Here is a 114,137-nt window from a genome sequence, read left to right on the forward strand (position 1 = left end):
GTCCTGTAATTCATTCAATGTAATTGGAGAATCCAGTGGGTTCTGGTAGTCTTCTATAGTTGATTGTAAGATTTGTATTTGATCATGTATATGTTTTTGCTGTTTGATTCTTGTTATAGGGACAAAAAGATTGGAGGTGGTTTATCCACACATCTCCATTTTGGATAGATAATTCTTCATGTTGTTGTTTGTTCAGTGTTTCCCAATTTTCCCAGAAGTGGTTAGATTCTATGGATTCTTCAATTATATTGAGCTGATTTCTGACGAGCTGTTCCTTCTTTTTCAGTAGGACATTTAGGGTGCGCTGGGTCTAGGGTGTTGCTGGGTCTAGGGTGCGCTGGGTCTAGGGTGCGCTGGGTCTATCTAGGGTGCGCTGGGTCTAGGTTGCGCTGGGTCTAGGGTGCGCTGGGTCTATCTAGGGTGCGCTGGGTCTAGGGTGCGCTGGGTCTAGGGTGCGCTGGGTCTAAGGTGCGCTGGGTCTAAGGTGCGCTGGGTCTAAGGTGCGCTGGGTCTAAGGTGCGCTGGGTCTAAGGTGCGCTGGGTCTAGGGTGCGCTGGGTCTAGGGTGCGCTGGGTCTAGGGTGCGCTGGGTCTAAGGTGCGCTGGGTCTAAGGTGCGCTGGGTCTAAGGTGCGCTGGGTCTAAGGTGCGCTGGGTCTAGGGTGCGCTGGGTCTAGGGTGCGCTGGGTCTAGGGTGCGCTGGGTCTATCTAGGGTGCGCTGGGTCTATCTAGGGTGCGCTGGGTCTATCTAGGGTGCGCTTGGTCTATCTAGGTCTGCGCTGGGTCTAGGGTGCGCTGGGTCTAGTTTGCTTTCGCCGTAAAGCTTTTTTGAAATCTGACACAGCGGTTGCATTAAGGAGAAGTGAATCTATAATTATTTCAATAACAGTTATATATTTTATCAACGTTTATGCTGAGTATTTCTGTAAATTGATGTGCTCATTCACCTGAAGTTTTGGGAGGCAAAACATTTCTGAACATTACACGCGAATGTAAAATTTTGGGGCCCTGCTATTTCACTGGCTGTTGGCTAGCGTCCCACATACCCCAGAGAGGTTAACAGAGGGGTAGTGTGCTAATATAGCACTGTACCAGGGGATGGTTTGTGTGGAAGATGAGGTTGCTGATGTTCACATTTTTATAATAGTCAGCAAAAAGTGTCTCTGGTTTTAAATAAGGAGGTTCATTTTGTGATCTTTTCTTGTCTTATCATTCTTTACATACACAGGGTGCTGTATTTAATTACCTCTGAACAGCAACCTCAGGTGATTTCATAATTCCGTCCAAAATTAGGTTGTAGGTTTTGAGTTTTGATTTGGAGTGAAGGTTATGTTGTAGAGGGTAATATCCTGTATATGTCCTGGTGACATAGTGTTGTAGAGGGTAGTATCCTGTATATGTCCTGGTGACATAGTGTTGTAGAGGGTAGTATCCTGTATATGTCCTGGTGACATAGTGTTGTGGAGGGTAGTATCCTGTATATGTCCTGGTGACATAGTGAAGGTTATGTTGTAGAGGGTAGTATCCTGTATATGTCCTGGTGACATAGTGTTGTAGAGGGTAGTATCCTTTATATGTCCTGGTGACATAGTGTTGTAGAGGGTAGTATCCTGTATATGTCCTGGTGACATAGTGAAGGTTATGTTGTAGAGGGTAGTATCCTGTATATGTCCTGGTGACATAGTGAAGGTTGTGTTGTAGAGGGTAGTATCCTGTATATGTCCCTGACAAAAAATCCAAGTTTATCTAAGTCTTAATCTATATTTTTTTAAGAACATACTGAAAAATGCAGGAGCTCATCTGATCATGACCTCTCTCTCTCTCTCTGAGTCTCTTCCTCTCTCTCACTCTCCAAGTCTGCTGCCTGTCTCTCTCTCTCCCTGTCTCTCCCTCTCTTTCACATGTCTTCCTCTCTCCCTCGGTCTCTCTCTCTCTCCCTGTCTCTCTTTGTCCCTGTCTCTCTCTCACTCTCCAAGTCTGCTGCCTGTCTCTCTCTCTCCCTGTCTCTCCCTCTCTTTCACATCTCTTCCTCTCTCCCTCGGTCTCTCTCTCTCCCTGTCTCTCTCTCTCCCTGTCTCTCCCTCTCTTTCACATCTCTTCCTCTCTCCCTCTCTCCCTCGGTCTCTCTCTCTCCCTCCCTGTCTCTCTCTCTCCCTCCCTGTCTCTCTCTCTCCCTCCCTGTCTCTCTCTCTCTCTCCCTGTCTCTCTCCCTCCCTGTCTCTCTCCCTCCCTGTCTCTCTCCCTCCCTGTCTCTCTCTCCCTCCCTGTCTCTCTCTCCGTTTCTCCCTGTCTCTTCCTATCGGCCTGTCTGTCTCTCACGCTCCATCTCTCCCTCAATTTTGTTGTTTTTCTATTAAAAAAGTGTGATCTTGAAAACCTGAAGAAAAAAAAACTGGGAAAAACAGAAACCTGGAAAAACAAAACAGAGAAACTGGAATTTTAAGAAAAAAATGTAACAGATTTTTATAGGGCCCTAATTACCATGGAATTTCACATCTCAGATCCAGCATTAGACAAACCCATAGTGTAGTCTAAATCTTCTTCCATATGCCTGTGGTCTTGTTGAGCCCTTTGTGTGTGTGATAAAGCCTGTGATACTGCGGCAGGCCAGGGCAGGCCAGGGCAGGCCAGGGCAGGCCAGGGCAGGCCAGGGCAGGCCAGGGCAGGCCAGGGCAGGCCAGGGCAGGCCAGGGCAGGCCAGGGCTGTTGAGTAGAAGAAGCCTCAGGCTCTTCCCCCTCCCCCCCGGCTTACAACAACATACAATCAACTGGCCTGTCTTGACCTGCCTATTCTCTCTACACTAGTCCATCTCCAGCCTCCACGCACAGTCAAGCCTGTTGAGTGGTGACACACACACACACACACACACACACACACACAATAATACTTTAGCTCAGTGAGTCATTGAGTTGCAGAAAAGGCATTTCTCCAATCGAATTCTAAAAGCCTGTGTCCCAAATGGAACCCTATTCCCTTCCATACTTCCAGAGCCCCATGGACCCTGGTCAAAAGCAGTGTACTGTAAAGGGAATAGGGGGGTTATTTGGGACACCTAGTTCCTTCAGGGATTCTTATGCTATGTTGCCTTTATCTGCTTCCTAATTTCAGGTAGAAAAGGAGAGCAAAAGAGAGAGAGAGAGAGAGAGCAAGAGAGAGAGAGAGAGAGCAAGAGAGAGAGAGAGAGAGAGAGCAAGAGAGAGAGAGAGAGAGAGAGAGAGAGAGAGAGAGAGAGAGAGAGAGAGAGAGAGAGAGAGAGAGAGAGAGAGAGAGAGAGAGAGAGAGAGAGAGAGAGAGAGAGAGCGAGAGAGAGAGAGAGAGAGAGCAAGAGAGAGAGAGAGAGAGAGAGAGAGAGAGAGAGAGAGAGCTGGTCCAGCTGGTCCTGGGGCTGAGTTCACAAACCTGTTCTACTAACACACTGAAGCCTCAGGACCAGAACATCCAATCAATCAGAATAAACCAAATTACAACACAGTCAAAACAAAACTACATTGCTTATTGGGAAACACAAGCACAAACACAAAGCAAAATGCAGTGCTATCTGGCCCTAAATCGACAGTACACTATGGCTAAATATTTGACCATGGTTACTGATCAAAACCTTAGAAAAACCTTGACAAAGTACAGGCTCAGTGAGCACAGCCTTGCCATTGAGAAGGGTAGACACAGGAAAACCTGGCTCCCTGTAGAGGAAAGGCTGTGCAACCACTGCACAACAGCAGAACCTGAGACGGAGCTGCATTTCCTGACAAAATGTCAAAAATATAAAACAATTAGAGAGTGTCATTTCCCCAAATTTGAAACCCTTATTCAAGGGTTTAAAGACCTCTCTGATGAGGATAGGCTACCCATCCTGTTGGGGGAGGACGCAGAGAGCTGTGGGTTGGCAGCGCACTACATTGCTGCCTGCCATAAGTTGGGGACAGTGTCTGACAGACCAATAAACCTGCACATGTCCTCAACTGTATGATTATTGTTATTGTTGAATGTATGGTTATATTGACCGTTGGTTATTGTTGTTACTGTTGTCCCGTTGACAATTTTTGATTCTCATTTTTATTTATTTTTATATTGTAAATATCCAAAGTAAGCTTTGGCAATATGTACATTGTTGCGAATTGAATTGAATTGAATTGAGAGAGAGAGAGAGAGAGAGAGAGAGAGAGAGAGAGAGAGCGAGAGAGAGCGAGAGAGAGCGAGAGAGAGAGCGAGAGAGAGAGAGAGAGAAAGAAAGAGAGAGAGAGAGAGAGGCAAGAGAGAGAGAGAGAGAGAGAGAGAGAGCAAGAGAGAGCAAGAGAGAGAGAGAGAGAGAGAGAGAGAGAGAGCAAGAGAGAGAGAGAGAGAGAGAGAGAGAGAGAGAGAGACAGAGAGAGAGAGAGAGAGCAAGAGAGAGAGAGAGAGAGAGAGAGAGAGAGAGTTTCTCGCAACAATTCTTTTTACAGTTGCACTTCAGGGCTTTAGTCTAAGGCTAAGGCAAACATCGTGGTGTTTGTGGTCTGAAGCCCGTTCGCTCCATACATACTGTATCAGCCGTTGGTGAAACAATTCCAACGTCTGGAGCATATTTGCTCTCTAGTCCTTTGTGAGCCTTTAGCCTAACAGGGAGAGTGTGCTGTTGAAGGGGAAGGAAAAAATACCATCTTTCAGCGTTCAGGTCAGAGGTCAGTGTCTGTCTGGCCGTTGGACTTCTGTTCCACTATGAGAGAATGAGTTTTGCTTTGCACAACGCTCCTGCGGGTCAGTGTCTGGGTTTGTGTGTGTGTGTGTGTGTGTGTGTGTGTGTGTGTCTGGGTTTGTGTGTGTGTGTGTGTGTGTGTGTGTGTGTGTGTGTGTGTGTGTGTGTGTGTGTGTGTGTGTGTGTGTGTGTGTGTGTGTGTCTGTCTGTGTGTCTGTGTGTCTGCGCGTGTGTGTGCGACTATGCATGCGCCAGCAGTGTCAATCCTAGAAATAGAAAATGTATCGCTATTCTGTAGTAGTGACAATTTAGCATCACGCAGCCTAAGCAGGCTGCTGCTGGTGGTTTACAGTCTAGACTACTACCCAGAGAGAAGATGCTTACTGGGCCTAAATCACATCTAAAATTACATTTTATTTGTCACAATGCCGCCGAATACAGTGAAATGCTTACTTACAGGCCCTTAACCAACAATGCAGTTCTAAGAAAATACACAAAAAAGTAAGATATTAAAAATAACAAATAATTAAAGAGCAGCAGTAATATAACAATAGCGAGGCTATATGCAGGGGGTACCGGTACAGAGCTAATGTGGAGACTATATACAGGGGGTACTGGTACAGAGTCAATGTGGAGGCTATATACAGGGGGTACTGGTACAGAGTCAATGTGGAGGCTATATGCAGGGGGTACTGGTACAGAGTCAATGTGGAGGCTATACACAGGGGGTACCGGTACAGAGTCAATGTGGAGGCTATATACAGGGGGTACCGGTACAGAGTCAATGTGGAGGCTATACACAGGGGGTACAGGTATAGAGTCAATGTGGAGGATATACACAGGGGGTACCGGTACAGAGTCAATGTGGAGGCTATATACAGGGGGTACCGGTACAGAGTCAATGTGGAGGCTATATACAGGGTGTTACGGTACAGAGTCAATGTGGAGGCTATATACAGGGTGTTACGGTACAGAGTCAATGTGGAGGCTATATACAGGGTGTTACGATACAGAGTCAATGTGGAGGCTATATACAGGGTGTTTCGGTACAGAGTCAATGTGGAGGCTATATACAGGGTGTTACGATACAGAGTCAATGTGGAGGCTATATACAGGGGGTACCGGTACAGAGTCAATGTGCAGGGGCACCAGTTAGTGAAGGTAATATGTACAAGTAGGTAGAGTTATTAAAGTGACTATGCATAGATAATAAACAGAGAGTAACAGCAATGTAGTCTGGGTAGCCATTTGATTGGATGTTCAGGAGTCTTATGGCTTGGGGGTAGAAGATGTTTAGAAGCCTCTTGGACCGAGACTTTGCTCTCCGGTACCGGTTGCCGTGCGGTAGCAAAGAGAACAGTCTATGACTAGGGTGGCTGGAGTCTTTGACTATTTTTAGGGCCTTCCTGTGACCCCGCATGGTATAGAGGTCCTGGATGGCAGGCAGCTTAGCCCCAGTGATGTACTGGGCCGTACGCACTACCCTCTGTAGTGCCTTGCGGTCGGAGGCCGAGCAGTTGACATACCAGGCGGTGATGCAACACGTCAGGATGCTCTCAATGGTGCAGCTGTAAAACCTTTTGAGGATTTGAGGACCCATGCCAAATATCTTCAGCCTCCTGAGGGGGAATAGGTTTTATCGTGCCCTCTTTACGACTGTCTTGGTGTGCTTGGACCATTCTAGTTTGTTGTTGATGTGGACACCAAGGAATTTGAAGCTCTCAACCTGCTCCACTACAGCCCCATCGATGAGAATGGGGGCGTGCCTGGTCCCCCTTTCCCTGTAGTCCACAATCATCTCCTTTGTCTTGATCACGTTGAGGGAGAGGTTATTGTCCTGGCACCACACGGTCAGGTCTCTGACCTCCTGCCTATGGTTTACTGGGCCTGCTACCTCATCATGGTTCACTGGGCCTGCTGCCTCATCATGGTTCACTGGGCCTGCTGCCTCATCATGGTTCACTGGGCCTGCTGCCTCATCATGGTTCACTGGGCCGTGTGGTGTCTGGACCGTGTGGTGTCTGGTGTCTGGACCGTGTGGTGTCTGGACCGTGTGGTGTCTGGAGTCTGGGCCGTGTGTTGTCTGGACCGTGTGGTGTCTGGAGTCTGAACCGTGTGGTGTCTGGAGTCTGGGCCGTGTGGTGTCTGGAGTCTGGGCCGTGTGGTGTCTGGAGTCTGGGCCGTGTGGTGTCTGGAGTCTGGGCCGTGTGGTGTCTGGAGTCTGGGCCGTGTGGTGTCTGGAGTCTGGGCCGTGTGGTGTCTGGAGTCTGGACCGTGTGGTGTCTGGAGTCTGGGCCGTGTGGTGTCTGGAGTCTGGACCGTGTGGTGTCTGGTGTCTGGACCGCGTGGTGTCTGGACCGTGTGGTGTCTGGACCGTGTGGTGTCTGGTGTCTGGACCGTGTGGTGTCTGGACCGTGTGGTGTCTAGTGTCTGGACCGTGTGGTGTCTGGACCGTGTGGTGTCTAGTGTCTGGACCGTGTGGTGTCTAGTGTCTGGACCGTGTGGTGTCTGGGGTCTGGACCGTGTGGTGTCTGGAGTCTGGACCGTGTGGTGTCTGGGGTCTGGACCGTGTGGTGTCTGGACCGTGTGGTGTCTGGAGTCTGGACCGTGTGGTGTCTGGACCGTGTGGTGTCTGGTGTCTGGACCGTGTGGTGTCTGGAGTCTGGACCGTGTGGTGTCTGGTGTCTGGACCGTGTGGTGTCTGGAGTCTGGACCGTGTGGTGTCTGGAGTCTGGACCGTGTGGTGGCTGGACCGTGTGGTGTCTGGTGTCTGGACCGTGTGGTGTCTGGTGTCTGGACCGTGTGGTGTCTGGTGTCTGGACCGTGTGGTGTCTGGTGTCTGGACCGTGTGGTGTCTGGACCGTGTGGTGTCTAGTGTCTGGACCGTGTGGTGTCTGGACCGTGTGGTGTCTAGTGTCTGGACCGTGTGGTGTCTAGTGTCTGGACCGTGTGGTGTCTGGGGTCTGGACCGTGTGGTGTCTGGAGTCTGGACCGTGTGGTGTCTGGGGTCTGGACCGTGTGGTGTCTGGACCGTGTGGTGTCTGGTGTCTGGACCGTGTGGTGTCTGGAGTCTGGACCGTGTGGTGTCTGGAGTCTGGACCGTGTGGTGGCTGGACCGTGTGGTGTCTGGTGTCTGGTGTCTGGACCGTGTGGTGTCTGGTGTCTGGACCGTGTGGTGTCTGGAGTCTGGACCGTGTGGTGTCTGGAGTCTGGACCGTCTGGAGTCTGGACCGTGTGGTGTCTGGAGTCTGGACCGTGTGGTGTCTGGAGTCTGGACCGTGTGGTGTCAGGAGTCTGGACCGTGTGGTGTCAGGTGTCTGGACCGTGTGGTGTCTGGACCGCGTGGTGTCTGGAGTCTGGACCGTCTGGAGTCTGGACCGTGTGGTGTCTGGAGTCTGGACCGTGTGGTGTCAGGAGTCTGGACCGTGTGGTGTCTAGAATGTGTGGTGTCTCCCGGCTACTATCCAATCAAAGCCAAATAGACATTATCCCATCCCTGGTTGGCCACTATTGTCTTAAAAAGTAAAACGCAACACAATATCTTCCAATGAACTTCCAGCAATATTTCCGGTCTGTCTGTTTGGTTAGCGCGTTTGTCTACCGTACGTAGCCAGGTAGCGATGTTAATGATAACCGGCATCTTGTGGGTAGACAGAAAGACCTTCCCCATAACCTTCTCAAATAAATGTAAATTGCAAATTAGGTTTGCCTGACAGAACTACAGTAGGCTATATCATGAATATTTGTATCGATTGGGTGCCAATTGCTTTGAAAACTCTGTCATGACAGGTTCTACAGTAGTAGGCCTAACAGCAGAAACATTGCTAGACCGACACATTCCTTTCTTGCTAGATGCGCAATTAAAGGGGAATTACACACAAAAGAACATCTAAATTAGTAGCATTTTTTTTTATAAAACAATGACATGGATTGAGAACCTACTTCTCCCTCACGCACCTACTTCTCCCTCACGCCCCTACACTGGGGGCAGATGTTAAAGGCTGTGGCTTCTGACCCTGTTGTAAAAACTATTTTACAGCCACAAATGAATTCCATAACTACTAAACAAGAAACAGCTACGTCACCCATATTCAAGAACAAACCAATTTTCAATTCTGAATGATCTATAGAGGCCCTATGATCTGGAACTCTCCCCCACCTGATTTTGCCAAGCTATCTGTAAGGACAGACACTGGGAGACGAGAAGCAAGTACAGGGAGTGAACATTTAATAAATAACCGACATCAAACAAACAAGGACAGCATCTGGACAGGGGAAACATAACAACAATAGTGCTGACACGAGGGATCAAACCGAGGAACAGACAGATATAGGAGGGGCAATCAACAAAGTAATGGAGTCCAGGTGAGCCCAAAGACACACTGGTGCGCATAACGATGGTGACAGGTGTGCATAATGATGGGCAGCTTGGCGCCCTCAAGTGCCAGGGAGGGGGAGCAGATGCAGGCATGACCACTATCCCCGTCGGTATAAAAAAAAAAGAATCTAAGAGGCACCTACTGTCCATCGCAGGTAGCTTGACTTCCTGTTTAGATGTTCTATTCCCGTACATACTGTTGATGTTTTATTTTACTGTGTACAAACTGTCTTTCTATTTGTTGTACTGTTACAAACTGTCTTTCTATTTGTTGTACTGTTACAAACTGTCTATCTATTTGTGCAAATAAACTAGTGTGGTTTTGTAATTGACAGAGGGATATTGTCTGTGGCTTCTGACTAGGCTTGGGCGATGTCCTCTTTATACCATATACCGAGGTATTTCAAAATAGAGACGGTATGATTTTCAAAACTGTGAAAAAAATATGTAAAAATTTTAGTCATTTAGCAGACACTCTTATCCAGAGCGACTTACAGTAGTGAATGCATACATTTCATACATTTTTTTCCCGTACTGGTCCCCCGTGGGAAGTATAACTATAAGAAATCTAAGATGCGCCAAATAAATGATATCCAGCTCAGGGGTCCAGCTTTGCATTTGGTTTGCTAACTTGCTAGCTAAGTGGCTAGATGTCAAGATCAAGCTTCATGGTTACAGCAGAGATATTCAACCCCCTTCCTGGATCAAGATCCCTGTTGCCTAAATTATTTTGTGCGTCAAAAATAGCGCCCCTTGTGTGCACTTCTGGTAATACCGTATACCCCGGGATTGGTATTATATGACTGTATGACAATCTGGACACCACCCAACCATACTTCTGACCCTGTTGTGAAGTGAGGTTTTCTAATAGTTCAAATAGAAAACCACTGTATGCAATGCATCACAAAATATGTAGGATATGTCCAAGAGCTGGGCTAAGACTGTGAGGGGATCCCTGTGGCCTGGCCTGGTTCTAGGGGTCTAAGCCGCTGCCTCTGGAGCATATGCACTCTGTACTAGAGGCTGTCAGGAACAGGATTCCTGCAGGAACGGGAGTGAAGTTCAGGACAGGAAGTGACAGGATCAACAGTCCACAGGAACTGGCAGTACAGGAATGTGTTATTTTTCTTTTCTTCTTGTGTAAATAAACAGATTTAGATGGACATATTGTTTTTTTATGTTTTTATGTTCACCCCGCCTTCTCCCAACAGTAACACGCGTTCTTCTGTCTTCAATCACTATTAAAATGATTATAATAGGCCTTTATCAGCTGGGCAGGCAATAAAAAGTAATATAGCTAGCTAACAGCTGGGCAGGCAATGTAAAGTACTGTAGCTAACTAACAGCTGGGCAGGCAATGAAAAGTACTGTAGCTAGCTAACAGCTGGGCAGGCAATGTAAAGTACTGTAGCTAACTAACAGCTGGGCAGGCAATGTAAAGTACTGTAGCTAACTAACAGCTGGGCAGGCAATGAAAAGTACTGTAGCTAGCTAACAGCTGGGCAGGCAATGAAAAGTACTGTAGCTAACTAACAGCTGGGCAGGCAATGAAAAGTACTGTAGCTAGCTAACAGCTATCAGCTGGGCAAGAAATGAAAAGTACTGTAGCTAGCTAACAGCTGGAAAGGCAATGAAAAGTACTGTAGCTAGCTAACAGCTGGGCAGACAATTTATTTATTTATTTCACCTTTATTTAACCAGGTAGGCAAGTTGAGAACAAGTTCTCATTTACAATTGCGACCTGGCCAAGATAAAGCAAAGCAGTTCGACAACATACAACAACACAGAGTTACACATGGAGTAAACAACATACAGTCAAAAATACAGTACAAAAAAAAATAAGACTATATACAATGTGAGCAAATGATGTGAGATAAGGGAGGTAAAGGCAAAAAAAATGCCATGGTGGCAAAGTAAATAAAGTATAGCAAGAAAAACACTGGAATGGTAGATTTGTAGTTTGAAGAAAGTTCAAAGTTCAAATCTAAATAATATGGTGCAAAGGAGCAAAATAAATAAAATCAATAAATACAGTAGGGGAAGAGGTAGTAGTTTGGGCTAAATTATAGATGGGCTATGTACAGGTGCAGTGATCTGTGAGCTGCTCTGACAGCTGGTGCTTAAAGCTAGTGAGGGAGATAAGTGTTTCCAGTTTCAGAGATTTTTGTAGTTCGTTCCAGTCATTGGCAGCAGAGAACTGGAAGGAGAGACGACCAAAGGAGGAGTTGGCTTTAGGGGTGACCAGAGAGATATACCTGCTGGAGCGCGTGCTACAGGTGGGTGCTGCTATGGTGACCAGTGAGCGGAGATAAGGGGGGACTTTACCTAGCAGGGTCTTGTAGATGACCTGGAGCCAATGTGTTTGGCGACGATTATGAAGTGAAGGCCAGCCAACGAGAGCAATAAACAATAAAGTACTGTAGCTAGCTAACAGCTATCAGTTGGGCAGGCAATGAAAAGTACTGTAGCTAGCTAACAGCTATGAGCTGGGCAGGAAATGAAAAGTACTGTAGCTAGCTAACAGCTATCAGTTGGGCAGGAAATGAAAAGTACTGTAGCTAGCTAACAGCTAACAGCTGGGCAGGCAATGAAAAGTACTGTAGCTAGCTAACAGCTAACAGCTGGGCAGGAAACGAAAAGTACTGTAGCTAGCTAACAGCTAACAGCTGGGCAGGCAACGAAAAGTACTGTAGCTAGCTAACAGCTAACACCTGGGGAGGCAACAAAAAGTACTGTAGCTAGCAAACAGCTAACAGCAGGGCAGGCAATGAAACGTACTGTAGCTAGCTAACAGCTGGGCAGGCAATGAAAAGTACTGTAGCTAGCTAACAGCTAACAGCTGGGCAGGTACTGTAGACTCCCAATCACGGCCGGATGTGATACAGCCTGGATTCAAACCAGGGACTGTAGTGATGCCTCTTGCACTGAGATGCAGTGCCTTACACCACTGCACCACTCAGGAACCCAAAAGGACATAAGCGGTCGCTTAGGGCCACTGGCAGATAGAGGGCCCCTGACCAAATCTCGCTTAGGGCCCCCAAAAGACTAAAGTGGGCTCTGGATTCTGATTTATACTTGTTAAAATGAATACAGGACAGGACCGGAGTGATTTTTATCAGGACAGGAAAAGAAAGTTGCCGGGTTATAAAACTGGGTAAGAGTTTGAGAGGAAAGAACAGGAATTAATTTTAACTCATGTGTCGAACTCTACTCTGTACTGTTGCCAGAATGGGCCAACATGAATCCGGCCTACTGCTCTTTCAGTATTTTCTTCTCAAACTTTAACCTCTCTATCCAACAAAAATTTTTTTTTTTTTTTTAAGACTGTCACGAGCCTGTTAAAGCCTGTCTTATAGAGAGAGCTTTGTGCAGGTTTCACACCATACTCCAGTGACACTGACATGTCACAGTATGAACAGAATAACACAAGAGTCAGCATATGCCTTTTCTTGTGGCAACAGGTCACATATCTTGCTGCTGTGATGTCACACTGTGGTATTAGATCCAGTAGATATGGCTGTTTATCCTACAGGGTAGTACATCACTGGGACCAAGCTTCCTGTCATACAGGACCCTATATACCAGGCGGTGTCAGAGGAAAGCCCAAAAATTCGTTAAAGATTCCAGTCACCCAAGTCATAGACTGTTCTCTCTGCTATCGTACGGCAAGCGGTATCGGAGCTCCAAGTATAGGTCCAAAAGGCTTCTTAACAGCTTCTACCCCCAAGCCATAAGACTCCTGAACAGCTAATCAAATGGCTACCCAGACACCTCTTCTACACTGCTGCTACTCTCTGTTTATTATCTATGCATAGTCACTTTAACTCTACCTACATGTACATATTACCTCAATTACCTTGACTAACCTGTGCCCCCACACATTGACTCTGTACTGGTACCCTCCTGTATATAGCCTCCACATTGACTCTGTACTGGTACAATCCTGTATATAGCCTCCACATTGACTCTGTACCGGTACCCCCTGTATATAGCCTCCACATTGACTCTGTACCGGTACCCCCTGTATATAGCCTCCACATTGACTCTGTACCGTAACACCCTGTATATAGTCTCCACATTGACTCTGTACCGTAACACCCTGTATATAGTCTCCACATTGACTCTGTACCGGTACCCTCCTGTATATAGCCTCCACATTGGCTCTGTACCGTAACACCCTGTATATAGCCTCCACATTGACTCTGTACCGTAACACCCTGTATATAGCTTCCACATTGACTCTGTACTGTAACACCCTGTATATAACCTCCACATTGACTCTATACCAGTACCCCCTGTATATAGCCTCCACATTGACTCTGTACCGTAACACCCTGTATATAGCCTCCACATTGACTCTGTACCGGTACCCCCCTGTATATAGCCTCCACATTGACTCTGTACCGGTACCCCCCTGTATATAGCCTCCACATTGACTCTGTACCGTAACACCCTGTATATAGCTTCCACATTGGCTCTGTACCGTAACACCCTGTATATAGCCTCCACATTGACTCTGTACCGTAACACCCTGTATATAGCTTCCACATTGACTCTGTACCGTAACACCCTGTATATAACCTCCACATTGACTCTATACCAGTACCCCCTGTATATAGCCTCCACATTGACTCTGTACCGTAACACCCTGTATATAGCCTCCACATTGACTCTGTACCGGTACCCCTGTATATAGCCTCCACATTGACTCTGTACCAGTACCCCTGTATATAGCCTCCACATTGACTCTGTACCGGCACCCCTTGTATATAGCCTCCACATTGACTCTGTACCGGTACCCCTGTATATAGCCTCCACATTGACTCTGTACCAGTACCCCTGTGTATAGCCTCCACATTGACTCTGTACCGGCACCCCCTGTATATAGCCTCCACATTGACTCTGTACCGTAACACCCTGTATATAGCCTCCACAGTGACTCTGTACCAGTACCCCCTGTATATAGCCTCCACATTGACTCTGTACCGTAACACCCTGTATATAGCCTCCACATTGACTCTGTACCAGTACCCCTGTATATAGCCTCGCCTGTTATTTTACTGCAGCAATCATTAGATACGTTATTTTCTATTTTTAACTAACTTAACACTTTTTTTTTCTTAAAACTTCTTAAAGCATTGTTGGTTAAGGACCTGTAAGTAAGCATTTCACTGTAAGGGCTACACCTGTTGTATTCGGCGTATGTGACAAATAACATTTGATTTGAATTGAACATGACCCCTGAACCGACATGGCAACAACCTAGTCCTCTACATACCTGGGTCATGTTCAGTCTGGAGGAAAACACAACACTTTTTGGGGGGGTTCTGGAGTACTCCCTCTTTAGCTTCAAAATGTGAAATGTTTTCTCCTGTTTAGTGCCTACTGAACACAACCCTGAATGGGCATAACAGTAATCCAGACCTGGACCTGTGGAGTCACTGACCTAGTGGACCGGACAGGGAGAGCAGAGGGGAAAGCTAAGCTAACGCTGTGTAGCTGTGGAGTCACAGAGGGGAGAGCTAAATTAAGGCTGTGGAGTCACTGAGGGGAGCACTAAATTAAGGATGTGGAGTCACTGAGGGGAGCGCTAAATTAAGGCTGTGGAGTCACTGAGGGGAGCACTAAATTAAGGATGTGGAGTCACTGAGGGGAGCGCTAAATTAAGGCTGTGGAGTCACTGAGGGGAGCACTAAATTAAGGCTGTGGAGTCACTGAGGGGAGTGCTAAATTAAGGCTGTGGAGCTGTGGAGTCACTGAGGGGAGCGCTAAATTAAGGCTGTGGAGTCACTGAGAGGAGAGCTAAATTAAGGCTGTGGAGTCACTGAGTGGAGAGCTAAATTAAGGCTGTGGAGCTACTGAGGGGAGCACTAAATTAAGGCTGTGGAGTCACTGAGGGGAGCACTAAATTAAGGCTGTGGAGTCACTGAGGGGGGAGCTAAATTAAGGCTGTGGAGTCACAGAGGGGAGAGCTAAATTAAGGCTGTGGAGCTGTGGAGTCACTGAAGGGAGCACTAAATTAAGGATGTGGAGTCACTGAGGGGAGAGCTAAATTAAGGCTGTGGAGTCACTGAGGGGAGCACTAAATTAAGGCTGTGGAGTCACTGAGGGGAGCACTAAATTACGGCTCTGGAGTCACTGAGGGGAGAGCTAAATTAAGGCTGTGGAGTCACTGAGGGGAGCACTAAATTAAGGCTGTGGAGTCACTGAGGGGAGCACTAAATTAAGGCTGTGGAGTCACTGAGGGGAGCACTAAATTAAGGCTGTGTCAGCACCAACGTTGTCAGCCCTCTCCTGGAGCTGACACTTTACATGGCTGGCTCTGACTAACACTCGCCTTTGTTATATTGCTTTAACAGGACAGTGTACACACACACACACACGCACGCACGCATGCGCACACACAGAGAGAAAGAGAGATACACACACACACACACACACACACACACACACATGCACACACACGCACACAGAGAGAGATACAGACACACATGTTACTTCTGAGAAACCTTAGCATAATGTAGCCTATTGTATCTACCCTAAAAATGAATTCACAACCAACCACCCACCCTGCCACACACCAGGTAGTAGTACAGTAACCACTAGGCCTTCCTGGTATCACCCCATGATCTCTACTCAAAGATAGTGCACTGAATAGGGGGCAATTCGGGACGTGACCCCAGACTCACCTTCAGAATGGAAGGCTTCTTTAAGGCTGAGCAGCGTATCGGAAAACCTCCGTACGTCATTCACCAACTGCATCACATAGTCCGGATCTACCCCAGGCGCTCCTACCACGGTGGACCCCAGATCCAAACTGTTGGAGCCAAGCCCTATACTCCCCAGAGGGTTGGTGGTCCTGGAGCTCCGGCCCATGTTGGAGAGGCGAGACGGGCCCTGGGTGGTGAAGCTGGAGCGATGCTGTTTGTTCTGTTGGTGTTTTGTATTATTCCCTCCTCCTCCTCCTCCTCCTCCAGTACCACTGCTGCTCTTCCGTATCATCCCAGAGGTTCTGGTGCCCGTCTGTCCGTTGTCACCGGTGACACTCTACCTAGAGTATGCTACAGGCCACTAGGATGGTGTTAGCCCCCATGTGGGTGGTCCTGACCGATCCCTAAGTCTCAGGTTGGCTCTATAAAACACTAGATGTTGTGTCGTTTGTTTGTTTGACTAGCTACTTTTCTGGCAATGTTTATTTAACTTATTTCTGTCATATCTCATGTTTGTTATGTGTGTAAATAAATTAAGAGATATTGAAAAGAATTGATCAAGTATTAGTAACATAGAGTTAAATATCTAACTTAGCTACTAGCTTGTTAAGTTACAGTGTAGAGTTGGTAAACATTTGTTACAATGTTTTTACAACTTTTAACGTTAGCTACAAATGTAAAATGTGCTGTTATTGATGTTAAGCCACCTCACCTACTGTACAATCAACCGGGAACTCTCTATTTCTAGCTCTAACGTTACACCCGAAATAATAGCCGCCTAGCTACCACTAATGGATAAAGCAGGGAGTCTTCTCTGTACACTGCCGTGCTGGCATCCCAACTAACGTTAGCTTGAGTCGAGCGCTAGCCACTAGCATCTACTCTTGCTATCAGAAACATAACAAACTCACCTGACTTGTGTACTTCAGTGGCATTCTCAATTAAAAAAATATATATTTAAAAAGTTATTTATACAATCCGAAAAACAAATGGAAAAAAATTAAATAAAATCACATCTTTCAGAAGGAGAATAGCTCCTTCGTGTTGAGTATGAGTCACTTAGCAACACTAAGCGTTCACAACTTTTAATCTCCGTTTACTGTTCCTGCCTCCAGTCACGTGATGCTGGAGCCTCCTCGTTCCTGGCTTCATCACACTTCCTACAATAGTTCAGCTACACTCGTTGCTTCTACTGTCGTCTAGTAAATTGCCATATTTTACACCGCGTCCGTGAACCACGACTAATTCACGTGTTGTGATAAATGCACTGTAAATAAAGTTTGATGTAGAGTGTAGTAATGTTGCCTGATGATGGTTTAGTACATTTTAACATTAGTGTGTTTATTTTTTTTATATATATATTTTTATTTTATTTAATAACCAGGTAGGCCAGTTGAGAACAAGTTCTCATTTACAACTGCGACCTGGCCAAGATAAAGCAAAGCAGTGGGACAAAAACAACAACACAGAGTTACACATAAACAAATGTACAGTCAATAACACAATAGAAACGAAAAATAGAAAAATCTATGTACAGTGTGTGCAAATGTAGAAGAGTAGGGAGGTAGACATGAAATAGGCCATAGAGGTGAAAATAATTACAATTTAGCATTAACACTGGAGTGATAGATGTGCAGATGATGATGTGCAAGTAGAGATACTGGGGTGCAAAAGAGCAAGAGGGTAAGTAATAATATGGGGATGAGGTAGTTGGGTGGGCTATTTACAGATGGGCTGTGTACAGGTGCAGTGGTCGGTAAGCTGCTCTGACTGCTGGTGCTTAAAGTTAGAGAGGGAGATAGAAGACTCCAGCTTCAGAGATTTTTGCAATTTGTTCCAGTCATTGGCAGCAGAGAACTGGAAGGAAAGGCGGCCAAATGAGGTGTTTGCTTTGGGGATGACCAGTGCAATGTACCTGCTGGAGCGCGTGCTATGGGTGGGTGTTGCTATGGTCACCAGTCAGCTGAGATAAGGCGCGGCTTTACCTAGCAAAGACTTATAGATGAAGTAACACTGTAATAACGCATTTAGACTGAACTAAAATAAACACAACATGCAACAATTTCAAAGATTGTTCTGAGTTACAGTTCATATAAGGAAATCAGTCAATTGAAATAAATTCATTAGGCCTCAATCTATGGATTTCACATGACTGGGAATACAGATATGCATGCACAATTTTGAACATGAAAAGTTATTAACCCTCCTGCTGCGTTCCGGTCGAATTGGACCAATTTACAAGTTTTCTCTCTGAAAAATGTAGTTCTGACTGTCATAAGGTTCCATGACTTTGTCCACAAAGGGCATCTGAACACACAAAATACATTTTGATGATTTTCATTACATTTTTGGTGTTTTATTTAACTGTGGTGTTCCCGGTCAAATATGATCGGTCATTAGAAATGAATGGGTGAGATTACAATTAGTGTATAAAATTGAGTTCAGGCACATGCCCATTCATCAGATGGACACACTTCCTCTCCCAGACCCCCACATGCATGTGTTTGAGCACACACACACACACACACACACACACACACACACACACACACACACACACCTCACTCCCCTTCTTGGCTTCCATGGCAACCTCCACGGGAATCTTTCCCCAATAGAATCTTTCCCCCAAGGGAACCACACCTGTTGACATTCTCACAAAACAATCGCAACACTGTTTCAATAATATATAGAACTTTTCTTGCAGCTCTGGTACCGTTGAAGTTGGAGGTTTACATGCACCTTAGCCAAATATATTTAAACTCCGTTTTACACAATTCCTGACATTTAATCTTAGTAAAAAATCAGTTTTAGGTCAGTTAGGATCACCACTTTATTTTAAGAATGTGAAATGTTTATTTCATCACATTCCCAGTGGATCAGAAGTTTACATACACTCAATTAGTATTTAGTATTTGGTGACATTGCCTTTAAATTGTTTAACTTGGGTCAAACGTTTCGGGTAGCCTTCCACAAGCTTCCCACAATAAGTTGGGTGAATTTTGGCCCATTCCTCCTGACAGAGCTGGTGTAACTGAGTCAAGTTTGTAGGCCTCCTTGCTCGCACATGCTTTTTCAGTTCTGACCACAAATTTTCTATAGAATTGAGGTCAGGGCTTTGTGATGGCCACTCTAATACCTTGACTTTGTTGTCCTTAAGCCATTCTGCCACAACTTTGGAAGTGTGCTTGGGGTCATTGTCCATTTGGAAGACCCATTTGCGACCAAGCTTGAACTTCCTGACTGATGTCTTGAGATGTTGCTTCAATATATACACATAATTTCCCTCCCTCATGATGCCACCTATTTTGTGAAGTGCACCAGTCCCTCCTGCAGCAAAGCACCCCTACAGCATGATGCTGCCACCTCCGTGCTTCACGGTTGGGATGGTGTCCTTTGGCTCCAAGCCTCCCTCTTTTTCCTCCAAACATAACGATGGTCATTATGGCCAAACAGTTCTATTTTTGTTTCATCAGACCAGAGGACACTTCTCCAAAAAGTACGATCATTGTCCCCATGTGCAGTTGAAAACCGTAGTCTGGCTTTTTTATGGCGGTTTTGGAGCAGTGGCTTCTTCCTTGCTGAGCGGCCTTATGTTGATATGGTACTCGTTTTACTGTGGATATAGATACTTTGTACCTGTTTCCTCCAGCATCTTCACAAGGTCCTTTGCTGTTGTTCTTGGATTGATTTGCAGTTTTCGCACCAAAGTACGTTCATATCTAGGAGACAGAACGTGTCTCCTTCCTGAGCGGTATGACGGCTGCGTGGTCCCATGGTGTTTATACTTGCGTACTATTGTTTGTACAGATGAATGTGGTACCTTCAGGTGTTTGGAAATTGCTCCCAAGGATAAACCAGACTTGTGGAGGTCTACAATTGTTTTTCTGGGGTCTTGGCTGATTTCTTTTGATTTTCCCATGATGCCAAGCAAAGAGGCACTGAGTTTGAAGGTAGGCCTTGAAATACATCCACAGGTACACCTCCAATTGACTTTGGGGACAGTACATAATGGTTAATTGTTATTATCATACCAGGCTGGTCAGAGAACGGGAAACATGAAGCCTGAAAGGTGGATTGTGTATTATAGTGGAGGTAAATATGGAGCAAGCCCGCATCATCTACAAAATAGCTTCCAACACTCTACTCAGCAAACTGGATGCAGTCTATCACATTGTGCCATCTGTTTTGTTACCAAAGCCCCTTATATCACCCACCACTGCGACCTGTATGCTCTAGTCATCAGACCCACTGGCTCCAGGTCATTTAGTCTATGCTAGGTAAAGCTCCGCCTTACCTCAGCTCACTGGTCACGATAACAACACCCACCCGTAGCACGCGCTCCAGCAGGCATATCTCACTGGTCATCCCCAAAGCCAACACTTCCTTTGGCCACCTTTCCTTCCAGTTCTCTGCTGCCAGTGACTGGAACGAATTGCAAAATTCACTGAAGCTGGAGACTTTTATTTCCCTCACTAACTTTAAACATCAGCTATCTGAGCAGCTAACCGATCGCTGCAGCTGTACATAGTCCATCTGTAAACAGCCCACCCAATCTACCTACCTCATCCCCATATTGTTTTTATTTACCTTTCTGCTCTTTTGCACACCAGTATCTCTACTTGCACATCATCATCTGCTCATCATCATCTGCTCATCTATCACTCCAGTGTTAATCTGCTAAATTGTAATTACTTCGCTACTATGGCCTATTTATTGCCGTACCTCCTCATGCCATTTGCACACACTGTATATAGACTTTCTTTTTTTTCTATTGTGTTATTGACTGTACGTTTGTTTATGTGTAACTCTGTGTTGTTGTTTGTGTCGCACTGCTTTGCTTTATCTTGGCCAGGTCGCAGTTGTAAATGAGAACTTGTTCTCAACTAGCCTACCTGGTTAAATAAAGGTGAAATATTATTTATTTTTTGTTAATAAAAAAAAAAATCAGGACCAGGTATTCCCATCACAATGAGCCGAAAACCCCAGAGGATCAGAGTGCTGCTGGACAGGGACAGAGAACAGCTGTCATTCTCTGACCCTGATAATAACACACACCTGCACACATTCACACACACCTTTACTGAGCAAGTCTTTCCAGCCATAGGTCATGTCTCTAAAGTTCACCATCTGAGGATCGTACCAGAGAAGATCTCTATAAAGATAGAGTAGACTCCGCCCCCTACTGGGCATCATCAGTAACACACACACCTGTTAGGATAGAGAGAGAGAGAGTTCCAGTCTATGGATTAGTCGACATCTTACAACTTAGTCTACTGTATATACTGTGAAATATGATTATTTTGTTTCACATGATTTCTATTCTTTAGCCTATGCTTTGCAATTATCTTATTTTCCTTTTTTATTTGAAGTGTAATCAATATTTTATTTTTAATGTAGGGTCAGGTATTCAATCCAATCCCACATTCACTGCAAACACTGCATATATTGGCTCAATCAGATATTACCTTTAAAATGTCAAGCGTGTTATAACCCACATCTACAGCTGAATGGATTGAATCCCACTTTAGTGTGCACTGGTTCTGTTGTGTTTTTGATCATGGGGCTACATGTCACGAGCGGAATGAACAGTTTAAGGAGTGAGTCAAGCGCAGGAGACGGAGGTCCGTGAGAACAAACTTAATTTAATAAGTCCACGGGCAAGATTCATATTCAGCTGGGAGCATAACAGTCAGAAAGAATGACTAAAAGAAACTCCGCGCAAAAGGCAGACGGGGCACAGCCCGACAACCCTAATGCCTAGACAATCAACGTAACACCACACGTAACAACGAACAATCCCGCACAAATCCTAGCTAAACACAGACAGACTAAATAACCCCCCCACTAATGACAAACACAAAACAGGTGCAAACAAAAAACAGACATAACTAATAGACACTGAAACACAGATCGGTGGCAGCTAGTAGGCCGGCGACGACGACCGCCGAGCGCCGCTCGACCGAGGAGAGGCGCCCCCTTCTGTGGATGTTGTGACACTACATGGATGCATGCATCCACACACAGGACTTAATTGGTCTGAGAATAAACACACAGTCGGTTAATAGTCAAGTATTTATTTTTTTATTTCAATATACAAAAAGATGGATCCATTCTAATCTAGTTATTTCTAAATGTTCTGGCTCACTGTAGTCAACATGACGTTTATCTATCCATACAAACCACAGACGTCACAGGAATCATGGTGGTTGTTCCAGAAGGATCAATGAATTAGCCATGTTAACCGTCCGAAATATTTTGAAATATCTTCCTATTTTCCAGAAAATATACACTTGAAATTAGCACGGTATATTTGACTCAAAACAACAAATAGTCAAGTTTCTGTTTCTAAATAAAACAGAAAAATCAAGAGATATCGGTGACTGTTTATTAAGAGTTAGCTGCTTGCTAACTTAATGATCTAGCTCTCTGGAATACCCCCCATGACCTGATCCCAATCACATCACCATAGAAATTAACAAATCAAAAGAAGTGTAAATTAAATGGAGATTTAAAAAAATAAATAAAACATTCTTCACATCTTCCAAAATATGAAAAGGATGAAACCTTTACACAGCCAAGTAAATAATAATATACACATGGCACAAGATGATGTTCAGTGTCGTAGTATCTATAAAGGTACTGCATGACGAGGTACTTGGTTTCTATTCAGAAAAGCTGGATGTACTGTAAGGCCGGGATTCAATCCGATCAGCGGTAGATTGCGCTTGACATTTAAAAGGTCATTTCCAATTGAGCTGACATATGCAACGTTTAATAGTGAATTCGGGAACATTGCCTTTAAAAAAAGGTGCATAGCCGGCAAAAGCGCGACAGGCAGCCTAATTCTGATCTTTTGTCAATAAATTGTATTTTTTGACCAATCAGATCAGATTGTTTGCCAATAATTGGGCAACAGATCAGAATTGGGCTGCCTGTGTAAACGCAGCCTTAGTGGAATATACAGTCTATGATCCATTGTCTGTAATACATGGACATCTACAGACAACAGGCCAACACAATTTTTTTTTACAGATGATCGATCATAAATGAAACCCTGAACATAGACTATTGCTGCATACTGAATATATTGCTTGACCCTTCGTTACTTACAGGTATGCTATGACAAGTCAAAAGCCTTAGCTCTCCACGAGGAAAACATAATGTTTGACAAATCTGAAGCTGTATGTGAGAATATTTATTCACTGTTGTTTTATCCAAAGGGGTGTATTCATGTAGCAAAACATTTCTGCAGCCGAAAATGAGTATTTCTTATTGGACAAATTCAGGTTAGTCTATCTCCATTTCATCCAGTTTACTTCCGTTTGGTTCCGAGTGAATAACCCCGGTGTATTCTAGAACAGTGCTCCTTTCGGGGACCCTGGGAAAGGCTACCGACCGACCCTGGGAAAGGCTACCAACCCTGGGAAAGGCTACCGACCGACCCTGGGAAAGGCTACCGACCCTGGGAAAGGCTACCGACCGACCCTGGGAAAGGTTACCGACCCTGGGAAAGGTTACCGACCCTGGGAAAGAAAGGCTACCGACCCTGGGAAAGGCTACCGACCCTGGGAAAGGTTACCGACCCTGGGAAAGAAAGGCTACCGACCGACCCTGGGAAAGGTTACCGACCCTGGGAAAGGCTACCGACCCTGGGAAAGACTACCGACCGACCCTGGGAAAGGTTACCGACCCTGGGAAAGGCTACCGACCGACCCTGGGAAAGGCTACCGACCGACCCTGGGAAAGGCTACCGACCCTGGGAAAGGTTACCGACCCTGGCAAAGGCTACCGACCCTGGGAAAGGCTACCGACCCTGGGAAAGGCTACCGACCCTGGCAAAGGCTACCGACCCTGGGAAAGGCTACCGACCCTGGGAAAGGCTACCGACCGACCCTGGGAAAGGTTACCGACCCTGGGAAAGGCTACCGACCCTGGGAAAGACTACCGACCCTGGGAAAGGCTACCGACTCTGGGAAAGGCTACCGACCCTGGGAAAGGCTACCGACCCTGGGAAAGGTTACCGACCCTGGGAAAGGCTACCGACCGACCCTGGGAAAGGCTACCGACCCTGGGAAAGGCTACCGACCCTGGGAAAGGTTACCGACCCTGGGAAAGGTTACCGACCCTGGGAAAGGCTACCGACCCTGGGAAAGGCTACCGACCCTGGGAAAGGTTACCGACCCTGGGAAAGGCTACCGACCGACCCTGGGAAAGGCTACCGACCCTGGGAAAGGCTACCGACCCTGGGAAAGGCTACCGACCCTGGGAAAGGCTACCGACCGACCCTGGGAAAGGCTACCGACCCTGGGAAAGGCTACCGACCCTGGGAAAGGCTACCGACTCTGGGAAAGGCTACCGACCCTGGGAAAGGCTACCGACCGACCCTGGGAAAGGTTACCGACCCTGGGAAAGGCTACCGACGGACCCTGGGAAAGGTTACCGACCCTGGGAAAGGTTACCGACCCTGGGAAAGGCTACCGACCCTGGGAAAGGCTACCGACACTGGGAAAGGCTACCGACCCTGGGAAAGGCTACCGACCCTGGGAAAGGCTACCGACCGACCCTGGGAAAGGCTACCGACCCTGGGAAAGGCTACCGACCCTGGGAAAGGCTACCGACCCTGGGAAAGGCTACCGACCCTGGGAAAGGTTACCGACCCTGGGAAAGGTTACCGACCCTGGGAAAGGCTACCGACCCTGGGAAAGGTTACCGACCCTGGGAAAGGTTACCGACCCTGGGAAAGGCTACCGACCGACCCTGGGAAAGGCTACCGACCGACCCTGGGAAAGGCTACCGACCCTGGGAAAGGCTACCGACCCTGGGAAAGGCTACCGACCCTGGGAAAGGCTACCGACCCTGGGAAAGGTTACCGACCCTGGGAAAGGTTACCGACCCTGGGAAAGGTTACCGACCCTGGGAAAGGTTACCGACCCTGGGAAAGGCTACCGACCCTGGGAAAGGCTACCGACCCTGGGAAAGGTTACCGACCGACCCTGGGAAAGGCTACCGACCCTGGGAAAGGTTACCGACCCTGGGAAAGGCTACCGACCCTGGGAAAGGTTACCGACCCTGGGAAAGGCTACCGACCGACCCTGGGAAAGGCTACCGACCCTGGGAAAGGCTACCGACCCTGGGAAAGGCTACCGACCGACCCTGGGAAAGGCTACCGACCCTGGGAAAGGCTACCGACCCTGGGAAAGGCTACCAACCCTGGGAAAGGTTACCGACCCTGGGAAAGGCTACCGACCCTGGGAAAGGCTACCGACTCTGGGAAAGGCTACCGACCCTGGGAAAGGCTACCGACCGACCCTGGGAAAGGTTACCGACCCTGGGAAACGCTACCGACGGACCCTGGGAAAGGTTACCGACCCTGGGAAAGGTTACCGACCCTGGGAAAGGCTACCGACCCTGGGAAAGGCTACCGACCCTGGGAAAGGTTACCGACCCTGGGAAAGGTTACCGACCCTGGGAAAGGCTACCGACCGACCCTGGGAAAGGCTACCGACCCTGGGAAAGGCTACCGACCCTGGGAAAGGCTACCGACCCTGGGAAAGGCTACCGACCCTGGGAAAGGTTACCGACCCTGGGAAAGGTTACCGACCCTGGGAAAGGCTACCGACCCTGGGAAAGGTTACCGACCCTGGAAAAGGTTACCGACCCTGGGAAAGGCTACCGACCGACCCTGGGAAAGGCTACCGACCGACCCTGGGAAAGGCTACCGACCCTGGGAAAGGCTACCGACCGACCCTGGGAAAGGTTACCGACCCTGGGAAAGGCTACCGACCCTGGGAAAGACTACCGACCCTGGGAAAGGTTACCGACCCTGGGAAAGGCTACCGACCCTGGGAAAGACTACCGACCCTGGGAAAGGTTACCGACCATGGCAAAGGCTACCGACCCTGGGAAAGGCTACCGACCCTGGGAAAGGTTACCGACCCTGGGAAAGGCTACCGACCCTGGGAAAGGCTACCGACCCTGGCAAAGACTACCGACCCTGGGAAAGGTTACCGACCATGGCAAAGGCTACCGACCCTGGGAAAGGCTACCGACCCTGGGAAAGGTTACCGACCCTGGGAAAGGCTACCGACCCTGGGAAAGGCTACCGACCGACCCTGGGAAAGGTTACCGACCCTGGGAAAGGCTACCGACCGACCCTGGCAAAGGCTACCGACCCTGGGAAAGGCTACCGACCCTGGGAAAGGCTACCGACCGACCCTGGGAAAGGCTACCGACCCTGGGAAAGGCTACCGACTCTGGGAAAGGCTACCGACCCTGGGAAAGGCTACCGACCGACCCTGGGAAAGGTTACCGACCCTGGGAAAGGCTACCGACCGACCCTGGGAAAGGTTACCGACCCTGGGAAAGGTTACCGACCCTGGGAAAGGCTACCGACCCTGGGAAAGGCTACCGACCCTGGGAAAGGTTACCGACCCTGGGAAAGGTTACCGACCCTGGGAAAAGCTACCGACCCTGGGAAAGGCTACCGACCCTGGGAAAGGCTACCGACCCTGGGAAAGGCTACCGACCCTGGGAAAGGTTACCGACCATGGCAAAGGCTACCGACCCTGGGAAAGGCTACCGACCCTGGGAAAGGCTACCGACCGACCCTGGGAAAGGCTACCGACCCTGGGAAAGACTACCGACCCTGGGAAAGACTACCGACCCTGGGAAAGGCTACCGACTCTGGGAAAGGCTACCGACCCTGGGAAAGGCTACCGACCCTGGGAAAGGTTACCGACCCTGGGAAAGGTTACCGACCCTGGGAAAGGTTACCGACCATGGCAAAGGCTACCGACCCTGGGAAAGGCTACCGACTCACTCCCTGGGATAATTCTACTATCTGACACCTATCTATTCTCAGGCGTTAGCTAAGTGGATGTTCGTGATGAGGTAGACCTGCCTACGACTTGAAAATCATTCTCACACTCGGCCCACGGGGGAATGTCCTCTAAGTCTGATGGTTAGCACGTTGGGGTGGTGTGTGGGAATACTCCTGGTCTGATGGTTAACACGTTGGTTTCCTGAGCAGGAGAACGGGGTTCAGATTGCACCCGTAACAGTTTTAAACATTCCTCCAAGAAGGAAGAACCATAGCTTGCCATTTGCTGGTATAGAAGTTAGAAAAACACTTCTAGAAATACACTACATATCCAGTATCTGTGACCATGGTAAAGACACTACACTAGGTAGGAAGCTGCTAGAGAATCTAACATTGTTATGTTTGGGGGATATAAAACAAAAAGATGAAGATCAGAATCCTCAAACCTGGCTGAGCCATAACTACCACTACAGTCAAACCTGGCTGAGCCATAACTACCACTACAGTCAAACCTGGCTGAGCCATAACTACCACTACAGTCAAACCTGGCTGAGCCATAACTACCACTACAGTCAAACCTGGCTGAGCTATAACAACCGCTACAGTCAAACCCGGCTGAGCCATAACTACCGCTACAGTCAAACCCGGCTGAGCCATAACTACCACTACAGTCAAACCCGGCTGAGCCATAACAACCGCTACAGTCAAACCCGGCTGAGCCATAACTACCACTACAGTCAAACTTGGCTGAGCCATAACTACCACAACAGTCAAACCCGGCTGAGCCATAACAACCGCTACAGTCAAACCCGGCTGAGCCATAACTACCATTACAGTCAAACCCGGCTGAGCCATAACAACCGCTACAGTCAAACCCGGCTGAGCCATAACTAGCGCTACAGTCAAACCCGGCTGAGCCATAACTACCACTACAGTCAAACCCGGCTGAGCCATAACTACTGATAATGTTGTTACTGGCAGGTTGAAAATATTGGGTGATCAACCAGTGACATCACAAAACAATCTAGCCCCACCCAGAAACAACCCTAGCCCCTACTCAAGTCTAAACCTTAGATCAGAGGTGATTGGATAGGAATAGGGTGTAACTTTCACCTATCCTGTCAGAGGCCAAAGTGGTGTTATTACCATATTACTTATACACACGTACAATTCTCCAAGATCCACACAAGGGTCTTGACTCAAGAGCAGGGGGTTGGGGTCTCTTCTCGATAGGGCCAATCTTTAACGTCTGCTTCCAGCTCACTCTCAAACACCTAGATCCCCTGAACGCAGCTCACTTTCCAGCTCACACTCTAAAAACACCTAGATCCGCTGAATGCAGCTCACTCTCCAGATCCCGATCACCTGAATTCTGATCACACACCTGTATGTCATTATCACACACTATTTAGTTCAGATCTTTGCGCCCCATCACTGTGAGGTATTGTTTGTTTTGTGACATGTCTTTCAGAGCTCTGTTTTTCCTGTGATTTACTTCAACCGTGTATGATAGTTTTTGCCTATTCCCTGCCTGTACTTTAGCCTGTTATCTACCTATTACCTGATCTCCAGACTACGTTACTAGCCTTTTCCCTGCCTGTACTGTTGTTCTTTTGGACCTCCTGTGTATGACCTTCTGCCTGCCCCTGGACCCAGCTACCTGCCTCCTCCTGTGGTCCTCTGCAATAAACACCTGCTGCTCCCTGCGCTTGAAACCAGCTCTCTGTCTCCCACCGGGTTCATTACACAATCTAGCAACATATTACCTTAGCGTGCAATGTAAGCACTAGCTGCATAGCTTTTGACCCCGAGCCACTCATACCAATCGTACATATTATAAAAATCAATAACACAAAACCATATTTCAGGGTTCTCTGCCAGGATTTTGAACTCTGAGATAGTTACATTTTTTAACACCTGTAACTGCCATTTCCTGCAATCTAGAGCAAAACATTGCCTAAAATGATAGCAAATAAAATGTCTCACATACATACACACACTACCAGTCAGAAGTTTGGACACACCTCATTCAAGGGTTTTTCTTTATTTTTACTATTTTCTACATGTAGAATAATAGTGAAGACATCAAACCTATGAAATAACACATATGGAATCATGTAACCAAAAGTGTTAAACAAATCAAAATATTTTATATTTGATATTCTTCAAAGTAGACACCCTTTTCCTTGATGACAGCTTTGCACATTCTTGACATTCTCTCAACCAGCTTCATGAGGTAGTCACCTGGAATGCATTTCAATTAACAGGTCTGCCTTGTTAAAAGTTAATTTGTAGAATTACTTTCCTTCTTAATGCATTTGAGCCAATCAGTTGTGGTGTGACAAGGTAGGCGTGGTATACAGAACATGGCCCTATTCGGTAAAAGACCAAGTCCATATTATCACAAGAACAGCTCAAATAAGCAAAGAGAAACGACAGTCCATCTTTACTTTAAGACATGAAGGTCAGTCAATCTGGAAAATTAAGAACTTTGAACTTTTCTTCCAAGTGCAGACACAAAAACCATCAAGCACTGATGAAACTGGCTCTCATGAGGACCGCCACAGGAAAGTAAGACCCAGAGTGTCCTCTGCTGCAGAGGATAAGTTCAGTAGAGTTAACTTCACCTCAGATTGCAGCCCAAATAAATGCTTCACAGACTTCAAGTAACAGACACATCTCAACATCAACTGTTCAGAGGAGACTGCGTAAATCAGGCCTTCACGGTTGAATTGTTTCAAAGAAACCACTACTAAAGGACACCAATAATAAGAAGAGACTTGCTTGGGCCAAGAAACACGAGCAATGGACATTAGACCAGTGGAAATCTGTCCTGTGGTCTGATGAGTCCAAATTTTAGATTTGTGGTTCCAACCGCCGTGTCTTTGTGAGACGCAGAGTAGATGAACAGATGATCTCTGCATGTGTGGTTCCCATAGTGAAGCATGGAGGAGGAGGTGTGATGGTGCTTTGCTGGTGACACTGTCAGTGATTTATTTAGAATTCAAGGCAAACTTAACCAGCATGGCTACCACAGCATTCTGCAGCGATACACCATCCCATCTGGTTTGGGCTTAGTGGGAATATCATTTGTTTTTCAACAGGACAATGACCCAAAACACCTCCAGGCTGTGTAAGGGCTATTTTATCAAGGAGAGTGATGGAGTGCTGCATCAGATAACCTGGCCACCACAATCACCCGACCTAAACCCAATTAAGATGGTTTAGGATGAGTTGGACTGCAGAGTGAAGGAAAAGCAACCAACAAGTGCTCAGCATATGTGGGAACTCCTTCAAGACTGTTGGAAAAGCATTTCAGGTGACTACCTCATGAAGTCAGTTGCGAAAATGCCAGGTGCAAAGCTGTCATCAAAGCAAAGGGTGGCTACTTTCAAGAATCGTAAATATATTTTGATTTGTTTAACACATTTTTTGGTTACTACATGACTCCACACACACACACAGTTTTGATGTCTTTACTATTATTCTACAATGTAGAAAATAGTAAAAATAAAGAAAAACCCTTTCAGTAGGTGTGTCCAAACTTTTGACTGGTACCATATAAATTGCATAGTGGCGCAGCCAGCCCACAAGGTGGAGCAGCGTCCCGTTACATTATTTAGGGGAGATGATATTTATAAAATTAAATAGAAAAACCACAGAGACACTCTTCAACTTCCAATCAAAGTAAAATGAAAAACATTATTTTCCCAACAAGATACGGTGTAAAAATCAGTGTTCTGCCACTGTGTACATTACAACAACAACAATAACAACAAGTATTTACATACCAAGTTCCAGCCTCTAATTTGAGTTGAACAACATTAAACATATATGCAACTAGTCAGTCTGATAGAATTAGAAATCTCCATGGTACATAAAAACAAAAAAACTTGCAGTAAAATATATCAACTACTAAAACAGAATACGTAACATGATATAACAGAGATATTAATTAATCTGTATAAAAGCCTGGAGGTATATGTGATGTCAGAGAGTAAACAGTTGAGAACTAACATAAAAAAGACACCAGTATTATTACAATGAGCTTCACTTACAGTACATTCACAGAGAGAGTTGTCAGTTTTTTAAAAAACAACACAGAACAGAGAATACATGACGTCATCAACTATCTATCGTTGAGGACCCTTGAGTAATGAGCACGGTAGGGGTCAATTCCATTTCAGGAAGTACAATGAAATTCCATTTCTCTTCAATGCTTTTTAATTAGGAAAATTTGCCATTGGAAATTCCAATCTGAACTGATAGGAATTTAAATGGAATTCATCCTAACATGGGCGGACTGGGACCAGAAATCAGCCCTGGCATTTCAAACACTGGACTATTTTATTCCATGGAGGCCCCCACACCAGCCCATTATTTTCCTTGCGGCCCCCACCAAAGGCAATTTTTTTTACTTGAAGGCCCAAAACCTGACAATTTTTTCCCTCAAGGTAAAAGGGCTGCACCCAACTGCGGCATGAAAAATGCTGACCACGCAGGCAATGATCTCTGTCGGGACCCGCAGGTCCCAGGGGACGCTTATGAAAACCAGACAAAGTGCCAGTCTCTCCAACACTGCTCTCTTCAAACTACGTCTAGGTCTATTGGCTGATATACTGCTCAAAAAAATAAAGGGAACACTTAAACAACACATCCTAGATCTGAATGAAATAAATAATCTTATAAAATACTTTTTTCTTTACATAGTTGAATGTGCTGACAACAAAATCACACAAAAATAATCAATGGAAATCCAATTTATCAACCCATGGAGGTCTGGATTTGGAGTCACACTCAAAATTAAAGTGGAAAACCACACTACAGGCTGATCCAACTTTGATGTAATGTCCTTAATGTAATGTAATTGTAATGTAACTTTGATGTAACTGTAATGTAACTTTGATGTAATGTCCTTAATGTAATGTCCTGTAATGGCTCAGTAGTGTGTGTGGCCTCCACGTGCCTGTATGACCTCCCTACAACGCCTGGGCATGCTCCTGATGAGGTGGCGGATGGTCTCCTGAGGGATCTCCTCCCAGACCTGGACTAAAGCATCCGCCAACTCCTGGACAGTCTGTGGTGCAACGTGGCGTTGGTGGATGGAGCGAGACATGATGTCCCAGATGTGCTCAATTGGATTCAGGTCTGGGGAACGGGCGGGCCAGTCCATAGCAACAATGCCTTCCTCTTGCAGGAACTGCTGACACACTCCAGCCACATGAGGTCTAGCATTGTCTTGCATTAGGAGGAACCCAGGGCCAACCGCACCAGCATATGGTCTCACAAGGGGTCTGAGGATCTCATCTCGGTACCTAATGGCAGTCAGGCTACCTCTGGCGAGCACATGGAGGGCTGTGCGGCCCCCCAAAGAAATGCCACCCCACACCATGACTGACCCACCGCCAAACCGGTCATGTTGGAGGATGTTGCAGGCAGCAGAATTTCTCCACGCCGTCTCCAAACTCTGTCACGTGCTCAGTGTGAACCTGGTTTCATCTGTGAAGAGCACAGGGCGCCAGTGGCGAATTTGCCAATCTTGGCATTCTCTGGCAAATGCCAAACGTCCTGCACGGTGTTGGGGTGTAAGCACAAACCCCACCTGTGGACGTCGGGCCCTCATACCACCCTCATGGAGTCTGTTTCTGACCGTTTGAGCAGACACATGCACATTTGTGGCCTGCTGGAGGTCATTTTGCAGGGCTCTGGCAGTGCTCCTCCTGCTCCTCCTTGCACAGAGGCGGAGGTAGAGGTCCTGCTGCTGGGTTGTTGCCCTCCTACGGCCTCCTCCACGTCTCCTGATGTACTGGCCTGTCTCCTGGTAGCGCCTCCATGCTCTGGACACTACGCTGACAGACACAGCAAACCTTCTTGCCACAGCTCGCATTGATGTGCCATCCTGGATGAGCTACACTACCTGAGCCATTTGTGTGGGTTGTAGACTCTGTCTCATGCTACCACTAGAGTGAAAGCACCGCCAGCATTCAAAAGTGACCAAAACATCAGCCGGGAAGCACAGGAACTGAGAAGTGGTCTGTGGTCCCCACCTGCAGAACCACTCCTTTATTGGGGTGTCTTGCTAATTGCCTATAATATCCACCTGTTGTCTATTCCATTTGCACAACAGCATGTGAAATTTACTGTCAATCAGTGTTGCTTCCTAAGTGGACAGTTTGATTTCACAGAAGTGTGATTGACTTGGAGTTACATTGTGTTGTTTAAGTGTTCGCTTTATTTTTTGGAGCAGTGTATATCGCAGTAATACCAATAGCCTAATATAAAAATGGGCCACGTTAGAATGTCTGGTAATTTAACTTATTTCTTTGATTATTTTTGCGCATTTTGCTATTGCCTACAGGGTGCAAAATTACTTCAGACCATGGCTGGCAAGTGAGCTGCTTCGTCACATACGCCTAAAGTCCCATTGCGGGACTGTGGTTGGGTACGGGACCAGTTCTTGCGGTAGCGGGTGGGAGTCGGGACAGAAAGCCAGCGGTTGTGTAAGCAGGCGCTGTATGGCGGGATTAATTCATCAATCCTGCGTAGACTTCAAGACCCCCACACCGGCCCATTAGGCCCCATTATTAACCAGATAATTATCATTTTTGTTCAATAGAACAACAAGTTAGACAGGCCCACTGGGCTAAAAATGGACCAGCCCATATGGAATTTGCCCGAAATGCCAGAATGCCAGTCCGCCCCTGGATCCCAACCCTGGTAGTGAGTATCAACAGCATTGTGTGGATATTCACTAGTTTGTTATAGTCTGGTTATATTAGCCTGGTTCCAGGTGTGTTTGTGTTGTTATGACCATAGGAGTTGGCAAGGCAGCACAAACAGATCTGGAACCAGGCTAGTCTGGTATGCAGCTGAAATAAAGGCGGCCACTGAGTTTAGTTTTTCCTTGCATGACATACAGGTTGCTGAGGTATCTGAATAACATACATGTTTCTGAGGTAACCGAAACTTAGTCTCACAAGTCAGACAATTTGTTTCCAAATTAAAAGAATGGAAATCATAGCTTTGTAAAACTGGTCTAACTGAGCAGACAGAGAGAAAAAACAGAAAAAAAACAGAGACTTGTAACCAACTCAAGCATGGCCCTTCAATAACACATACTTATTCACAGCTTCAACTGCTGTTCAGACAAAAAAATACAAAAATACTCCTCTCAGTCTTTTCCACAAGCACACACACACACACACACACACACACACAAAACACATACGCACAAAAGAAAAGTTACATCCAGAATGTATAACATTTAAATTTCAGATTTCATTTAGTAAATGTCAGGTAAAAGGTGTGTCCAATGAAACCCTGATAGCCTGCCTTCTCTACATGTGTAGAAAAACGTTCCAATAGGCTGGAATCCTGAGATGTAGTAATTCTAATCCAAAACCAGAAGTGTATTTTTGTCCTAATCCTTTCCAAGTCCGTTCGTCCAATGCTACTCCTGCGTAGCGTCCGGTCCTCTTGCCCCCCCCCCTCCCCTCCCCTCCCCCCCTCCCCTCCCCCCCTCCTGTTAACTGTAAACGCTGCTCTACTCTACTGTTAGGCCCTGGGTTTAGAGTAGGGACGTCCCAAGGATCCAGAATAGCACTGATCGAGAGGCTATATATGGAGGGTTGGTTCAGATGTCTGTATCGTTATTTCAAAAGGCGTTCGTAGCCAAACAAAGACGGACGACAGAACACTGAGTAAAGAGCAACGTTTCATCCCGAGGAAGATAAATACATTGGAACAGTCTCCTGGTTCATCGGACATGAGTCCTGCGGATCTACAGTGTGTAAGCTAACGTCTGGGCCGTGTGTGTGTGTGTGTGTGTGTGTCTGAGTGTGTCTGAGTGTGTGTGTGTATATATACACGGTCTATCGTCTGGGCTGTGTGTGTATATAGTCCGGGATGTATGTGTTTGTGTGTGTGTGTGTGTGTGTGTATGTATGTGTGTGTGTGTGTGTGTATATATACACATGGTCTATCGTCTGGGCTGTGTGTGTATGAGTGTGTATAGTCCGGGATGTATGTGTGTGTATAGTCCGGGATGTATGTGTGTGTGTGTGTGTGTGTGTGTGTGTATACACACGGCCTATCGTCTGGGCTGTGTGTGTATGAGTGTGTATAGTCCGGGATGTATGTGTGTGTATAGTCCGGGATGTATGTGTGTGTGTGTGTGTGTGTGTGTATACATACTGTCCATCGTCCAGACTGTGTGTTGTGCATCGTCACGTCAGAGGTTTGGAATACGGTTAGCTTTCTTTGGCTGGCCGCCATCTTGACCAGACGACAGAATGAGGTAATAATCAAACCCACTAAAGACAACATGAGGTATTTACTGAATAGAAGATTTAACAAGTTAATGTCTTAGAGAGGTCTTGTCCAGCATATAGCTTATTTCTGTCATATTCTTTTCTCAGTGAAAACTACAGAAGACGGATGGAAGAGAAGACTTGATCCAAAATAACATAAAAAAAAGTCTTAAACAATAATAACAATATTAAGATTATAAAAATAGCAGCTGTATTCAAGTTGTTTAAGAGTTTAGGCTAGAGCATCGTTCCGCTTCCGTGATGAAGTCACTGCTCTGACGTCACAGTAACACAGAACTCAGGTGCTGGACTCTTTGGGAGGTAGGTCATCGTCGTCGGTTACCGACATTACTATGGCAACTGGGCAGTCTGAGGTAGCGCCGACGGTTGTCCTGGTGATCTGGGAGATGCGTTCCTCAACACAGCCGGCGGAGAGACGAGCCTCGGCGTCATGGTCCCAACACTCCTCTATAGTCTCACACAACTGAGACAGACCCTACAGCACCGACACACACAGCAAGAAGCAGGTTACAGGAAATACAATATAAAAGGCTAATAAACAAAGAGTTGAATATTTTCTCCAGTCCTCCAGTACCCCCCCCCAAACAAAACACATTGTTGTCGTGGCCCCGGTCAAACACACCTGATTCAACTGGTCAAATAATCATCAAGCTCTTCATGTGTTGAATCAGGTGAGTTTATGGAGGAAGTACAACATATATTAGTTCGGTGGGGGTACAGGAGGACTGGAGTTGGGAACCACTGCTCTACTGTTACTGACAGTGTACCATCCTAGTGTTACTATCCCAGTGTATTATCACAGTGTATTCTCCCAGTGTTCCTGACAGTGTACCATCCTAGTGTTACTATCCCAGTGTATTATCACAGTGTATTCTCCCAGTGTTCCTGACAGTGTACCATCCTAGTGTTACTATCCCAGTGTATTATCACAGTGTATTCTCCCAGTGTTCCTGACAGTGTACCATCCTAGTGTTACTATCCCAGTGTATTATCACAGTGTTACTATCCCAGTGTTCCTGACAGTGTACCATCCTAGTGTTACTATCCCAGTGTATTATCACAGTGTTACTATCCCAGTGTTCCTGACAGTGTACCATCCTAGTGTTACTATCCCAGTGTATTATCACAGTGTTACTATCCCAGTGTTCCTGACAGTGTACCATCCTAGTGTTACTATCCCAGTGTATTATCACAGTGTATTCTCCCAGTGTTCCTGACAGTGTACCATCCCAGTGTTACTCCAGTGTTCCTGACAGTGTACCATCTCAGTGTTACTCCAGTGTTCCTGACAGTGTACCATCTCAGTGTTACTCCAGTGTTCCTGACAGTGTACCATCCCAGTGTTACTCCAGTGTTCCTGACAGTGTACCATCCCAGTGTTACTCCAGTGTTCCTGACAGTGTACCATCCTAGTGTTACTATCCCAGTGTTCCTGACAGTGTACCATCTCAGTGTTACTCCAGTGTTCCTGACAGTGTACCATCTCAGTGTTACTCCAGTGTTCCTGACAGTGTACCATCTCAGTGTTACTCCAGTGTTCCTGACAGTGTACCATCTCAGTGTTACTCCAGTGTTCCTGACAGTGTACCATCCCAGTGTTACTCCAGTGTTCCTGACAGTGTACCATCCCAGTGTTACTCCAGTGTTCCTGACAGTGTACCATCTCAGTGTTACTCCAGTGTTCCTGACAGTGTACCATCCCAGTGTTACTCCAGTGTTCCTGACAGTGTACCATCTCAGTGTTACTCCAGTGTTCCTGACAGTGTACCATCCCAGTGATACTCCAGTGTTCCTGACAGTGTACCATCTCAGTGTTACTCCAGTGTTACTGACCGGGTGTTTGAGCCAGGTGTCCTTGAAGACCGGTCTCATCTTCTTGTGAACGACCACATCCTGCAGTTCCTGTAGAGACGTGTGTTGGCCAATCTCTTCCTCAAACGGCAGCATGAACTCCCCTACGGTATCTGAGACAGAGACAAGAAAACGTTATATTAAAGGCTTTACAAGTTACTGATAGTCTGTTTGTTATTAGTAAACACACTGTTTATTATTAGTAAATGTATTGTTTATACAGAAACTAAAACAAGGTAGACATTTGGCATATATGAAAATATATATTAGACATCAAACAGAGCTGGAGGGGGATGTGGTCTAGCAGTTGAAAAAGCTAAAGAAACGAGTTTGTAAACGGGGAGGATCCTGAGCAGTAATTCTCACCGTCTGTGGCGATGCATCGTGACACCAGTTCCCATAGCACCAGCCCCATAGCATACATATCTATCCTCAGAAAGGAGTCTCTCTGGAAGTTTATAGCCCCTTCTAGAACCTCAGGGGCCATGTAACGCCACGTACCCACCTGGAGGAGGGAACGCGAACGACAGAGAGAGAGACAGAGGGAGAGAGAGAGAGGAGAGCGAGAGACAGAGGGAGAGAGAGAGGAGAGAAAGAGATAAAGGAGAGCGAGAGACAGAGGGAGGGAGAGGTAAAGGAGAGCGAACGACAGAGAGACAGAGGGAGAGAGCGAGAGAGGAGAGAAAGAGATAAAGGAGAGCGAGAGACAGAGGGAGGGAGAGGTAAAGGTGAGCGAGAGCGAGGGCGAGGGAGAGCAAGAGGGAGAGAGAGAGACAGAGGGAGAGCGAGAGACAGAGGGAGAGCGAGGGAGAGATAAAGGAGAGCGAGAGACAGAGGGAGAGCGAGAGACAGAGATAAAGGAGAGAACATTTTGAGAGAGAGAAGGCAAGTAAGTAATCGTAAGACCTGTGTGTGTGTGTGTGTGTGTAACTACCTGTCCGTGGGTGTCTCCTGGGGGTTTCCCCGGCTCAAACCGGACCGCCAGACCAAAGTCTCCGATGATGGCTGTCAGATCCTGTCTCAACATCACGTTCTTACTCTTGAAGTCCCTGGGAAACGTAGTTTATACATATATAACCCGTGGGCTTGATATATTATTATGTTTATCTAAGCAGGTAAGTAATTGACTTTGAGAACACATGATGTCACCTGTGTGCGATGGTGGGTTTGGGGCCTTCTCCCTTGTAGATGGGTGTGTCTTCATGGAGGTAAGCCAGACCACGGGACATAGTCTCAGCAATATGACACATTTCAGACCAGGTCACTGTACTGTCCTTCAGATGGTCAGTCAACGAACCCTGTACACACACACACACACACACACACACACACACACACACACACACACACACATGGACGCAGATGCACACAGACTTGGTTAAAGGAGGTTTTGACTATGGCTTAGATGACAAACTGGAATAGACCACAATATAAACACAACATGCTCTTCTATAAATTAATAGATTCATTTATTGTATAAATGAAGTGATTCATTGGCTGTATTTCTCACCCGTTCGTGGAACTCCATGATGAGCCAGAGCTCAGTCTCCATGTTGCTGCCGTGTTTCTCTGCAGCGATGTAACGAAGCAGGTTCTCATGTCTCATACCAGGAGTCAGGAAGATATCTCTCTCATTCTGCCACGACTGCTTGTCCTGCACACCCATACGATCATATGTCATAATAGAAACTTACAGGGCGGTAGGTAGCCTAATGGTTAGAGTGTTGGGCAAAATGAATTCCAGGCCCCTGCCATAGACTAAAGCCCTTGCATGTCTCACCTGAACAGGGAAGACCTTTACAGCCACGTATTCACTCATCAGCTGAGCCTTCCACACACAGCCGAAGCGCCCCCTAGCCTTCACCTCCAGTAACTGCAGAGGCTTCAGCCCCACCACGGGAGATGGAGGGGTTTGCCGAGGGTCCTGACAAGACAGGGGAGAGGGGAGAAAACACTACAACCTGACATATCACATTCCATCGATTCTCTGATACTTTCCTTGATCTTCTTTATGTGTCGGGTTGTGTTTACACAGGCAGCCCAATTCTGATATTTTGCCAATCATTTGTCTTTTGACCAATCAGATCGGATCTTTTGCCAATAATTAGGCAAAATATCAGAATTGGGCTACCTGTGTAAACAGACGGTCTTGTTTGATCTGATATTGGATCATAATGAATAAGGAATTTGCCTTTCAGATCATGATGAATAACATTATACGGTCACAGGGTTGCTGGATCCTAGATCAGAAGATATGACCACAGGGGGGGGGGGACCTGATCCTAGATCAGATGATATGGTCAGAGGGGGGGGCCTGATCCTAGATCAGATGATATGGTCACAGGGGGGGGGCCTGATCCTAGATCAGATGATATGACCACAGGGGGGGGGGGGGGGGGGCTGATCCTAGATCAGCACTAGTTATGTGGTGTGGTCTCACCTCAAGGAGGTCAACATGTCCGTAGGGTGGTTTGCGCTGTCGGTACATCCACAGGGCCAGTAGCAGGGTCAGAGACAGAACACACAGAGATAGCAGACTGTACACCAGGCTATTCAACAGAGACGGCACTCTGGGAGGGGGGCGGATTTTCACTAGGGAGGAGAAAAGATCACAGAAGATGAAAATCAATCAGTCAGACACATTTTCACTGTGGAAGAGAACACAATCAACCAATCAATATCTTTACCGATATCTTCATTTATTTTACTGTTGGTATATTGTGATGCCTGATACCTAGTCTGTATGATGTGTTCTGATTCATTTTTTATTTATTTTTTAATTTAAGAACGGGGTTCAAAGTTCATGTCCACTCACCTCTGTTGCCGGCGGCGACGAGGTCAGGCAGGTGTGTGAACCTCTCATTGCAGTAGTTCCCCTCACAGCAGCAGAAGAACACCTGGGGGTTCTCTTCCATGGACACACACTCCTGTCTGACGAGACACACACACACACACACACACACACACGCACGTTATTTACAAGATCTATTAGTCCCAAACGTTCCTCTCATACTTCTGTAGTACTGCTAGAACGATTTGAGTAAGGTCATTGTGACATCATGGTGCTACCTAGTTGATCTGTGATTGATTTGTATTGCCATAGTACTGCCATAGTATTGCCATAGTATTGCCATAGTATTGCCATAGTATCGCCATAGTATTGCCATAGTACTGCCATAGTATTGCCGCGAAGCATTCCTTTGTTATTACACAAGTGGAATAAGGACCAGTGCTTCCTATCCCGTGTGTCCTATCAAAACACACACTTAAGTAAAAAGGTCCTAGGTGTCTGGTACCTGGCATAGTGGTTGGTAAGTAGTGTCTGGTACCTGGCATAGTGGTTGGTAAGTAGTGCCTGGTACCTGGTATACCAGTTGGTATGTAGTGTCTGGTACCTGGCATACCAGTTGGTATGTAGTGCCTGGTACCTGGCATACCAGTTGGTATGTAGTGCCTGGTACCTGGCATACCAGTTGGTATGTAGTGCCTGGTACCTGGCATACCAGTTGGTATGTAGTGCCTGGTACCTGGCATACCAGTTGGTATGTAGTGCCTGGTACCTGGCATACCAGTTGGTATGTAGTGCCTGGTACCTGGCATAGCAGTTGGTATGTAGTGCCTGGTACCTGGCATAGCAGTTGGTATGTAGTGCCTGGTACCTGGCATAGCAGTTGGTAAGTAGTGTCTGGTACCTGGTATACCAGTTGGTATGTAGTGCCTGGTACCTGGCATAGCAGTTGGTATGTAGTGCCTGGTACCTGGCATACCAGTTGGTATGTAGTGCCTGGTACCTGGCATACCAGTTGGTATGTAGTGCCTGGTACCTGGTATACCAGTTGGTATGTAGTGCCTGGTACCTGGCATACCAGTTGGTATGTAGTGCCTGGTACCTGGCATACCAGTTGGTAAGTAGTGCCTGGTACCTGGCATAGCAGTTGGTATGTAGTGTCTGGTACCTGGCATACCAGTTGGTAAGTAGTGCCTGGTACCTGCATAGCAGTTGGTATGTAGTGCCTGGTACCTGGCATACCAGTTGGTAAGTAGTGTCTGGTACCTGGCATACCAGTTGGTATGTAGTGCCTGGTACCTGGCATAGCAGTTGGTAAGTAGTGTCTGGTACCTGGCATACCAGTTGGTATGTAGTGCCTGGTACCTGGCATAGCAGTTGGTATGTAGTGTCTGGTACCTGGCATACCAGTTGGTATGTAGTGCCTGGTACCTGGCATAGCAGTTGAAGTCGTCCAGCCAGCAGCCTTTCTTCACCAGTTTGATGGTTCCTGAGACGTTGAGCCAGGAGGAGTAGCAGTGTAGTCGTTTATCCTTCTCCCCCTCACACCTCTCCACACCACTCTGGTTGGTACGCTCTGTACGCCAGTTATCATTGTAGTACACACAATCTCTGGTCTCCACATCGCCATGGCCCCAGCCTAGTGGAGAGAGAGGACAGAGGAGGAGGCAGGAGAAACAGGAGGAGGCAGGAGAGAGAGGAGAGACAGGAGAGACAGGAGGCGGCAGGACAGAGAGGAGAGACAGGAGAAGGCAGGAGAAACAGGAGAGACAGGAGGAGGCAGGAGAGAGAGGACAGAGGAGAAGGCATGGTTATCGAGGCAATTCCATTCATCCCGGGGACTGCTCCAAGTCGCCGAAGAAGAATTAGTTAGACTAAAGAGGCGTGCATACCATCCACCGCTTCTGAGAATATTATTTGCTAACGTTCAGTCCCTGGACAATATAGCAGATGAGCTCAAGGCGAGGATCTCCTTCCAGCGAGACATCAGGAACTGCAACATAATCCGTTTGACAGAATTTACAGTTTTCCAGCCCCCTCTGGAGATACAGTCCCCGTCCATTTAGCCAGTTGGGTTCTCTGTCCATCACGAGGACAGGAAGAAAGAACTCTCCGGGAAAAAGAAAGGTGGAGGTGTGCAATACGGCCCGAGGGGGTGTGATATATGGACAATAAACCACAGCTAAGGACTGTTCTTAAGCACGACGCAAAACAGAGTGTTCTTTCCTACAACGGCCTAAGACGTAACATGCGTTACAGATAGAACGTTAGCTAAGTGTGTCGTTGAGGCATGTTTCGATACTGCTTTAATACCATAACGGATAATCCTGAATGAATCGTGAATAATGATAGAGTTAGACGCACAAATATCATACCCCAAAGACATGTTAACCTATCGCCATTACAATAACAGGAGAGGTTAGCATTTTTTGGGGGGGGGTGTGATATTTGTGAGTATGCAACTTTCTCACTCATCATTCACAATTCATTCAGGATTTTAGAGAAATCATGGTAGCAGCCACATTCATGTAGAAGTGCTTAGAAACATTATATTCTTATTAACAATAAAAGTGACTCTTAAATGACCCAATACATTATTTACCATTCATTTCTATTAGGCACAAAATAATCTGAAACTAAACTAAAAACAAAACAACAAATGCATCCAATAAATGTGTAGAGTCACAAGCTAGATGTAAATCATTGCATGCTACGAATATGGGACCAAATACTAAACTTTTTACTACACAAATGAATTTGTCCCAATACTTTTGGTCCCCTGAAATGAAAGTACAAAACAAACAGTCCAGACAATCAGAGATTATAAAGGGTAAGCCAGCCACGTTGTGGACGGACCCCCTCACAGAATGACACTTGAACCGACAGATATTTGGAATTCAAAATCATTATATTTTTTAAATGTATGCATTAGAGGTTGACAGATTATGACAATTACAACAATACTGAATGAACAATGAACACTTTTATTTTAACTTAATATAATACATTAATAAAATCTATTTAGTCTCAAATAAATAATGAAACGTGTTTCATGTGTTTCATTATTTAAACATCAATTTGGTTTAAATAATGCAAAAACAGTGTAGGAGAAGAAAGTAAAAGTGCAATATGTGCCATGTAAAAAAAGCTAACGTTTAAGTTCCTTGCTCAGAACATGAGAACATATGAAAGCTGGTGGTTCAATATTCCCAGTTAAAAAGTTTTAGGTTGTAGTTATTATAGGAATTATAGGACTATTTCTCTCTATACCATTTGTATTTCATATACCTTTGACTATTGGATGTTCTTATAGGCACTTTAGTATTGCCAGCCTAATCTCGGGAGTTGATAGGCTTGAAGTCATAAACAGCGCTGTCCTTCAAGCATTGCTAAGAGCTGCTGGCAAACGCAGTAGTGTCCTGTTTGAATGAATGCTTACGAGCCTGCTGCTGCCTACCACTGCTCAGACTGACTGCTCTATCAAATAGTAGACTTAATTATAATAAACACAAATACGAGCCTTTGGTCATTAATATGGTCAAATCCGGAAACTATCATTTCGAAAACAGAACGTTTATTCTTTCAGTGAAATACGTAACCGTTCCGTATTTTATCTAATGAGTGGCATCCCTAAGTCCCTAAATATTCCTGTTACATTACACAACCTTCAATGTTATGTCATATTTATGTAAAATTCTGGCAAATGAATTACGGTCTTCACACAGTTTGCAACGAGCCAGGCGGCCCAAACTGTTGCATATACCCTGACTCTGCTTGCACTGAATGCAAGAGAAGTGACACAATTTCCCTAGTTTAATATTGCCTGCTAACATGAATTGCTTTTAACTAAATATGCAGGTTTAAAAAAATATATTTTGTGTATTGATTTTAAGAAAGGCATTGATGTTTATGGTTAGGTACATTTGTGCAAAGATTTTTTCGGCAATGCGCTTTTGTTAAATCATCACCCGGTTTGGCGAAGTAGGCTATGATTCGATGATAAATGAACAGGCACCGCTTTGATTATATGCAACGCAGGACAAGCTAGTTAAACTAGTAATATCATCAACCATGTGTAGTTAACTAGTGATTATGTGAAGATTGATTGTTTTTTAAGACAAGTTTAATGCTAGCTAGCAACTTACCATGGCTCCTTGCAGCCACAAGGTCCTTTGAACACTGCACTCGTGTAACAGGTGGTCAGCCTGCCATGCAGTTTCCTCGTGGATTGCAATGTAATCGGCGTCCAAAAAGGCCGATTACCGATTGTTATGAAAACTTGAAATTGGCCCTAATTAAATCGTCGATTAATCGGTCAACCTCTAGTTTGCATTAATGAAACAAGTATACAATCCATTTTATCAATCTAATTACATAGCAACATAATGCTAGTCATTTATTTGAATTGTAAATCTCTATCGATAAACTGTTTCAACATTTCTACATGCCGTGTTGCATTATTCAAGTATGTTAACTTCTGTGCAGCATGAGAGAGGAGATAACATGATACAGTCCAGACTCCCAGTGGTTCTTCAGTCCAGACTAGAGTCAGTATGAGAGAGGAGATAACATGATCCAGTCCAGACTCCCAGTGGTTCCTCAGGACAGACTAGAGTCAGTATGAGAGGGGAGATAACATGATACAGTCCAGACTCCCCAGTGAGTCCAGTGGTTCCTCAGGACAGACTAGAGTCAGTATGAGAGAGGAGATAACATGAGCCAGTCCAGACTCCCAGTGGTTCCTCAGGACAGACTAGAGTCAGTATGAGAGGGGAGATAACATGATACAGTCCAGACTCCCAGTGAGTCCAGTGGTTCCTCAGGACAGACTAGAGTCAGTATGAGAGAGGAGATAACATGATCCAGTCCAGACTCCCAGTGGTTCCTCAGGACAGACTAGAGTCAGTATGAGAGGGGAGATAACATGATCCAGTCCAGACTCCCAGTGGTTCCTCAGGACAGACTAGAGTCAGTATGAGAGGGGAGATAACATGATACAGTCCAGACTCCCAGTGAGTCCAGTGGTTCCTCAGGACAGACTAGAGTCAGTATGAGAGAGGAGATAACATGAGCCAGTCCAGACTCCCAGTGGTTCCTCAGGACAGACTAGAGTCAGTATGAGAGGGGAGATAACATGATACAGTCCAGACTCCCCAGTGAGTCCAGTGGTTCCTCAGGACAGACTAGAGTCAGTATGAGAGGGGAGATAACATGATACAGTCCAGACTCCCCAGTGAGTCCAGTGGTTCCTCAGGACAGGGTAGAGTCAGTATGAGAGGGGAGATAACATGAGCCAGTCCAGACTCCCAGTGGTTCCCCAGGACAGACTAGAGTCAGTATGAGAGAGGAGATAACATGAGCCAGTCCAGACTCCCAGTGGTTCCTCAGGACAGGGTAGAGTCAGTATGAGAGGGGAGATAACATGATCCAGTCCAGACTCCCCAGTGAGTCCAGTGGTTCCTCAGGACAGACTAGAGTCAGTATGAGAGAGGAGATAACATGAGCCAGTCCAGACTCCCAGTGGTTCCTCAGGACAGACTAGAGTCAGTATGAGAGAGGAGATAACATGATACAGTCCAGACTCCCCAGTGAGTCCAGTGGTTCCTCAGGACAGACTAGAGTCAGTATGAGAGAGGAGATAACATGATACAGTCCAGACTCCCCAGTGAGTCCAGTGGTTCCTCAGGACAGACTAGAGTCAGTATGAGAGAGGAGATAACATGATACAGTCCAGACTCCCCAGTGAGTCCAGTGGTTCCTCAGGACAGGGTAGATAGAGCTAACAATGAGTAAGTGGAACCGGCACTGTGCTCTCGCGCTGTAAGGAGAGAGACTTGATCTGCTCTCAATCAGTAGAAGACGTGAAATATTTGACAGAAGTACCGAAAGTAACAAAAATTCTAGTACCGAACCGTTTTTCATGTCCTAGTATAGAAAAAGTACAGAAGTTTCGGTATACCGTGAAACACAATCTTCTTCGCCCACTTTCGAGGAAAACACAGAGCCGCCGCCGAGGGCCACCACCGCTCACAAGGACTGTGAGCTCTCGTTCTCCGTGGCCGACGTGACTAAGACATTTAAGGCTAGACGTTCATCCCAAGCCGCGGCCTCAGAGCATGTGCAGACCAGCTGGCTGGGGTGTTTACGGATATATTCAATCTCTCCCTATCCCAGTCTGTTGTCTCCACTTGCTTCAAGATGTCCACCATTGTTCCTGTACCCAAGAAAGCAAAGGTAACTGAACTAAATGACCTGTAGCACTGACTTCAGCCATCATGAAGTGCTTTGAGAGGCTAGTTAAGGATCATATCATCTCCACCTTTCCTGACACCCTAGACCCACTTCAATTTGCATACCGCCCCAATCGCCATCCAACTGCACACTGCCCTATCCCATCTGGACAAGAATCATACCCATGTAAGAACGTTGTTCATCAACTACACCTCAGCCTTCAACACCATAGCGCCCTCCAAGCTCATCGCTAAACTCGGGCCCAGGGTCTGAAACCGGCCCTGTGCAACTGGGTCCTGGACTTCCTGAAGGGCCGACCCCAGGTGGAAGGTAGGCAACAACACCTTCGCCACGCTGATCCTGTGGCCCCACAAGGGTGCGTGCTCAGCCCCCCTCCTGTACTCCCTGTTCACCCACGACTGCATTGCCTAGCACGTCTACAACTCAATCATCAGGTTTACAGACGACAGTGGTAGGACTAGCCTCGTCACAAACCAGGTTTCCCTAAAAACGGGAAGCCTGGGGAAGTTCCACGGCAGAAATCAGCTAAAGAGTCGGAACCTGGTGTAAAATCTGTGATGCCTCGCAACACATCAAACTAAACAAATGCCTTGCTTGGGCGGCGCTCTGAAGGTGCTCACTAGATTAGTGCCGTAGGAGATACAGTGCATGATGACTAAACATGTCAACAAAACAATCACTGACGACAAAACATTTCTTGAACATTTGCTGCACGCTGGTTTTCCCAGCATTTCTCTATTATTTTGAGATGAGCTAAAGCTGGCCATATCAATATTTATTATTTGGACATTTCTAAAGTGATATTTGGCTGTAAAGGCTAGCATGAGGGACAAGGATTAGCTAGCCACATTGACGTTGGTTTTGAGAAAAGTCAGCTAACCTTGTAAGCTACTAGCTAGTTCAATTTCACTCACGATTATAAAGCAAACAAAATGTTGATAAGAACAGCATATTATTGACCTAAAAGGTTAGCTGTGATAGTGTAACCGATGTGAAATGGTTAGTTAGCGGTGGTGCGCGCTAATAGCGTTTCAATCGGTGACGTCACTCGCTCTGAGACTTGAAGTAGGGTTTCCCTTTGCGTTGCAAGGGCCGCGGCTTTTGTGGCGCGATGGGTAACGATGCTTCGGTGGTTGTCAGTTGTTGTTGTGTGCAAGGGTCCCTGGTTCGAGCCCGGGTTGGGGCGAAGAGAGGGACGGAACCTACACTGTTACAATAGCACAGTCGCTAGCTTATCCAGGGTCAGTGACACAGAGAAACCATGTACTGTCTATCTATGGGAACAAGTTAACAGCTGCAATCATTTTGCAAGCAACATTTATGAAATAAAATGAACCTCATATATGTTACCTGTAATGCTCATCTCCTGTAGCCTAATTGGCATCTCCTTACTTTCATACTGTACCTAAATTACAAGGGTTCGATTTGCACTAAACAATTTTATATGTCAGCACTTAAAAGGAGCAATATGCAGAAATCGTTCCACCAATACCAGGTTGCAAAAATTCTAATATTTGTGTAGAGAATCATTGTAACATCTAAACCGCAATGAAATATATTTTCCATAAACAAAAATATAGTATTTTCAGAAACTTAACGGGAAGCATAGAAATAGTGCACATCGAACAGATCTACCGCTTCGTAGACTTGCTTTCAATGAGAATGTCAGATCTATAATGCATATTTCTATGTGAATTTGGTCAGGTCTCCCAAACAATTTACATATTAGAGCTTTAAAAAGGCATGTACAAAATCTGGTATATGGTTTGCCTCATATACATCCTTTTAAATTGAGAACATATAGCTTAACGTGTAAACAATGATTGAGTTTAGCTATTCTCTGCTTCAGATCGCAGATTCCCTCAAGGCAAGTAATGACATCATACTGTCGGCCTATGGCTGCATTGGTGATCCCTGCCATTGGTGATCCAAGCTGCTAAGTGCACCGGGCCATGCTAAGTGCACCGGGCCATGCTAAACGAACTGGCCCACTCACACGGATCTAGCGTGGAGCTTGGGGATGGCATGAGCTAGCATGCAAGCTAGCTACAATTCCATCAACAGAATACTGCACATTTTGCAGAAATGAATGGTCAAATGCCAAATCGGAATAATGTCATTGTTTATTTCAAGGGAAGTCTTTATTTTTGCTGAACTGCCTGATATTCAGTGGCCAATATAACTTGCAGAATATCATGGTTGCCAATGTTTGCATTAGCCATTATACCTGGATTTACTGCTTGTAGCTAGATATAGATTGGTTTGACATTCAATGTCTACTATGATGGTAAAAGTTAATCAGTAACAGTACAAGAAGTTCTGATGTGCTGAACTCCTAATAAGTGATGTGTTTCAAGCCTGCTAGTAGGTAACTAGTAGGGGTAAGCCAGCAGGGGTGGAAAAGGGGCTATGCTAAAAGCCTGCTAGCGGTTAGCTAGTAGGGGTAAGCCAGCAGGGATGGAAAAGGGGCTATGCTAAAAGCCTGCTAGCGGTTAGCTAGTAGAGGTACAGGGATGGAAAAGGGGCTATGCTAAAAGCCTGCTAGCACTTAGCTAGTAGAGGTACAGGGATGGAAAAGGGGCTATGCTAAAAGGTTGCTAGTGGTTAGCTAATAGAGGTAAGCCAGCAGGGATGGGAAAGGGGCTATGCTAAAAGGCTGCTAGTAGTTAGCTAGTAGAGGTACTGGGATGGAAAAGGGGCTATGCTAAAAGGCTGCTAGTAGTTAGCTAGTAGAGGTACTGGGATGGAAAAGGGGCTATGCTAAAAGGTTGCTAGTGGTTAGCTAATAGAGGTAAGCCAGCAGGGATGGGAAAGGGGCTATGCTAAAAGGCTGCTATCAGTTAGCTAGTAGAGGTACTGGGATGGAAAAGGGGCTATGCTAAAAGGTTGCTAGCGGTTAGCTAATAGAGGTAAGCCAGCAGGGATGGGAAAGGGGCTATGCTAAAAGGCTGCTATCAGTTAGCTAGTAGAGGTGCAGGGATGGAAAAGGGGCTATGCTAAAAGGCTGCTAACAGTTAGCTAGTAGGGGTAAGCCAGCAGGGGTGGAAAAGAGGCTACGCTAAAAGCCTGCGCGCTGTATAGGTGATAGAGAATCAAGAAACCACAGGATATGGTCTGATAATTTGCCATCATTGCACATTTATACATCCCACTTAATAATATACATTGTATTTTTAATTGTTTCACTTTTTTGTACTCTTTATTTGCACTTCTTGTTAGATGCTAACTGCATTTCGTTGTACTTGTACAATGACAAAGTTGAATCTAATCTAAGGACATGGTCCAATAGGAGGACTCGGTATGATGTGGGTCTTTAGCGTCTTATGTGGACAGTGGCTTCACTCCTGCTGAGTGTGTTCACTCCTGCTGAGTGTGTTCACTCCTGCTGAGTGTGTTCACTCCTGCTGAGTGTGTTCACTCCTGCTGAGTGTTCACTCCTGCTGAGTGTGTTCACTCCTGCTGAGTGTGTTCACTCCTGCTGAGTGTGTTCACTCCTGCTGAGTGTTCACTCCTGCTGAGTGTGTTCACTCCTGCTGAGTGTGTTCACTCCTGCTGAGTGTTCACTCCTGCTGAGTGTTCAACTCGACGTCACTTTTCTACCTTTACAATCTTCCCTTTAATTAACTCAGAGGGCCTCCCGAGTGGCACAGTGGTCTAAGGCACAGCACTTCAGTGCTAACTGTGGCTCTGCCGCAGCTGGTCGCGAACAGGAGACCCATGGGGAGGTGCACAATTGGCCCAGCATTGTCCGGGTTAGGGTAGGGTTCGGCCGGCAGGGATGTCCTAGTACCATCGCGCACTAGCGACTCCTGTGGCGGGCCAGGCGCAGTGCACACTGACACGGTCACCAGGTGTACGGTGTTTCCTCTGACACATTGGTGCTCCCGGGTTAAGTGGGCATTGTGTCAAGAAGCAGTGCGGCTTGTGTTTCGGAGGGCGCACGGCTCTCGACCTTCGCCTCTCCCGAGTCCGTACGAGAGTTGCAGCGATGAGACAAGACAAACTACCAATTGGATACCATGAAATTGGGGAGAAAAGGGGGTTACATTTTTTTAAATAAAAATAAAACGTTTTTATGATTACCTCAGGAACCACCTGCTTTCAATAAACTTTCTATCCCTCATTTACTGAAGAGTTTCCATTATTGTGGCAGTTACCTGTATATGTACTGTGTACATACAGTATCTCTATTAGAGGTCGACCGATTAATTAGGGCCGATTTCAAGTTTTCATAACAATCGGTAATCGGCATTTTTGGACACCAATCATGGGCGATTACATTGCACTCCACGAGGAGACTGCGTGGCAGGCTGACTAACTGTTATGCGAGTGCAGCAAGAAGCCACGGTAAGGTGCTAGCTAGCATTAAACGTATCTTATAAAAAACAATCAATCTTAACATAATCACTGGTTAACTACAGATGGTTGATGATATTACTAGTTTATCTAGCTTGTCCTGCGTTGCATATAATCGATGCGGTGCCTGTTCATTTATCATTGAATCACAGCCTACTTCGCCAAACGGGTGATTTAACAAGCGCATTCGCCAAAAATAAGCGCTGTTGCACCAATGTGTATTTAACCATAAAAATCAACGCCCTTCTTAAAATCAATACACAAGTATACATTTTTAAACCTGCATATTTAGTTAATATTGCCTGCTAACATGAATTTCTTTTAACTAGGGAAATTGTGTCACTTCTCTTGCGTTCTGTGCAACAGAGTCAGGGTATATGCAGCAGTTTGGGCCGCCTGGCTCGTTGCGAACTGTGAAGACTATTTTTTCCTAACAAAGATAGCCAACTTAGCCAAACGGGGGATGATTTAACAAAAGCGCATTTGCGAAAAAAGCATAATCGTTGACCATATTAATGACCTAAGGCTCGTATTTCTGTGTGTTATTATGTTATAATTAAGTCTATGATTTGATATTCAATAGAGCAGTCTGACTGAGAGGTGGTAGGCAGCAGCAGGCTCGTAAGCATTCATTCAAACAGCACTTTTGTGCGTTTGCCAGCAGCTCTTCGCTGTGCTTCAAGCATTGCACTGTTTATGACTTCAAGCCTATCAACTCCCGAGATTAGGCTGGTGTAACCGATGTGAAATGGCTAGCTAGTTAGCGGGGTGCGCGTTTATAGCGTTTCAAACGTCACTCGCTCTGAGACTTGGAGTAGTTGTTCCCCTTGCTCTTTTGTGGAGCGATGGGTAACGACGCTTCGAGGGTGGCTGTTTTCGATGTGTTCCTGGTTCGAGCCCAGGTAGGGGCGAGGAGAGGGACGGAAGCTATACTGTTACACTGGCAATACTAAAGTGCCTATAAGAACATCCAATAGTCAAAGGTATATGAAATACAAATGGTATAGAGAGAAATAGTCCTATAACTCCTATAATAACCTCAATCCAAAACTTCTTACCTGGGAATATCGAAGACTCGTGTTAAAAGGAACCACCAGCTTTCATATGTTCTCATGTTCTGAGCAAGGAACTTAAACGTTAGCTTTTTTACATGGCACATAATGCACTTTTACTTTCTTCTCCAACACTTTGTTTTTGCATTATTTAAACCAAAATGAACATGTTTCATTATTTATTTGAGGCTAAATTGATTTGATTGATGTATTATATTAACTTAAAATAAAAGTGTTCATTCAGTATTGTTGTAATTGTCATTATTACAAATAAATAAACGTTAAAAAAAATGGTGTTTTTAAAATAATAAAAAAAATCGGCCGATTAATCGGTATCGGCTTTAAAAAAAATAGGTCCTACAATAAATCGGTACCGGCGTTAATCTCTATGCTGCTCTCGCCAAAACAGCCCACACCTAGCTAGTAATGCCATCACCTGAGAACCCTTTAAAACAAAATAAGCATGTCCTATTGGACAAGTAGTCTACTGATAGTTACTCAGTTATCTTCTGTTTGATGCCTTCTGAACACGACCCTGATAAAACTCTGTAATGACGTCATTATACTCCATTGATATACCGGGTGAAGACATCACAACCATAATAATAGCATCCCAAATGGCACCCTAATCCCTATTGGGTCCTGGTCAAAAGTAGTGCACCACATAGGGAATAGGGTGCCATAGGGCCCTGGTCAAAAGTAGTACACTAGGGAATAGGGTGCCATTTGGAACACAGCCTGTGACTGTCTGTGTGTTAGCTACTTCCGTAGACAGCAGCAACCTTGACAGTTTTTTTTGTTGCATAAAAAAGGGGCAATTTGCATTTCAAACAACAAAGCGGGCCACCCCACCACTATTTTGGTTAACAATCACAGATTGCCCCTTTAACTAGATGACTATAGCACATCTGGGAAGGTAGATAAGGAGGTTCTATGAGCAGAGCAGAGTAATGATCTTTGAGTTTGAACCCAAAACAGCCCCCCCATTGAGCGCAGTGGTGTTTAGTGGTAGAATAGGCTACTGAGACAGTAAAAGTTATCATGTTGACTAGGACTTATTCATCACAATGGAGGAGAACACTAGTTTTTAGACCTCCAATACAGCCTGTAACTGTTTTTAATGTCAGTTGAAGTTTAGGTCTTTCATTCTGGTTGGTTTATTCAATTTTTGAATGAAACTGTGAGCTCATTGTGACGTAAAATCAACAAAACTGTTCAACAAATATTTTTGTGTGGATAGGAAAATATAAGAAGTGATGTCATCATAATATGGTTTGAACATAGCATGTAGATGTTTCTTTGTTCACTGTAAAAAAAAATAAAGCCTGTCTCTTTAAATCCCTGTCTATAGGAGCCTGGCTGCCCAACCCCCTACGGTGGTATCCCTCTATCTGAGAGGAAGAAGTACAGTGAGAGGTTTCAAAATATGTCCAAAATAAGCCCAATGCGTTTCTATGGGCTTATTTTGGACCTAAGCTTGTCACCTGCCTTCCCGTCGTTGGGACGACTCCCATTGTTAGGGCGGAGACATGAACATCTCCTCATTAGGCCTAATCTACCCATTAGACACACACACACAGAAAAACATTATCAAAATAAAATACAACGGCACTGTAAATGCAGAGCTAAAACAGAGTGCTAAGCTAGCCTACTACCAGCATACTAAACAGTGCTAAAACAGAGAGCTAAGCTAGCCTACTACCATCATACTAAACAGTGCTAAAACAGAGAGCTAAGCTAGCCTACTACCATCATACTAAACAGAGCTACAACAGAGAGCTAAGCTAGCCTAGTACACAGAACTAAAACAGAGAGCTAAGCTAGCCTAGTACACAGAGCTAAAACAGAGCGCTAAGCTAGCCTAGTACACAGAACTAAAACAGAGAGCTAAGCTAGCCTAGTACACAGAGCTAAAACAGAGAGCTAAACTAGCCTAGTACACAGAACTAAAACAGAGAGCTAAACTAGCCTAGTACACAGAACTAAAACAAAGAGCTAAGCTAGCCTAGTACACAGAGCTAAAACAGAGCGCTAAGCTAGCCTAGTACACAGAACTAAAACAGAGAGCTAAGCTAGCCTAGTACACAGAACTAAAACAGAGAGCTAAGCTAGCCTAGTACACAGAGCTAAAACAGAGCTAAGCTAGCCTAGTACACAGAACTAAAACAGAGAGCTGAGCTAGCCTAGTACACAGAGCTAAAACAGAGAGCTGAGCTAGCCTAATACCAGGCTACTACACAGAGCTGAGCTAGCCTAATACCAGGCTACTGCACAGAGCTGAGCTAGCCTAATACCAGGCTACTACACAGAGCTGAGCTAGGCTACTACACAGAGCTGAGCTAGCCTACTACACAGAGCTGAAACAGAGAGCTGAGCTAGCCTAATACCAGGCTACTACACAGAGCTAAGTTAGCCTACGACACAGAGCTGAGCAAGCCTAATACCAGGCTATAGAGGTAAAACAGAGAGATAAGCTAGCCAACTACACAGAGCTAAAACAGAGAGCTAAACTAGCCTACATGCTCCAGTGATCCCTGATGCTGATTGCCAAAATGGCGCCGAAGAGGGTGGCTGACGTTTACATGCCCGTAACCAATTGTGCTATTTTGTTAGTTTTTTTTGCGTCTAAATTATTTTGCACATAATGTTGCTGCTACCGTCTCTTATGACCGAAAATAACTTCTGGACATCAGAACTGGGATTACTCACCACGAACTGGAAGAAGCTTTTTCCTTTAACGAGTCCGACGAGAAGGATATACTGCTCTCCCGGGAACAGGCCCAGATCCACGTCAATTGCGTGAAGAAAAGACGGAGGAAAAGAGGACGCAGATCGGGCTGCCTTCTGAGAATCCGTAGGCGAGCGAGTAAACTGCCACTGCCTTCCGTTCTACTTGCTAACATGCAATCATTCGAAAATAAAATTGATGATCTACAAATACGATTATCCTACCAACGGGACATTAAAAACTGTAATATCTTATGTTTCACCGAGTGGTGGCTCAACGACGACACAGATAATATAGAGCTGGGGGGATTTTCAATGCACAGGCAGGACAGAGACGCTACCTCTGGTAAGACGAGGGGTGGGGGTGTGTGTCTTTTTGTCAATACCAGCTGGTGCGCGATGTCTAATATTAAAGAAGTCTCGAGGTATTGCTCACCTGAGGTAGAGTACCTTATGATTAGCTGCAGACCACACTATCTACCAAGAGAGTTCTCATCTATATTATTCGTAGCCGTCTATTTACCACCACAAAGCGAAATGGGCACTAACACCACTCTCAACCAACTCTATAAGGCCATAAGCAAAGAAGAAAATGTTCACCCAGAAGCGGCGCTCCTAGTGACCAGGGACTTTAATGCAGGCAAACTTAAATCAGTTTTACCAAATTTTTACCAGCATGTCAGATGTGCAACAAGGGGGGTGAAAAAAAATCAGAGACCACCTTTACTCCACACAGAGAGATGCATACAATGCTCTCCCCCGCCCTAAATTTGGCAAATCTGACCATAATTCTATCCTCCCGATTCCTGCTTACAAGCAAACACTAAAGCAGGAAGTACCAGTGACTCGCTCAATACGGAAGTGGTCAGATGACACAGATGCTACACTACAGGACTGTTTTGCTAGCACAGACTGGAATATGTTCTGGCATTCATCCATTGGCACTGAGGAGTATATCACCTCAGTCATCGGCTTCATCAATAAGTGCATTGATGACGTCGTCCCCACAGTGACTGTACATACATATCCCAACCAGAGGCCATGGATTACAGGCAACATCCGCATCGAGTTAAAGGCTAGAACTACCGCTTTCACGGAGCGGGAAAGTAATCCGGACGCCTATAAGAAATCCCGCTATGCCCTCAGACGAACCATCAAACAAGCAAAGAGTCAATACAGGATTAAGATTGAATCCTACTACACCGGCTCTGACACTTGTTGGATGTGGCAGGCCTAGAAAACTACAAAGGGAAACCCAGACGCGAGCTGCCCAGTGACGCGAGCCTACCAGACGAGCTAAATGCCTTTTATGCTCGCTTCGAGGCAAGCAACACTGAAGCATGCACAAGAGCACCAGCTGTTCTGGATGACTGTGTGATAACCCTCTCGGTAGCTGATGTGAACAAAACCCTTAAACAGGTCAACATTCACAAAGCCGCTGGGCCAAACGGATTACCAGGACGTGTACTCAAAGCATGCGCGGACCAACTGTCAAGTGTCTTCACTGACATTTTCAACCTCTCCCTGACCGAGTGTGTAATACTTATATGTTTCAAGCAGACCACCATAGTCCCTGTGCCCAAGGAAGCGAAGGAAACCTGGCTAACTGATTACCTCCCCTTGGGACTCACGTCGGTAGCCATGAAGTGCTTTGAAAGGCTGGTCATGGCTCACATCAACAGAATCCTCCCGGATACCCTAGACCCACTCCAATTCTTATACCGCCCCAACAGATCCACAGATGACGCAATCTCAATCGCACTCCACACTGCCCTTTCTCACTTGGACAAAAGGAACACCTATGTGAGAATGCTGTTCATTGACTACAGCTCAGCGTTCAACACCATAGTGCCCTCAAAGCTCATCACTCAGCTAAGAACCCTGGGACTAAGCACCTCCCTCTGGAAATCGATCCTGGACTTCCTGACGGGCCACCCCCAGGTAGTAAGAGTAGGCAACGACACGTCTGCCACACTGATCCTTAACACAGGGGCCCCTCAGGGGTGTGTACTTAGTCCCCTCCTGTATTCCCTGTTCACCCACGACTGTGTGGCCAAACACGACTCCAACAACATAATTGCTGACGACACAACAGCGGTAGGTCTGACCACCGACAACGATAAGACAGCCTATAGGGAGGAGGTCAGAGAATTGGCAGTGTGGTGCCAGGACAACAACCTCTCGCCCAATGTGAGCAAAAGAAAGGAGTTGATTGTGGACTGCAGGAAAAGGAGGGCCGAACAGGCTCCCATTAACATCAACAGGGCTGTAGTGGAGCGGGTTGAGAGCTTCAAGTTCCTTGGTGTCCACATCACTAAGGATCTATCAAGGTCTAAACACACCAAGACAGTCGTGAAGAGGGCACGACAAAACCTTTTGCCCCTTAGGAGACTGAAAAGATTTGGCATGGGTCCCCAGATCCTCAAAAAGTTCTACAGCGGCAACATCGAGAGGATAGTTTGTACAGCCCAGAACATCACTGGGGCCAAGCTTCCTGCCATCCAGGACCTATATAATAGGCGGTGTCAGAGGAAAGCCAATAAAATATTTTCTCTCTCTCCCTCTCTCAGGTCACTACAGAAGCCTGCTCTTTTCTATAACATGGACTCTGGAGAAGGTGCTTACTATGCCTAGTCACAAATCGGTTTTAGTCTCTAGACCATTTTTTACACATTTATAACATAAATGGTATACATAAAGTATACATCCTAATTGACTGTTTAGAAGAGCCTTAGCCCGTTACTGTGTGGTCATGATAATGTCTACAGACATTAATGGAAATATATTCTACATAAAGACAGTGCTTGAAGGGTAGCCAGCCTGATAAATGGTGTACAGATGACAAGAAACTACACTCAACAAAAACACACTCAATTACCAAAAGTATGTGGACACCTGCTCGTCGAACATCTCATTCCAAAATCATGGACATTAATATGGAGTTGGCTGCTATAACAGCCTCCACTCATTTGGGAAGGCTTTCCACTAGATGTTGGAACATTTCTGCAGGGACTTGCTTCCATTCAGCCACAAGAGCATTAGCGAGGTGGGACACAGATGTTGGTTGATTAGGCCTGGCTCGCAGTAGGCGTTCCAATTCATCCCAAAGGTGTTTGATGGGGTTGAGGTCAGGGCTCTGTGCAGGCCAGTCAAGGTCTTCCACACCGATCTTGACAAACCATTTCTATATGGACCTCTCTTTGTGCGCTGGGGCATTGTCATGCTGAAACAGGAAAGGGCCTTCCCCAAACTGTTGCCACAAAGTTGGAAGCACAGAATCATTTAGAATGTCATTGTATGCTGTAGCGTTAAGATTAACGTTATGATATTTCTGTAATTCAGTGATATTTATTCCTATAGTAATTTGCTATGGATCCATAAATAAATAAACATCTGCATTTTGAAAGAGTATTTTAATAATAATTTTTTTACAATAATTATTATTTTTTACATTGTTTTAGTTTGAACGTGTAGACTGGCACTAAGAACAGAACAGCGGAAACGTTTCCCTAGTCAGCGCCATTATTAGTGCAATGCCCCTTAAAGTGTTGCTAGGTGCAACCCAGTGTGGCGAGGTAGGGGTCCACCCCCCCCCCTCCCCCTTCCCCATGGGCTCGGTCTGTCTTCTGTGCGCTGCTCTGCTGCCCATCCCGTACCCTCTGCCCTCGTGCCTTGAACCTCGCACGCTTTCAGTGGATACAGCTGGAGAACTGCAAGGCAATCCCATTGTGCTCCACTCGGGAGCCGTGACCAATATGACCAATATATATTATCCTGCTAATAACAGGGTTAATAATACGTCTGTGAGAATATCCACGGGGCTTTTATAGAATTAGAAATTAATCATCCGTTTGTTTAAAAAAATATATATTTTGGAGATTATTTTGTTTTCAAATAATGTAAATGAACAAGAAAAAGGCCATTCTTAAACATGGGGTTTACTAATTTGTAAATAAAGCCAGTTTGTTATTTAGAATGATTTATTTCTGTTTTTAGAGGGAGATGAACCCACCACAGGTATTGAACCAGTAGTGTCTTAGTCGGTTGCACCACTCAGGCGCTGTACAACATGACTGGTCGGGAGTGGCCTACAGTACTACAGTAAGAGCAAAATAATCCTAACAAAATAAAAAATAATATATAATATTAGTGTAACAACAGTTTTAGTAAGTAATACTGAAGTTGTGCACAATTATCAGTTTCTATTTAGGTTTATGTCGCCCATTCATTGTCAGTTAGAGACACAGTAGGACCCAAAAGCATAATCAGTGCTCTAACTCCCCCTTGTGGTGGTCTGGAGCAATGAAGTGGTGACGCAGGGTACCGTACTAAACCATAAATTACCTCTAAGTACCGCAGCATAATCGCAAAACTTTTAGTGGAGGAACCACTGTATTGCCAAACTCTCTAAAACGGCAGCTTATGGTAGTGAAATTAATATTAAATTATCTGGCAACAGCTCTGATTGACATTCCTGCAGTCAGCCGTGCCAATTGCACGTTCCCTCAAAACTTGAGACATCTGTGGCATTGTGTTGTGTTACAAAACTTCACATTTTAGAGTGTGGCCTTTTATTGTCCCAAGCACAAGGTTCACCTGTGTAATCATCAAGCTGTTTAATCAGCTTCTTGATATGCCACACCTGTCAGGTGGATGGATTCTCTTAGCAAAGGAGAAATGCTCACTGACAGGGATGTAAACAAATTTGTGCACAACATTTTAAAGAAATTTGCTTTTTGATCATACGGATCATTTCTGGTTATCAATTGAATTGAGACAAGCTTAAAGTTTTCTTTACTGACCATAATTTTCACTTGTCTGACCGCTTGCATGATGACGAGTTTCTCACACGACTGGCCTATCTGGGTGATGTTTTTTCTCACCTGAATGATCTGAATCTAGGATTACAGGGACTCTCCGCAACTATATTCAATGTGCGGGACAAAATTGAGGCTATGATTAAGAAGTTGGAGCTCTTCTCTGTCTGCATTAACAAGGACAACACACAGGTCTTTCCATCATTGTTAGATTTTGTGTGTGCAAATGAACTCAAGCTTATGGACAATGTGGAGCGGCAGGTAGCCTAGTGATTAGAGCATTGGGCCAGTAACCGAAAGGTTGCTAGATCGAATCCCCGAGCTGACAAGGTACAAATCTGTTGTTCTGCCCCTGAACAAGGCAGTTAACCCACTGTTCCCCAGTAGGCCATCATTGTAAATTAGAATTTGTTCTTAACTGACTTGCCTAGATAAATAAAGGTAAAGTCAAATGTGATATAGTGAAGCACCTGAGTGTTGTTGGGTGTGCAATTACGCAGGTACTTTCCTGAAACAGACGACACAAACAGTGGGATTTGTTATCCCTTTCATGTCCTGCCTCCAGTCCACTTACTGATATTGCAACAAGCGGTTCTGTGAAAACTGAATTTAAATCAGAAGCCACTGCCAGATTTCTGGATTGGGCTGCGCTCAGAGTTTCCTGCCTTGGTCAATTGCTCTGTTAAGACACTGATGCCCTTTGCAACCACGTACCTATGTGAGAGTGGATTCTCAGCCCTCACTAGCATGAAAACTAAATACAGGCACAGACTGTGTGTGGAAAATGATTTAAGACAGACTCTCTCCAATACAACCCAACATTGCAGAGTTATGTGAATCCTTTCAAGCCCACCCTTCTCATTAACCTGTGGTGAGTTATTCACCATTTCTGATGAACAAATAAGGTTTTATATGTAAGATGGTTAAATAAAGAGCAAAATATTGATTATTATTATATTATTATTTGTGTCCTGGTCCTGTAAGAGCTCTTTGTCACTTCCCACGAGCCGGGTTGTGACAAAAACTCACACTCATTCTTATGTTTAATAAATGTATCGTATGTGTGGCAGGCTTCCAATGATGGCGGCAGCGTAGCCTAGTGGTTAGAGCGTTGGACTAGTAACCAAAAGGTTGCTAGATCGAATCCCCAAGCTGACAAGGTACAAATCTGTTGTTGTGTCCCTAAACAAGGCAGTTAACCCACTGTTCCTAGGCTGTCATTGTAAATAAGAATTAGTTCTTAACTGACTTGCCTAGTTAAATAAAGGTAAAAATTAAAATTAAAATGGCAAAAACACAAAATGTGATTGTGCACTGACCCTGGTGCTAGAGGGGGTACAGCTGGAGGTTGAATGTTTGAAGGGGTACGGGACTATAAACAGTTTGGGAACCACTGGTATAAAGGATCCTGCCATTGTTTTATGTTGTGAATCTGCACAGGTCACGAGGGGGAACAAAACACATGACGAAACAATTATCCCGTTTCGACACACACACACACACACACATCTAGGCCTACACACACCAGCAGCTTTCCATCAGAGTCGGCTATAGCATAAATAAAACATGTATCCTCAATCTATGGAAAGCATGGATGTTGGAAGACCACATCTAATGACAACAGTCGACTGAATCATTTCACTGCAAATAAAACATTAAGAAACATCCACGTGAAGGGAAATATACCTTGACAACACGTGCCCCGACAATAACAAAATTAAAAAATGGGATGGAAACTTGCCTAGTTAAATAAAGGCTTAAATTTAAAAAAAAAATAATTAAAAACTAAGCTATCAGTTATACCAAATGACGTGTGTTGCAACTGTTGCCGTTTCATCGATGTGTACAATAGACGCGGCGTTTCTTACCTGCACACAAAGTTCCCAGGAGAAGAGAACAAGTCAGCCAGGAAAAAGCCATGATGTTCTCGTACTGATAGAAAACAGGGAAGACTTTCTCCTTCTTTTCCCGTCGCGAACATTTACACCGGAGATCGTCCCGACATCAGTCCGATGTCACAAGACTCAATAACCGCTGGCTTCTCCGGTCCATGTATCCACAGCGTGTCCGTGGGTAGCCCCGGTAATGCGGTAGCGGGACGGTTAGAGAAAGACACAACTGTTCAGGAACCCGTGTGCACTAGTACATTCACAATTTCCGGAGTTTTGGTCCTGATTCCGTTTGAAATGTAGTCTAGCTAATAGATCATCCAGGTTTGCGCTCTACTAGACTTGCTGAGAGATCGGAGTTTACATGTCTGTTAGTGATGTATATTAGTGATATATGTTAGTGATGTATGTTAGTGATCTGTGTACAAAATGGCTCCTGATGGGGGTCGTTACCACAGCCACAAAGTCATAATGATGGTTAAACCCCTCCCATTTCTACAATTTATCTTCTTAACATGTGGTTTTTAAACCTAACCTTAACCACACGACTAACCTTATGCCTAACCCTAACCTTAAATGAGGACGGTATATCCTTTTGGACTTTGTGGCTGTGGTAACTAGTTGCGAGCTGGAAAAGGCGGATGTGTAAACACAAAGAGGAGAGATTCAGGGAGAGACGGCAACCGGAGGAGCGGGGTGAGCTTACCGGGACACTTTGATGGATCATCATTAGATATATAAACTAATATCACAACAACAGCTAACAGGCATCCATGGGATTTTGAACTTAAAAAAAAAAAATGTATTTTTAATCCAGAATTCATTTTAAATATTCAGTCATTTGTTTTCTCTCACAAACATTAGAAATAAATATATTATAATACACGTATATTCTTTTTAGGGGAATTGTTTTGCCACAAAGGAAAGTGTACATGGCAATTCCTGAATATTTGCATGAAAGTGTTATTGCCATTGACATAGATCATTAGGCTACGTCACTATTATTCTGAATTCACTACAGCTCAGCTGGGCTGTTGGGTCCTTGAAACAGAGCAGCACATGCCCCCATCAATTTGAAATATCTGAAGAATAAAACATATTTTTTGCCTAGTTTCCTTTAGTGGCAAAAACAAATATTATTATTATTATTTTTATTTTTTTTGCTTGATTTTTCTTTTACACAGAGTTAAATCACAGATATTGACGTTGGCCCTCGGTAGCGCCTCAACATGATTAGCTCCATGATGCCTCTGATTAAAGGTGCTAATAACATGTCTGAAACCAGGGTCATACTGGCTTCTTCTAAAACAAGTAGACGAGTGTAACCTGAGACAAAGCATTTCCTCATTGCTCTATGTTGACCCTGTCTTACACACACACACACACACACACACACACACTCACACCGTATTGACCCTGGTGTGTAACTCAATATAGCTCGGTCAGTGAAATAGTGTTAAAGACAGATGTTCTCTCATATATCGTCATGGCAACTGAGAAGAACATGGCAACAAGAGAAGAAGAAAGAATAAAAAACCCGCATGCAAGCTGTCTGGTCGAGTTGGTCAAAGGTTGGAACAAATATAATCACAAGACAAGACCTTCTTTTTTTCTCTTCTTCATAACAAGAGATAAGAGAGTGGAGAGAGACCACAATACACATGGCTAGAGATGTGGAGAAAATCAGAGTATAGAGACCATCTGGTCAGAATCAATCACAACTGCTTTTCATTAAAACAACAAGCCTGAGCTACTGCCCCACATGATGCCGTTATACCATTTGTCAACCTAGAAAGCTTTACGCTTGATCACATATCGTAAACGATTAGTTATTGTGTGTGTGTGTGTGTTTGTTTATTTGTCTCTCAGCTCCAGGAAGAAGAAAAAAAGTATGAATGTTACATTGACTTCAGTGACATTTCAGAATAACTAGATTAGATATTACAAATAAAATGATAATGAAACACTGATTATTAACCGTTTAAGTGTTGTTTTTAATTCTCATTCAGACCAGGAAGTTTCACATGAAGTTTCACATGAAGTTTCAGATGATGGGTGGAACTTTAATAGCTGTAATGCCAACATGCTGAACAAACCACATTTTGTGTGTGTTTGGTGGAATATAAAACTTTGACACAGAAAAAAGTAATGTATGACTGTTTATTACCAAAATAACTAGTACATGAAAAATGCATTGGTTCAACCCAAGTGAATGGGGTAACACTTTCATTTTCATAGGCCATCTGTAGACTATCTACAGACTATCAGTAACATTTCAACTAACCCTAACACTAGCTCTAACCTTAACCCCACGTAGATAAGTTAGGGTTAGTTGAAAGGTCACTGGGGGTGTTTTAAGTTCATTCCAAGGATCCTTTAGCTATTTCATTTAGAATTTTAAGACTCCTTGAAGTATCAAAAGAAAACATAAAAAAAAATATATATTTGATGAAAAATTGAATTTGGCCTTTAATGCTATTAGCCAATAGAAACACATTGAAAATCAGATAGACCTTACTGCTATTAGCCAATAGAAACACATTGAATAACAGATTCCCTACATGGAACAACAGATAGTTTCCCAAAACATTCCTAAGGAAGTTTGTTCTGTAGTGTCTGTCTGATATCTGAACAATATCAGAAAGATCAGAGAGCATTATAAATATTTTACACGTCTTTAAAGGCTTGTTTTTGGAACTGTTTCCATATATACAGTGCATTCGGAAAGTATTCAGACCCCTTGACCTTTTCCACATTTTGTTATTCTGAAATTGCTTAAATGTTTTTTTTCCTCATCAATCTACACCCTACAGCTGATAATGACAAAGCAAAAACAGGTTTGTAGAAATGTTTCAAAATGAATAAAAAAAAACGGAAATATGACATTTACATAAGTATTCAGACCCTTTACTCAGTACTTTGCTGAAGCACCTTTGGCAGCGATTACAGCCTCGAGTCGTCTATGATGCTACAAGCTTGGCACACCTGTATTTGAGGAGTTTGTCCCATTCTTCTCTGCAGATCCTCTCAAGCTCTGTCAGGTTGGATGGGGAGCGTTGCTGCACAGCTATTTTCAGGTCTCTCCATAGATGTTCGATCAGGTTCAAGTCCGGGCTCTGGCTGGACCACTCAAAGACATTCAGAGACTTGCCCCGAAGCCACTCCTGCATTGTCTTGGCTGTGTGCTTAGAGTCGTTGTCCTGTTGGAAGGTGAACCTTTGCCCCAGTCTGAGGTCCTGAGCGCTCTGGAGCAGGTTTTCATCAAGGATCTTTCTGTACTTTGCTCCGTTCATCTTTGCTTCGATCCTGACTAGTCTCCCAGTCCCTGCTGCTGAAAAAATCCACACAGCATGATTGTGCCACCACCATGCTTCACCATAAGGATGATGCCAGGTTTCCTCCAGACGTGACGCTTGGCATTCAGGCCAAAGAGCTCAATCTTGGTTTCATCAGACCAGAGAATTTTGTTTCTCATGGTCTAAGAGTCTTTAGGTGCCTTTTGGCAAACTCCAAGCGGGCTGTCATGTGCCTTTTACTGAGGAATGGCTTCTGTCTGGCCACTCTACCATAAAGGCCTGATTGGTGGAGTGCTGCAGAGATGGTTGTCCTTCTGGAAGGTTCTCCCATCTCCACAGAGGAACTCTGGAGCTCTGTCAGAGTGACCATCGGGTTCTTTGTCACCTCCCTGACCAAGGCCCTTCTCCCCCAATTGCTCAGATTTGGCCGGGCGGCCAGCTCTAGGAAGTGTCTGAGGTTCTTCCACTTCTTCCATTTAAGAATGATGGAGGCCACTGTGTTCTTGGGGACCTTCAATGCTGCAGACATGTTTTGGTACCCTTCCCCAGATCTGTTTCTCGACACAATCCTGTCTCTGAGCTCTACGGACAATTCCTTCGACCTCATGGCTTGGTTTTTGCTCTGACATGTACTGTCAACTGCGGGACCTTTTATAGACAGGTGTGTGCCTTTCCAAATCCTGTCCAATCAATTGAATTTACCACAGGTGGACTCCAATCAAGTTGTAGAAACATCTCAAGCATGATCAATGGAAACAGGATGCACCTGAGCTCAATTTTGAGTCTCATAGCAAAGGGTCTGATTACTTATGTAAATAAGGTATTTGTTTTTTTACTTTTAATACATTTTCAAAAAATTCTAAAAACCTGTTTTCCCTTTGTCATTATGGGGTATTGTGTGTAGATTTATGATAAACAAATTGTATTTAATTGACTTTAGAATAAGGCTGTAACGTAACAAAACATGAAAGAAGTCAAGGGGTCTGAATACTTTCCGAAGGCGCTGTACACACATTCATTTATAAAAAACTGGTACAAGGGGACCGTCAGATGAGTCTTGTGAGGAAAACAACCGACATGTACATGTTTGTGAGAGTCTCATCTTTCCATAGAGGCTTCATAATAGTTTGTAAGGCGAACCGTTTGGACGCTACAGATGATTTTGTGAGAAGAACGGTTTTCGGGATTTCTCATGGTCTGACAATCACTACTCTATCTCTGTTACCTTTCACCGGAGATGCAGAAGTGCAACATATCTCTAGCTTAAATTGACAGATTGGTAATGGGGATTTGTTTATTATGCTCATTACATTTTCCCACGGAGGAGCGGACATCAACTCTAGGGGGCTGTAACCTTAGCAAGCAGTTGCTTATCAACAGATAGTTGGTTGATAGTATGATCCTCTTTCTAGCATCTAAAGAAGGAAAATACAGACTATATAAATAAAGTGTGACGGTTATAATGTCTCTCTCTCTCTCTCTCTCTATCTCTCTCTCTCTGTCTCTCTCTCTGTCTCTCTCTGTATCTCTCTCTCTCTCTCTATTCTAAAAGGTGTGTGTTACTGATGATGCCCAGTAGGGGGCGGAGTCTACTCTATCTTTATAGAGATCTTCCCTGGTACGATCCTCAGATGGTGAACTTTAGAGACATGACCTATTGCTGGAAAGACTTGCTCAGTAAAGGTGTGTGTGAATGTGTGCAGGTGTGTGTTATTATCAGGGTCAGAGAATGACAGCTGTCCTCTGTCCCTGTCCAGCAGCACTCTGATCCTCTGGGGTTTTGGTCTCATTGTGATGGGAATACCTGGCCCTGATGGGGGGCTTGCTCTATATTTACCTCCACTATAGTACACAATCCAACTTTCAGGCTTCATGTTTCCCTTCCTCTGGGCAGACTCTTGTATGACACCCACGGACCAGACTGTACTGTCCCCAACCTCAACGTCCCAGATGTGTGTCCCTGAGTTAAAGCCCTCAGAGCCCAGGACCAATGCATCGTAATCAAACCTCTCTGGGTTGTCAGGAAGCTGCTGAATCGCACAGAATCTTAGACTGGTCAGATCCTCAGACAGGATGAAATATCGGTAAGCAGTGTTTGGGTCCAGAATCACAGGAGCTGAACAGACAGAACTAGAGATTAGAACTGGTCGTGATATCAGGACTGACACCAGGACAGAGGGAACTTGTAAGTGGTTGATTCACTTTATTGATTAAAATGTGTTTCATGTTTTTGAACACTATTACATACAAGAAAGTGTTTTACTATAACATATTTTTTGACAGAATATCATAGTACATGTTTTCCTCCTGTTTGTCTGAATGCTGAATAGTGTTTTATTGTTTAAAAATATCATAAATTAAGGAAATTGTTCAAAGTAGGTAAGTAAAATTATACTTACTGTATTTCACAATCCCCTGCATCTTCTCCCAGACTCTGAACTGCAGGTTGCCCAGGTGTTTGGCCACGTCTATCAGCGCTCCTGAGACCAGCTGTGGATCCGGCAGTGTGAAACGGGCTCTGAAAGAACATTAAGGAGTCAGTGCTGCTGCGGGGTTGGGTTCAGAACCACAGAGTCAAGAGAGACAGGAGGTAGATCACTGACCTTTTCACTGTGGTCTTGTAGTTCTGCAGGGGGACAAAATTGGAAATGAATAATGAATATAAAAACTGAAATCAAATCAGTCACAATAATCTACTTACTGTTCAGATATTAGTTCTTACCAGCGGCAATGAGATGTCCTCAGATCTCATCTCCTCCTCTATGGCTCTGATTGTATCTGAAAGTGATGATATCTGTCTGTTCATCTCTTTAATCTTCTCCTTCATCATCTGACTCTTCTGCTCCTCTTCCTCCCTCAGTGTCGCTACACTGGCCTCCTCCTCCTCTCGTAGAAACTGGTGAAGCTTCTGAAACTCTTCCTTAATCTGCCTCTCTGTGTCCTGGGCCTGGCTCTGGAGACAGTGAGAGGACTAGACGATGATAGCCTACATCACTGCTGTTTCTCCTTGTATTTTCATATTATATTGTACTATTACACAAGCCTGAACTCTTAGGAAAAAAATGCATATGTGTAATATGTTTCTTTATTATTTGTTTTACCAGACGAAACATCCACAACATCACCCTGTCCAGACCTACCTGTTCACACCCCCATCTCCAGATCAAAGACATCAAATCAAACTTTATTTGTCACATGCGCCGAATACAATAATTGTAGACTTTACCGTGAAATAATTACTTACAAGCCCTTATCCAACAGTGCAGTTCAAGAAGAAGAAAATATTTACCAAATGGGCTAAAATAAAAAAGTACTAATAAAAAGTAACACAATAAGAATAACAATAACGAGGCTATATACAGGGGGTACCGGTACAGAGTCAGTGTGGAGGCTATATACAGGGGGTACCGGTACAGAGTCAGTGTGGAGGTTATATACAGGGGGTACCGGTACAGAGTCAATGTGGAGGCTATATACAGGGTGTACCGGTACAGAGTCAATGTGGAGGTTATATACAGGGTGTACCGGTACAGAGTCAGTGTGGAGGCTATATACAGGGGGTACCGGTACAGAGTCAGTGTGGAGGTTATATACAGGGGGTACCGGTACAGAGTCAATGTGGAGGCTATATACAGGGTGTACCGGTACAGAGTCAATGTGGAGGTTATATACAGGGGGTACCGGTACAGAGTCAATGTGGAGGCTATATACAGGGGGTACCGGTACCGAGTCAGTGTGGAGGCTATATACAGGGTGTACCGGTACAGAGTCAATGTGGAGGCTATATACAGGGGGTACCGGTACAGAGTCAATGTGGAGGCTATATACAGGGTGTACCGGTACAGAGTCAATGTGGAGGCTATATACAGGGGGTACCGGTACAGAGTCAATGTGGAGACTATATACAGGGGGTACCGGTACAGAGTCAATGTGGAGGCTATATACAGGGTGTACCGGTACAGAGTCAATGTGGAGGCTATATACAGGGGGTACCGGTACAGAGTCAGTGTGGAGGTTATATACAGGGGGTACCGGTACAGAGTCAATGTGGAGGCTATATACAGGGTGTACCGGTACAGAGTCAATGTGGAGGTTATATACAGGGGGTACCGGTACAGAGTCAATGTGGAGGCTATATACAGGGGGTACCGGTACCGAGTCAGTGTGGAGGCTATATACAGGGTGTACCGGTACAGAGTCAATGTGGAGGCTATATACAGGGGGTACCGGTACAGAGTCAATGTGGAGGCTATATACAGGGTGTACCGGTACAGAGTCAATGTGGAGGCTATATACAGGGGGTACCGGTACCGAGTCAGTGTGGAGGTTATATACAGGGGGTACCGGTACCGAGTCAGTGTGGAGGCTATAGACAGGGGGTACCGGTACCGAGTCAGTGTGGAGGCTATATACAGGGGGTACCGGTACCGAGTCAATGTGGAGGCTATATACAGGGGGTACCAGTACAGAGTCAATGTGGAGGTTATATACAGGGGGTACCGGTACCGAGTCAATGTGGAGGCTGTATACAGGGGGTACCGGTACAGAGTCAATGTGGAGGCTATATACAGGGGGCACCGGTACAGAGTCAATGTGGAGGCTATATACAGGGGGTACCGGGACCGAGTCAATGTGGAGGCTATATACAGGGGGTACCGGGACCGAGTCAATGTGGAGGCTATATACAGGGGGTACCGGTACAGAGTCAATGTGGAGGCTATATACAGGGGGTACCGGTACAGAGTCAATGTGGAGGCTATATACAGGGGGGTACCGGTACAGAGTCAATGTGGAGGCTATATACAGGGGGTACCGGGACCGAGTCAATGTGGAGCCTATATACAGGGGGTACCGGGACCGAGTCAATGTGGAGGCTATATACAGGGGGTACCGGTACAGAGTCAATGTGGAGGCTATATACAGGGGGTACCGGTACAGAGTCAATGTGGAGGCTATATACAGGGGGGTACCGGTACAGAGTCAATGTGGAGGCTATATACAGGGGGTACCGGTACAGAGTCAATGTGGAGGCTATATACAGGGGGTACCGGGACCGAGTCAATGTGGAGGCTATATACAGGGGGTACCGGTACAGAGTCAATGTGGAGGCTATATACAGGGGGTACCGGTACAGAGTCAATGTGGAGGCTATATACAGGGGGTACCGGTACAGAGTCAGTGTGGAGGGGTATAGGTTAGTAACGAGGTTATATACAGGGGGTACTGGGACCGAGTCAGTGTGGAGGCTATATACAGGGGGTACCAGTACAGAGTCAATGTGGAGGCTATATACAGGGTGTTACGGTACAGAGTCAGTGTGGAGGCTATATACAGGGGGTAACGGTACAGAGTCAATGTGGAGGCTATATACAGGGGGTACCGGGACCGAGTCAATGTGGAGGCTATATACAGGGGGTACCGGGACCGAGTCAATGTGGAGGCTATATACAGGGGGTACCGGTACAGAGTCAATGTGGAGGCTATATACAGGGGGTACCGGTACAGAGTCAATGTGGAGGCTATATACAGGGGGGTACCGGTACAGAGTCAATGTGGAGGCTATATACAGGGGGTACCGGTACAGAGTCAATGTGGAGGCTATATACAGGGGGTACCGGGACCGAGTCAATGTGGAGGCTATATACAGGGGGTACCGGTACAGAGTCAGTGTGGAGGGGTATAGGTTAGTAACGAGGTTATATACAGGGGGTACTGGGACCGAGTCAGTGTGGAGGCTATATACAGGGGGTACCAGTACAGAGTCAATGTGGAGGCTATATACAGGGTGTTACGGTACAGAGTCAGTGTGGAGGCTATATACAGGGGGTAACGGTACAGAGTCAATGTGGAGGCTATATACAGGGGGTACCGGGACCGAGTCAATGTGGAGGCTATATACAGGGGGTACCGGGACCGAGTCAATGTGGAGGCTATATACAGGGGGTACCGGTACAGAGTCAATGTGGAGGCTATATACAGGGGGTACCGGTACAGAGTCAATGTGGAGGCTATATACAGGGGGGGTACCGGTACAGAGTCAATGTGGAGGCTATATACAGGGGGTACCGGTACAGAGTCAATGTGGAGGCTATATACAGGGGGTACCGGGACCGAGTCAATGTGGAGGCTATATACAGGGGGTACCGGTACAGAGTCAATGTGGAGGCTATATACAGGGGGTACCGGTACAGAGTCAATGTGGAGGCTATATACAGGGGGTACCGGTACAGAGTCAGTGTGGAGGGGTATAGGTTAGTAACGAGGTTATATACAGGGGGTACTGGGACCGAGTCAGTGTGGAGGCTATATACAGGGGGTACCAGTACAGAGTCAATGTGGAGGCTATATACAGGGTGTTACGGTACAGAGTCAGTGTGGAGGCTATATACAGGGGGTAACGGTACAGAGTCAATGTGGAGGCTATATACAGGGGGTACCGGTACAGAGTCAATATAGAGGTTATATACAGGGTGTTACGGTACAGAGTCAGTGTGGAGGGGTATAGGTTAGTAACGAGGTTATATACAGGGGTACTGGGACCGAGTCAGTGTGGAGGTTATATACAGGGGGTACCAGTACAGAGTCAATGTGGAGGCTATATACAGGGTGTTACGGTACAGAGTCAGTGTGGAGGTTATATACAGGGGGTACCGGTACAGAGTCAGTGTGGAGGTTATATACAGGGGGTACCGGTACAGAGTCAGTGTGGAGGTTATATACAGGGGGTACCGGTACAGAGTCAGTGTGGAGGTTATATACAGGGGGTACCGGTACAGAGTCAGTGTGCAGCGGTACAGGTTAGTAACGAGGTTATATACAGGGGGGCACCGGTACCGAGTCAGTGTGCAGCGGTACAGGCTAGTTGAGGTAATCTGTACATGTAGGTGGGGGCGAAGTGACTATGCATAGATAACAAACAACAGCAACTACTGTACCAGCAGTGTACAAAAGGAGGCGGGTCAATGTAATTGTCCGGTGGCGATTTGATTAATTGTTCAGCAGTCTTAGAGCTTGAGGGTAGAAGCTGTTGAGGAGCCTATTGGTCCTAGACTTGGTGCTCCAGTACCGCTTGCCATGCGGTAGCAGAGAAAACAGTCTATGACTTGGGTGACTGGAGTCTCTGACAATTTTATGGGCTTTCCTCTGACCCGCTCAACTACAGCCCCGTCAATGTTAATGGGGGCCTGTTCGGCCCACCTTTTCCTGTGGTCCACGATCAGCTCCTTTATCTTGCTCACATTAAGGGAGAGGTTGTTGTCCTGGCACCACACTGCCAGTTCTCTGACCTCCTCCCTATAGGCCATCTCATCGTTGTCGGTGATCAGGCCTACCACTGTTGTGTCGTCAGCAAACTTAATGATTGTGTTGGAGTCGTGTTTGGCCACGCAGTCGTGGGTGAACAGGGAATACAGGAGGGGACTAAGTACACACCCCTGAGGGGCCCCTGTGTTAAGGATCAGCGTGGCAGACGTGTTGTTGCCTACCCTTACCACCTGGGGGCGGCCCGTCAGGAAGTCCAGGATCCAGTTACAGAGGGAGGTGTTTAGTCCCAGAGTCCTTACCTTAGTGATGAGCTTCGTGGGCACTATGGTGTTGAACGCTGAGCTGTAGTCAATGAACAGCATTTTGACATAGGTGGTCCTTTTGTACCAAGTGAGAAAGGACAGTGTGGAGTGCGATTGAGATTGCGTCATCTGTGGATCTGTTGGGGCGGTATGCGAATTGGAGTGGGTCTAGGGTATCCTGGAGGATGCTGCTGATGTGAGCCATGACCAGCCTTTCAAAGCACTTCATGGCTACCGACATGAGTCCCAAGGTGAGGTAATCATTTATCCAGGTTTCCTTCGCTTCCTTGGGCACAGGGACTATGGTGGTCTGCTTGAAACATGTAGGTATTACAGACTCGGTCAGGGAGAGGTTGAAAATGTCAGTGAAGACACTTGACAGTTGGTCCGCGCATGCTTTGAGTACACGTCCTGGTAATCTGTTTGGCCCAGCGGCTTTGTGAATGTTGACCCGTTTAAGGGTTTTGTTCACATCAGCTACCGAGAGCGTTATCACACAGTCATCCAGAACAGCTGGTGCTCTTGTGCATGCTTCAGTGTTGCTTGCCTCGAAGCGAGCATAAAAGGCATTTAGCTCGTCTGGTAGGCTCGCGTCACTGGGCAGCTCGCGTCTGGGTTTCCCTTTGTAGTTTTCAAGCCCTGCCACATCCGACGAGTGTCAGAGCCGGTGTAGTAGGATTCAATCTTAATCCTGTATTGACGCTTTGCTTGTTTTATGGTTCCTCTGAGGGCATAGCGGGATTTCTTATAAGCTTCCGGATTAGTCTCCCGCTCAGTGAAAGTGGCAGCTCTAGCCTTTAGCTCGATGCGGATGTTGCCTGTAATCCATGGCTTCTGGTTGGGATATGTACATACAGTCACTGTGGGGACAATGTCATTGATTCACTTATTGATGAAGCCGATGACTGAGATGGTGTACCCACCTGCTCACACCCCCATCTCCAGATCAACTACATCAAACGAAACATCCACAACATCACCCTGCTCAGACCTACCTGTTCACACCCCCATCTCCAGCGCCCCATCCCTCTCTGCCACATGGCCTTAAACTGCACCATTTTGTTTCTCTCCATCGCCCCCGCACTTTCAACATTTAGATAATAAACCACTTGAGCTTTCGATTGTGTTAATGATGGAGGATTGGTTGATTTCCAGTTTTTAAGTATACGCCTTTTCACTGCACCCTCATATGGCATGTCTTGAAATATGCAGACAGACGGACTCAAACCTCTGCCCATGAAGGCATGGATTATTGAGTCATTGTTAGTTTTACACTTAATAGACTCTTAAGGATTTTACTTTTATTTCAGTGTTCAGTGTGGAGTCAATTGAAGGGACTATGTTTCATAAAGCCATTAGAAGACTGTTGCTGACTGAGAGGAGGTACAGTATAAAATATTTTTCCTATAATAAATTATGTATAACAAGTCTTTGTGATTCAATAGCCTAGTTAATAATTACATTACTTTTAACACACTGTCTATGTTTTGCTCAGTCTGGCAGTAACCCAGAGCTATAAGAGGATCTCTTTCGGTTGCTGATGACAACAACTGCATGTACATTTTTGTTCTACATCATAATAATTATATGTCTGATAGCATTTTGTCTTCATATGGCAGATTAACTCAAGCATATTACTGCAGATTAACTCATGCATATTGCTGCAGATTAACTCATGCATATTGCTGCAGATTAACTCATATTTATTGCTGCAGATTAACTCATGCATATTACTGCAGATTAACTCATGCATATTGCTGCAGATTAACTCATGCATATTTCTGCAGATAACTCATGTTTATTGCTGCAGATTAACTCATGCATATTTCTGCAGATAACTCATGCAGATTGCTGCAGATAACTCATGCATATTGCTGCAGATTAACTCATGCATATTGCTGCAGATAACTAATGCATATTGCTGCAGATAACTCATGCATATTGCTGCAGATAACTCATATTTATTGCTGCAGATTAACTCATATTTATTGCTGCAGATTAACTCATATTTATTGCTGCAGATTAACTCATGCATATTGCTGCAGATTAACTCATATTTATTGCTGCAGATTAACTCATGCATATTTCTGCAGATTAACTCGTGCATATTGCTGCAGATTAACTCATGCATATTGCTGCAGATGAACCCATACTGTACTGGCTGCAGGTAGCCCAGTGGCTAAGGATTTAGACCTGTGGCTGGATCAAATCCCAGGCTGGGTGCTGGAAAAAAAATGGGCAGAATTGATTTGACAACTGGAGGGCTGCTGGGTTCACATCCTCAATACATTCCCCTACATTTACATTTTACATTTAAGTCATTTAGCAGAAGCTCTTCTGTTGGGCATTTGAGCAAGGCCCTTAACCCCACAACATGCTCTCCATTCAGGGGCTCTACAATGCAGCTTGAACCTGTGCTCGTCTCAACTGTATGCGTGAGGTCTGCTGTTTTCAGGGGGTTCAGAACAGAGCAGCAGACATGCTTTTATTGTTCCTTTTGGACTGTGTTGTGTTGTAAAGAAGTCAGCCAGAGTTGAAACAAAGAGATGCCTCCCTGGCCACCCGTGCATATATGTCATGCCCTGACCAGTAAAAGGGGTTATTTGTTATTGTAGTTTGGTCAGGGCGTGGCAGGGGGTGTTTGTTTTGTGTGGTTCGGATTTTTTGGTTTATGTTCTACATTTTCTATTTCTATGTGTTTATCTAGTTTTTCTATTTCTATGTTGGGGTTTTGGTAGGACCTCCAATTAGAGACAGCTGGTTGTCGTTGTCTCTAATTGGAGGCCATATTTAGTTGGGGTTTGTTTCACTTGTGTTTGTGGGTGGTTGTTCCTAGTATAGTCTGTGCACCTTACTGGACTGTTTTCGTCGTTTGTTTTGCTTAATTGTTTTTTTCTTTAATAAATAAGAAGATGATCAATATACCCGCTGCGTTTTGGTCCACTCCTTACGACGCCCGTGACAATATAATGAAATTAAATTCTATAAAACTACGCTGGTATTATTTTGTCCATTATTTAGTTGTTTATTAAATTATATTCTTAACTAAAAAATATGACTATTTATTAGTAGTAGCCATAATTCATAAATGACACCGTGCAGTGTTCTATACGGAACCATTTTGGTTCAGTGAAGAAGAACCTCTAGGGCCTTCAAACTCAACTCTGGAACTCGAAGCCAGTTCAACTGCATTTTTTTTCTCTTCATTTCTCCCATATAATCAGGGACTGGTTAAGATCTGGGACATCAGGTGTGTGCAATTAATTATCAGGTAGAAGAGAAAACCAGCAGACTCAGGGCCTCGTAAGAGTTGAATACCCCTGCTCTAGGGTTCTAATATAGAATGTTGAGGGGTTCCACACATGAAGCAAGCAATAGAACCCTTTTTGATCCTATAAGGAATCTTGGGTACCAGTCTGTATCTGCCATCATTCCACTCCTTGACACTTCTTGACATGCCAAACAAAGTCCAGATTGTAATGTTTGCATAAGGAGTGAAATGTAAGCATCAAACCCCTCTGAACATTACAACTCATTCTTACCTTAATATGCCAAGCTGTTTGATTACAGGTTAGTTTAACTTTACTAAAGACTTCCAGCTTCTCCTGTAAGGGCTTCAGGGCAGTCTGGAGTTCCTCCTACAATGAAACATTGACACTTTACTATGGACAGAGCCTCTGTGTTCTAGCTTTACTATGGACAGAGCTTCTGTGTTCTAGCTTTACTATGGACAGAGCCTCTGTGTTCTAGCTTTACTGTGGACAGAGCCTCTGTGCTCTAGCTTTACTATGGACAGAGCCTCTGTGTTCTAGCTTTACTATGGACAGAGCTTCTGTGTTCTAGCTTTACTATGTACAGAGCTTCTGTGTTCTAGCTTTACTATGGACAGAGCTTCTGTGTTCTAGCTTTACTATGGACAGAGCTTCTGTGTTCTAGCTTTACTATGGACAGAGCCTCTGTGTTCTAGCTTTACTGTGGACAGAGCCTCTGTGCTCTAGCTTTACTATGGACAGAGCCTCTGTGTTCTAGCTTTACTATGGACAGAGCTTCTGTGTTCTAGCTTTACTATGGACAGAGCCTCTGTGTTCTAGCTTTACTGTGGACAGAGCTTCTGTGTTCTAGCTTTACTATGGACAGAGCTTCTGTGTTCTAGTTTTACTATGGACAGAGCCTCTGTGTTCTAGCTTTACTGTGGACAGAGCCTCTGTGCTCTAGCTTTACTATGGACAGAGCCTCTGTGTTCTAGCTTTACTATGGACAGAGCTTCTGTGTTCTAGCTTTACTATGTACAGAGCTTCTGTGTTCTAGCTTTACTATGGACAGAGCTTCTGTGTTCTAGCTTTACTATGGATAGAGCCTCTGTGTTCTAGCTTTACTATGGACAGAGCCTCTGTGTTCTAGTTTTACTATGGACAGAGCTTCTGTGTTCTAGCTTTACTATGGACAGAGCCTCTGTGTTCTAGCTTTACTATGGACAGAGCTTCTGTGTTCTAGCTTTACTGTGGACAGAGCCTCTGTGTTCTAGCTTTACTATGGATAGAGCTTCTGTGTTCTAGTTTTACTATGGACAGAGCTTCTGTGTTCTAGTTTTACTATGGATAGAGCCTCTGTGTTCTAGCTTTACTATGGATAGAGCTTCTGTGTTCTAGTTTTACTATGGACAGAGCCTCTGTGTTCTAGCTTTACTATGGACAGAGCTCATGTGTTCTAGCTTTACTATGGATAGAGCTTCTGTGTTCTAGTTTTACTATGGACAGAGCTCATGTGTTCTAGCTTTACTATGGACAGAGCCTCTGTGTTCTAGCTTTACTATGGACAGAGCTTCTGTGTTCTAGCTTTACGCTTTATTGTCAATAATCATATCACAATCATTACAGGAATAAGCAATAATTTTTTTAGGCATTGTTAACAAACACACACACATACACGCACACACACATACACCATTTTAGACAGCTGAAAATACACAAGAACATATGGATACCTTATGATTCTGTACAGCCTCATCTAGTGGTTTGTGGTTATGCTGTCTTGTATCCTGCCACACCAAACAGACAGGCTGTTTATCCTCCAACTGCAGCGTTTCTCCATGCAGACTGCAGAGCACAGAGCTTATCTTGCTTGTTGATTTCTGACTATCTATATGTGACTGTGAGAAGGCCTCACACAGGCTCTTTAGAGAAAGGTTAGGAGGGTACCAATCTTTGGAACATTTTCTCCTGCAGACTGGACATTCCCAAGATTCCCTTTGTTTCCAGTTTTCCCGCAGACAGGTTTTACAGAAGCTGTGGCCACACGACACAAGAACGGGATCCTTGAAGATGTCACAGCACACAGGACAGGAGAGATCCTCCTCTTGGAAAGATGAACCTGAATCCATTTTATAATGAAATCAGTCACTTCCCTCTAACAGCCTCTGAAGGAAGCAGACATTGACTTCGGTGTTGTTTAAATCTTAGTGTTGATGATATTGTCCTGCTCTTCAGTAGATGCTGTGAGTCTTGAAGTCGTAGTGAGTTAGTTGTAGTGAGTTAGAGTCCTTTATAGTGTATCCAACGTCATATACCTAGCCACACCTATCTGGGACCTTCTGAACTTTCGACTCTCTGCAGTACAGGTGGCTTAGGGATTGGGGCTCAGGAGTGTGTGTGTGTGTAACCTGTGTGCAATCTAAGTGTCACATGATCTCTCACATGATCTCAGTACACCACAGTGGAGATTGGAGTATCTGTCCATAGGACCACTTTAAGCCGTACACTCCATAGAGCTGGGCTTTACGGAAGAGTAGCCAGAAAAAAAGCCATTGCTTAAATAGAAAAATAAGCAAACACATTTGGTGTTCGCCAAAAGGCATGTGGGAGACTCTCCAAACATATGGAAGAAGGTACTCTGGCCAGATGAGGCTAAAATTGAGCTTTTTGGCCATCAAGGAAAACACTATGTCTGGCGCAAACCCAACACCTCTCATCACCCTGAGAGCACCATCCCCACAGTGAAGCATGGTGGTGGCAGCATCATGCTGTGGGGATGATTTTCATCGGCAGGGACTGGGAAACTGGTCAGAATTGAAGGAATGATGGATGGTGCTAAATACAGGGAAATTATTGAGGGAAACCTGTTTCAGTCTTCCAGAGATTTGAGACCGGGAAGAAGGTTCACCTTCCAGCAGGACAATGACCCTAAGCATACTGCTAAAGCAACACTTGAGTGGTTTAAGGAGAAACATTGACATTTCTTAGTCAATGCCCAGACTCAATCCAATTGAGAATCTGTGTTATGACTTAAAGATTGCTGTACACCAGCGGAACTCATCCAACTTGAAGGAGCTAGAGCAGTTTTGCCTTGAAGAATGGGCAAAAAATCTAGTGGCTAGATATGCCAAGCTTATAGAGACATACCCCAAGATACTTGCAGCTGTAATTGCTGCAAAAGGTGGCTCTACAAAGTATTGATTTTGGGGGGGGTGAGTAGTTATGCACGCTCACGTTATCATTTTATTTTCTTGTTTGTTTCACAATAACACATATTTTACATCTTCAAAGTGGTAGGCATGTTGTGTAAATCAAATGGTACAACCACCCAAGAAATCTATTTTAATTCCAGGTTGTAAGGCAACAAAATAGGAAAAATGCCAAGGGGGGTGAATACTTTCACAAGCCACTGTATAGGGAATAGGGTGGCATTTGGGACGTAACCCCTACTGTGTCCCTGCCTGCTATGACAGGTATATACAGTATGCAACTCTAGATAGCACTTCAATCTCTGTCAATACAAGACTGGGGGTCAGTCTGATAAACCAATCTACTCAGTAATCTCCTCCATGAAGACTGGAGGTCAGCCTGATGAACCACACTACTCAGTAATCTCCTCCATGAAGACTGGAGGTCAGCCTGATGAACCACACTACTCAGTAATCTCCTCCATGAAGTCTGGGGGTCAGCCTGATGAACCAAACTACTCGGTAATCTACTCCATGAAGTCTGGGGGTCAGCCTGATGAACCAAACTACTCGGTAATCTCCTCCATATAGCCTAACTTTCCCACTCACACATGCACACATGCACACATGCACACATGCACACACACATTTAAAACTTATTATGGCTTGGGGGCTTATTTCGACAATTGGATGAGAAGCGTACCCAAAGTAAACTGCCTGTTACTCAGGCCCAGAAGCTAGGATATGCATATAATAGGTAGATTTGGATAGAAAACACTCGAAAGTTTCCACAACTGTTAAAATAATGTCTGTGAGTATAACAGAACTGATATGGCAGGCGAAAACCTGAGGAAAATCCATTCAGGAAGTGGGATATTTTTGATGTGTGTAGTTTCAATTGAATGCCTATACAGTATGTGTTGGGTTAGGACCCAGATTGCAGTTCCTATGGCTTCCACTAGATGTCAACCGTCCTTAGACATTGTTTCAGGCTTGTTTTCTGAAAAATGAGGAAGAATGAGACCATTTTCTAAGTGGACTGTAGAATGAACCAGAGCTAATTTGCGTGGATGACCGATTGCGCACCCTTCGTTCTTTTTCCTTTCTATTGAATACGCTATTGTCTGGTTGAAATATTATCGATTATTTAGAGAATAGACAACCTGAGGATTAATTCTAAACATCGTTTGACATGTTTCGATGAACTTTACCGGTACTATTAGGATGTATTCGTCAGCATGTTTTGACCGCCTTTGAGCCAGTGGATTACTGAGCAAAACGCGCCTACAAAACAGAGTTATTGGGAAATAAAGAGGGACTTTATCGAACAAAATGAACATTTATTGTGTAACAGGGAGACTTTTATTATGAGTATTTCTGTATTTTGAATTTGGCGCTCTGCAATTTCACCGGATGTTGTCGAGGTGGGTCGCTAGCGGAATGCCTGCGCCAGAGAGGTTGAACAAAATACATTGTAGCATACAGCAGGTCAGCCACCAGGGGGAGACTCGTCGAGGCCTGGTGACAGACGGAGTATACATCACGAGGCGATGGCTCCATCTGTTGGACGTGCCAGGTCTCGACGGTCTCTACGGCCAGGACTAATTGGGGCTGATTGGTGAGTAATGAGTAATCAAGGGCTGAGTAATCAGGAGCTAATTGCTCACCAGCTGTACAAGTCCCATAAAGCTGCCAGAAGGGCAGCACACAGGAGGAGACTGGGGGAGGAAAGGACTCCTGTATAGTTGGGGACGGTACGAGAGGTAACAGGAGGGAGTTCAGTTTTTGATCCCCCCCCCCCCCCCGGAGCCCAGAAGACGGTATCCCGGAGAGGGTCTCATGGGGGAGACCTTTTCTTTTGGACTATTATTTTAATAAACACCTTTGAAACCGAGCTAATCCTACTCTGTTCATGTCTGATCTGTGTAAACGTTTTGACCCCAACCCCCTGGTCTGCCACAACATGTATGTGTGTATATATATATATATATATATATATATATATATATATATATATATATATATAGTATCGTGATTATTTACATTTACGTCATTTAGCAGACGCTCTTATCCAGAGCGACTTACAAATTGGTGCATTCACCTTATGATATTCAGTGGAACAACCACTTTACAATAGTACATCTATATCTTTTTGGGGGAGGGTAGGGGGGGTTAGAAGGATTACTTTATCCTATCCCAGGTATTCCTTAGAGGTGGGGTTTCAGGTGTCTCCGGAAGGTGGTGATTGACTCCGCTGTCCTGGCGTCGTGAGGGTGCTTGTTCCACCATTGGGGTGCCAGAGCAGCGAACAGTTTTGACTGGGCTGAGCGGGAACTGTGCTTCCGCAGAGGTAGGGAGGCGAGCAGGCCAGAGGTGGATGAACGCAGTGCCCTTGTTTGGGTGTAGGGACTGATCAGAGCCTGAAGGTACGGAGGTGCCGTTCCCCTCACAGCTCCGTAGACAAGCACCATGGTCTTGTAGCAGATGCGAGCTTCAACTGGAAGCCAGTGGAGTGTGCGGAGGAGCGGGGTGACGTGATAGAACTTGGGAAGGTTGAACACCAGACGGGCTGCGGCGTTCTGGATGAGTTGTAGGGGTTTAATGGCACAGGCAGGGAGCCCCGCCAGCAGCGAGTTGCAGTAATCCAGACGGGAGATGACAAGTGCCTGGATTAGGACCTGCGCCGCTTCCTGTGTGAGACAGGGTCGTACTCTGCGAATGTTGTAGAGCATGAACCTACAGGATTGGGTCACCGCCTTGATGTTAGCGGAGAACGACAGGGTGTTGTCCAGGGTCACGCCAACGCTCCTAGCACTCTTGAAGGAGGACACAATGGAGTTGTCAACCGTGATGGCGAGATCATGGAACGGGCAGTCCTTCCCCGGGAGGAAGAGCAGCTCCGTCTTGCCGAGGTTCAGCTTGAGGTGGTGATCCGTCATCCACACTGATATGTCTGCCAGACATGCAGTGATGCGATTCGCCACCTGGTTATCAGAAGGGGGAAAGGAGAAGATTAATTGTGTGTCGTCTGCGTAGCAATGATAGGAGAGACCATGTGAGGATAATTAGTAGGTTTTGTTATCTGTTTTAACAAACCTTATTTATCTTTGTACTTATGTATGTATATAGATTTTTGTGGTGTTCAAATCAGCACAATGGACCTATTGTTGTCTGTGTCACTTCTTTTCTTTTGGTGCAAATAAATCAATATATAAATAGTGGTTTGCAGTCATGATTTTTATGTGTCTTTCAGCTCGACACACCCAACAGGTGGGCCGTTTATCCTCCAGACAGAAGAGCTTGAGTTTGTTATGTTTAAACAAAAATAATCTGATTTATTGATCTATTTAATTTACACATGTATAATTAGTAGGTTTTGTTGGAGCTTGATTTTGTATATCACCCTTTTCACACTGCCAAGTTACGTGTCCACCCTCGGTAATGGAACCACGCAGGAAAGGAAACCATGAAGAGAATGTATCTGAGCCAATACGGTGCAGGTCGGCATGATAGTGTGAAAACAGGTATTAGGATGCGCTCACACAGAGTACATAGCACCTCAGATCTTCCCTGATCTGTTTATGAAGCTCTCTGACCACCTAACTGTGATTGAGAAGAACTCACAAAGGAGTTTTAGAGAAAAGTTAAGAGGAAACCAATATTTGGAATATTTTTCTTCTGCTCACTGGTCATTCCCGATATTCCCTTTGTTTCCAGTATTCCCACAGACAGGTTTTACAGGAAACCCCTGTGGCAAAACGTCAGGATCCTTGAAGATGTCACTGCACAAAGGACAGGATAAATCCTCCTCTTCGAAAGATGAACCAGAAGCCATTAAGTAAAGAAATCACTGTCACGTCTCTGTAAAGAGAGCAGACAGTGACTTGTTATCTAATCAGCGGTACTTAAATCTCAGCGTTGATATTATACTGCTCTTCAGTAGTTGCTGTGTCTTCAGTGTGTAGTAAGATAAAGTTGTCATGCTTGGTGTCAAGTCTTACAGAGCAGGTGTGTGTGTGTATGTGTGTATGTGTATGCGTGTGTGTGAGAGAGAGAAAAATCCAGTGTGTTCAGCATTCCTACTATGATAGGTAGATAACGTATGCAAAACTAGATCGTGGTAAGACTTCATACTGTATCTGACCGTGTGTTCAGTGGTTCTGTGACCAACAAAGACTAAAGACTGGTTTCCCAGACACAGATTAAGATTAATTGTAGTCCTGGACTGAAAACAATAACACTCAATAGATATTCTCCTTTGAAAGTGTGTTTTAGTTCATGTCTAGGATAAATCTTTGTCTTGGCAACTGGCCCAATATTAATGCAGTGTGTTGATTAAATACTATATATACTTATATAATACTATATAATACTTATATAATATAATACTTACAAATACTTATATAATACAATACTTACAAATATTTATAGGAAATAAGTATCCTTGTATCGTCATGCAAAAAAAAGAAATTACATCCTTCAACCTTCAGTACTAAAAATAAATAGACAAGCATGTTTATAATTTATTACCAAAAATAAATAGACAAGCATGTTTATAATTTATTACCAAAAATAAATTGACAAGCATGTTTATAATTTATTACCAAAAATAAATAGACAAGCATGTTTATAATTTATTACAAAAAATAAAAAGACATGCATGTTTATTTCAATGTTCAACCTTCAGTACTAAAAATAAATGGGCAAGCATCTTCATGTCAACTTTCAACTTTTAGTACAAAAATGTGTTGAAAAGTATGTTTATTTAAACCTTCAAAATTCAGTACAAAAATAAACAGACAAGCATCTTTATGTCAAATTCAACCTTCAGGTCAAAATAAATAGATAATCTTGTTTATGTCAACTTCAATCCATTCAGTTCAAAAATAGACATGCATGTTTGTCAGCCTTCAACATTAGGTACAAAAATACATAGACACGCATGTTTATGTCAACCTTCAACCTTCAGTACAAAAATACATAGACAAGCATGTTTATGTCAACCTTCAGTACTAAAATACATAGACAAGCATGTTTATGTCAACCTTCAACCTTCAGTACTAAAATACATAGACAAGCATGTTTATGTCAACCTTCAACCTTCAGTACTAAAATACATAGACAAGCATGTTTATGTCAACCTTCAACCTTCAGTACTAAAATACATAGACAAGCATGTTTATGTCAACCTTCAGTACTAAAATACATAGACAAGCATGTTTATGTCAACCTTCAACCTTCAGTACAAAAATACATAGACAAGCATGTTTATGTCAACCTTCAACCTTCAGTACAAAAATACATAGACAAGCATGTTTATGTCAACCTTCAACCTTCAGTACTAAAATACATAGACAAGCATGTTTATGTCAACCTTCAACCTTCAGTACTAAAATACATAGACAAGCATGTTTATGTCAACCTTCAGTACTAAAATACATAGACAAGCATGTTTATGTCAACCTTCAGTACTAAAATACATAGACAAGCATGTTTATGTCAACCTTCAGTACTAAAATACATAGACAAGCATGTTTATGTCAACCTTCAACCTTCAGTACAAAAATACATAGACAAGCATGTTTATGTCAACCTTCAGTACTAAAATACATAGACAAGCATGTTTATGTCAACCTTCAGTACTAAAATACATAGACAAGCATGTTTATGTCAACCTTCAGTACTAAAATACATAGACAAGCATGTTTATGTCAACCTTCAACCTTCAGTACTAAAATACATAGACAAGCATGTTTATGTCAACCTTCAGTACTAAAATACATAGACAGCATGTTTATGTCAACCTTCAACCTTCAGTACTAAAATACATAGACAAGCATGTTTATGTCAACCTTCAGTACTAAAATACATAGACAAGCATGTTTATGTCAACCTTCAACCTTCAGTACTAAAATACATAGACAAGCATGTTTATGTCAACCTTCAGTACTAAAATACATAGACAAGCATGTTTAGGGGGGGGGAACCTACCCTCAGTAATAAAAAAAAGCATGTTATGTCAACCTTCAGTACTAAAATACATAGACAAGCATGTTTATGTCAACCTTCAGTACTAAAATACATAGACAAGCATGTTTATGTCAACCTTCAGTACTAAAATACATAGACAAGCATGTTTATGTCAACCTTCAGTACTAAAATACATAGACAAGCATGTTTATGTCAACCTTCAGTACTAAAATACATAGACAAGCATGTTTATGTCAACCTTCAGTACTAAAATACATAGACAAGCATGTTTATGTCAACCTTCAGTACTAAAATACATAGACAAGCATGTTTATGTCACCTTCAGTACTAAAATACATAGACAAGCATGTTTATGTCAACCTTCAGTACTAAAATACATAGACAAGCATGTTTATGTCAACCTTCAGTACTAAAATACATAGACAAGCATGTTTATGTCAACCTTCAACCTTCAGTACTAAAATACATAGACAAGCATGTTTATGTCAACCTTCAGTACTAAAATACATAGACAAGCATGTTTATGTCAACCTTGCAGTACTAAATACATAGACAAGCATGTTTTATGTCAACCTTCAGTACTAAAATACATAGACAAGCTGTTTATGTCACCTTCAGTACTAAAATACATAGACAAGCATGTTTATGTCAACCTTCAGTACTAAAATACATAGACAAGCATGTTTATGTCAACCTTCAGTACTAAAATACATAGACAAGCATGTTTATGTCAACCTTCAACCTTCAGTACTAAAATACATAGACAAGCATGTTTATGTCAACCTTCAACCTTCAGTACTAAAATACATAGACAAGCATGTTTATGTCAACCTTCAGTACTAAAATACATAGACAAGCATGTTTATGTCAACCTTCAGTACTAAAATACATAGACAAGCATGTTTATGTCAACCTTCAGTACTAAAATACATAGACAAGCATGTTTATGTCAACCTTCAGTACTAAAATACATAGACAAGCATGTTTATGTCAACCTTCAGTACTAAAATACATAGACAAGCATGTTTATGTCAACCTTCAGTACTAAAATACATAGACAAGCATGTTTATGTCAACCTTCAGTACTAAAATACATAGACAAGCATGTTTATGTCAACCTTCAGTACTAAATACATAGACAAGCATGTTTATGTCAACCTTCAGTACTAAAATACATAGACAAGCATGTTTATGTCAACCTTCAGTACTAAAATACATAGACAAGCATGTTTATGTCAACCTTCAGTACTAAATACATAGACAAGCATGTTTATGTCAACCTTCAGTACTAAAATACATAGACAAGCATGTTTATGTCAACCTTCAGTACTAAAATACATAGACAAGCATGTTTATGTCAACCTTCAGTACTAAAATACATAGACAAGCATGTTTATGTCAACCTTCAGTACTAAAATACATAGACAAGCATGTTTATGTCAACCTTCAGTACTAAAATACATAGACAAGCATGTTTATGTCAACCTTCAGTACTAAAATACATAGACAAGCATGTTTATGTCAACCTTCAGTACTAAAATACATAGACAAGCATGTTTATGTCAACCTTCAGTACTAAAATACATAGACAAGCATGTTTATGTCAACCTTCAGTACTAAAATACATAGACAAGCATGTTTATGTCAACCTTCAGTACTAAAATACATAGACAAGCATGTTTATGTCAACCTTCAGTACTAAAATACATAGACAAGCATGTTTATGTCAACCTTCAGTACTAAAATACATAGACAAGCATGTTTATGTCAACCTTCAGTACTAAAATACATAGACAAGCATGTTTATGTCAACCTTCAGTACTAAAATACATAGACAAGCATGTTTATGTCAACCTTCAGTACTAAAATACATAGACAAGCATGTTTATGTCAACCTTCAGTACTAAAATACATAGACAAGCATGTTTATGTCAACCTTCAGTACTAAAATACATAGACAAGCATGTTTATGTCAACCTTCAGTACTAAAATACATAGACAAGCATGTTTATGTCAACCTTCAGTACTAAAATACATAGACAAGCATGTTTATGTCAACCTTCAGTACTAAAATACATAGACAAGCATGTTTATGTCAACCTTCAGTACTAAAATACATAGACAAGCATGTTTATGTCAACCTTCAGTACTAAAATACATAGACAAGCATGTTTATGTCAACCTTCAGTACTAAAATACATAGACAAGCATGTTTATGTCAACCTCAGTACTAAAATACATAGACAAGCATGTTTATGTCAACCTTCAGTACTAAAATACATAGACAAGCATGTTTATGTCAACCTTCAGTACTAAAATACATAGACAAGCATGTTTATGTCAACCTTCAGTACTAAAATACATAGACAAGCATGTTTATGTCAACCTTCAGTACTAAAATACATAGACAAGCATGTTTATGTCAACCTTCAGTACTAAAATACATAGACAAGCATGTTTATGTCAACCTTCAGTACTAAAATACATAGACAAGCATGTTTATGTCAACCTTCAGTACTAAAATACATAGACAAGCATGTTTATGTCAACCTTCAGTACTAAAATACATAGACAAGCATGTTTATGTCAACCTTCAGTACTAAAATACATAGACAAGCATGTTTATGTCAACCTTCAGTACTAAAATACATAGACAAGCATGTTTATGTCAACCTTCAGTACTAAAATACATAGACAAGCATGTTTATGTCAACCTTCAGTACTAAAATACATAGACAAGCATGTTTATGTCAACCTTCAACCTTCAGTACTAAAATACATAGACAAGCATGTTTATGTCAACCTTCAGTACTAAAATACATAGACAAGCATGTTTATGTCAACCTTCAACCTTCAGTACTAAAATACATAGACAAGCATGTTTATGTCAACCTTCAGTACTAAAATACATAGACAAGCATGTTTATGTCAACCTTCAACCTTCAGTACTAAAATACATAGACAAGCATGTTTATGTCAACCTTCAGTACTAAAATACATAGACAAGCATGTTTATGTCAACCTTCAGTACTAAAATACATAGACAAGCATGTTTATGTCAACCTTCAGTACTAAAATACATAGACAAGCATGTTTATGTCAACCTTCAACCTTCAGTACTAAAATACATAGACAAGCATGTTTATGTCAACCTTCAGTACTAAAATACATAGACAAGCATGTTTATGTCAACCTTCAACCTTCAGTACTAAAATACATAGACAAGCATGTTTATGACAACCTTCAGTACTAAAATACATAGACAAGCATGTTTATGTCAACCTTCAACCTTCAGTACTAAAATACATAGACAAGCATGTTTATGTCAACCTTCAGTACTAAAATACATAGACAAGCATGTTTATGTCAACCTTCAGTACTAAAATACATAGACAAGCATGTTTATGTCAACCTTCAACCTTCAGTACTAAAATACATAGACAAGCATGTTTATGTCAATCTTCAACCTTCAGTACTAAAATACATAGACAAGCATGTTTATGTCAACCTTCAACCTTCAGTACTAAAATACATAGACAAGCATGTTTATGTCAATCTTCAACCTTCAGTACTAAAATACATAGACAAGCATGTTTATGTCAACCTTCAGTACTAAAATACATAGACAAGCATGTTTATGTATTTTTTGTTCCTCTTTCTATTATTCTACAACTCGATTAAGAGATAAAATAAACAGTTCGATGCCCTAAAATGTAAATGTTGTTGACTACACCTCGCCAAGTCCACTGTGTAATGTATGTATGTATGTATGCACAGGGATGTATTCACATTCAGTGAGGCAAAATGTTCAAAACCTTCTAAATTGAAATGTCATGAATTGAGCTGACCATGTCTGTCACGCTCTGACCTAGGAGAGCTGTGTTTTCTCTGTTTAGCTAGGTCAGGGTGTGATAGGTGGGTGGGCATTCTATGTTTTGTTTTCTATGATTTGGCCTGGTATGGTTTCCAATCAGAGGCAGGTGTCTATCGTTGTCTCTGATTGGAAGCCATACTTAGGCAGCCTGTTTTTCCTTAGTTTTTTTTGTGGGTAGTTGTTTTCCGTTTTGTCTGTAGTACCTGACGGAACTGTTTGTTCGTTTTGTTGTTTTAAGTGTATTCATTAAAGTAAAATATGAGACCTTTACACACCTTGGTCCCCTTTGTACGACTGCCGTTACAATGTCAGATAGTCATATATATTCTATAGCTGTGGTGGCCAATATCTGATTAGTTATAGTGATGGGGTGTGAGACCCAGAAACAACAAACACATCACTGTGTGTGTGTGTGTGTGTGTGTGTGTGTGTGTGTGCGCGTGTGTGTGTGCGTGTGTGTGTGTGTGCGTATGTGCGTGAGTAAACATAAAGATACAGGGTAAACCACCATTAAAAAAACGCCACATGCTGAAATATCTCATGGAAGAGTGCTGTTGCATCCCTCCAGTAGGGTTCCAGACACTTGTAGAATCTATGCCAAGACACATTGAAGTTGTTCTGTCAGGTCCTGGTTATCCAACGTCCTTAAAGACACTTTATGTTGGTGTTTTCTTTATTTCACCTGTAGGTGTTATCTCAGTAGTACTGTACCTATAACGAGACACAGGACAGAGACATTAGATAGGTGTTATCTCAGTAGTACTGTACCTATAACGAGACACAGGACAGAGACATTAGATAGGTGTTATCTCAGTAGTACTGTACCTATAACGAGGCACAGAACGAAGACAGGAGAAGGATAGAAATTATATTCTGAGTTGATAGTTTGTATAGTGTCACACAGGGGCACCATGCACCCCAAAAATCTGAGGGGGCACAAAGTACGTGAGGCTAGCGGTGGTCTGGAGGGGGGGGGGCAGGCCCCCGTTCCATAAATTTGAGAATTTTTCAAACACATGAATCAGCTTTTCCCTGATTTTTCTAGAGCCATAATTCTTACGTTTAATTCTAATTCAAAAATGTGTAACATTTTCTGCATATCTAAGCATACCTCTTGAGCTCTCTGTTTCTTCCTGACTGGTGGTTATTGTTTTTAAAGAAACAAAATATACTTCTCTGCATCTGCTAAAATGTGGGTAAAAGATTGAAAGGAATGTGAGTCTTATTCAGTACATATAAGGATCGTTCACACTGCACCTTATCGCAAGGCTAAGAGCCTCCTTAGCACTGGGCTAAGGGAGATTTTAGCCAGGGGCTAAGCGAGTGTTCACACTTACACATTGTAAAGTGGGCTAGCACCAACCTTAGCCCAGGGCTAGCTGGCCCTGCTCCGGAAGCAGGATTAACAGCGACTTTTCGGGGTTTAGCCCCAGAAACAATGTGCCTAACTAACCAGTGTGAAACATAGTCAAGAACAATGCCTAGAACGCTCACTGTCCAATCACAAAAGCTGAACTGTGATTGGACAGAACTAATGTTGTTTGCAACGCCAGGGTTGTGAGTTCGATTCCCACGGGGGGCCAGCACAGAAAAAAAAAAATATGTATGAAATGAAATGTATGCATTCACTACTGTAAGTCGCTCTGGATAAGAGCGTCTGCTAAATGACTAAAATGTAAATGTAAAAATGTAATGTTTCATTTTGCTGTTATAATAAGGTTGGTAGCAACATGGAAAATCGTTGTGGAAATATGTTGCAGCTCAAGTCGACTACAAAAATACAATGCTCTACCTATGGGCTGGCTGGCTGGCAAACGTGGCTACACACAATAATACCAAAGACAATATCTCTCCAGAGTGGCGCAGCGGTCTAAGACACTGCATCTCAGTGCTAGAGGAGTCACTACAGACCCTGGTTTGATTCCAGGCTGTATCACAACCAGCTGTGATTGAGAGTCCCATAAGGTGGCGCACACTTGGCCCAGCGTCGTCCGGGTTTGGCCAGGGGTAGGCCATCATTGTAAATAAGAATTTGTTCTTAACTGACTTGCCTAGTTAAATAAAGATAAAATAAATATCAGTAGGTAACGTTGCTAGTTAGCTGTGAAATCTCCTAAACAAACTGCACTATCAATTTAAGAGTCTATAATCTCACTGTTTTACCTGCAGATCGATATGCTACAGGGTGGAGTCCAACATTCACTAATGTATATATACTTTTGAGGAGATGTTAAAGATTTCCCATGCTATGTCAACGGGCCCCGTCGTGCATTCTGGGTGATTCTGGGAAAAGGAGCGTTCTCCTTCATATGGAACGCCGTTTGGGTCTTTGCGTGTCAAAAAGATACACGTTATATAACAATATGTAAACTATGTGCAAATGTTGGCCAATCACTATATGAAAAACTTCTCATTCATCATCACCAACAAACGACTAAGTCATGTCGAACCTTGAAAACATGAGAGACCGCTTTTTAAGTTTTGCCAGACAAGTGCAACCACCTTTACAAGCAGCCCAGGAGGATCGGGTGGTTCAAAGGTAGGATTCATTCTGGTAGGTTAGGTAATACCTGGAAAAAGTCAACATTAACCGGCACAACTACCTAGTAACGTTAGCTAGCTAACGATTGTAACAGCTACCGTGGGCGGCGTCGATTATGCTGAGTGTCATTATTGTAACTTTTATAACGTTTGCACATGTCAGAGTTCAATCGTTCAGGGAAGCGGAATAATGCTGGAGTCCAAAGATGGCAACCCGGAAGAAGCAGGTTGATAACTATGAGGGTTTGCCAGATCGCTGAGCCTAACATCCGGCAGCTGAACAGGATAGGTACATTTTCCCTTTATCCATGTAGGACATGAGGACACAGTGGGGTCCACAGTGCTTGCTTTGTAAGTAAGCTAGGTGTGAATCTATCTTGTGATTAAACATAGACTTATTGTAGGTTATTTTACTGATTTAAAGATCATGAACTATTTCCCTGTTTTATATTAGGATGTTTTATTAGATTTAAATAATGTTTCCATATCTTTCAGTATCTTTAGAGTATCCTGTGAGGCAGATCAAGTTGCCCTATGGTCAGGAGGAGAGCAGCTTCTTGAAGGTTTTGGGGGAAACATTCCCCCAGATGAATACAAATGTAGAGGCCTTTAAGACAGACAGGAGGAGGCTCGTTCCCCTACAACAACAAAAAAGGATTGTTGTCAAGACAATGGAGGACAAAGATAGTGTGGTTGAATTGGTGGCTCAACAATTTGTCCAAGGGAGCATGCAGGTGGCCTTGGAGCAGTATGTCAACTCTGTCATAAATCTGTGAAGTACTTGTCATTACCTCCTCTAACATAAGTATTTTTAATCAGTCCACCCCCATAAATCAATACACATCACTATATCGTCCTTAACACTTATTTTAAATATACATACCGTCTCTAAACCATGACAGGTTAAAATATCATCTCAACTCTCTTGGGCTGCTCGAGGCATTGGGGAACCACCCGGACAGCTTCCGAACACTTTTTTGTGGACTCCATAAAGCCTCCCACTGCCAGGGACCTGTTTAAAGTAACCTATTCCATACCTGGTGGTGTTTGGAGAACGACACCATCTGCCACTGGTTCAACAGGCTGGCTGAGGTGCAAGGTAAAATAGTCAATTGTTCCAGTTTATCGGTAACTGCATATTATTCCATTTTGTGATTTAAAATATGTATTTTAAATGTTTTACTGTGTACTCCTCAGATGGAGAATGTCCTCCTCTAACAGTGGCGCTGGTGTTGGAGGTTGCTACTGGGGCAACGGTGGTGTCACCCCTTGGGTTTGAAGACACCCCGACCATCGAATTCCTCCACACAGCGCGAGGGCGTCTCGCTGGGCAGCAGAAGGAAAAGGACCCAGAGGCAAACACGTGTGCTGTGACACTAAGGCTCCCTCTTCATAGCATCTACAATGCCTTTAGGGAATTCATGACCTCCGGTATTGTGAATTGCCCACATTTCGGTGTTGCATAAAAACATTTTTTTACGATACATAATTGTATCTAGTAGCACTAAATTACAGTAGCAATTGAGTGTTTGAAAATGTAACTGCACCTCAACATTTAAGCATTTATCTACTTACACCTGTATTGTTTGTACAGTGCATTCAGAACGTATTCAGACCCCTTGACTTTTTCCACATTTTATTACATTAAAGCCTTCTTCAAAAATGGATACAATAATTTTTTCCCCTCAATCATCTACACACAATACCCCATAAAAAGGAAACATGACATTTATGACCCTTTACTCAGTACTTTGCTGAAGCACCTTTGGCAGCGATTACACCATCGAGTCTTCTTGGGTATGATGCTACATTTTTGTTTATTTAATACATTTTAGAATAAGGCTACCCTCCTGTAGGTTTACATCAGGGCTCTCTAACCCTGTTCCTGGAGAGATACCCTCCTGTAGGTTTACATCAGGGCCCTCCAACCCTGTTCCTGGAGAGCTACCCTCCTGTAGGTTTACATCAGGGCTCTCCAACCCTGTTCCTGGAGAGATACCCTCCTGTAGGTTTTCAATCCAACCTCAGTTTTAACTAACCTCATTAACTTATTAAGCAGGTAATTATTCAAATCAGGTGCACTAGATTACGGTCGGAGTGAACCTACAAGACAGTAGCTCTCCAGGAACAAGGTTAGGAGCACTGCACTAGTCCATCTTCAACCACATCATTTGAGCTGTCACAATGTGTCAACAATGTTATGTAACTAACTGTAATAGGTTGCTGTTAATCACAATTATATAAAATGTAACGGGGGCAAACCACTATTTTCATAGTTTATTTTTTTAACTATAGTACGTTCTCCACACAATTATTTATTTTAACAATTTATAAAAGTCCCGATTGAGCATTACAAAAATGTAAGTTCTGTTTTAATAATGTCCATTCAGAATGTTCTGTTGTCCTCCCACAGCAAGCACGCTCTGAAAGCTCCAATCCAGCGCTTGCAGTAGGCCTCTCCTGGGTCGTGTTGTACTGAGTGGAAGATAAATATTGTGTCAGCAGGTGGGAATGCTGTGCTAAAGCGCCATAGAGCAAAATACAATAACCATAGGCCGTATATTTTAACAGTACCTGACTCTCTCCAAATATGACCAATCAGAACCCTATTGGAATGGGGGAAGTACTTAACTTTTGTTAAGGCCACCTGTGTCTAAACTCTGGTCCCCATCCGTTTAGAGTTGAAGATGTCTGTCGTAACTTTCTAGAGACCAAATCCTACAGTGTGTGAAAGAGGGGGAATGTTAGTATTATAAAATGTATAATAGTATTATAAAAATGAACTGATTCAAAGGAACGAGTGGCGGTGAAGATATAGCGTCCAATCCCTCATCCCAGTAGGGGAGTATCAGGGCTGTATGTAGTAAGTCAGGTCGGAGTAGGAACGAGTGGCGCTGAAGATATAACTGCCATAACCCTCTGTAGATTGTCAACTCCCAGGCTGCCTCTGGGGCCTTCCAATGGAATTATTGTCCGCAACAGTTCCATCTGTGCGTTGCTGATGGTGAACTGGATTTGTGGCACAATCACCCATTCTGACCAATAAAGAGCTGTGGCGCCAGTGGTTGGAGGAGCTGAGGGTGGTGGATGGAGGAGCTGATGGTGGTGGATGGAGGAGCTGATGGTGGTGGATGGAGGAGCTGATGGTGGTGGATGGAGGAGCTGATGGTGGTGGTTGGAGGAGCTGATGGTGGTGGATGGAGGAGCTGATGGTGGTGGTTGGAGGAGCTGAGGTGGTGGATGGAGGAGCTGAGGTGGTGGATGGAGGAGCTGAGGGTGGTGGATGGAGGAGCTGATGGTGATGGTTGGAGGAGCTGATGGTGGTGGTTGGAGGAGCTGATGGTGGTGGATGGAGGAGCTGATGGTGGTGGTTGGAGGAGCTGATGGTGGTGGTTGGAGGAGCTGAGGGTGGTGGATGGAGGAGCTGAGGTGGTGGATGGAGGAGCTGATGGTGGTGGTTGGAGGAGCTGATGGTGGTGGATGGAGGAGCTGATGGTGGTGGTTGGAGGAGCTGATGGTGGTGGTTGGAGGAGCTGATGGTGGTGGTTGGAGGAGCTGAGGGTGGTGGATGGAGGAGCTGAGGTGGTGGATGGAGGAGCTGAGGGTGGTGGTTGGAGGAGGAGCTGAGGGTGGTGGATGGAGGAGCTGAGGTGGTGGATGGAGGAGCTGAGGGTGGTGGTTGGAGGAGGAGCTGAGGGTGGTGGATGGAGGAGCTGAGGTGGTGGATGGAGGAGCTGAGGGTGGTGGTTGGAGGAGGAGCTGAGGTGGTGGATGGAGGAGCTGATGGTGGTGGTTGGAGGAGCTGATGGTGGTGGATGGAGGAGCTGATGGTGGTGGTTGGAGGAGCTGATGGTGGTTGAATTTGGGGCGAACAAATCCCTTACTGCTGTCAGATTGGCCCTCTGCATTGCCATGGAACCCGAGACGAACAACTGCAGAGGTGACTGCCGTTGTTCAGTCCTCAGCCCATGTTGGTTCCACTGACTGGCAAACACAGCAAGATCTCTGTTCACCCGTGGCAGGAACACAAAGTGCAGTGCCCACAGGTGCACCTCATTGTTGATGTCGATGATCTGCTCCGTCTCCAAGAAGGTGAACAGGTCATGGTAAACGTTGGCGACTCCATGCCAGACGTCCCCCCACAGCCGCTCTATCCTCTGGTTGTGAGTGCTCCTTCCTCTGAGGGCACTTCCCCTCTCACCACCCCTGAACTGCTCCATGAAGGCACAGATACGGTTGTTTTCATCACCCGGTCACATCTCACCCGGGATGGTACTCCGTAGCTGGTGATGGCTGCTTCCAATGACTCCATGACTGTAGCAGTCCTGTTGTTGTCAGAGGCCTTCAGAAACACAATAAGTCTGCTGTAGCCATCCACAGCACCATGGATAACAATCCTCCACCTAAAAAACAAGAGGCATTTGTTTTACAAAACCATTTTTTTTCTCTTATAGTGACGCCATTCTGTTTTTATTGATATCAGCTCTTTGATCCTCTCATCCAGCTGAGCGTCTGACAACAGTGAAAAGCTGAAAAATGACAAAATAGAAAAATAACACAAAAAGACACATCAATCAGGAATGTGATCAAATCTAGAGGGGATGTAGAGATCTCCCTCTTGTGTTACAATTGCTTTATTCAATTACGATAACTTACCTCATGCGCCGCTTGACCACAGAGTGCGACACATTGAGAACATCTGCCATTTGTCTGATGGTCATATGACAATCTATGAGGAACTCAAGCTGCTCCTTGGTGATGTGATACCGCCTTCCCTCCAAAGGCGCTTCATAGGATACTGAAATAAAAAAAATACAATAGATAATTACAAAATACACTCCTAAAAAAAGGAACAGCATTATAGACCAACCAAATGTGTTTTTTTTAATTGATTGACTTGACACAGGAGACTTAACACCAGGACAAGTAAAATGATACAATCTCAGCCTTTGCCACTCATGCCGTACAACAACAAAAAAGAAATTGATACAAATATAACAACTTGCCATTTTCCGTAAGGTTCCCGTTGTTGGATGTCATTTTGCCTCTTGTAGGAACTCCTCTTCATCAATCAAATGACCGCTTGTCCACCGAAGGCTCTCAGCAACATGGTCTCTAGCCTGAAAAATAGACCGCAGACCCGATGGGTCCAGTGACATTTTATCTGTATGTAGTTAACAAAGTGTCTAAACTGAACCAACTCTGAACCTCCAAACTATTATCTGTATGTAGTTAACAAAGTGTCTAAACTGAACCAACTCTGAGCCTCCAAACTATTATCTGTATGTAGTTAACAAAGTGTCTAAACTGAACCAACTCTGAGTCTCCAAACTATTATCTGTATGTAGTTAACAAAGTGTCTAAACTGGACCAACTCTGAGTCTCCAAACTATTATCTGTATGTAGTTAACAAAGTGTCTAAACTGGACCAACTCTGAGCCTCCAAACTATTATCTGTATGTAGTTAACCCCTTAAAGTGTCTAAACTGGACCAACTCTGAGCCTCCAAAACTATTATCTGTATGTAGTTAACCTCTACGGGCTAGGGGGCAGTATTGAGAATTTTGGAAAAAAATATGTGCGCATTTTTAACTGCCTCCTACACCAACTCAGAAGCTAGAATATGCATATTATTGTTTAGGTTTGGATAGAAAACACTCTGAATTTTCTAAAACAGTTTGAATGGTGTCTGTAAGTATAACAAACTATTATCTGTACCAACTCTGAACCTCCAAACTATTATCTGTATGTAGTTAACCCCTTAAAGTGTCTAAACTGTACCAACTCTGAGCCTCAAAACTATTATCTGTATGTAGTTAACCCCTTAAAGTGTCTAAACTGTACCAACTCTGAGCCTCCGACATATGAAGACAACCGTGCATTGACAGGCGAGTTTTAACTAACAGTTTTAACTAACGATGCCGTTTTATTAACTAACGATGCAGTTTTAACTAACGATGCAGTTTTAACTAACGATGCCGTTTTAACTAACGATGCAGTTTTAACTAACGATGCAGTTTTAACTAACGATGCAGTTTTAACTAACGGGGCAGTTTTAACTAACGGTGCAGTTTTAACTAAAGATGCAGTTTTAACTAACGATGCAGTTTTAACTAACGATGCCGTTTTAACTAACGATCTCGGATGCCGTTTTAACTAACGATGCCGTTTTAACTAACGATGCCGTTTTAACTAACGATGCAGTTTTAACTACCGATGCCGTTTTAACTAACGATGCCGTTTTAACTAACGATGTCGGATGCCGTTTTAACTAACGATGCAGTTTTAAACTAACGATGCCGTTTTAACTAACGATGCAGTTTTAACTACCGATGCAGTTTTAACTACCGATGCCGTTTTAACTAACGATGCCGTTTTAACTAACGATATCGGATGCAGTTTTAACTAACAATGCAGTTTTAACTAAGGATGCCGTTTTAACTAACGATGCAGTTTTAACTACCGATGCCATTTTAACTAACGATGCCGTTTTAACTAACGTACTTTAGCTATAAACTAGCAACAAAAATTCAAATATATATATATATATCTTCATTCAACATCGCTAGCTAGCTAACATTACTGTACAGCAGTAACTAGTTAACGTTTTATTATTTCCATAATTAAACGTTAGATGATGAAGATTTAAACTTTAGCTAGCTATCTTGAGTTCAGTTAGATATCAATGGCAGGCAGATCTAACGTTAGCTAGTTAACGCTGTTGGTAGTTAGGTAACGTTAGTGTTATATATTATGTTATATATTATGTAGTTATATATGAAGTTATATATTATGTTATATATTATGTTATATATTATGTTATATATTACGTAGTTATATATTATGTTATATATTATGTTATATATTATGTAGTTATATATTACGTTATATATTATGTGTTATATATTATGTTATATAGTATGTAGTTATATATTATGTTATATATTATGTCATTATATATTATGTTATATATTATGTGTTATATATTATGTTATATATTATGTCGTTATATATTATGTTATATTATGTGTTATATATTATGTAGTTCTATATTATGTGTTATATTATGTGTTATATATTATGTTATATATTATGTAGTTATATATTGTTATATATTATTTGTTATATATTATGTTATATATTATGTAGTTATATATTATTTGTTATATATTATGTTATATATTATGTGTTATATATTATGTAGTTATATATTATGTTATATATTATGTAGTTATATATTATGTTAAATATTATGTCGTCATATATTATGTTATATATTTTGTAGTTATAAATTATGTTATATATTATGTCGTTATATATTATGTTATATATTATGTAGTTATATATTATGTTATATATTATGTCGTTATATATTATGTTATATATTATGTGTTATATATTATTTGTTATATATTATGTTATATATTATGTAGTTATATATTATGTAGTTATATATTATGTGTTATATATTATGTTATATATTATGTAGTTATATATTATGTGTTATATATTATGTTATATATTATGTTATATATTATGTAGTTATATATTATGTTATATATTATGTGTTATATATTATGTGTTACATATTATGTTATATATTATGTTATATATTATGTGTTATATATTATGTTATATATTATGATATATATTATGTAGTTATATATTATGTTATATATTATGTCGTTATATAATATGTTATATATTATGTTATATATTATGTCGTTATATATTATGTTATATATTATGTAGTTATATATTATGTTATATATTATGTCGTTATATATTATGTTATATATTATGTAGTTATATATTATGTTACATATTATGTGTTATATATTATGTAGTTAAATATTATGTTATATATTATGTTATATATTATGTAGTTATATATTATGTTATATATTATGTGTTATATATTTTGTAGTTATAAATTATATTATATATTATGTAGTTATATATTATGTAGTTATATATTATTTGTTATATATTATGTTATATATTATGTGTTATATATTATGTAGTTATATATTATGTTATATATTATGTAGTTATATATTATGTTAAATATTATGTCGTCATATATTATGTTATATATTTTGTAGTTATAAATTATGTTATATATTATGTCGTTATATATTATGTTATATATTATGTAGTTATATATTATGTTATATATTATGTCGTTATATATTATGTTATATATTATGTGTTATATATTATTTGTTATATATTATGTTATATATTATGTAGTTATATATATGTAGTTATATATTATGTGTTATATATTATGTTATATATTATGTCGTTATATATTATGTTATATATTATGTTATATATTATGTAGTTATATATTATGTTATATATTATGTGTTATATATTATGTGTTACATATTATGTTATATATTATGTTATATATTATGTGTTATATATTATGTTATATATTATGATATATATTATGTAGTTATATATTATGTTATATATTATGTCGTTATATAATATGTTATATATTATGTTATATATTATGTCGTTATATATTATGTTATATATTATGTAGTTATATATTATGTTATATATTATGTCGTTATATATTATGTTATATATTATGTAGTTATATATTATGTTACATATTATGTGTTATATATTATGTAGTTAAATATTATGTTATATATTATGTTATATATTATGTAGTTATATATTATGTTATATATTATGTGTTATATATTTTGTAGTTATAAATTATATTATATATTATGTAGTTATATATTATGTAGTTATATATTATGTTATATATAATGTCGTTATATATTATGTTATATATTATGTTATATATTATGTCGTTATATATTATGTTATATATTATGTCATTATATATTATGTTATATATTATGCAGTTATATATTATGTGTTATATATTATGTTATATATTATGTGTTATATATTATGTCGTTATATATTATGTAGTTATATATTATGTTATATATTATGTCGTTATATATTATGTTATATATTATGTGTTATATATTATGTTATATATTATGTAGTTAAATATTATGTCATTATATTATGTGTTATATATTATGTCGTTATATATTATGTTATATATTATGTCGTTATATATTATGTTATATATATTATGTGTTATATATTATGGTATATATTATGTCGTTATATATTATGTTATATTTTATGTTTTATATTATGTTATATATTATGTAGTTATATATTATGTTATATATTATGTTATATATTATGTCATATATTATGTCATATATTATGTAGTTATATATTATGTTATATATTATGTGTTATATATTTTGTAGTTATAAATTATGTTATATATTATGTCGTTATATATTATCTTATACATTATGGTATATATTATGTCGTTATATATTATGTTATATATTATGTTTTATATTATGTCATTATATATTATGTTATATATTATGCAGTTATATATTATGTGTTAGATATTATGTAGTTATATATTATGTTATATATTATGTGTTATATATTATGTCGTTATATATTATGTTATATTTTATGTCGTTATATATTATGTTATATATTATGTCGTAATATATTATGTAGTTATATATTATGTCATTATATATTATGTTATATATTATGTTATATATTATGCAGTTATATATTATGCAGTTATATATTATGTGTTATATATTATGTTATATATTGTAGTTATATATTATGTAGTTATATATTATGTTATATATTATGTGTTATATATTATGCAGTTATATATTATGTGTTATATATTATGTAGTTATATATTATGTTATATATTATGTTATATATTATGTTATATATTATGTCGTTATATATTATGTTATATATTATGTCGTTTTATATTATGTTATATATTATGTAGTTATATATTATGTTATATATTATGTCATTATATATTATGTTATATATTGTGTTATATATTATGCAGTTATATATTATGCAGTTATATATTATGTAGTTATATATTATGGTATATATTATGTGTTATATATTATGCAGTGATATATTATGTGTTATATATTATGTGTTATATATTATGTAGTTATATATTATGTGCTATATATTATGTCGTTATATATTATGTTATATATTATGTGTTATATATTATGTAGTTATATATTATGTGCTATATGTTATGTTATATATTATGTGTTATATATTATGCAGTTATATATTATGTGTTATATATTATGTGTTATATATTATGTAGTTATATATTATGTAGTTATATATTATGTTACATATTATGTGTTATATATTATGTAGTTATATATTATGTAGTTATATATTATGTTATATATTATGTGTTATATATTTTGTAGTTATAAATTATGTTATATATTATGTCGTTATATATTATGTAGTTATATATTATGTTATATATAATTTCGTTATATTTTATGTTATATATTATGTTATATATTATGTTATATATTATGTCATTATATATTATGTTATATATTATGCAGTTATATATTATGTGTTATACATTATGTAGTTATATATTATGTTATACATTATGTGTTATATATTATGTCGTTATATATTATGTAGTTATATATTATGTTATATATTATGTCGTTATATATTATGTTATATATTATGTGTTATATATTATGTTATATATTATGTAGTTAAATATTATGTCATTATATTATGTGTTATATATTATGTCGTTATATTTTATGTTATATTATGTCGTTATATATTATGTTATATATATTATGTGTTATATATTATGGTATATATTATGTCGTTATATATTATGTTATATATTATGTTATATATTATGTATTTATATATTATGTTATATATTATGTTATATATTATGTCATATATTATGTCATATATTATGTAGTTATATATTATGTTATATATTATGTGTTATATATTTTGTAGTTATAAATTATGTTATATATTATGTCATTATATATTATCTTATACATTATGGTATATATTATGTCGTTATATATTATGTTTTATATTATGTCATTATATATTATGTTATATATTATGCAGTTATATATTATGTGTTAGATATTATGTAGTTATATATTATGTTATATATTATGTGTTATATATTATGTCGTTATATATTATGTTATATATTATGCAGTTATATATTATGCAGTTATATATTATGTAGTTATATATTATGTTATATATTATGTGTTATATATTATGCAGTTATATATTATGTGTTATATATTATGTGTTATATATTATGTAGTTATATATTATGTGTTATATATTTTGTAGTTATAAATTATGTTATATATTATGTTATATATTATGTTATATATTATGTCATTATATATTATGTTATATATTATGCAGTTATATATTGTGTTATATATTATGTAGTTATATATTATGTAGTTAGTTTGTTTGCAGCTGTTTGCAGCTGTTTACACCACTCACTCTCAACACCTACATTAGATAGCTAACTAACATTAAGTTAACGTTAAGTTAACTTTACCTGGCTATTATTGATGGTTGAAGTCCATCTCTTCTGTCCGTGAGCAGCAGTCTGGTGCAAATCAAGAGATGGTAGATTTACAATTTTAGAGAAATTGGGCTGCCATTGTTAACTAGCTAACTCATTTTACCTCGGAAGAACAGAAGTTGAGTCTTTTATTAGTAACCTGAGACTTGAGCGGAGTACAAACGACCTTTAATAAGCAAATGTGGATCATCAGTGACAAAATCTATGGCTCATAACATTACGTATCGGTGAATCGTTGTGACATATTAAATACGAGTGAGAGTGTAATCAATGTGTAATAACTATCATATTCAGGTCCTGATTGGTCAAGAAGCTTATTTGACGCGTCAAATAGTGTTATATATAGTGTTAAAAAAAAATATAAAAAAAAAAATAAATGTATGAAATTGTAAGAAATGTATGCATTCACTACTGTAAGTCGCTCTGGATAAGAGCGTCTGCTAAATGACTAAAATGTAAATGTAAAATGTTGTATGTAGTGTTATATATAGTGTTATATGTAGTGTTATATATGTAGTGTTATATATAGTGTTATATGTAGTGTTATATATATAGTGTTATATATAGTGTTATATATAGTGTTATATGTAGTGTTATATATAGTGTTATATATAGTGTTATATATAGTGTTATATATAGTGTTATATGTAGTGTTATATACAGTGTTATATATAGTGTTATATGTAGTGTTATATACAGTGTTATATGTAGTGTTATATATAGTGTTATATGTAGTGTTATATATAGTGTTATATGTCGTGTTATATGTAGTGTTATATATAGTGTTATATGGAGTGTTATATATAGTGTTATATGTAGTGTTATTTATAGTGTTATATATAGTGTTATATGTAGTGTTATATATAGTGTTATATATAGTGTTATATGTAGTGTTATATGTAGTGTTATATATGTAGTGTTATATATAGTGTTATATATAGTGTTATATGTAGTGTTATATATAGTGTTATATGTAGTGTTATATATAGTGTTATATGTAGTGTTATATATGTAGTGTTATATATAGTGTTATATATAGTGTTATATATAGTGTTATATGTAGTGTTATATGTCGTGTTATATGTAGTGTTATATGTAGTGTTATATGTAGTGTTATATATAGTGTTATATATAGTGTTATATATAGTGTTATATATAGTGTTATATGTAGTGTTATATATAGTGTTATATGTAGTGTTATATATAGTGTTATATATAGTGTTATATGTAGTGTTATATATAGTGTTACATGTCGTGTTATATATAGTGTTATATATAGTGTTATATATAGTGTTATATATATAGTGTTATAAATAGTGTTATATATGTAGTGTTATATGTAGTGTTATATATAGTGTTATATATAGTGTTATATATAGTGTTATATGTAGTGTTATATATAGTGTTATATGTAGTGTTATATATAGTGTTATTTGTAGTATTATATATAGTGTTATATGTAGTGTTATATATAGTGTTATATATAGTGTTATATATGTAGTGTTATATATAGTGTTATATATAGTGTTATATATAGTGTTATATGTAGTGTTATATATGTAGTGTTATATATAGTGTTATATATAGTGTTATATATAGTGTTATATGTAGTGTTATATATAGTGTTATATGTAGTGTTATATATGTAGTGTTATATATAGTGTTATATGTAGTGTTATATATGTAGTGTTATATATAGTGTTATATATAGTGTTATATATATAGTGTTATAAATAGTGTTATATATGTAGTGTTATATGTAGTGTTATATGTAGTGTTATATGTAGTGTTATATATAGTGTTATATATAGTGTTATATATAGTGTTATATGTAGTGTTATATGTAGTGTTATATATAGTGTTATATATAGTGTTATATGTAGTGTTATATATAGTGTTATATGTAGTGTTACATGTCGTGTTATATATAGTGTTATATATAGTGTTATATATATAGTGTTATAAATAGTGTTATATATGTAGTGTTATATGTGGTGTTATATATAGTGTTATATATAGTGTTATATATAGTGTTATATATAGTGTTATATGTAGTGTTATATATAGTGTTATATGTAGTGTTATATGTAGTGTTATATATAGTGTTATTTGTAGTATTATATATAGTGTTATATGTAGTGTTATATATAGTGTTATATATGTAGTGTTATATATAGTGTTATATATAGTGTTATATATAGTGTTATATGTAGTGTTATATCTGTAGTGTTATATGTAGTGTTATATATAGTGTTATATGTAGTTATATGTAGTGTTATATATAGTGTTATATGTAGTGTTATATATGTAGTGTTATATATAGTGTTATATGTAGTGTTATATGTAGTGTTATATGTAGTGTTATATGTAGTGTTATATGCAGTGTTATATGCAGTGTTATATATAGTGTTATATATAGTGTTATATATAGTGTTATATGTAGTGTTATATATAGTGTTATATGTAGTGTTATATATAGTGTTATATATAGTGTTATATGTAGTGTTATATATAGTGTTATATGTAGTGTTACATGTCGTGTTATATATAGTGTTATATATAGTGTTATATATAGTGTTATATATATAGTGTTATAAATAGTGTTATATATGTAGTGTTATATGTAGTGTTATATATAGTGTTATATGTAGTGTTATATGTAGTGTTATATGTCGTGTTATATGTCGTGTTATATATAGTGTTATATATAGTGTTATATATATATAGTGTTATATATGTAGTGTTATATGTACTGTTATATGTCGTGTTATATGTCGTGTTATATATAGTGTTATATATAGTGATATATATAGTGATATATATAGTGTTATATATATAGTGTTATATATAGTGTTATATATATAGTGTTATATATAGTGTTATATATAGTGTTATATATAGTGTTATATATGTTGTTTTATATGTAGTGTTATATATAGTGTTATATATAGTGTTATATGTAGTGTTATATATAGTGTTATATATAGTGTTATATATAGTGTTATATGTAGCACGCGTTCCAGCAGGTATATCTCACTGGTCACCCCGAAAGCCAATTCCTCCTTTGGTCGTCTTTCCTTCCAGTTCTCTGCTGCCAATGACTGGAACGAACTACAAAAATCTCTGAAGCTGGAGACTCATATCTCCCTCACTAGCTTTAAGCACCAGCTGTCAGAGCAGCTCACAGATCACTGCACCTGTACATGACTAAAATGTAAAATGTACATAGCCCAAACAACTACCTCTTCCCCTACTGTATTTATTTTGCTCCTTCGCACCCCAGTATTTCTACTTTGCACACTCATCTGTCAAATCTACCATTCCAGTGTTTTAATTGCTTTATTGTATGTACTTTGCCACCATGGCCTGTTTATTGCCTTTACCTCCCTTATCTCACCTCATTTGCTCACATTGTATATAAACTTATTATTGACTGTATGTTTGTTTTACTCCATGTGTAACTCTGTTGTTATGTGTAACTCTGTGTTGTTATGTGTCAAACTGCTTTGCTTTATCTTTGCTTTATCTTTGCCAGGTCGCAGTTGTAAATGAGAACTTGTTCTCAACTGGCCTATCTGGTTAAATTAAAAAAATTACAAGGGATTGCGTGACGATTAGTTTAGCAACCGCGTGACGCAACATGACAATGTGACGCAACATGACAATGTGACACAGCATGACAATATGAACGCGATTGGTCGACAGTCTTGTGGTTGGGTTGTTATACGTCACTTCCTTCGTGGGATTCCTTTCTTCTTTTCTATTATAGCGCTGGCAACGGCACCGGGCATTTCACCCTGGACTAAAGAGGCAGACAAACTGGGAAACTTTGCTTGACCCCTCTTGTTAAATTACCCATTTCTCGAGCTAGGAATATGGCCAAAAAAATATGATAAATGGCTCATTCGAGTGAAGACACCATGTTTGAATGTAAAATGACGAGACAGAGGCATTGATGCGAGTAACCAGTCTTATTCAGTACATTGCAATTACATCCGGGTATTTCAAGCACACCGGTAAAAAAAACAAAAAACACTGGAGTTGCAGTAATTAACATTTACCAACAGATGGCATCACTGTGCCAACATCCGCCCGAGTTGTGACATCAGACAGTATTGAAATCAGACATGTACAGCGCATTCGAGAAGGATGTACATTTTGTGTTAATTTACAGCCTTATTCTAAAACGGATTTAGTTGTTTTCCCCCCTCATCAATCTACACACAATACCCCATAATGACAAAGCAAAAACCGGTTTTTAGAAATGTTTGCGTCTTTCATAAAAAATAAAAAAAACGGAAAAATCACATTTACATAAGTATTCAGACCTTTTAGTCAGTACTTTGTTGAAGCACCTTCGGCAGCAATTTCAGCATCGAGTCTTCTTGGGTATGACACTACAAGCTTGGCACATCTGTATTCAGGGAGTTTCTCCCATTTTTCTCTGCAGATCCTTTCAAGCTCTGTCAGGTTGGATGGGGAGTGTTGCTGCACAGCTATTTTCAGGTCTCTCCAGAGATGTTTAACCGGGTTCATGTCTGGGCTCTGGCTGGGCCACTCAAGGACATTCAGAGACTTGTCCCAAAGCCACTCCTGCGTTGTCTTGACTGTGTGCTTAGGGTCGTTGTCCTGTTGGAAGGTAAACCTTCAAATTTATTTATATAGCCCTTCTTACATCAGCTGATATCTCAAAGTGCTGTACAGAAACCCAGCCTAAAACCCCCAAACAGCAAGCAATGCAGGTGTAGAAGCAGGGTGGCTTGGGAAAAACTCCCTAGAAAGGCCAGAACTTAGGAAGAAACCTAGAGAGGAACTAGGCTATGAGGGGCCAGTCCTCTTCTGGCTGTGCCGGGTGGAGATTATAACAGAACATGGCCAAGATGTTCAAATGTTCATAGATGACCAGCAGGGTCAAATAATAATAATTCCAGTGGTTGTCGAGGGTGCAACAAGTCAGCACCTCAGGAGTAAATGTCAGTTGGCTTTTCATAGCCGATCATTGAGAGTATCTCTACAGCTCCTGCTGTCTCTAGAGAGTTGAAAACAGCAGGTCTGGGACAGGTAGCACGGCCGGTGAACAGGTCAGGGTTCCATAGCCGCAGGCAGAACAGTTGAAACTGGAGCAGCAGCACGGCCAGGTGTACTGGGGACAGCAAGGAGTCATCAGGCCAGGTAGTCCTGAGGCATGGTCCTAGGGCTCAGGTCCTCCGAGAGAGAGAAAGAAAGAATTAGAGAGAGCATACTTAAATTCACACAGGACACCGGATAAGACAGGAGAAATATCCAGATATAAACAGACTGACCCTCCCCCCCCCGACACAAACTACTACAGCATAAATACTGGAGGCTGAGACAGGAGGGGAAGGGAGATACTGTGGCCCCATCCGACGATACCCCCGGACAGGGCCAAACAGGCAGGATATAACCCCACCCACTTTGCCAAAGCACAGCCCCCACACCACTAGAGGGATATCTTCAAACACTAACCTTCACCCCTGTCTGAGGTCCTGAGCAAGTTTTCAATCAAGGATTTCTCTGTACTTTGCTCCGTTCATCTTTGCGTCGATCCTGACTAGTCTCCCAGTCCCTGCCACTGAAAAACCGTTTGCCTTTTTGCGAACTCCAAGCGGGCTGTCATGTGCCTTTTACTGAGGAGTGGCTTTGTTCTGGCCACTCTACCATAAAGGCCTGATTGGTGGAGTGCTGCAGAGATGGTTGTCCTGGAAGGTTCTCCCATCTCCCGAGAGGAACTCTAGAGCTCTGAATACTTACGTCAATGTAACTGTGTAGGTTCCGTCCCTCTCTTCGCCCCAACCTGGGCTCGAACCAGGGACCCTTGCACACATCAACAACTGACACCCACGAAGCATCGTTACCCATCGCGCCACAAAAGCCGCGGCCCTTGCGATGCAAGGGGAAACCCTACTTCAAGTCTCAGAGCGAGTGACGTCACCGATTGAAATGCTACTAGCGCGCACCACCGCTAACTAACTAGCCATTTCACATCGGTTACATCAATAAGGTACTTGTTTTTACATTTTTAATACATTTGCAAAAATGTCTAAAAAACAGTTTTCGCTTTGTCATTATGGGGTATTGTGTGTATATTGATAAGGGAAAACAATTTTATCAATTTTAGAATAAGGCTATAGTAACGTAACAAAATGTGGAAAAAGTTAAGGGGTCTGAATACTTTCTCAATGCACTGTGTGATAGACGTCTTAAAGTCGTATTCCTATTAACTTCCAGTGTAGTGGGAGCGACTTTATCACGATGATACATAACCGACTTGCTGTCTTGTTGCTCTGTCTGTACGCTACATCTTGCTTGTCCTGTCTGTACGCTACATCTTGCTTGTCCTATGTTGCTCTGTCTGTACGCGACATCTTGCTTGTCCTGTCTGTACGCTACATCTTGCTTGTCCTATGTTGCTCTGTCTGTACGCTACATCTTGCTTGTCCTGTCTGTACGCTACATCTTGCTTGTCCTGTCTGTACGCTACATCTTGCTTGTCCTATGTTGCTCTGCGTGTGCTCACTGCTCAATGATTGTCTATATTGTAAATGTATTTAAATAACCTGCCCAGGGACTGCGGTTGAAAATTAGCCGGCTGGCTAAAACCTGCACTTTTACTGAAACGTTGATTAATGTGCACTGTCCCTGTAAAAATACAAATAAACTCAAACTTCTGCCTGCTTGGACGCCAATAACACAGATAAACATGAAAACCCAGAGAATCGATACAACATCACCCAGAGATGCACAAACACGCAGGAGCTGAGAAACAAACCGCTGCTTGACTTGACAAACCTGGACAGAAAACACAGGTATAAATACACAGGGGATAATTGAGAAGATGGGCGACACCTGGAGGGGGGTGGAGCCAATCACAAAGACAGGTGAAACAGATCAGGGTGTGACAATCTCATGTGTATATACTGTATTCTATTCTGGAAGAGAAAGAGCATTGGTTACTATGCCTAACAATAATGGTTGCTATGCAGGCTACCAAAGTAACGTCTTATTACTTAGCCAAGCTACAAATTCTGCAGTTGGAAGGTCTATGTTTTCAAATATATTCTATGTTTTTCTATTGATATTTAATTTGATATAGCCATGATAATACCTGTTGCATGATTTCTCCTGGTTCCAGAAAAGTTGACATCTCGTTAACTTGTTCACAGCTGAAATTCTCTGTACAAGCGTGATCAAATGTCAAAATTGAAACATTGTTTTCCCGAGGTTAGACAGAAATGTTTATACGAACAATCACAGTTGGAAAATCTAAATACTAGGCCAGAAACAAGAGGACATAGTGCTAATACTTGTCTTATTGCTTATAACGTTGGTCACATGTTCTGTGTTTTTCCGTTAGGCTCTGGCTCTGTAATACAAGTGTGAATCCTTAGCCCAGTGCTAAAGCTTAGCCCAGGGTTAACAAATGTTTGTGGGAACACAGGCTAAGCTAGCCCAGGGCCAGTCTAGCCTGGGGGCTAAGATTGCCTGGGGCTAAGAACAATTCAGTGTGAAAAGGCCTTTAGTAATTCCTTGCTTTAATAAAGTCTATCAACCTTGCCAGCAGGAATGCTAAGATAGCTACTCTAACTTGATTGATAGGCTGAAATGGTAGCTAGTTATGAGGTCGGGAGGTTTGGCACCTATCTGGGCTAGCTAAAGCCAACTTCATAAAATTGCTAGGTGGCTTTTAGTATTACAGATAAACAATAACAACATCAACATTCAAACGTATACAGCACCAGTAAAAAAAAGTTCGGACACAACTACTCATTCAAAGCTTTATTTTCTACTATTTTATACATTGATCAAGGAGAGTGATGGAGTGCTGCATCAGATGACCTGGCCTCCACAATCAATCGACCTTAACCCAATCAAGATGGTTTGGGATGAGTTGGACAGCACAGTGAAGGAAAAGCAGCCAACAAGTGCTCAGCATATGTGGGAACTCCTTCAAGACTGTTGGACAAGCATTCCTCATGAAGCTGGTTGAGAGAATGCCAAGAGTGTGCAAAGCTGTCATCAAGGCAAAGGGTGGCTACTTTGAAGAATGTCAAATATAAAATATATTTTGATTTGTTCAACACTTTTTTGGTTACTACATGATTCCATGTGTTATTTCATAGTTTTGATGTCTTCACTTTTATTCTACAATGTAGAAAATAGTAAAAATAAAGAAAACCCTGGAATGAGTAGGTGTGTCCAAACTTCTGACTGGTAGTGTATATAAGATTTTATATATATATATATTAAAGAGGACAAATCTGAGGGGGCACGTGCCCCTGTGCCCCATATCGGCAGGAGTACTATGTCACATGCCTGATCAGGGTAAATTAAAAAATTGACTTACGTTGATAACTTTTTGCAAATTCAATCAGTTTTCTACGCTGATACAATGTCATCACATTGATTTTTTGGGGGGTTGAAATGACATGGAAACAACGTTTTCTTCAACCAGTTTTTGCCCAGTGGGCTGAAATCCAGACATGTTTTGTGCTCTGACTCCACTCGTTGTTCTCTGTGCCGCTGCCAAACAATACGATGACAAGGACTGGCCAGGGGTGGAATGTTAGCACAAACAGACTGGTACCCAGGCTAGACCTACAGATATGGGGGAGACATAAATATGTACTGTAGATGCAATCCTATGGGATTTAACCCATATGAATGTTAAGGTGTTGGGAAAAGAATTTCTATCCTTTGGACATTGTATCTACATTGGTAGATTGAGTGGGTGGAAAGAGAGCATACATTGGTAGATTGGGTGGGTGGAGAGAGAGCATACATTGGTAGATTGGGAGGGTGGAGAGAGAGCATACATTGGTAGATTGGGAGGGTGGAGAGAGAGCATACATTGGTAGATTGGGAGGGTGGAGAGAGAACATACATTGGTAGACTCGGTGGGTGGAGCAATAGCACACCCGATCATACAGTCTTTACACGAAGATCAGTGCAAATGCAAAGTTTGGTAACAATGACAGTTTGCATCTGCAGTGTTCTTCGGAGTAAATGTGATTTTGTAAAATCAAATCCTAGGAGAGTTGGCATGAACTGAGAACATACATGTACCTGATTCTACAGAGTAAAACATACCTCTAGTTGTAGGGTTGCATTCCAAACGGCAGGGCCTGGTTAAAAAGTAGTGCACTATTCTTGGGGCAGATAGGGTGTCATTGGGGACATGGCTATGGAGTGGGTTGGTGAACTGATAGTGTGATTATACAGCGGTTACTCCAGTACACTGCTGTGTCCGTAGGGGAGTTGACAGGACTGTGTAAAGAGACCAAAGGGTGGACTATAAGAGGGGAACGTTGATGTTTACAGCTAATCTATCAGCGCAGCGTTGAGTGAGGTAAGTTATACCTGAATCTACATTTACCTGTATGGAGTGGTAACACATTCGGACGTAAATCATTGCTGCATGTGCCGCATTAAATATTTGGTTATTTCATTTTGTTTTGTTAGGATTCTATGGCTCTTTATCTCAAAGCTTGTTTAAAAAAAAAAAAAAAAAAATGGATATATTTTTTTTAATCAGCCATTGCGTTGGTGCAGTTAATTCATCTCTGTTTTGAGTTTCATTTCACTGCTCTCTCTCATCAGTGGAGAATTAGTCAGTCCTCTCATCAGTGGAGAATTAGTCAGTTCTCTCATCAGTGGAGAATTAGTCAGTTCTCTCATCAGTGGAGAATTAGTCAGTTCTCTCATCAGTGGAGAATTAGTCAGTTCTCTCATCAGTGGAGAATTAGTCAGTTCTCTCATCAGTGTAGAATTAGTCAGTTCTCTCATCAGTGGAGAATTAGTCAGTTCTCTCATCAGTGGAGAATTAGTCAGTTCTCTCATCAGTGGAGAATTAGTCAGTTCTCTCATCAGTGGAGAATTAGTCAGTTCTCTCATCAGTGGAGAATTAGTCAGTTCTCTCATCAGTGGAGAATTAGTCAGTTCATGCTTCTCTGATCGATATTCTTCAGTTTTCACGTTGTTTTACAATGTTTCCTCAACGGCTGGATGCTTAGTCTTTTACCGTACTCTATTTCTTGGGTTTGGTTCTCAGTATGAGTCATGAAAGCTATTTTGTTCAAGATCAAAGTGTATGGAAACGTGATAGAAATGATTTTCATTAGTCAATAAAATGTGCCTGAGTCTGGTTAGCCATTCAGATCCAATATACCCCTGGGGATGTGGGTTCGAAACCCATCTCAACCATTCCTCTCTGTCTCCTTCTGTATATGCCTCTCCTCTACATTCTGACTATCACTGTTCATCAAACGATGAAATACAAAAAGAATATACAGTATGTTAATTCAAACAAAATGCAGTGAGCTGTATGTATGTCTCGCTGCACAGGATAATCCGCAAAAAGAGTTCACACAACAATGGGTTTATCAAAGTATATTCCAGAATAATGTTTTTTCTCTCGCAATGTTTACAAATCACTACCTGTTCCCTCTTCTCAGGTTCACACATACAAACCAGCAAGATGAAGATGGTGATGTTGGCAGTGGCTCTGGCCCTGCTGTTGGCTAGTGGTGGGTCTGTCACTAATTAACTACTGAGAAAACACTGTCTTCTAACCCCTTCTGTACTGTGGTGCTGGGTAAGGCTCTGGAACGGTCTCACATGTAGCATTCATGACATGTCGGAACTAGATAACTCTGATTTTTCCAACTTGGAAACTCAATGTAAAAAGATGATACCCCAGTTTCCCAGTTTGGAAAAGTATCAGAATCAACCAATAGGAAGCTCTACGCAATAACTTATGTTGAATTTTTAACTCAGAGGATCAGAGTTTTCCGACTTGTCCATGAATGCAGCATTATAGTGTTGCAAAATTCTGGAAACTTTTCAAAACTCTCAGTGTGACTTCCCTCCCTGCTTTTTACCTACCGAATACTTCAACTGGGATTTCTGAAAAACCTGGGATCTTTGCCAAAGCCGCGGGTAATAGGGGTGCTGAGGGCGCTGCAGTATATATATATATTTTTTTTTTCTCTCGCAAAAGTAGTGCACTGGGCATTTATTAGTATTAACGGACCGATATAGACGTCTGTAGCACGGGCAAAACATTGTTTTTCAGCATCTCAGAACAGTATCTTGCAGGATTTAACAGTTAGAATTGTAAGAGTTGTTCTCCTCTCACTTTCTCTGTGATTGGCCGTCATTGTAAATAAGAATTTGTTCTTAACTGACTTGCCTAGTTAAATAAAGGTTAAATAAAATAAAAATCCACAGAGACAAAACCCTGTCCTCAAACACTAATATAAAAAGGTGCCAATTTATGGGTAAAGACACAAAACATCCATATCAAATTCAATATTTTTATTGATCAAATAACATGGAAAATGTACCATCCTTACAAACCCCTTAATGTGCATCACTGTATTGTACATAATGTGCATCACTGTATTGTACTTAATGTGCATCACTGTATTGTACATAATGTGCATCACTGTATTGTACATAATGTGCATCACTGTATTGTACATAATGTGCATCACTGTATTGTACATAATGTGCATCACTGTATTGTACATAATGTGCATCACTGTATTGTACATAATGTGCATCACTGTATTGTACATAATGTGCATCACTGTATTGTACATAATGTGCATCACTGTATTGTACATAATGTGCATCACTGTATTGTACATAATGTGCATCACTGTATTGTACATAATGTGCATCACTGTATTGTACATAATGTGCATCACTGTATTGTACATAATGTGCATCACTGTATTGTACAGAGGCTGGTCATCTAGGTTTGTACCTGTAGACTTCATCACCATGAAGAAAAACAATCCACAATACAGTCATTAAGTACATTGAGGCATCATGTGATGATGTGGTGATGATGTGATGATGTGGTGATGTGGTGTGATGATGTGGTGATGTGGTGGTGTGGTGTGGTGATGTGGTGATGTGGTGTGATGATGTGGTGATGTGGTGTGATGATGTGGTGATGTGATGTGATGATGTGGTGGTGATGTGATGTGGTGGTGATGATGTGGTGATGTGGTGATGTGGTGGTGATATGGTGATGTGATGATGTGATGATGTGATGTGGTGATGTGATGTGGTGATGTGGTGATGTGATGTGGTGATGTGGTGATGTGGTGGTGATATGGTGATGTGGTGATGTGATGTGGTGATGTGGTGATGTGATGTGGTGATGTGGTGATGTGATGTGGTGATGTGGTGATGTGGTGGTGATATGGTGATGTGGTGATGTGATG

General features: G+C 42.2%; 3 protein-coding genes across 3 annotated transcripts in view; all 3 read right to left on the reverse strand.

Moving 5' to 3' along the window:
• LOC115157594 (rho GTPase-activating protein 29-like) overlaps nt 1-16,856 on the reverse strand; it is a 78,986-nt gene extending 62,130 nt beyond the window's left edge. Inside the window, 1 exon segment of the mRNA XM_029705979.1 lies at nt 15,740-16,856. Coding sequence (XP_029561839.1) covers nt 15,740-16,052 — 313 coding nt within the window. The 5' untranslated portion in view covers nt 16,053-16,856.
• Nucleotides 16,857-34,892: 18,036 nt separating this feature from the next.
• On the reverse strand, nt 34,893-61,092 carry LOC115157595 (activin receptor type-2B-like). The gene is made up of 11 exons (XM_029705980.1): nt 60,621-61,092; nt 40,980-41,187; nt 39,576-39,691; nt 39,201-39,352; nt 38,541-38,684; nt 38,271-38,414; nt 37,910-38,058; nt 37,695-37,809; nt 37,127-37,265; nt 36,743-36,873; nt 34,893-35,384 (listed from the first exon to the last, which is right to left on the reverse strand). The coding sequence occupies exons 1-11, from the start codon at nt 60,670-60,672 to the stop codon at nt 35,187-35,189; spliced, it is 1,548 nt and encodes a 515-aa protein (XP_029561840.1). The 5' UTR covers nt 60,673-61,092; the 3' UTR covers nt 34,893-35,186.
• A 3,975-nt stretch (nt 61,093-65,067) lies between these two features.
• LOC115157596 (E3 ubiquitin-protein ligase TRIM39-like) lies at nt 65,068-76,987 on the reverse strand. The gene is made up of 6 exons (XM_029705983.1): nt 76,487-76,987; nt 75,045-75,140; nt 66,660-66,890; nt 66,541-66,563; nt 66,337-66,455; nt 65,068-66,053 (listed from the first exon to the last, which is right to left on the reverse strand). Exons 1-6 carry the CDS (start codon nt 76,880-76,882, stop codon nt 65,527-65,529), a joined length of 1,392 nt encoding a protein of 463 aa, XP_029561843.1. The 5' UTR covers nt 76,883-76,987; the 3' UTR covers nt 65,068-65,526.
• Between the last annotated feature and the right edge of the window lie 37,150 nt (nt 76,988-114,137).

The sequence above is a fragment of the Salmo trutta genome, chromosome 21 (genome assembly GCF_901001165.1).
Source record: "Salmo trutta chromosome 21, fSalTru1.1, whole genome shotgun sequence".
Classification (NCBI taxonomy): domain Eukaryota; kingdom Metazoa; phylum Chordata; class Actinopteri; order Salmoniformes; family Salmonidae; genus Salmo; species Salmo trutta.

What these genes read in the sequence shown, in the direction of transcription:
- LOC115157596 (XM_029705983.1), bottom strand. Translation starts at nt 76,882, where the DNA reads ATGGATTCAGGTTCATCTTTCCAAGAGGAGGATCTCTCCTGTCCTGTG. An exon ending in AGGCTGTACAGAATCATAAG is followed by an intron (nt 75,141 to 76,486) that starts GTATCCATATGT and finishes GTTTCATTGTAG; the next exon opens with GAGGAACTCCAGACTGCCCT. An exon ending in AGGACATCTCATTGCCGCTG is followed by an intron (nt 66,564 to 66,659) that starts GTAAGAACTAAT and finishes GTCCCCCTGCAG; the next exon opens with AACTACAAGACCACAGTGAA.
- LOC115157595 (XM_029705980.1), bottom strand. Translation starts at nt 60,672, where the DNA reads ATGGCTTTTTCCTGGCTGACTTGTTCTCTTCTCCTGGGAACTTTGTGT. An exon ending in CGTCGCCGCCGGCAACAGAG is followed by an intron (nt 39,353 to 39,575) that starts GTGAGTGGACAT and finishes TCTCCTCCCTAG; the next exon opens with TGAAAATCCGCCCCCCTCCC. An exon ending in ACGATGCATCGCCACAGACG is followed by an intron (nt 36,874 to 37,126) that starts GTGAGAATTACT and finishes TCTCTGTCTCAG; the next exon opens with ATACCGTAGGGGAGTTCATG.